General features: G+C 32.6%; 1 protein-coding gene across 1 annotated transcript; it reads right to left on the bottom strand.

Moving 5' to 3' along the window:
• Positions 1-44,510: 44,510 nt before the first annotated feature.
• On the bottom strand, positions 44,511-119,349 carry LOC129231181 (spermatogenesis-defective protein 39 homolog). The gene is made up of 17 exons (XM_054865428.1): positions 119,219-119,349; positions 108,518-108,610; positions 106,642-106,732; positions 97,147-97,256; positions 83,110-83,172; positions 81,203-81,295; positions 79,268-79,428; positions 78,697-78,724; positions 77,135-77,211; positions 71,933-72,023; positions 64,870-64,995; positions 59,178-59,219; positions 57,958-58,047; positions 52,967-53,053; positions 50,330-50,419; positions 50,124-50,228; positions 44,511-44,733 (listed from the first exon to the last, which is right to left on the bottom strand). The coding sequence occupies exons 2-17, from the start codon at positions 108,593-108,595 to the stop codon at positions 44,713-44,715; spliced, it is 1,353 nt and encodes a 450-aa protein (XP_054721403.1). The 5' UTR covers positions 108,596-108,610; positions 119,219-119,349; the 3' UTR covers positions 44,511-44,712.
• Between the last annotated feature and the right edge of the window lie 10,861 nt (positions 119,350-130,210).

Here is a 130,210-nt window from a genome sequence, read left to right as displayed (position 1 = left end):
GTAATGCAAAACACTATAGAAAGTTAAAAAATAATCATTTGCAAGTCAAAAATAAGTTTAAAATAATCATTTGTAATGTTGTGTATAGACGGAGTAGTTGTACTGTAGCAAATTAAATTTTAAAACATAACATTTTATTCTAGTACTCAAACCGCAACGGAGATCGAAGCATTCTTTTTTGTAAGTTAATGTCGAAGAGTTTTTAAAAACAAGAAATTTTTTTTGTTCTTTTCTCTTTTTACAAATCTTTCTACACATTGATTAATTGAACGAGCAAAAAACAAGCAACAATCTTGCTTCCGGGTCGTTGACTTTCACTTCTTTATCGGTCATTTATTCCAAGCTTAACCGTTATAATATCCTGTTAACGCGGAGGACTACATCCTAGCCATACGGATAAAAGGTCGGAATACTGATTATTTGCAAAAGGACAATTAAATGAATCCAAAATACATAAAACAAATGGTTGCACCATCCCCCGAATTTTTCTTGCACAACAGAAGTGATTCTTTAAAAGTCTGTAACAAGTAGATGCAACCGTTACTACAAATGTCTGCTTTTTACACGCAGAATTTATAAGAGAGTGGAAACTTATCACAAATGAAGTGAGACAAAAGACTTGAATCGAAATAAAAATACTACGAATGAAGCACTGAAGCTACGTTTACTATCACTTCAAATAAAAATTAATCCAAAGGTTTTAAAGCACTCGGCTGAGAACATGGAAGATATTTTCTATGCCAGGGGCGCTCAACTCGAATTCTCGTGAACCAGTACAAATAGAAAATCAAAATACTTAAATTTAAAATATGGGAAAATAAGGAGAATTACCAACGATAACTTCTTGTACTATGTTTTCTTTACTACGCACATCTATTTTTCAGAAACCAAATCCTAAATGTTTGGTTCAAAATTTGTAACATTTCCACTAATAGTGCTTTTCGATTTGTATCATTAAACAAAACATTGGCTCACGGTTCAGTTTCGGGGGCCGTAGGTTGGGCACCACTGTTTTAAGCAATAAAAGGTACTGAAAACTAACATCCTTAACTAGGCGACAAAAACTTAAGCACGTATTAATTTCTTTCAAAATCAAGCAAACAAAAAAGGGAAATAAGAAATATAAAAAAATACAAAACTTTTGAAGAGTATATATATATATATATATATATATATATATATATATAAATGGATGTATGTGTGTGGGGGTGTGTATGTTCCTGATACAAATCACCAGTTTTCGTCGGATTTTCTCCAAATTTGGCACAAAGGTAAATTGTTGCTCAGAAATTCATATAGGCCGGTTTTTGGAATTTTAAAAAACCCAAAGAGGTCTAAATTCATATTTTGAGTCAAAAAATTGCTTTTTCCTACACGAACGAATTTTTGTACAGTTACAAATTTAGTCTAAGTGCAAAGCCCATAAAAACTGCCGTAGATTATTTTTTTTTCAAAGATTAATTGCAATTGTTAAATTTGTGAACCTTAGTTTCAAGCAAATGAAAATGATTAGCAACTTATAACCACCAGGAGATATTTTAAAAGCAATCAACACTAAACGTATTCTTAACGTTGGACGGTAATGCCGATTCGCAACTAGCGTCGAGCATGTTTATCTAGAAAGCCGAACGAAAAAAGAAAAGTTGTTCTCCAGCTTTTTATACATTGCATCATTCAAAGCAGGGGATGCATTGCGGTCTCCAACCATTCTATTTATTTTGCATGCTTTCTTTATATAATTCCGTAGCAGTAACGGTAGAACGAAATTATAGATCAGTATTTTCCACATGAAAACACAGAAAAAAAATTAGTTAGGCACAAATAATTCATTCATTATTTATGTACAATATTCAGCAATATAATGTTGAGTGATCCTTGAACCTATATGCATGCGTTCTTTATACTATTCCATGACTTACGTTGGGTCTTTACCTAATTCGGTTCGACTAAGTTAAATCTCTTCAGGCTGTCAAACAACAGGAGTCAAAAATACTAATTTCACAAATAAATTGCAAAATAATTATTTTTGTGCATAGTAGTGCAGCTGGAATTTCTTTCAAGGGGGAGGGGAGATAATCACGACGTTTCTTACATGCCCATTAACAACAATGCTAGGATTGCCAATGTGTGCTGAAAAAAAAGGCTGTGCACCCTTTGATCCGCAAAACTACACGAAAATTTAATTTGGCGGAATTCATACAGTTTGAGAGGGTTGGAGTTCTAAGTTTAAAAAATGCAAAGATATAATAATTTAAATTTTTTCAAACTGCAAAAAACTGCTATTTTTTATATAAACAAATTTCTTCGTTTAAAATTTTATATACCTTAACGCTAGAGCAAAAGTACACTTGATGAAGTATCTTCGCCGACTAGCAATAATTTTAAACCTGTTAGCGGGTATGATTCAACTTTTGACACACAGAGATTACTACTGAAAAAGGCATGATGAAACATTGTGCCACAGTATGAAGATTTTTCTTCGTCGTGAAATAAGTTGAATAAAGCTGCATTCTCAATTACAAAGCTCAGTTCGATAACTGTTATAGTAAACAATCGAAAAATATGGGAAGATTGGAATTACCACTAAGCATTTCAACTGTCACTGAAGAAATGCTGTAAGAGATTAATTGAAAATTATTATTGTAATAGCTAAAACTATCTTAGCAGTATTTCAAAGCTTGATACCTTCATTCGAAAAAACCACCAAAAAGCCATATAGGATGATTTTGAATTAATCTAAAATATTGCAACTGTGTCCAAGAGTATTTTGCATATATTTGTGCCTGATGATAAGGATTGACTTTTTTTTTTTTTTGGTAAGCTCACGACTCTTTCTAAGGTGACATTCAATGATTTATTTCCGAATAAAATGCATGTGAAAAGTGCTGTTGCATTTTTTGATGTCTTGGGGAAAGCAAAACCCAAAAAGGCAGCACAACGCTTTTCTTTTGAAGCATCACTTAAAAGGTTGTCCTACAAGATGAGCAAAAGACAATAGTAGTTTGTCTTTGCCCCCCCCCCCATTAAGACAATTTATGTACCGCCCACCTAATTTAACCTCAGAAAACGTACCAGTGGACACTAAAAAGCCTAGACAACATGCTTCATACTTTTTCGCTTTATGTTTATGCTATTTTTTCTACAAATGCTTGATTTTCTATGCTATTTAAAGTATTTTAAAGATTTGAGCCTAGAGAGCAGGGGTGAATGAAATTTTTTACGCTCATTTAGATATAATTCATTTATTTGATTATCCAAAAGATATGTTGCATTGAAAAGCACCCGGGCAACGCCTGGTAGTAAGCTAGTTGTTCATAAAAAAAACTAAGTGAGAATAATAATAGTAAAATGCATAGAGAAACTAAGTCAATATTTTTATTGGTGAAGGAAACAGTGTTGCTTACAGTCGAATCCCGGTTTAGCTAAGTTCAAGGGACCAGCAAAATCAGTTCGTTGTTACATAATTTCGTTATACCGATGTTAAGAATGTTGTCATTGCTCCAATGTAAATAGAGGACTCTCCCCCCCCCCCCCCGCTCGTTTTGCACGCTAACTCGCATTCGCCACCTGCGGCGGGTGACAATGATTTTAATGCTTTATCCCTGGATGCCTTCAGGATATCTAGAGGGAGGATGTCCTCAGGACATTCTCAGGACTGGATGTCCGGCCTCTGAAGGCTTCGAATTCTACGGCTTCTACGATTCTTCAAAGTCACAAGTAGGGAGTTTTAACTAACTTTATACAGCAAACACCTTCCAAGTCAAAAGATGACATTTCCTTCGAATTCTTTGTGCTTAATTTTAAAACAATATGGAGTTCAAACAGCGACGAGACGAGACTGAAGGCGAGTGACTTAAACACCTTCCCCCTTTTAAAATTCAAGGCGATTTCTGCAGTTTTGGTGATACTTAATCTTTGTATACTTTTACTGTTTTGTTTCTTTAATAGAGCAAAAACGATTCGCCTCATTTTTAAAGTGACCTCAGATTTACAAGACGTAAACAGTTTTTGTAATTAATTATACCGTTTGATCTTGAACACGCAAAATAATTTTTATGATGAAGAAATACTGCATAGTACTTTGCACGCACCGAGTGACGTTTTAACCAAAAGTGATAGATTTGGAACCAATTACTTTAAAAAATAAACTCTTAGAAATAATTTCCGCTTATTATTAAATCAACAAATTGTTTTGATAAACAAACAAGGCAATATGTTTCAACGCAATGTCTCTAATGTATCACTTCCTATTGCACGATAAAATCAGATTGAGCGAGATTCGTACGATAGAGTCTGTTACGCATTTCACATACAAGAAAAACACTGAAATATTCCCTCCGAAAAAAATGCAAGCGGTTGGCCCTTATTGTGTTACACGCATAAAAATAAAATATTTCAGATGCAACTTATACACTGACTGGAAGCAAAATAGTCAATTCTAAAGTCTAATAATTGGAGATTTATTTTTAATTAAAACAGTTTTATCCGATATTCTGAGACGATTCATTCTAATTTTTTTTCTTTGAAAATACGCAAAGCGAAACAATTTTATTTTATGTTATACTGAGCATGCAAGACCAGACAGTTTTTAAAACTTTAATTATGTGTCTGTGGCATTTGCTGCGACCCTCACCAATTCAGTTAAGAATTACTCTGCCGACAATACTACCGTGCTAAGCACAACTGTCGTATCTGCACTTTTTATTAAAATTGAGTTACGTTTATCAGGAGGTTCTTAGTCTCATATTTTAAAAAAATACAATGTTTTGCGGTCATTTGTCAGTAAGAAATATTTTTAAAAAGATTTCGAAACATTTGCCATCCGAATCAAATACATGAAGGCAAAAAACTTGAAACGGCAGATTTTTATTTTGAACTCGGCTAAAGATACAACTTTTGCGCTTAACAAGGCAGAATAATAGCACAGTCAAACATTAATTATTAATTTGAAATATGAATGCAATGCTCTTTCTCACCACAGTATTAGCAAATACTTCAATTGCATAGCACCAGTTATGCATTTGAAATTTAAGCGTATAATTGATGTAAAGCGCACACTTTTTTAATTATCGACGAGGTAGAAAATTTGCCAAGTTTAAAAATGCAGTGTTCATTTACGCCGAAAGAATCAAATAACGGGAAAAAATATTTTTGAATAAATGTTTTTATTTTATTGTTTTTCAATTAAAATAAGTGTAACAAAACCTTTATTTTCCCCATTAAACGTTCAAAACGAAATAAACAGATATTATTAGAGTTTTCAGTTAAATGCAAACGATTTTTTTCATAGCCACAGGCTCAAATTTGGAAAAGTAAAATCATCTATTTCTTCTTCTTTTCTTTCTTTCGGTGCTTAATTGCACAGGTTTATTTTGATGAGGACTACAATCTGAGTGCTTTGCCTCCCTTACGCATGATATATTTTATTACACATATAAACAACACATGAAAGAATTTACATCACAAAGAAGGGAAAGTACAACCGGAGTGAGGGTGGGAGTCGGACCCACAGCCTCAAGTGTGCCAATGTCAAGCAGTCACTCAGACCGCTCGGCCGCTGAGGCCCCAAATCATCTATTTACGAACCTTTACGCCATGTTGTTACACGAAAGAATACATCACGTTAAACATACAGATATTCTTCATAATGACAAAAAAGAAGTCTTTAAAAATTGCTTTTTTAAAAATATGGAGTAATATTGAATTGTTTGTTGATATTGAATTTGTTGATAATGAATTGATTTTTTTTTTTTTTTTTGAGCAATCACGATTGCTTATTGCTTTCATTTGACTGTTTTTGGCGTGCTATCATTTTTCCCACCGGCGCGGCGCCACCCTCTGCCAGCACCACCCGTCGCGGTGGCCGGCCTCACGATGCTGCTCCTCTTGCGAAAACCGTCTCCAGGTGGCGACCATATCCTACACACACACGCATACATACACGCATACACAAACACATACACAAACACCACCATACACACACATACCCCTACACACATACACAAACACCACCATACACACACATACCCCTACACACATACACAAACACCACCATACACACACATACCCCTACACACATACACAAACACCACCATACACACACATACCCCTACACACATACACAAACACATACACACACGCATGCCTACAGACACCTACACATACACACAACTGCCCACACATTCATGCCTGCACACAGACACAAACACATATGCTTACACACACACATACACATACCCCCCCCCCCCACACACACATACAAACACACACTCGTGATTGCGAAAAACATAATTTGAATTCAAGATGACAAAATTCAAATTATTATTATTTTTTTTTTTCAAATATAAGAGACGAAAAACGCTACGTCCAAATTTATTTAGAAAAAATGCTTGTCATCGGGGGTGGGGGTGGAGTTGAGATTTTTATTTTTGAAATTGAATAAATTTTCTGGTGGAATGTATTTATTTATGTGCAAAGAAGCATTTTTAATCTGTTAGTAACATCGAAATGAAATTTACATCAGAAAAAGTAAGAAATAACTCAGAAAGACGGTGGAAATCGAACCCGTAACCTCCTCAATTGCAATTTTCAACTCTGAAAGTAAACCCAAATCCCTACCTTCACACAATATAAACATACTTTTTGTTTAACGTGATTGATGATCAGGAATATGAATTGATTCATACCATTTAATAAACCATATGGCGCAATATAGCCTATCCAGGATCTTGCGCCAAAAAAAAAAAAAAAAAAAGAACCGATAGAACAAAAAAAAAAATGTAATTCATATTCTCCAGTTTCTTTTATTTATTTATTTACTTATCATTATTACTTTTGTGGATAGTAGGGAAAAATAGATGTTTGCTCTCTGTTTGTATTTCCCGCACAGACTAAGAAAGGTTGTTAACAGCAATGATAATCATTTCAACATTCTATTCAGCTAGTGATAAACTGCAAACGTTCGTTCGGCGAAACTTTTCAGAAGCAATGGATAAACTAAATCATAGTTGAATTTCACTAAGTACCCTCCAAAGTACCCTCCCATAGGAGGTACAGCACAAAATTTCCGTGCAATGAACCCGGGATTGAATCCCTGAAATGTCATTCGGTATTGTATTTCTGGATCGTGACCCAGTGGCTTGGAGCTCGCATGAAGCTCTTGCTTCTCGACAGATTCATGGAACATTCGTGCTGAATGAACGTGCAAAAAAGCACGATGGTCTGGAATAAAAGGATCTGTTAGAAAAGTGTTTCAAAAGAATCGTGCAAAGTCTGGTAGGGGACCGTGGTGGCCTGATCGGTAAGACACCGGGCCTGTGATCGGAGAATCCTGGGTTCGATCCTTGCCGGTCAAAGATCCACCGGGCTCATTAATGGTGACTGGAGGACATTAAATATGCTCTTAGTCACAAAGTCTTCCAAGTGAAACGATATCTCTGGGGGTGCTAAATCAGGAGTTGTTCGGCTTCTGGTAAGGTTCTTGATTAACGAAATGTTAATAGATGGTGTTGCCGTGTATTGTGTAAGCCATGTATATGGCTTACATCATATGGACTAACTATGCGTACTGGAGAGTAGGGTCTCAGTTTCCACCCTCTCATTCAAAATACTGCGCCTTTGGGCGTCGAATATAATGAAATGAAATGAAAAGTCTAATTGGGTCAACTGTCTGCAAAGTAATTTTATTGTTAACATGTAGATATTTAATTTAAATTTTGTTGCTTTTCAGTTTGCTTTAAGTTTATGACGTATGACTTTAACATAAATCGAGGCAAAGGATAGAAAATGCCGATGCAAATAAGTATTTTTCTGAACAGGAAAGTATCCTATTTGAGCCATTAATGTTAATATTTTTTTCTGTTCATCACTGCTGGGTTTAAAAGAATAAATAATATTTAAATATTTTTACTCAAAATAATTCAATTTCCTAACATAATTTTATTTTATTTTAGTTTCCTGCTGGATTCTCAAAGTGAAGAACATTTTCAAATTGAGAAATATCCTTACTCTTACAGTTTCATTGCATGCATGTCTAATGTAAAATTTCTTCAAAAGATAAAACTATTTCTTAAAAGTTCTTACTTAATATTCTCTTATTTTAATACCAAAGGGTCATTCCATAGTGACTAACGTAACATTCGCAGCTGATTTTCTTACACTTTTTACTTACACTGGGAGTAAAAATAAATGTTTTTTGATTTATTATGCAGATTTAAAATGTACAAAGTGACTATTTTTCATTTCTACCAAGAATTTGAAGCAAAATAAGCGCTGGCAGGTATTTTTTTGCCAAAAAAGGCATCGTGACTAACGTAACATTTTTGCAACCCTGAGAAACAATGCTTATGCTACGAGGCAAATTTTTCTGAAAGTTACGCAGGCATTTAAAATTGGCCGATATATTTGTAAGAGGTAAACAGTCTATTTTTAAAAATATACTACAGATTTATTACACTTAAATCTTTTTTGGCCCTTAATGGCGCGTTTACGAAAAACTGTGTGTGACTAACGTAACGTGACTAACGTAACCATCGGATAACAAGCAATGAATGCATATAAAAAACTTTTTTTAATTAATATTTTTCTCTTATATTATTTTTACACTTTTTAGGAACCTCCTTTGTGTTGCATTATGGTTCTTTCTTTACTTTTTTCTACATTAGTGTAAAAAATTGAATGGAAGGATTCAGTTCAATTAACTCAATTTGAATGTGCGAAAAAAAATAAACAAATAAAAAAGCTGCTTTTACAAACTGAATAACCTCATTTTTGGGCTAATTAAATTCTAAATATCTCTCTTTTAAAAAGTTAACTTTATACAGGTTGACAGTTTCACCAAATTCTAGTATTCTGCCGATATACTAGTTATTGTCATAAGAAACTCCGTAGTACTTTTCAACGGCATATTATTTTTTAAAGTATACTGATTCATCGAACGAATAGTGTTGTGCATCCTGAATCAAAATGTAACATTGAAAAAAAAATATTCAAACATTTTTGCAGAATGAATTTTAATTCCGGATATCACCGCAAATGTTTGAATTTCTAAAAGATCATTCTTGCATTTTATGAAATATATGGCAGTAGTGCTTTTTCTCACGGTATCTTGTAACATCTTCAAATGTTTTCCAACGAGCTGCCATTACTTCATTTTAATAATAGGTGGAGATGTATTTTCTAAAAAATAGACGTCCTTCTTTGTTAAAACTGTCTTTCTATTTTCTTCATTATTTAGCTTGGATTCTTGTGTTGAATGCATGCACATTCAGCAGAGTACTCATTTTGCTTTACTCACCCTTTTTTTAATAATAATTCTTTAAATTGAAAGTATATTTTTAAAGACCTTTAAAAAAGTATTTTTCTAAATAGACAGAAGATCTGCAATGTAATATTACTGATATTTTCCACCCTTTATATTTTTTATCAATATAGAATGCCTACTTATTCAAAATTGTTCATGAAAATGTTCATTAAATTAAATAAGTTTTAAATATTAGCAGTCATTTTTAAAATGTTACGTTAGTCACATGTAAACTGTTACGTTAGTCACACTAATTATTTTATATCTACTGATACAAAAATAAATATTTTGCACTTTTTAAGTAGATATGACAAAGATGTAAGAAAATAAAAAGTGATGTTTGGTTCAATCATCTGGTTTAGTTTTTATGCAGAAAATAGTTCATTTTCGTGACTAACGTAACGTAAATATTTTCAGTGAAATAACCAAACTAATTAAAATACTTATCTTATAATGTGTACAAAAAGAACAGTCAATTTTATTGGGCCAACATCTAATCTTTTAGAATAAAAATAGTTCTTTTAAAAATTTGCAAAAAATTTTACGTTACACAAGAAAACTTAGACGCATGTTTTTAGCGTATTTTAAGCCTTTTCTACAACCTCGCACGTTTAGAGCTAGAAGAAAAATACCGAATGAAATTTTTGCAAACTGTTACTGGATTAATGTACTCGAAAGTATGCTGAATGAAATGATAAGTCACAATAAGGGCTTTGTTGAAAAAAAAATTCTGAGGTTGAGGTTGACATTTCTATGGAATGATCCCAAACTCCTTCAAAAATCAACTTATCAATTCCTAATAATGCTTACTGTACCAATAGCTCACTTTCTTCTTCTAGGAAATATACCTACTGCATGGGAGCTCAGGTCCTGCACTTATTTTTCGTATGCTGTTTTCATGTATTAAATGCACTGCAGACTATTTACACATTAAAATTTGTCCAAGGGACCACAGAGCTCCCCCTTTTCCTTAAAAAAAAAGCCCTGCCGTAGGTACGGTTGCCATGCTACAGCTTCATTCATATTTTAATGAAAGAATTAATTTAAATGACTTAACGAATGATTATCACAAAGACAAAAATTATTTCATGGTAAACTGTCATTTATCTTTTATTTTATGTAAATTTTATTTAGAAAACATCGGATAAGTGATAAATATTGTTCTAGTAAACTTTTGCACATTTTATGTTAATGATATTTTTTTAAAAATTAAAATATAAATCTTCTGTCACCATACTTTGCTTCAGCTTTATTTCTCTTTTTTACTTCATCTTTTCTTATTTATTTATTTTTCGGTGATGAAACTATCAGGATATTAATGTTTCTATACTACTATCTGCTTGCTTGTTGTTTAATGCAGTAGAGAAAAGTTTTCCCTACGCAACCCTCTGTTATAAACCTTTCATATTCAAAAAGGATTTGTGTGCAGCATTTTTTCCTACTAGGTCATCAGATCTGCAGTGTCTAGAGTCAGATTCATTGACCTAGCAATAAGTTTTTTACATGGACTCATATTCGCTTACGGATTAAGATGTTTGTATTACGGTGTTTGTACATATTATGAATGTTATGAATGTATGTAAAAAAATAAAATGTTTTATATAAAAAAATTGAATCTTATTTTTACACAAAAGTTTTCACATTTAAAAGAATAATTCTTATTTAAAATATATAAGTAAAGTATATATTTGTCTTACGTTTTATACCTTTTTTTTCTATGGGCATTTAATTCAAGAAATGTCAGCGAAGTAACAAATATTCATTTCCTGGAAATGCAGTTATTCTTAAAGTGAATTATTTAAGCTTAAATGTTTCGGCAGAAACTCTCTTTTGAAGAACAAAAGTAAATTGGATGGACTTTAAAAAAAATCTTCAAGTACTGTTTTTTAATTAATTTTTAATGCGTTGATTTAATATTTTTTTCCTATCATGAATGTTTACACAATTACGAATAACGTAATGCAATGTGTTGATGCAAAGTTGTTTTGGCTTATGCAGTCCCTGCAATGTAGCAGATGTAGATACACATTGTTTATCCAATGTTGTTTTGGTAAGAAGAATAAAGGGAATATTTCCCGACTAGTTTCCAATATTGTTAAGTTTACAGTATAGACTTCTCGTACGGGAGGGGGGAACTGCTCCCTCACTTCAAAATGCAAAGATGCCTTGCCGCCTCGCTCCTTAGAGCTAAATATGTATGATAGATTGAAAAGAGATTTTTACAGAGTGGATTAACTTATTTCATGAAAAGAAAATTTACAAATAAATGAACTTTTCTCATATTTCATGGGAATAGAACTTTTAATTGGAAATGAGTAGTTTACAATGGTCATCCAATGTAATTTATCATGCTATTTTCCATATTTATAGAGATCTTTTAACCAGTAATGTTAAAAACTAACAATATAAGCGAATTATACAATACAAATTCAGCCTTGAAGACACCGAAGCCTCTCAACTTCTTTTGGCCCCCCACTTTTGCGATGCACCAGCTGCCTATGATTTTCAGGAATCCTTTAAATGATGACAAAGATTCATATAAACTTGCATTGCGGTAAGCCGCTGCATTTATTTACATTTATTACAGGTGTTTTTTTTTTTTTTTTTTTTGTCTTTATTCTGTCTTCTGCCAGATGTCATCGATAACTACCACAAGAAGTGAGCATAAGCTCACTTCTTTTGCTTTGAAGAAAAGGGCTCCTCATAACCACGAAGCACATGCATGCTGTATCTGCAATGCATCAAATGTAACTGCGCATTATTTGATTATTTCAAAACTTAGGTGTGACAAATCAAACCATTTAACAATGCCATCTGGAAAAGGAACTAATATATTCACATTTTATACAAACTACCAGAAAATTGTACACAAAAGACGGTGATGATAAAAAAAATGGCAGAAATATGGGAAACAAAGAGAAGACATAAGGATTTATTTTCAGTTAATAAATCTTCTACGGCCATATCCAGTAATTAAAAGAAAAAATCATGGTATTGAACTGAGATTTTGGAAAAAAAAAGCAACTGTTTTTAAATGTAAGAGATAATGAATACTACTGATTCCAATGATCACTCATTCCAAGAACATTTTGAGAATTTGGAATCTGTACCTAACATTTTTTTCTTAATTTGAAAAATTGTACCAATCTTCCAAAAAAGAAAAAAAAAGGTAACATTATTTAAACTATTTCACTATATTCATTCAAGAAAATCCGCAAGGAAAAAAAACTATTTAATGTATAAATATATCATACAGTGCATTTTAAAAATGTAAATAAAAAACATGTCTTTTAAAGTACATACAGTCACTCTCAAACCCAATGACCTAAAATCTGTAATTGAGCAGTGAGAAACAAAGGGATGTTAGTGCCAAAATTAAAAATTTGGAGATAACTAGGACAAAAGGTAGTTGCTTTGTTCAATGTTGAATACAGAATACAAAATCATAAATATTTTACATATAATCAGGTATGAAATGAAAATCCATCATTATTCAATGTATGCTAATGGCAGTGTTAGAAATCCTTCGAAAAAGTAACTAGTCCATAAACAGAATGACTGGTCGACTAAACACCAAATGTAGTTAAGCTTGAAATTTGTTCCTACATGAGATTGTAACTATTTTACTAAAATTTTTCATTTTTTCGTAAAATCTTCAAAATGTAGTTAAAATTGGATTTAATTCAAAATTCATCTGAAAAATGTACCTCAATTTAATCAAATGAAATTGCAGCAAGTTTAAAAATAAAATTTTAAAGCTGTAAATAATATGAAATTTCTGAATTAGGGATGATCATCAACTACTATTGTTGGAGCAAGCCTAACCCGACAGCATCGCAATGCTGTAATTAGAATCTGCGTAGACTTCACAATGCTGCCAGGTTAGGTTTGCACCGACTTTAGTCTCACGGACATGAACTATATTTCATGGTGGTCAGACCATGGACGAGGACCCCCGATTAAGGCATCAGGGGGCCCTAGGCCATCGGGGCTCATCTGTAGTCAATCCTTACAATTTTATCCATAAGCCAAAATAGTTAAGGACCTTTTGGGATCCTATGCCACAGCCTAGTTTGCCAACTCGGTAATCAGGGCTTGGGATCGACACAGTTTTCACTGGCCTTGGACTAGCGGATCACCAGTGATTTCCAACACTGCTCATGGGGGGGGAAATTATTAGCATAATTGCAAATTTTTGGAAACGGGTATCAGTAAAACTTTTATGTGAACATCTTCCATCCCATTAAAAGTTTTCTTAAATTAAATTAAGAGGAGGTAATCTTGAACAGTGGTTTTTAACCTATCTGAATCCATGTACTGCTCTTGCGTATCATTAACTATGCGTAACTCCAAGAACAACTTTTTCTTTGTTGAAATTTATTAAACATCTCAATTTAAAATTTTGCATGCTATGAGCATGAACAAGTCACACAATGTGATATTTGAGCCCTGGCTTTAACTTCGTTTGAGATGTATTAGAATTAATGTCTAAAAACTGCTAAAAATCACAGCAGAAAATAAAAGCGTAAATGAAATAACACAGAACAGGCAGATATCGGTTCAACAAATGCAAACAAACAAAAGCAATACATAAAATGAATTAAATGTATTTCATTTTGTTGACTCTGACTGATCTATTACAAATGCAAATAGTTTTTAATTTAAGCAAAACCTGCAGTGCTTAGTGAACAGTGAAAATTGATGCGTCACAACTCGGAACACGGGTATATCAGTGAACATAGACAAGAGCTTGCATTTGTTTTTTTAACTTACTTTGAACCATAAGAATAAAATTACAGGCTAATAGATTCTAGGAAGAAATTTAATACCAGTAGAATAAATGGTACCAGCAAAGGATATAATGTAGAAGGATATCGGTACCACGAATGTAAACAAACATTTATCTTTTTTAATAATAAAAAAAATATTAAATTAGGGAAACACGGTTTACTTAATCTCAATGAGAATAGCTTTCAATAAGTGAAAAATGTGCAACGAATGTGTTAAGCGAGAAAAATAGTAGCAACACATGGTGGTTCATTCAGTGATTATAAACAAAATTTTTCGATGTAGGGGAAGGTTACCGTCAATGAACCACATAACACTGTTCGATTTTTTTAGAAAGGAAATCCAACTCAAATTTCACGTTAATTATAGGAACAATTTCTCAGTATATTTCTCTTTTAATAATAATATTCACTGTCATAATAAATATACACAATAAAGAATGAAAATTAAATATAAATATTTCAGCATGTGGTCCATTTATGGCTACCGGTTGCTATGGATGGACCATCGAGTTTCCATCGATGGACCACATTCTCAAATTAAAAAATCAATATGTTACTTTCAAATATTTATAACAGGTGATCAATAAACACTACAAATAACAATAGGTTATAGAAAAATAGATTGATTTTCTAAAATGTTTTATTTTCAGATAAGAGAAACAAATAAAAATCCCAGCAATCACACAACACACAACTGTTGTCATCACACAACACACAACTGTTGTCATCACACCTCATTCACCACTTGATATTTTCTCAACCTGTGCAACATTGTTCTTAGCTAATATCTTTTCAACCTCTTTTGAACTGTTGAGAATTTTGTTAAATCGATTTTGAAAATTTTCTTTTGACGCAAGATTGTACTTGCTCTCTAAAATGTCAGGGAACATTTTTGACCATTTTATTACTGAAGCCAGAAGCTTAAGTCTCAGACTACCAGAGAAAATATTAGTAACAGACTTTTTGTCTTAATTAAATCAGTGGGACATGTTATTTTTCTCAGCCTCTTGAATTGGCAATTCCCATAATCCAAAAAATTCTTCCTCTCTAGTTTCAAAATATGATTCACTAATCATATTCTTATTTCAGAAGGCGAATCTTCTAAATTTTTAATAAATGACCAAGGCAACAATAAACTGGTTTTTATCTTCCATGCGACTGTTTAAAATTGCTTTCAGGACTCTCTATTGTCGGCAGACTTCGTTAAGGTTCATACCACCATTTCTGAAAGCTACTGTAGCACGTTACACTCTCTCACTTGTCCATTAGGCATATTTTACTAATTTTTGCACTTTTTTTTCTGGAACAGCAAAAGTATTTAAAACTGTATTATTATGTTTTAATTTTTAATCAATTCTGTAAAAAAAAAATTTGCCTTGAATTTATAATAAAGTATAAGTATCGAGTTTTCATGAATTACCGTGATTATTTTTTTCATTGTCATATTTATTTCAAAACAATTGAGCAATTTTCAAAGGTAATTGAGATGAAGTTAGAACAATATTTGAGATTTTCCATGAATAAACTACTTTGTCAGGTGGTCCATTCGTGGAAACATCTAGTGATCCAATGATAGTAACTGCGTTTTTTTTTAATATTCTTTTAGGTGCTACTGCTGTGACGAATCATGGTGAAACATGAAGTATGGGGAATTGTACTTGAAAAGGCACTCTTTTGAGTCAATGCTAACGTTTAATTGATCAGTGATATTCAAAACATGTTATAACTAAATGAAAATCTCAATAATTAGTAAGATAATGGTAGAAATAGTTTCTGACCGATTAACAATGTGATTAAATAATTTTAGCAACTTGACGACTCTGCAGTAGACTGTTTTCAGACAGAAGAAGGTACTAAAACTGATTACGCGCCTGCACAAACTCTGGTACGAGAAACATCTTCGCGATCTAGTCATGGAACCGGTTCATTGACGGCAACCTTCCGCCAAGCATTGCCTTTGATGCTTTAACATACTATAAAATGTCATAAAAAGCTTCAGTACTGAGTTGAAATATGCAGATTTTTTTTAAAAGGAGGCAGAATTAACACCAACTCTACACCTCAGCGAATGTAAACAAATATTTATGTTATTCTGAAAAACCGGGGAAAAAAAAAAAAGAAAAACAGCATAAATTTCGTGAAATACGGATTTTTTGGTGACTTTTACTCATCTAATATGGAAATGGTTTCATCAATCAAAATGGCTTTTGATGGAACGAAAGTGTGCGACAATAGCAGTAACAACACATGTAGAATGGTGGCTTAATGGTTCACTACGCGAACGTAAACAAAACTTGATCTAATTCTCAAATAAAATTTGTACCAAAAATGAACATAAGACTGATTGCGTTTGATGTTTCAACTTACCTTATATTGAAATAAGTTCTTTTTAAACTGAAGAAGTCGATAAAACCTTTCCTAATTCCACATATATTATACCTCACTTAGCTCCTCGCAGAGATAACATGGAAACGGAATAATGGCTCACCGTTGTTGAACCAGCAGCCCGGAAGTGACGTTTTTACTGATACACACCATTGAGAAGGGAAAAGACAAAATCACAAACAGTTTCATTAGTAAAAGTTTTAGCCTTTAGGATTGTTCTGTAGCGTAATTTCTTCATAGGATTGTATGTCGTTGCTCATGGCAATCAATAAAAATTTTGCTTAAAGAGGTCAAAATAGTGAAAACCTTGCAAATATTCCAAATTTGGCTGTCAAGTTGGGGGCTTAAATATCATACGATATCAATACATCTTTTTTTCTACAATCATTTTCACCACAGATGATTAAACACGTAGGAAAATCAAGAAAAAAAAAGAAAGAAATAACTGTCACTTATTACATATTTGGTGAAACTTCAACGTCCTGGCTGGAGGTCTAAATGTGTTTTGATTACCAATATAGCTTTACACGAACATTAGATATCAATACACCATTTTTCCCATCACCGACGATAAAAAACGTTATACATGAGAATTAAAAAAAATAATAACAATAATGTAATTTTTACATACATGGTGAAATTTCAAGGGGCTGGCGCGGCATCTTAACATTTGATTTTCAAAAAACAATTTACACGAGTATTTGATCCCAATGCACAACTTTTTCCACAAACAGGGGATCTTGATTTAAAAAAAAAATAATAACCGACCCACCCTTATAAATACATCCAAACTTACCTTTAAAGAAGTTTTCGCCTCTCGATATCTTAGCTGCTCCGTGAACCTTTCATCAGAAAAGTCCTTCCACTGTAGTAGTTTTTGGGCCTCCTTCGGTAAGAGCTTGAGGCTGGAGGCTCAATTGGAGTCTAAAAGCAACACTGTTGTGTGCACGTGTTGCTGCTAGGCTCCGACGGAACCTCACCAGCGCTTTTGTACCGCAGCAGGAGTATTCTGCAGTTCTGCAGTGTGTTGCTATTGGCTCAGTCAGACTCGGTTGTTGCTGCTGGAGAACCATCCAGTCCGAAACTTTCATCGTCAAGCAGACCGTCCAGTACTCGGGAGAAAACGAGCTCTAAGGTGATGCAGTGTACAGTGTCTGAAGGGTACCGCTTTTGTCAATGCTTGAGCTCTGGATATCTTCCGAAGCCGGACTGTAGAATGGACTCCTCTGCAATGGATGTGGAACAGCAAACGACGCGTGACCCCAAGTGCTGTTCGGGGTGCATTCCTGAGACGTGGAACCACTGACACGTGCTCCGCGCATAATAGGAGTGATCAGGCATGCCGTGGGACGTTGCTCGGTGCGGACTGTGGTAAGGCAGTTGAGTCAGTCATGGTGAGGCTTGGCCATGGTAAATCCCCATGCCGGGAGTCAAGAAATGGCTCTGGTTTTCCTGTATTCGCAGCGATGTCTAGTGCTTTCCGTGTCTCTTGACGCCGGGCTCGTCGGTCTCTAGCAAGCCGGTCTTCTTAGACTGTCGGAGCCCAGCAGCAACAACCGAGGTTCGCTGGAAGACGTTCCAGTTTGGTGGAAAAACGATCTGTAAGAAGAAGCATTTTCATTTTTATGAAGTTACAAACTTATCAAAAACAGCTAAATATGAATCTTACTTTAAAAATCTAAATACTACATCTGAAAACGTTAAGAAAATATTTAAACAGCATAAAAATAAACGAGTAATTGAGGATAATCGAGAGCAATTTGAAAAGCGCTCTACTCTATAGATATGTTGCAATAATGTTAGAAGTCGTTAGTAACCTTTTTATTGATATGTGTTGTTATTAAGAAAATACTATGAGAATTTTGAAGGTCTTCGTTGAAATTATTTGTGCTGTTGATACGAAAAGAAAGTGCAGCAATCCAGTCAGTGAGCATGCATTTAACCAGGCGACAAAAACCTTTTTCTCGTAGTTTTTTTCTTTTTCTTCTTTTTTTTGGGGGGGGGGAGAATTGTGTAGGTGAAAGCTTTTTTTGTCATTTGAGGCAGTGAGAAGCAAAAGGAATGGAAGAGACAAAATTAAAAATTTGGAGATAACCAGTACACATTGTAGGTGAACCCCTCCTTTATCTCGGGGCAAGAGATGGTACTAGTAGGCCAGGTAGTTGCTGCTATACAGCATGATTTAGAAAAAAAAAATCAATGAAAGCCTACCTAGGATGTTATCTTCAAACGCGTTTTACTCAAAACTTGAAAACGTCCCCTAACATCCTTTTGATTCTTACTGCCTCAATTCATCTAAGATTAAACTTTTGAAACATTATTTTTAAAAACTAATTATGACCTGTCCATACACTGTCCATTCACTGATTTGGACTACCCTTCCCCATCCTTTCCTCTTCCTTTTCCGAGTTGGAGCTATTATTCTGTCTTTGCACTTACTTCTCGTTGAGGTACCCTAATATTTTTAGCTACCAGTAAGAAGATATATCTTCTTTCTTTATGAAGTTTTTACCTTTAGCTCTCTTGTCGCTATTCTAAATTGCTAATCTCAAAACAAGAGAGAAATACGTGCTAAAGCAAGGAGCAGAAATATTCATTTACGAAAAAAAAAAGAAACGCAGTTTATGAAACTTTTGGCAGATAATTTGTTTGACAGAGGAAGCTAACGGAAACCGGTGAAATCCCAGAACGTTGCGGCAAATATTCTTTCACGTTTCGAAATTTTCTCGCAGAAAAATGAACGGATGATAGAAGTACTTTACGTAAATAAATAAGAAAAAAATATTATACCAAAAACAAACAAGTAAAATAAGTATTCTTTGAAGAAACGCATTTATTTTCGTGAATGTAAGAGATAATTTTACAGAAATCTATACAATAATTGTACATAACAAGTAAACTAATTGCTGCAACTTACAGATTACTCCCAGCTATATTTATTCGGGACTACTGAAAAGCTTGTGTCGTCAACGTCGAAAATCCTTTATGAAAATTGTAAATGAAAAATCTTTTATTTTATTTTTTTGTTTATTTATTTATTTTTTGCATCAAGTTTGACGAGTAGTCCAACAAACACGGAAAATTTTACTTGTCTTCAAAGTTTCTACATACTTCGTTTGCAAACCACCTTAAAATATTTCTTAATATTGTCTACGTCCGAACTTAATCTCTTTTTAAATGTTTGTCTTTCTTTCATGGCATCCAAAAAATCAGGTTGAAAGAGAAAGAATGAGCTACCTACCCATTCCTGTCCATGCCTTATCAAAACATATTAAAGCATTTGCATAATTCATAATTAGCAAGAATCAATAATTGCATGTTCTAAAAACGGGCTAACATTATTGGTCCAGAAAAACTTGCCAGCCTGTTTTGGACCATGTACGGTAGCCCGTTTTTAGACCATTCGGTACTTAACTTGATGGTGTCGGCAGCTATTACTAAATAAACAAGTAGTTCCAAACACGTACCTTAAAAGAAGCGCATGTCAACTGTATGTTCTGAGGTATAAGCCAATATCTTTATTACACAACTTTTAGAGAAAGAAATTCAGTTTCACATGATTTGAAAATTTTCAATTCTTCAAAAGTAGGTTTTTCTAAAAAAACAGTTCTCACCTAAACATATGGTTCAACGGTTAAGACCATATACTCACCAATATTTTGCCCAGTTCTGTTTTTCCATTTAGCGCCATTTTTATAGCTGTTCACAACACCTTTCCCCCATTTTCAGCAGGTAGCCCGTATTTAGACCGTAGTTTATTTTTCGACCACTTGCTCTAAGTATTTCAAAAACAAATATTGACTCACCTTTCCCTGATACAGTAGATACTTTGAAATGTTCATCTCCAATCTTGTTCGGCAAGTACTTTCCATTTTCACCTGTGAAGCATTAATAATGAAATGGGGCTTTTTATGGCACTCTTATTTACTGCACATTCAAATAAGGAATATTTCAAATAAAAAATAGCTAATAAGCGAAAAATCCACCATTTTGTACCACACGTGACAGCTCATATTATTTATTGAAAAGTAGTAATTTTAAAAGGTAATGAAAAAAAAATTTTGTTTGCTTAAAAATTTACAAACCTGTGTGTGATTTTTTAAAATCAAAAATTTGTAAACAAAAACATTGCTCATTAGAAAATTAGAATTATTTTTTTTAATGAAATATATGAGCTGTTACTTGCGCAATAAAATGTCCGTTTCTCACCGGAATGACCCAAAATGTGATTTTATCCCCTCCTTCTGCTTGTATGCAGTTTTTTGTCTGCACCAGAAACAAGATTTTTTTTTTTTTAATTTTTGGTGCAGGCCTGCTCAAAATCGGCAAGTAAAGCCGCTTTTGGAGCAGAATGTAGCAGGGTTTAAAAATGGAAGTAGTTAGACGCAATTGGAATCAGATTTTCCACCCCAGTTACATAGCACTGATTGATTTGTTTTACTTTGTGTGCATATTATGATTTTTTAATTAGCTGGAAAAAATTAAGTTTAACCTAACTCCGTTTACTCTATCAAAATCAATATTTTTGGAAATGGTTTAAAAATTCATTTTAAATGTATTATACACAAGTTGCAACTTATAAAAAACAACTAATTAGTTGCATAATCTCGCCGAACAAGCAAACGAAAGATAAAAATACTTCATCTCTCCAATGTAGCAGATACACGGACTCTAATATTTGCGAGGCCTACTATTTATACATGACCACCGCTAGAAAGAACCGTTGGAAATCACAATGTTAGTCTAGGGCAGTAGTCTCACGAGAAACTGTTGAAATAAAAAATATTTGTAACTGTGCTGTTCAATAAAATTTAGAGAAATATATATGCAAATAAAAGGAATTAACTTGAGAAAATAATTCGAAGTTTTATCTTGCGATATTTTATCATAAACGCTTAAAGCAAACAGGGAGCATTTCTCTTCAATGCTTTTGCATTGAGTGAACACATTCTAATACTGCCGATGTACAGTTACCAGTTACTTCATAGATTTTTTACTTGCACACTTGACTCTTTATAACGTGTGCCCTATCTCTCCCCGCTTTACCATATTAGACGACTATAGGTTGTTGATAACGATGGCAATTTAATAACATCACTCATTATAGCCAAACAACTGTCCAAAATTAAGAGATTGGAATAAGAAATTACTTTCCGGTCCCCCTAATAAATAGTTAGTTAAATATCTGTTTAATGACGAAGATATTGATATTGTGATCCCAAATCCGAAACTTTCAGCTTATTAAAAATTCCGATAAATAAAAATCTTCGGGTATTACGGGAGATCGTTTGTAATCATAAATGATGCATAGTATATGATTGATTTTTAAATTAAGCTCAATGTTCATACGAACTTTAGTTCAAACGACTAATCACATTTTGGTAAAAATATTATTTTTTATATTGTTCCTTTCCCAAAAAAATGTCAAAAAAGATTTGAAAAAAATCTTTGAAATATTTTCTGAAATAATCACATAAACTCAAATTAAAAGGCGTGCTACATTTGGCAGAGGGAGAGAGGGGGGGACATTTAAATTATTATATTGATTCAAAAGGTGACTACAACAAGATTTAATAGGTAATAATTTTTTATGAAATGATTTTTCTTGATTCATGGATAACATGAATTTTAAGTTTAAATACATGAAAATTCGGATCGTACTTTATCCATTTGAATGAAATAAAGGAAATTTTTCATTTTCACTTGTCTTCAAAGTTCTTGCATACTTCGTTCGCAAACCACCCTAAAGGATTTCTAAATATCGTCTACGTCCGATCTCAATCTCTATTTAATTTTTTGGCTTTCTTTCTGGGCATCCAAAAAACAGGTTGAAAGAGAAAGATTCAGCCACCTACCTTTTCCTATCAAAACCTATTAAAACATTAGAATAATTCATAATTAGCAAGAATCAATAATTGCATGTTCTAAAACGGGCTAACATTATTGGTCCAAAAAAACTTGCCAGCCTGTTTTGGACCATGTATGGTAGCCCGTTTTTAGACCATTCGGTACTTCACTTGATGGTGTCGGCAGCTATTACTAAATAAACAAGTAGTTCCAAACACGTACCTTAAAAGAAGCGCATGTCAACTGTATGTTCTGAGGTATAAGCCAATATCTTTATTACACAACGTTTAGAGAAAGAAATTCAGTTTCACATGAATTGAAAATTTTCAGTTCTTCAAAAGTAGGTTTTTTTAATAAAACAGTTCTCACCTAAGCATATGGTTCAATGGTTAAGACTATGTGCTCACCAATATTTTGCCCAGTTCTGTTTTTCCATTTAGCGCCATTTTTATAGCTGTTCACAACCCCTTTACCCCCTTTTCAGCAGGAAGCCCGTATTTAGACCGTAGCTCATTTTTCGACCACTTGCTCTAAGTATTTCAAAAACAAATATTGACTCACCTTTCCCTGATACAATAGATACTTTGACATTTTCAGCTCCAATCTTGTTTGGCAAGTGCCTTCCATTTTCACCTACGAAGCATTAATAATGAAATGGGGTTATTTATGGCACTCTCATTTACTGCGCATTCAAATAAGGAATATTTCAAGTAAAAAATAGCTAATAACCTATTCCATGAAAAATCCACCATTTTGTCCCACACGTGACACTTATATATTTTATTGAAAAGTAGTAATTTTGAAAGGTAATGAATAAAATTTTGTTTGCTTAAAAATTTACAAACCTGTGTGTGATTTTTTAAAAACAAAAATCTGTAAACAAAAACATTGCTCATTAGAAAATTAGAATTATTTTTTCATGAAATACATGAGCTGTTATTTGCGCAATAAAATGCCCGTTTCTCACCGGAATGACCTTAAATATGATTTTATCCCCTCCTTCTGCTTGTATGCAGTTTGTTGTCTGCACCAGAAACAGGAAAACTGTAGAGTTAAGTTCTACTGCACGCTCTGGAATTTAAAACTATTTGCCAAAACATATAAAAATATTAACAGTTGCTTTAAAACTCAAAATAATTCTTCAACTACATAGTTCATCGCTTAACGCGCCAAGCAATAACCAAGCTACCGTAGCCCTGCCCTTTAGCGAGTGAAGCGGTATTTTTCTGCAATTTCAACTATAAGAACAAAACCAACGTTGAAGAAGTAAGGAAAACAAAACCCAATAGAAATATCGTACAAAAACAAATTATGTACCAGAACATCGAAAAAGAAACACAGTCAAAAATCTGTTCGCTGATCACAGCAGCGTAGCATGGGCATTTTTCCTCGCAGCTATTGACACTGTCGGCTAGCGCCTTCTCGAAGAGTTAACTTACCCCACCATCTGTTAGGAATTCATACAACTAAACTTACCCCGCCATCTATTAGGAATTCATACAACTAAACATTTAATATGCAATAACAAACATTTCGTCAATCTATTTTTTTTAAATAGCCTATTTCCTTCCTCAATAAATGGACTATTCAACACAAAAAGAATTTTTCCATTCGTACCAGTAGTTCCCGAGATTAGCGCGTTCAAATAGACAAACTCTTCAGCTTTATAATATTAGTATTGAAATAAATTTTCCCGCTTTCATAAAATTTTGTATTGCTGCTGCACTCCTATTAGTCATAGCGTAATGTTGTATGGTCTACCCTTCCTCAATGAATGGACTATTCAACACAAAAATAATTTTTCAATTCGTACCAGTAGTTCCCGAGATTAGCGCGTTCAAACAGACAAACTCTTCAGTTTTATAATATTAGTATTGAAATAAATTTTCCCGCTTTCATAAAATGTTTTATTGCTGCTGCACTCCTATTAGTCATAGCGTAATGTTGTATGGTATACCCTTCCTTAATGAATGGAATATTCAACACAAAAATAATTTTTCAATTCGAACCAGTAGTTCCTGAGATTAGCGCGCTCAAACAAAAAAAATCTACTGCTTTATATTATTAGTATATATTTGAATTAAATTTAAAATATTAATGCTCAAAGCACAATTGTGGCAGGCAGAAGCAAATGGGTGTAAGAGGCAAAATTAAAAATTTGTAGATAACTAGTACAAATGGTAAGTGAACCTCTCCCCTGACTTGGCGCAAGAGACAGTACCTGTAGCCGATGTTGTACAGCATGATTTAGAATAACGTTTCAATGAAAGTCTTCCTAGGACCTTATCTTTAAACGCGTTTTACTCAAAACTTGAAAATGTCCACTTACATCCCTTTGCTTATTACTGCCTCAATTTTGAAAAAAAAAAAAAAAAAAAAAAAATGCTAACTTTTTTCGTACAATTACTTTGTAGCACAAATTTATTTCCTGATGTTTACCACAGTTTTGCCCATTATATTTGTTTTAAAATAATATCATAACAGAAAAAGAGCACACGATATAGCTCATACATCATTTTTCTGACTGCCAGATTTGTTGCTCTTTTTAAAGAAAAAAACATTGCTCCACACGCTAGAAGTGTGATTTGGTTAATCACTGCACTGAGTTCAACTTGTAGCCATTTTTCTTAAATTTTTATTAACGATATTATTTGATTAAATAATCGTAAGGGATCGTACGCAAACTTGCAGCACTTGCCTGCAATTTTTAATGCGATTCCTGATAAAAACAGATTTCAACCATCCCTTACGATACGTCGCCTATTAAAAGAAAATTGAAATTCGGCTCATTGAGTCATCGATATATATATATATATATATATATATATATTTATATATATATTTTTTTTTAAGTACAGTATAATGATTCTCTTGTATGCTGTCATGTTTTCAGAAGTTTGGTAAGATTTGTCACGTTGGGAGATAAAACGATGCTGACGAAATTGATATTTTCATTAGAAATGTTTATATCTTCGTGAATAGAAGTGATAATTTCACAAAAATCTATAAATTTTTGTTACATAGTAATTACACATTTCTAAAATTTACAGCTTATTCACAGATATTTACGATGAAGGAAGATCAAGAAATTTTTTTAACTTCATCAATTTGTTCTTTGTAGATTAAGGGTCATTCTTCAAAAAGTGTAACTTTTCTGTCACACGCCTTTTACAGTAAAAACGTTAAGGAACAATTCATTTAACAATTATTTTTAATTTCATTAAAAATATATCTATTTAAACCTGCCAACAATTTTTTAATAATAATTTTTATTTAGTATATTTTTAGCTCGCAACATGTGAGTTCTCATCTCCGTGGCACGTCACACACCTTGTGTGACTGTTTATGTTGCTTAATAACTTGTTTAATTAAAAGAATATTCTTATTTATTTATTATTTCTTTCACAAGGGTCTCAAATACTGATTGTTTAAATACATTTAATTTTTAATATTGTGTTGTAGTTCGTTTTTGCAGGACAAGGAGTCATGTCACACAATAAGTTCTCATCTCCATTACCTTAACACAAAATGCCATTCCTCATTAACAGGTGGCAGAAATGACATCAAATTTCATTCTCCATGATACCCTTGTTTATTTTCTGCCATAGTTGAAGACGTGAGATTTTTGTCGAAAAACAAGAAGACAGATTTTGCTTCAAAAACTTAGTGCGGATATTCTAACTTCTCACCTATGTGAACTTGAATTTCAGCGATGCAAACTAATGTAAAAAACGAAGTCACCATATATTCATATGCTTAACATGTGCAGATTGTAGCAACGAAGAAAAATAAATTTCACTAAAAAATGTATCTATTTGGCCTCTATGAATGGAAAATTCGTCATCTCTATGAATCTCGCCTCCGTGACAAACCTTATCAATTTCCTTATTTCTGAGGTGAAAATAAATGATGGAGGGGAAATACATCAATAATAGGCATTCTACCAAAATTATAAATTGCCAGTATATAATCAAATTTACTAAATACTATTTTTTAACATACATTTGAAACTACTAATTAAGAGAGTTAATTAAGAGAGCTTAATGTTATGTTCCCACTAATTATTAAAATTGCTGATTGTTTGCACAATTAACAAAATTACTACTCTGATATTAAATTAGCCTCGATTTTTAAATATTAAAAACAAAATTCTTTTTTTTTTATTTCCGTTCGTGAACAAGACTTTTTTATTTTTTATTTATTTAGGAGTAAAATAATTGGAACTTAGCTAGGCCATTTTTTATGGTTAATTCTAGTAGGTAACACTTTCATGTAAGAATAAAAAAAAAGAAAACAAAAGGTTTCAAAACTGAAAAATATTTGCTTTCAAAAGTTACGATATCTGGAGAATGACCCTTAAACACATCGGGATTAATTATTTATTGAAGAATGTAAGTTGAAGCATGCCTTTTAAGTGACAAAAGTTACAGAACAATTGTTCTCTTATTACTCGAGAAATTCTCTAACGCGTTAATTTTTGCTGCAGTTTTTTGTCCGATGCCGTAGATGCATATGAAGCATTGCGAACCCATGTGAACAAACTATCCAATTGTATTAAGGAAAATTACCAAAATAGATGGAAAAACTAATAAGAGAAAATTTAGTTTTGAATTAGGTTTAGAATCGCATGACAATTCATCAGATATTGATACATGTTCAAAAATTATCCCAAAGGAAAAAAAAAAGGAAAATAAAAAGTAAGAAGGCGTAGAGAGAAAACAGCAAGTCAAGGCAATAAAAATTAACATTTGTATCTCATATGCAAGGAACATTCAGAAAGCTAGTACAATACTAAGAGGATATGTGATTGTCTTCGTTATACCATGTATCAAATGTGGTTGCATTAAGACTATGCTACGAACTACACTGGTGGACAAAATTATAGATTTAATAGTTTTTGATTTGTTTTAACCATGACTTAAATTAGTGTAACTTTTTTTTCATTAAAACGTAAATGAATAATTGACAAAACAGTTCAAATTTCAGTATGATCTATCAATTAAGTTCAAATATTAACGAAATTAAAACCTGTGAAACCTGGTGAAAACTTGACAAAATTATATACCCAAAGTTAAAAAATCCTAGATAATGGTGGTTTTTTTCAGGAATAAATTAGTTTAAAGACAAGACATGCGCTAAAGTTGCAATTTGGGATTAGGGTCATTCTTCAAAAAGTGTAATGTTTCTGTCACACGCCTTTTACAGAAAAAAAATATTAAGGAACAATTAATTTAACAATGATTTTTAATTTCATCAAAAATATATCTATTTAAACCTACCAACAGTTTTTTAATACGTTTTGGTAAACTTATTTTTATTTATTTATTTATTTATTTATGTATTTTTGCATTGTTCCTTTCCTAAAAAACGTTTTGAAAAAATCTTTGAAATATTTTCTGAAATACTCACATAAACTCAAATTAAAAGGCTAGCTACATTTGGGAGAGGGAGAGAGGGGGGACATTTAAATTATTACACTGATTCAAAAGGTGACTACAACAAGATTTAATAAGTAATAATTTTTTATGAAATTGTTTTTCTTGATTCATGGATAACATGAATTTTAAGTTTAACACATGAAAATTCGGGTAGTACTTAATCCAGTTGAATGAAATAAAGGAAAATGTTCATAATTATTTTAACTAAATTTCACTCATTATAATAGATGAAAATGGAAAAAAAAAACCCCGTTGGGTGAGGCAAAGTCCTAATACACCTAGTACGCCACTAATACGTTTTTTTTTTAAATTTCAGACCCCCCCCCCCTTGGTAGGGGAATAAAATATGTCTACTTACAAAAGAAGTTGTCACAAACGAATGAACTCCTGGACTGCCCGACTGGAACTGCGTAGCAAAATTCTCGCTCTCATTTTCGGCTGAGTTTTAAGTCCTGCAGAAAAAATCGAGAACCAATGAGAAGCTGCTCTCTGGATAAGCCAATCTGATTTCTAGGAAATCGTGAGAAGCATGAAATAAGGCTGCTTTTGTATCTGGGGCAGGGAGAAGGGTTAAGTTTATTTTTAGTGGATTTCTGACACTTCTTTTAATATCAATGAATATTATTTAATGCATATCACGGCTCAAACTGCAAAAACTGCTATTCAGAAAACGAGTTCGTAAGATAAGCACTTTAGAGGGTTCAAAAAGGTTTACATGATTGATTGTCCTTCAAAATTTCTCCTCATACGAAAAATTTAGCGCTTAAAACTCCAAATTTCGAAACATTTTACTACACGATAAGATCCTCTTATGCACAACCTGAGCCTGTCTCTGGCGTTACCACAAAGCCTAAAATTCCTTTTTCAAGACGTAACTTTTAGTATCTATTTCCCTTCTACTGCAATATGGTATTGTGCATAAAGACATTTCTCAAAACGTAACTTACGTTTACGACTCAAATCGTCAATTACGTTTCATAAATTCACCGGATTTCTGTTTCATTTCTTGTCTTTCTTTTTATATTAATTATATGTCTCTCTTTTTGATATTAGAACTTGTTATGGGAGCTTCAAGAAAGACGAGTGAAGGCGGCAGGTTCAAGCCTTTTCCCAAGGCCGTCGCTATGGTAATGTGGGTCGCGGGAGAGGGGGTTAACCTCCCCCCATCCAGTTTTTCCATAATCAATCCGCCAACCTCATTTTAGTGATGTAAAAAAAGAATACCTTTGCAAACTTTAAAAAATTTTATAGTAAAAATAAATGAAGATCTAGAAATGTGCAAAAAATGCTTCTTGCTCAATTTTCTCTCATTTCAAAAGAGTTACCACAATTTACTGTAGAATGTATTATCACAGATGAAACATAGCTGCACAGGTTAGCCTCAGCAGAAAAATATTTCTCGTGAACTTGATAAAGAAATTGGATCACAAAATGTCTCATGATCGATATCTGACTGGAGTCGATTCGAATTCAAAGTTCGCTTGTTCTGACTTAATCTTCTTCCAAACAACTTAACAATGCTAGCAATTTATGTCTTTAAAATTTTCACTTAAAAGAAGTTATCATAAGAAGTTGCATTCAGAATCTACTCTTGCAGTGAAGATTACATTGCAACCGCTTAAATGCATCGTGGGTACTGAGAAATCGTACACAAAGTTGAAATGAAGACTTCAGTAATGCTCAAAAGTATCCCATCATAAAAATGTATTATTTTTCTAATCCGCACCCCCAAATTTTTAAAGTTTCTATCATCCTACTGTTTAAACCCGGGCTATAAAGTTTGATGAAGAATATTTCATAGACATCATCGTTCAATCAAATATTATGTGTAATTAGCGGTAACTGCATTTCGATGCCCGTGCTAAGCATTTAAAGAAAGTCCCTTGAGTAAACAAATATCCCCCCCCCCGAGAAATTATAATATTTCTTCTTCTTAAATGCAACATATGAAAGTATCATTGCATTTTAAAATAATACACCAAAATCTGAAATTACACTGACAGTTGCGTTGAAACGTAAAACAATCCACCAATACTGCCTAGCTTAAGAAACTTGAATGAAAGTGTGTCCAATAAACTTGAATACAACGTAAGTTATGCAGTTAAGCAAGTACGAGAGGTCTGTCTCAAAGAACACGAACATATGGACCAAATTACACGAACATCATGTGCCTTAGACCAAATTACACGAACGTCATGTGCCTTGGACCAAATTACATAAAATTTGTGAAAAATATACAAAAGTACAAAAATATTTTTTTATAATCTGAAATATTTTTTTACTTATGAAAAAAGGCTTGAAGTTAAGTTTTAATCACTAAAAACCATAAAAATCACACATTCTTTTTTTGAAAACCAAAATGTTTTAGAAGTTGTCCAAGGTACAATAGTTTCGTTTAAGTGATGGACAGCGATTTTTGCAGTCATGCAGCTAGTTACTAAACTTTCAGAGTTTGAGAAAGGAAAATCTTCTTAGGACTTCCTGCATGTCAAATTGAAAAAAAAAAGATAAATAGATCGAAGACGATCAGTTATAATTTTCTTAGAAATCCCGGGAAATATGGACGACAAAAACACACAAATATAGGCTAACTTCTGTTCATCTGTTTAAGAAAAGGACTGATGATTAGGCGACCTTGTTCCAGAAAAACTACTATCGACGGAAATGAAACTTCCGCTTAAACTGTTTGAAATTGGAATATTAATGTTGCAACCGCTTCTCAAAAAAGTTTGTTAGAAACAGAGGCAAAAAAGACGCATTCTTTGAAGGAATTGAAGATACGACTGGACAATTCTGAGCAAGCATAAATCTACACTTGCGTTTGGCACCTTGAGAATTTTTGTATCTGTTTACAATCTGCGAACAATTATTTTCAAACATTACCATTATTAAAAACAAATTATGCAGTAAAGATGAAATTCTAGAAAGTTGCATGAAGCTATGAACTTTTGAATATTAACCTAAGTTGGAACAATTTTGTGCTCTCCTCAATCAGACAAATCTAATTAATATTACATATTTTCATTTTTATTATTTTTTTTACTTTTCATTTGTATTTTAAGCAACGTTATACAATCTAAAGCACGCAGCAGACCCAGATTCTATTCCCGGATTGCGCACAATTGATTCTGCCTTTCTTCCCTTTGGCGGGTCGATAAAATGAGTACCAAGTGTGCTTGAGAGCCATAAATGAGGGGTTCCACGTTCGGTTGACGACCTTACCTGAACATGCTCCCTAAGCCTTTAATCACGAAAACTGAGACGGGCACAGAAGCCTTGTACGCCACTGAGTTTTTTTATATAGTAAAATCCTGCTACAACGAAATGTTCGTTTCAACGAAAGAAATTTTCCGTCCGTATTTAATTTCCTTTGCGTTGTTTGAAATCCATTACAACTAAATTTCCTTTACAATGAACGAAATTTCGTTATAATAAGATTTCACAGTATATACTACCGACATTAGATCAGCGATTCCTAATCTGGAGACTATCGTACCTAATGGGGCGACTTGGCTTCTCAAGGGGACAATGAATCTTGAAAAGATTAAATAACACAGGGTTAACATAGAAGAATAGGGGAAGGTTGCCGTCAATGAACTACGTAATACTTTTGACCCTTTTTTAGGAAGTTGTTCAGACTCAAATTTCATATTGACGATAGGAATAATTACTCAGTATATTTCTCCATTGATAAAAATATTTGCTTTTATGTTTACTGTATTCAGTGAAGAATATAAAATAAAAAGAAATATTTTAGGATGTGGTCCATTCATGGGAACCAGTTGCTATATATGGACCATTGAGCTTCCATCGATGAACCACATTCTCAATTAAGAAAATCAAGCTGTAAAATATAAATAGTTATTACAGGATATAAACAAACGCTACAAATAATAGTAAGTTATTCAAAAAGAGAAAATTAGTTTTATAAAATTATTTTTTTTCACTATAGAAACATAAAATTCCCTCTGGACTCACACAATACAGCTGTTTTCACCACACCTAGTTCACCACTTGATATTTTCTAACATGTGACTTACTCTTCTTAACTAAAACTTTAGAGACTCTTTTGAACAAAAGGGAGTCTTGTTTCATCCGAGTTAAAAACTTCTGATCCACAAAGATTTTACTTGACGACAAGGATTTTATTTGACGACAAGGACTTTGCTAAAGCACGTTGCATGCCCTCAATTATCCACTGGCTTTATTTCCCCTATTTTGGAACTGTTCTCGAACAAAAAACGTACTTGAAACTGTATTAATGTACCTTAACAAATACTGAATCGTCTACACAACTTTTTAAGTTGAAAATATAATAACTGAAGGGAGTTTCCAAAACTTATTTTTAAAATATTTTTTTCGCTATCACACTTATTTAAAAGGATTGATCAATTATTAAATATAATTGAGCTAAAACTTTAATAATATTTGTAATTGTTAGAAGGTTCATTCATACACTCCTGTTTGTGAAAATTGCAACACCATGAAGAAAGCATCATAGTTGAATGAAATTTAATGCACAGTTGAATGGTGATGGTACAAATGATTACATTTTCAAACCAAACAAACAATAAAAAGAGATAGAAATTAGTATTTTTTGTAGCCACCACGCGCCGCAATAAGAGCTGCTACACGACTCGATATAGAGTGAAGCAAAGTTTGAATATCTCCCTACGGAAGAGTATTCCATATTGTTTCCACGCGCAACCAAGGTTCGTCTGTTGAAACAACAGGACTAGGATCGCGAGCGAGACGCCGCCCAACGAAATCCCACACATGTTCAATCGGTGACATATCCGGAGAATATGCAGGCCAAGGAAGAAGCTGTACCTGCTGCGAATCAAGGTACGATTTGACAGTCCTTGCGACAGGTGAACGGGCATTATCCTGCTGGAATACAGACCCTGGCAATCCTTGCAGGAAAGGAACTGTTCAAATTGCCCACAACTCGTCGCAATTGTGATCGTCCATGATATGCTATGGCACCCCAGACTATAACTCCGGGTGTTCGTCCACTGTGGCATTCGATAATGCACTCCGGAATGTGCCGTTCACCGGCATAGCGACTAACACGAATTCGGCCATCATGGTGCCACAAATTGAAGCGGGATTCGTCAGAAAAGACGACCTGCTGCCAATCAGCACGCCAGCTCCCATTCACATTGGCCCATTGTAGCCGCAGGCGGTGATGGTTTTGCGTGAGAGGAATCCTGTATAAAGGAATCCTTGCACGCAGCCCACGCTGCAGCAGACGTCTCCGAATTGATGAAGCACACAATGGAACACCCATAGCTGTTGACTACTGTGCTGACATCACATTTCAGGGTCCACTTCCGGATTTCCGAGCTGTCCGACCCTTGTACGTCCACTGCTTCCAAACACGCATGATTGTGCTGCTGTTACGCTGCACACGAGCGGCTACTACACGATAAGACAATCCAGCTTTACGAAGGCCGACGATTCTGCCCCGTTCAAACTCTGAAATTTGCGCAAATTTCTCTTTCTTTCGTCGAAGAGGCATAGTAAAGATTCAGTTAACGTTTACTCTAGCATATAACCACCGGTAATCATACATGCCTCGCTACAGCCGTCTATTTATATTTAGTTCGATCCACCGTTCAGAGGGTGGTGCTAAGATTACGCATGAGCGAACGGTCTGCAATTCTAATCATTTGCACATCATTCCCTACTTCACATTTCCTGCAATTTTCAGCTCACTCGCGTAAGTCCTTTGTGGTGTTGCAGTTTTCACAAACAGGAGTGTAGAAACACCTAGCGGTTCAATGATAGCAACTGCGTCATTTTTAATGTTGTCATCGCTGTCACTGCTGTGACGATTCATGATGAAACTTTAAATATGGTGAATTGCACTTGAAAATGCACTCTTTCAAGTCAATGTTCCCACTCAGTTGCTCAGTAACATTCAAAGCATGTAAAAACAAAATGTAAATGTCAATCATTATTAAGTGAACGGTAGAAATCTTATTTAAACGTTTAACAATATGATGTATTGATTCAAGCTCCTTGACGATTCTGCATTGGACTGTTTTGAGACAAAAGAAGACACTAAAACTGATTTCGTGCCTGAGAAAACTCTAGTGAGGAAAATATCTTAGAGGGTCTAGTCATGGAACCGCGGTCCATTGACAGCAACCTTCCCCCTACCTCAGTTTAAAAGATTTATATTTCATAAACTATTACACTTACCACTATAAATGACACAAAAACGTAAAGATACACATTCCAAGTTTTTTTAAAACGTACGTGATTACTTAAACGTGCACGTTCCGCAACGCTGGATTGGCCGTGCAGGTGATGATGATTTAACCCTTCCACATCAAAATTGTTAAATCATCGTTCTCTTTGTCAAAACTGCAATACATTTACATGCTAGAGTCGATATGTGTTTGGCATTGATGTTTTCTGTTCGATGTTGATTTTTTTAATGAAAAAATATTACCAAAATAATAATAATAATAAACACTTGCGAAAAATATAGTTATGATAATCCAGTGACGATGAAAGTTACGTGGTAGCATTAATCAGTTTAAGAATTTTCTTTTAGCATAGGCCTTCGTGGCTCTCAGGTAGAAGCTTTGCTTCGAATGCCGAAGGTCATGGGTTCGATTCCTACCGGAATTCTGGGTGTTATTCCCTCTCTTTGTGCTATAAAAGCATGTGCCATTGATGCATCTTGCATTTTCTTATATGTTAATAAAGAAGCTCAACCTCTCGACGCAATGGCATCCCACGTCTTCATAATGATTATTACTATGACACGACAACAACAACCTTCTAACTCAAGGCTCTAGACCACTGTCAGGCGGAACGGCACCGATTCGCGGAAAAATTTTACCGGTTCTTGGAAATGTTCCTCGTTCGCGTTTCAACTTTTCCTTGTACAGGGTGACAAGAAATAACTTGGACACACATAATACATTACAATTTTAATGCTGGTGAAAATATTACAACCAAACTTCAAAATAATTACGAATAAGTTATTTTGACCCAATATATTTACAAATTTTTTCAAAGTAGCTATCTTAAGTCTTAGTACAGATCGTTCAACATGTCACAAAATTTTTGGTTGTGAACTGCAACTCACATACTGATATTTTATCCCATTCCTTGCATAAGGATTTCTTTAGGGATTCCAAAGTGTTTTGAGGATTAGCTCACACACTTGTCTAAAAGATGGACCAAACAGAATAATTCATTGGGTTCAAATCTGGAGAATACGGTGGCTATTCTTGAGCCCCATTGAAGTCCCGAAAATGTGTCCCGCAGCAGGGCCGTAACCAGACTTTTATTTCGGGGAAGGTTTTACCAAACACATTTGTTGAGAAATCTTTATTATAGACAAAAAGCATCATTTAGAATAGTTTAGAAAAATTTCGGAGGGGATTTGAACCCTATAAACCTCCCCCTTGTATACGGCCCTGTCCTGCACCAATCTTGCGTGCCTTAGCTCTGTGTGCAGGTGCGGAATCCTGTTGGGAGATCCTTTTTTTTTTTTCTCCATAGAACTTTTGTGAAAGAGGTAAGACAACATCTTCCAAAATGAGTTTGCGATATGTTTCTTGATTAATTTTATCCCCTGATCAACAAAAATAAGTATTATTTTCCCACTAGCACACATCTCACCCCAAACCATTAGAGTGTGGGGTCGTTGACACCGTTCAACAATGTAAGAAGGTCTTGAAGATAAGGGAGTGCTCTAAATATCATAAAACTTTGGCATCCCTAAAGAAATCGTTATACAAGAAATGGGATAAAATATCAGTAAGTGATTTGTGACCAACTGCAGAAAATTTTGTGACAGTTTAAAAGTCTTTGTTAAAGCTAAAGGTAGCTACTTTGAAAAAAGGTGTTCATATTTATTTTGAAGTTTGGTCGTAATATTTTCATTAGCATTAAATTTATAATGTATTATGTGTGCTCAAGTAATTTCTTGTCACCCTATACAATAAGACAAACATATATCATTCCTTATCGTCGTTATACAAACAAATTTAAAATATTTATTGACTTGTTTGACGGTTTATTCTTTGGTTGAAAATTTTCAACTGTTGTTAATTGTTCCAGGCTTCAATAAATTCTGCTATACTTCATAATTATTTATCTTTATCCTATCAAAAGAGGTGTTTTTTTCTTTTTCTTTAAGTCACTGGCGGCACAAATGGGGAATCGATATCTTTTTAGAGTGGGGTCGTCCCCGTTTTAGATGTCACGAACTGTTACTAAAATATCTTAATATACTTCAATTCTACGACAAGTATGTGATTGAAAGTTCTTTAAGTACAACTTTTGTTAAGCTTAAATGATTCTTTATGTGGCGTGCATAAGTATTTAAGAAAAAACGTCTTGCGAATTGAATTTTACCGTATTAAAATATAAGAGAGTGTAACAGGGAAGATAATCTAAGCAGATGAAATATTTATCGCATTTCAAAATATAAGGTTAAAAATAACACAATTTCATTCCTCAAGGGTTTTGATCTTTCTTTTTGTCCTGCTTGGAACGCTTGTGTGTTATCTTTCTTTGGTTTCGACTTGGTTTGGTGTTACCCGGCCCTATTGCTGATCAGATAGCGACACCAAACATGGAAAAGGAAATGAAAAAATAAATAAATAAATAAATAAAATAAAATATTTATATTAAAGACTTCATATTATTAAACATAAACACATTTTATACATTTGCGTCACACATTAATTTATATTCAGATTTCTGATAGTGGGACTCTCTCAAAAATAGTTGATAGACAAACTGATATCGAGAGAGCAAAGTTCGAGCTTTTGAATAATTGTTGGACGGAAATATGGATTAAAAAGAAGCAATGAAAGCCAAAAGTGCTTCCCTAACAACTCTAGAGAGAAAGATGAAAAACACTAGATGTAAGAATGATCTGTTAGAGCAGCTGCTAGAAAAAGCTAGGAAGATATAAAACAATATTTTTTGAAACTCAAGAGAGAGGATCTGGTTCAACTTTTGTTACATTACAATCCTTCTTCTGCTTAAGAACAAACCATTACGAGAAAAAAATTGAAGAAACAGTGACATCATCTTACCAGGAGCAGGAGAGTAATGCCTCTTGTATCTTCTTTATTGGCCTGAATGAAAATTCTAAAAACAAAGACAGCTGCATACAAAATTTCATATGTTTTCTGCATTTCATTTATTAGTATTATAATTTTATTTATTTACTTCTTTATTTTGCTATTTCAAACTAACGCTGCTAATAGATAAGAGAGCACACACGGCGGATCACTCTTCTCTTGTATGCCTATTTTATTGTTTGAACTTATTTTTCTTGAATGCCCTATTTTACCCAACCGGGTGCCCAAAACGGAAACCTTACTCATTTTCCGAAATAAATATGAAAAAACATTTTTCTACCTCATTCTAATAATTGTCTTGAGCTAAACACATTGCGTTTTGATATTTTAAAATCTATTCTTCAAAAAATGTTGTTTCAAAAAACTCTTTTTTTTTTTAAATATTTTTTTCGACAGGTCAAAATATGCTAGCATCCCCATTTTGGACAGCTTTCCTCTTCCCTTTTCCCTCGGCGTTCTTGATTTATCAAGAAATTATTCTCCTAATCCAGGGCCGGTTATCCCAATAGATAGAGTATGCAGCTGCTTAGGGCGGCAAATATTAGGGGAGGACAGAATTTGCTTTTACTACTCATTTGTTTTTATTATTATTCTTGAAAGTGTGATAGTATTTTTTTTTCCTTTCTCATTGCGACATAATTTTCTTATTATTTAGAATATTTACTTTCTCACATCATAATGAAATATTTTTCAAGCATGGTAATAGATTAGTGTAAAACAATAAATGTAAACACGAAAAACTGGCGTCGATTGAGAAAAAAAAACAGGTGTCGTTGCGGTTAGCGTTTGGCGAGAAGTCGCACAAAGATTGAAGATTGACTAAGATTTTCAGCGGCACACTAAAGTTTAATCAAATGTGATTGACAAAATCATTTTCTCTTTTACGTGGTTAATATATACTCATTAGGTGCCAAGCCTCCCAATTTGGGAACCTCTAATTAAGAATTTATTTTGTCATTAAGAAATAAAGACACGAATTTTAAAGGTACTTTAAATTGAATAACAGAGTAACTAACTTTATTGGTAATTCTTCCAAAAAGTTTGTAATGTTAAGGCTTTAAAAAAAGAAATAATAATAAATTTTACGAAAGGTTCTTGTTTTTGCTTTACAAGGAAAATAATAGCCAAGGTCACAGAGATTATTTCAAGCAAGTCCCGAAGAAGCCCCACATTGGGCGCGTTGTTACGCGTTCGAAGCAACTTCAAATTTTCTTTAAATGACGACACGGTTCTTGAGAAAGCACATGAGATTTATTTACAACTATGTACAAGAAATATCGTTAGCAACCGCTAAATTAACCATAGCAATTAGGCAAATATCAATTAACACCGTAAACACAACGGTTACACACGTATTTACATCAAAATACGCGAAAACACAGCGCAAAGGCTAATACATACAATAACAAAGCTAATGCCTCAGACGAAATTCAGACAGTTTAAAAAGCAAAATTGACTCTCTTTATCACTCGCGGAGGCTATTTACTCGTAAAAATCCTAGAGAAGTTTCGACAAAATTCGAAATGCTTCTCGATGGTTTCTTTTTATTCCATTCACAAACGTTATCCGGGGACCATATACATCACACGAATGTTGGGGGGTTGTATATTTATAACAAGAAACTACTTAAAGTTTACATTACTAAGATAATTTTAGATGAAAAAAAAATAGAATAAACGCCAAATTTCGCCAGATTACAACAAATTAATCACAACAATAATTACTATTTACAGAATTTGTAACAATATTTAATCGTTTAATATTGAAATTAAATGAAGTTTATTGTTTTTGGCCCATAATTTTTTTTTCTAAAAAACAATTATTGTGAAGCAATGGTTTGGGACCTAAGTTAGATCACTCCTATCCATTAAACAAAAAACCAAAAAAATCGTAACACTAAGTGAGACGCTATGAATTTACAAACAACAAAGCACGAGTATGAAATTTAAAGAATTCCTTTGATCTCTCCAGAATCCCTGTTACGCAGATTTGAAGACCATTGGACGACCGGGAGAAGTATACCATTTCAAACAGAAAAAGAGAATGTTCCTAATTGGTCCATGCGTCTTCTAAAAACCGGGGAACAAAGTACATAAAAAATTCCAACGAAGTCTGTTAATTAGTATTGCCATAACTGTAAATTAAACTGACGGCGTCATGAAATATTAAATCTGGAATACTTGTCAAACTTCAGAAATCGGACATCAGTTACGATATATTTATTAAGGAATATAAATTTAATCGTCGGTTGGGGGGGGGAGGGGATTTTCGTCTTCAATTCCCCTTAAATTGAACACTAAATATACACTGCTCGACATTGAAAATGCAACACCAAGAAAGAGTGGTCAGAAAGTGATGAAATTTGGAAAAAAGTCAGACAGCAAGGAATAATAAATGATCTTAATTTCAAAATGATAGGCAGAATACAGAGCGAGAACGGCGTCGGCTCAGTAGGATGTAAGACCACCGCGGACAGCGATACACGAAGAAACACGTCTAGGCATAGAGTCAATAAGGGTGCGGATGGTGTCCAGAGGGATGGCTCTCCATTCCCTTTCAACCATTTGCCACAGTTCGTTTTCCAAACGAGGCAGGGACTGAGTCTGCAAACGGCGTCCAATCACATCCCACGCATGTTCGATTAGTGACAGGTCAGGAGAATATGGTGGCCAGGGAAGCATCTGTGTGCCTTGGAGAGCATGTTAGCAGATGCGGGCACTGTGTGGTCGGGCGTTATCCTGCTGAAAAATTGCATTAGGTAGCCCTTGAAGGTAAGGGATTGCACATTATCCAAGTATCGTTGGGCCGTCAGTGCCCTGAATACGAACTAGAGGTGATATGGAAGTGTACGCAATTGTGCCCCAAACCATTATGTCACGTTGTCGTGAGGTGGGACGTTCCACAGTTACTGCCGTATTAGATCTGTCTCCACGTCGACACCACTGGATAAAACAGAATCGGGATTCATCTGAGAACACGACATTTCGCCATTCTGTCATCCACGTCGCTCTAGTCCAACACGATACTAAACGTTGCTGTCTATGTTGTGGGGTCAATGGCAGTCTTCTTAGCGGACGCCTGATTGCTGACCACGTGACCAAACGACGGGAAATGGTTCTGGTTGACACGGGAATATTAGGGTATCTTGCACCTGCTGAAGAATCGAGGAACAAGTGACTTGTGGGTATGCTACAGCTTGTCGGTGGACGCGTCGATCCACGCGTTCTGACGCCACTCTGGCTGCCCCTGCACCTCTCAATCTTGCCACATTTCGTTGTTCCAACAATCTTCGGCACAGCCGATGCACCGTGCTCGCATCCATGTGGGTATCAGCTGCGATTTGACATACGGGCCAACCTCCCCTTCTAAGTCCGATCACCATACCCCTCGTAAAATCGTTTATCTGCCAGAAGTGCCTTCGTTGACGGCGGTCTGGCATTCTCTCGTGTTACACGTATCCTCCAAGACAAAAACAAAATTTCTTCGATAATTCTCCAGTCAGAAATAACGACACGAATATTGCCCATTCTGATAGCTCCTTCCTTTATATCTTACTTCACGTGCGTTGGAAAGCTGCTCATTTCGCATCATTTACATAACTCAGTAATGTGCGTCTACTCTAAAATGTGCATAAATTTCAGAACATTTTCAATGTCGAGCAGTGTATTTCAAAACTGAAATATTAAAGAAAAAAACCTTTAATGACTAAATGAAGCTGTTTATTAGCAAAAAGAATTTTATATTAAATTAATTAATTCAACAATTTTCGTAGCAAAATACATTTAATTTACTAATTTGCTGCATGAGTAATAAATATATGAGTAAGACTATAATTAAAATTTACAGGCGGCGCCGTGAAAACCAAACATTCCCATGGTGAGAATTAAAGATTGTTCAAGACAAGATTCTTCCGTTGAAAAAAATGCACCGCTCACGCCAAACCCACGTGACCTGTGACGTATCACGCAGCTGACGAAAACTGGTCTACGTAGCCACAACGTATGGGACGCCCGGGACGTGCAGTCCTTAGGAAGGGGGCAATGTTACAAATTCTGTAAATAGCAATTATTTTTGTGATTAATTTGTTGTAATCTAGCTAGCATTAGCGTTTGTTCCATTATCTTTCATCTAAAATTGTCTTAGTAATGTAACCTGTAAATAGTTTCATGTGATGCATATACAACCCCTTTACATTCGAATGAAGTATATGGTCCCTCCATTTCTTATAGATAAGATTTGTGAATGGAATAAAAAGAAAGTACGAGACATTTGTAGAATGTAATCGAAACTTCTCAATGGAATATTGTGGAAACTTTTCAAGGATTTATAAATAGCCATGCGGCGAGTTCAAAGTCCTGAGAGCATGTATTTTGCTGTGTGTATTAGCCTTCTTTTTCGCTGTGTTTTTGCGTATTTGGAAGAAAATACGTGTGTGACCTTTGTGCTTACGGTGTTTAATTGATATTTGCTTAATTGCTGATGATTGATTTAGCAGTTGTAACTACATTTCCTGTACATAGCTGTAAATAAGTCTCCTGTGTTTTCAAAAGAACTGTGCTGTCATTTAAAAAAAGTTCATGTTGAACTACAGATTTGTTGAGTTGGATGCATCATTAGGTGCTTTCTCTTGCTGAAATACAGTTCGGTCCGCCCAGCAAATCCTGTATTGGAATAAGGTAGTCCTCTAATACTCGTTAATAGTTGAGAAAGCTCATTTTCTTGTTACAAATTGCCAAATAAATGGACTTTTCTTATGCTATTTCATAAGAATGCAACTTTGAATTGGAAGGGGGAAGTTTACGTTTCCCATCAGTCCTGATTTTTGAGGCCACGTTCCACACTTTTAGAGATATTTTAATCTTGCTGTTGCCATTTATAAGCAAAGGAACGCTAACATCTAAAAACATAGGCTAGTTTTATCAAAAAAAAAAAAAAAAAATCAGCTTCATGGGTGCTGCCGCCTAACACCCCTCATTTCTAACCCCCCTCCCCATTTTTTTGGTTCACCACTTGCCCGTGATTAAAAAGTGTCAAAATTATGGAATACCCTATTTTCTTTTTTTCTAAATAAATTCAACACATGATGCAGGGGTGCTCACCCTCCTTAGATCAAGGGTACACCCCCCTAAACATTGCAATAGACCTCCCCCTCCCACCCAAAAATTAAAAATACCACTCAAAACAAACCTCTCTAAAAATTTCAATGGCGCAATCCTGCGCCATGACCCCTCCCCCCCCCACAGGTAGGCATCCCTGCATGATGTTTTTTCTAATAAATTAACCTTATCTTGTGCTTTACATGTTGTTCACTATTAGTAACACATATGAAATTAAATATCCTAACATTCATATTTTTACTGTAAATTGTATTTTATGTTTGTGTCTAAATTTTTGGGACAGTGCGTAAGTTCACTCATACTGCAAGAACATATGATGAAAGTTAAAGGTAACAAATTAAAATAAGAACTTCAGCATAAGAAATTTTTACTCATCTTGATATTGTGCACAAATGTACCTATCATGTATATCTTATTGCTCGACAAAATCTTCACCTTACCTTTTGTACTTTGGGCAAAAACAGGAAAATGTTTCAAAGAATATACCCAATATCAAAGGTGGGGGGGGGGGGGGAGGTAGGTTTTACATAAAACTAGATCATCCAATCCAATAAAAAAAAAATAGCAAAGATTTTAAACAGACTACCAAGTTGGCGAAATTGGGCTGCTGTAATAGCAATAGATTGCTTTTTAGGCATTTTTTAAAATGTGGGACAGTGAATATTATCTTAAAATTAATTATTTAGTAAATTTGCAACAAAAAAAAATGACTTTACTGACTAAACTCTGTAAATACTGACCAATTTTTAAAATACTGACCAGTTTTATGAACTGAGAGAAATCAAAATCTCTAGTGGGCAAACACCTGGATAATTTTTAAAAATGAGAGACGTGTCAAAGTTGACCAACTTAAAAAAATATATTGAATTATTAACACTATGGTTGGTAAAAACGCTGTTATTTGGCTCATAATTAAGAGCTATTCCAAGTCATCTTGCAATTTAAGAAACAATGTGCCAACATGTACGTGAATTGACTTGACTGGAGGCTTATTCGACAGGAAAAAAAACAAATAAATCTTTTTTAAACTTCTTGTAGATTTTCTTTAAACTACAAGCAAATTTGCAATTATGAGTTTTGAAAATAAACCATTTTTTCCCTCACCACAGCCTTTTTTGCTCATGATTCAACATAATTACCACTACCAGGAATGCAGCAGGGTATGGGGGGGGGGGGGGGCGGGCAGACAACACTCCCACAGCATTTTTTTTTACGTCATATAGTCAATTCTTGTAAATCTGGGACTGTGCTAGAAATTATGGCCAAAATCTTGAGTTACTGCACCATATCAGGAATATGATAATTTCCAGACAGTTTTGAAAAAAAAATAAAATAAATAAATAAATAAATACAATAAAAAACAAAACAACAGACTTTTAAATTTTGGTCTTGTGTAATTTACACATCCATAGGAATAGCTTCATACAGTGCACTTATGGTATTGCAACTTCTTCCTCTTTCATGTAGGGTTATTCTTTTCTCTTTTCTATAATAAAGTTGTTTCCCTGCATTTGATTGCTTGTTATTCTTCAAGTTGTGTGTTGGATAAAAATATGTCACAAAAATGATACACTGAGATTATATTTAATCTGCTGGATAGGATAATACGTAACTTATTTTTCATTTTTCAATCCTGAAAACACATATTTGGTGATACAGTGAAATCTGTGTATAACGATACTGTCTATAACGATACTTTTTTTAGGTCCCAGCAAAATGTCAGCATGAATAATCAAACTGCCTATTATGATTTTTTTTTAGGTCCAACCAGTATCGTTGTAGACCGGTTTTACTGTATACCTATTAATTAAATTTTATAATAGTACAAAGTATACATTGATTATACACTCAAACCTAATTTTGTGTGGTGCATAGGAATCACAGAAAAAAAAAAAAAGAAAAAAAAATGCCTAAAATTTCAGTGGCTATAAAAAGTTTTGGGAAAAAAAATCTTTTTATTTGGTGGATAGGGGCTGCATAAAAAATTCATGCAGAAAACAACTCAAAACTTTAGGATTTCAACCAGGAATTGCTTTAAACAAATTCATATAAATAACTTTTTCAATTATGTCTCAATTTCATTGAAATTTTCATGAGCAGCACAAAAAAAAGTCATACAAAAAAAAAAAAAATCGCCCGAAGAATGCACAAAAGCACGTCTCATAATATGATGTTTAAGTGATGATAATGCTTGCTATTTTTTCGTATTACTAATATTTTTTTGTATGTGCATTCATTTTATTTTAAAAACATACTAGTAAAGTTCACTTCAAAAATATTGTTTCTTTATTTAATAATGTGTTAAAGAATGTAGTTTTCAGCACTAAGCCCATTTTGTCATTTATTATATTGATTCGTTATTGCTATCAATTGATTTTTACATGCATGGGATAACATTATGAAGTATCGCACCTGGAGTCCAATGCATGTAGAATTTTTTTTCCTTTTGTGTTATGTGAATTAAAATTTATCTTACACATAGCTTCTAAAAACTGAATACATAAACAAGAGAGTAAATAAAATTTTAATGAAAAATATGAAAGTGTACAAAAGCATAACAACTTTATAAAATCTATACATAAAATATACATATAAATAACCCAAAACCAAATGAGATGTGAAGTGGAATCTGGTGACAAAGTGCTGTGTATATAGTGAGATCCAGTCACAGCTTTACATCAAAAACGTCACATGAATGAAAAAAATATGTGCAAATCAATTCCTCCATTTAATTTTCTGAAAAAGAAATTTTAAGTGTTAATATATCTGCACATCGAGTACATTTTATTTTTATTTCCAGCCACACATATAAATAAACTTAAAATGTTGAGGAGTCATATATAAAGTCAGACCTCAATATAAGGTCACCCACTTACACTATATGACCAATATGACCAAAAGTATTGGGACACTTTCAAAAATTCACATTTTGACGTATTTCACGAGAAATAAAAGAATTACAGAGCAATTAGTCTTTTAACATAAAAAGTATACTCTAGCTGTCATTTTTCAACAACAATTAAGTCTGCTATTTATTTAGGGGACCAGCAACTAATTGAGGAAACAAAAAAAGGTTTTTGATCATTTTTCATTGTAAATAGCTGGTAATAAGGTACAAATTTATGAAATAAGTTAAGAACCTATCTAGAATTTATTTTTATATTTTCTTGAAAGTATCTCTTATACTCACAGAGATATAAGCGTTTCTTTAAAAAATGAAATGATTTTTCGAAGGTTTTCGACTCATATCACGCAGTTTTCCATCAAACTTTATTAAACTTTCAGAGTATTTGACAGCATGTTAGAGAAACATAATAATAAAATTTGAAGTTAAAGTATTGAAAATTTAATGAAATATAATTCACTTCATGAAATTTTTCTTTTTAAACATTTTGAGAAAATTTTTGGGAAAAAAAAATTAAATTGATGGAGTGGAATCGGGGACTCAGCAATCTACAAATTCATGCCAGCTCACTTAAAACATAGTAATGTTTATTTACCACTCACTAGAGCATCACCAGTAAGAGAAAACCATATGTAAATAAATAGAATCTAAAAAATGTTCATTTTTTTCTAAGTTCACTCAAAAATTCATAAAAATATGAGATCCCAAATTATGTTGTGAGAATTTTTTGAAAAAAAATCATTATATGTTTTCAAAGAAATTTATATTTAAAATTTCAATTTCATTTTTTTAAAATAAAATTTACAAAATCAGCCATGTTGCACATCATATTAAACAGCAACTATATTCGAATGCAAGCTTTCTTGACAATGGTGAAATAAGATGAGGCAAAGCGAAAAAAAAAGTTCCTGACGCCTAGCCTGATATTCGGGTGAAATTACTCTTAACTTTAGAAATCGAATTAGTTAGTTAAACCCACGCGTATGTAACCTTTTTCTTTGTCATAATTTCTGTCAATTGTTAAGTATTTTCAGTTTTACATCTCATAGACAGGTGGCGATCTGGTCCTATTTACAAAGTAGGTAAGGGTGTGATAGTTTATCTGTTAACACGGTTTTTCTTCCACGCCTCGTGACGTCATTGTCAATATAAGTTGCAAGCAATTATAATGCATCTTGAAATGCTATTTATCAAATCTTTCTATCTATATTTAGTGATGAGTACTAGTTCTGAGTACTGGTACTGTACTAGTGCTGAGTGCTGAAAAACAGCGCTCCAGAAAAGAGGGGTGTTTATGTGACTGATTAAAAATGCTCTTTCAAGGAATTTTAGAGAAAAATGCAAGGGAAAATTTATTTATTTGCAGAGTTTCTATTGCTGGTCCATTTTATGTTCAAGCGTGCATGAAAAAAAAGAGAGGTTTTCTAAAAAAATCAAAGTATTATAAATAAAAAATAAAAGAGATAAAAATCTAAAATTTGGACTTTTGATTATCTCGAAGGGTACAATTGATGAGTCAAATTTCAAAGAAATACAACAATGTGAGGGAAAAAACTTTGTTTCACTTGACATGGAATGATCCACTGAGTATTTTTTAAACATTTATGTGAATACAGCGTTAAAATAAAAAATAGAAAAAAAAACTGCATAATGTTAAAAGTTTTGCAGTTGGTTAAAGTTTTAAAACTTTAAATTATTGAAAAGAATGAGATTAAAAGGGAACAGAAAAAGAAAAATATGCTTTTCAGGAAAAATCCTGACATAAAAACAGCACTCCAGAAAAGAGGGGTATTTATGTGACTGATTAAAAATGTTCTTTCAAGGAATTTTAGAGAAAAATGCAAGGGAAAATTAATTTATTTGCAGAGTTTCTATTGCTGCAGATAAACTCTGCAAAATTTGGAGTGGTTGGTAGCCAATGCATAAAACCTGGTATGTGCAAATATCGGAAAAACTGATCAATCAACATCAAACATGAAGAAAGTTTTCTTGAACAATTAAAAACATATGATCAGTTTAAAAAAGATAACAAAAAGAAACAGAGAAAACAAGTGCAAGGAATGTTTTTAAAACTATTTAATAAATTAAATTATGAAGAAAAAAACTAAACATCTAACAAAGATGGGCAGTTTTCCTTAGTAATTTATTGAACTTTCTAATTTCAACAAACAAAATAAACAATGGACTTTGAAATTAAAGAGAGGATGAAAAATGATTGAGAAAAATTAAAAAAGACAAATTTTCATTTTTAAGGGTTTGCTTAAAAATAAAGCACCTTGGGTCATTCCGTGTCAAATCAACACACTTTTAATTAAAATTTTACCTCACCCCCTCAGATTTTGATAAAATTTGGCACACATATAGTGGGCACTAAGAATAACAAAAATACAAAATTTCAAATTTTTATCTTGAATAGTTTTTTGTGTACGGCCTTGTAAAGTTTTCAAAAAATCGTGAAAAAACTACAAACAAGCAATTTTCAAATTGCTCTAAAAGCTGTCAAAATTGAGTTAGAGAGGTGGGACCGGTGTTATTTTGTAGCTTTTTTAATGCTCTTTTAAGAGATATGCAACATGGCCTATGTAGTAGTAAAAAAAGTTTTTTTTTGGTGCAAATCAAATTTTTTATTTTTATTTTTTTCAAAAAGTACCACTTTTAAAATTTTCAAAAAAATTCTATAAATAGACAGTACTTTCATAAACTGCAAAGTTTTATGATGGGATGGTAATGGGAACTATGTCAAAAAAAATTACTACTGACTCCTATTTTTCATAAATATCAGATTTTGACATAATAATTATTTTATTGTAGCAAAATATTTTGTATTGAATGCTTTCATGACAAATATGAATGCATTGTACTTTAAATTCTTCTTATAAAAATATTTGTAAAAATTAAGGCAAATAAAGCACCAAAATTTAAATAAAATTATATCAATTTATGCTGTATGAAAAGTTGATAAATTTACAATAAATATTGTTGTGGCTAAATAGTTTGATAAGCAAGTATTATTTTAAAAAAACCTTTCCCTTCCATTCACTTGATCCAGTATCTGCAGATCTAGCAAGTTGGTACCTTTCTGTGCAAGTTAAAACAAACACAAAGTCTGCCACATGCCCCCCCCCACCCCATGTGGCAGTCTGGTATTTCTTCTAACTTGCTTAAGCCAGACTCTCCACAAGCATTCATTCAGTGACTAGAGACCTTGCTAACAAGTAGTGTTTTAAATTTTATTACTGTTTTAAGTTATCCATTCCATAATGTAAAATAGTTGTGATACCTCACATAAAAGAATTATTACTTTGAACTTCAGTATTTCTCATGTGTTAGCGAATTTAATCTATGATTAAAACTTGTAGTTAAAAGGCAAGTTTTAAGAATTTTTTTAGAAAATATGGAAACTAGTGAAAAATGCAGTACTGTGGTAAGAGTTCAGTGTTGTAATCCATTGAAGAAAACAAATCATCGTGTTCGAGATAGAAAAAAACTGAGAAATGTCACATCTAACATAACTTATCATGTATTCACCAAACAACAAAAGTATGTTCAACTTGTATTGTAGATTTCTAAAACATCATTATGTTATACAGAACTAGCAGTTTTGCCCCAAATCCACAGTTTATATATAGTCTAGAAATATAGGTTTTATGAATTCATTATGAGCACAGAGTGTTTATTTCATAAACAATTTAATGTATATTATATATAGGGTATATATAGTTTTATGTCAAACCTCTCTTATGGTGTGTCGAACGTCCCTCAAGTGGGGAGGTTTGACCCAGTTTGAACACTCTTGAAAAATCTTTAATAAAGAAAATAATTTTTAACTTAAATAAATAACAGCAATGTAAAAAGTTGCTTGGATGTATTTCCTTTCGAAAAAAGTCAACCAGGAATTTTTTTAATTCAAACTTAAAAAAAAAAAAAAAAAAAAAAAAAAAAAAAAAAAAAAAAAACTTAGTAAAAAGTGGGTCAAACCTCCCAGTTTCCCCTACTCAAGTGATTTTTCATAAAATCTTATATCACTACATTAAAATTATGATTATTTGGTCAAAACTGTTTTTATGAAAATTTTATTGTAAATATTTATTGTATTTGTATTTCATACAGCATAAATTGATATAATTTTAAATTTTGGTATTTTATTTGCCTTAATTTTTACTAATATTTTTATAAGAAGAATTTAAAGTACAATACATTCATATCTGTCATGAAAGCATTTACTACAATATATTTTACTACAATAAAATAACTATTATTTGGTCAAAATCTGGTATTCAAGAAAAATAGGGGTCAGTAATATATTTTTTTGGCATAGATCCCATTACCATCCCATCATAAAACTTTGCATGGCAGTTTATGAAAGTACTGTCTATTTACAGAATTTTTTTGAAAATTTTAAAAGTGGTACTTTTTGAAAAAAATCAAAATCAAAAATTTGATTTGCACCAAAAAAAACTTTTTTTACTACTACATAGGACATGTTGCATATCTCCTAAAAGAGCATTAAAAAAGCAACAAAATAACACCAGTCCCACCTCTCTAACTCAATTTTGACAGCTTTTAGAGCAATTTGAAAATTGCTTGTTTGTAGTTTTTTCACGATTTTTTGAAAACTTTACAAGGCCATACACAAAAAACTATTCAAGATAAAAATTTGAAATTTTGTATTTTTGTTATTCTTAGTGCCCACTATATGTGTGCCAAATTTTATCAAAATCTGAGGGGGTGAGGTAAAATGGGTGTGTTGAGTTGACATGGAATGACCCCCTTGTCAAAATAACTCAGATTTTTTTTTTTGAAATTAAGCATTTTAACAAGCCTGTTGTTACAGGTAACTAAAATAAAACACTTTAGAACACTACCAAGATTCATGACAATGCAAATCTATCATATTTCACAAAAGTGAGATTTCTACTTTCATTTTAATATAATTTTAAACAAAGTTACAAAGAAGTAGCAGAAATGCCTGCTTTTATAACATGAAATAGAAGCAAAACAGTGTTCTTTCGGTTAAAAAAAAGAAATGCTTACAACCTTTCGTTTTTTTTTTTTTTTTTTTTCAAAAAATTAAAGCATATGGGAAAATAATTTTGCTAATGACAACAGGGGGGGGGGCGCACAAAATAACTTTTTGGAGGAAAAATCTACACAAAACGTATTTATCATTCACTGCAATATTTATTACTGCTAACTGCATTAAAGAATTTTAAATACTCACAGTGTTTCTTAAGGCAACAGTAACAGCAACTTCTTCAGGTGTAGATGGCCGAAGAGTTGACTTGTATTCTTCTAAAGCAAGTCTATCTTTATTGCGTGAAAGGATCTAAAAATGTACATTGCATAACATAAACTTTGGGGTGAAGCAAGATTTTTTAATATATTTTTTGAAAATGCATGGAATGAAGGAATTTTTAAAATAGTTACCTCAATTACAACTCGGTGGCATTTAACTCGTTTAGCAATTTCTAATCTTTTTTCCTCATCTTTGATAAATTCCACATACCTCCATAATAACTAAAAATAGAAGTGTGAAAGAAATATTTTACAAAACATGTGAAATTTATTAGTAAAAAATAAGGTACTAATTATTAATAAAATATTAGGTACTTCTTTTACATAGAAGAGGATGAATATATTACTTTAAATCAGTAGCAAATCAATATATTTTCCCTTCAACTGCATGTAAAAAAAAAGTTTTTCATCTTTTCTTTCTTTGGAAAAAAAATGTTCACACACACACACACACATACACACACACACACACACACACACACACACACACATATATATATATATATATCTTTTGACCATATTTATTGAATACTCCACGGCTGATGAGCTCAGAATACAACCTTTCAACTTTTTCTATTAATTGCTGCTTGTATTATCCATTTTCTCATCATTATTATTCATAAAATTTTTTAATTATTTCTTACCAGGGCAGAATAGCAGCTGTATAAGCAAGAAGCTTTTTTTACATTAGAATTTTACACCCATTTAAGATTTAGACTACCTAGTTTGAAATTGGGAACTGCATTTTAATTTAACATTTTAATGTTGCTGTTCAATTTATCACTAACTATTGTATTCATCTGAGTTAACATTTAGGATTTGGAATGGTAAAGCTAGTACATAACAGTCCAGACATGACACTTTTTTCATTAGTTTGTAGCAGAAAAATCACACTTTAAAACAAAAAGGGGGGGGGGGGAGTTAGGCTAACCAATCATATATTTGTAAATTGAGCTAAAATGCCAACAAAAAAAATATCTTTAGACATCATTGTTGTACTACTTTTGAGCAAATGATTTGAAATAAGTGCAATAGTGTGAAAGTACACATGGGCTTACAGTAATATATTATTAGCAACATACCGTATTTGCCTGCGTATTATCCGCGGGCGGCCTATAATCCGCAGGTCCTAAAATCATGCTGAAGATAAAAAAGCTTCGTATAATCTCGGATAATACGATATAAAAATATAAAGTTTGAATTTAACATACCATTTGAGCAACTAAACTAAAAACGTGAAAAAGTAATTACATTGAAGGCATAATCAAAATTAATCTGAAATATAATCTAAAATATAATGATTTCTTCTTGAAATCTTGAGTATAGTACGCTAATTACTTGTGCAAATGGCTACCTATTTCACTGTAAACTTGCTTATTTTACATGACCTGAATCGCCAAGAGGAACATTCAAGCAACGTAAAATAACCAACATACAGGCAGGCAGCGAGGAAGAACATGCATGCTTCATAAAATAAACAACATTCAGTCGGCGTACGGTCGCGATCAGTGAATCCTACTGTAAAAATATTGAGGTTCAATGTGTTGGTGTTAAGTGAAAAAAAAATCACAATAATCTGCGGCTGTGTATAAACCGCACCTGATAAACTTTGCCTTTTTTAGCAGATAATCCGCTGATTATATGCAGGAAAATACGGTAATGCAATGTTAAATATTTTTTTGAAAAAAGTAAATGGTCCTGCAGGCCAGTAAGCATGAGGATATACTGGTCCATGACATATTTTCGGATTTTTCAAAAAAAATTTCCTAGGTAAGAAATAGTCATTTTCAAGTTAAGCCAGAAAAGTGAAAAGCATGAAATTTTCATCTACATTATACCAGTCTTTCTCCCTGTACACTAAGTACAGCTGCCGATTCCTCACAGTTACTTTAATCACATCAATAGGAGTAGATAAACTGTGTTGCATCCTGTACTTCTACTTCTATGAGTTATACTGAGAGATTGTACAAGAAAATGATATCCAGAGCTAGAGTGGAGAAATTTTTTTTTTTCCTCCTCATTTCTTGCTAATTTCTTACAGTCTTAGTAAGTGCATGAAATAAACATCCATTCTAGATTACTTAGCAAAAAAGTTATATTTTTCTTAAAATATTATTTTTATTCTTAAAATGAGCAAATAAATGTACAGTTTTCATCAGGTCAAAGTCTGAAGCATTTTAACGAAATTCCAAGATCTCTATTGTAAATCCAGGATCTTAGGGGAAAAAATAAGCTCTGGCAGTCATAATAGATACAGGTAAATGTGCTGACACTTTAATATAACACTCAATTACTCTTCATAAAGAGTTTTAAATGTGAGCTTATATAGCTGCTCAATGCATCTCACATTAAATTTTCAAGTAAATTACTGCTCAGCTAGGCATAAGTATACAAGTACTATTACATGACCTTATAGTAATATTTTTCGAAAAAAAAAACTAATCCTGACACAACTGAACAGATCTGAGCAATAAACAAAATTAAGCTCATGAGACATTGTACTAATGCCCCTTTACAGAAATGCAAAAGATAATGAATCAAATCTTTTTGCTAAAGGTTTATCAAATTTGCAAAAGTCTGTTCTATAAAATTTGCAGTTCTCTAGGCTATTTAAACACACATCTATCTTGCAGCATGAGTATACTCTTTTTAATCAGCAACTAGCATGTTCTAAAAATAATTCATATAATGATGAATTTCTAAATTTTTCTTTCTTTTTTCATCTGTTTTAAATCGCTGTGCAAGAAAAAATAAAATAAAATAACTTACTTGAGCTGGTGCACCCAGCTTTTGAAGTGTTTTCACAACATTGCTGAAACTGATACCACTTCTCATTTTCCGACTTCCAAACCATTTCTACAAAAATAAACACAAAATTAAGATTCATTTCACTGTAAAACAAAAAACTTTAGTTAATTGAGAGGCAGCTAAAGTTTAGTTTGTACACACAAACAAACATTGATTGTCTGACACAATTGCAGATCAGATAACTGAATTTTTGAATTATTAAGCAATCATTTCACAAAGAAAATATACAAGTGTCATAGGAGCAATTAAAAAAAAGAAAGGAAACTGAAATCAGTGCTACAAAATACCATACAGAATATATCTGCTTAGCTAGACACATTCACTACAAAAATTAGAGTACAAATTTGAATTTGTTGATTGACCATATTTAGTTAACCAATGCTTTGGTTGATGAATATTCAGGAAAAAATAATTTATACTATTTAGATCAATTGCTCCAACTTATTGGTTCAATAGAATTTTATGACAACAAGCACTTGATTCCAAAATTATGTAGCAATCAGTTTAAATAAGGAAATCCTATAGAGCAAGCTGTTTATGCTACAAATGCATTTTCTAGATTTCAAAAATATTAATCTTATTTATTGAAGAAAGCATATATTTCACTTTTACAGTTGCATAAGTTGAATGCAGAAAACAAAAAACTAAAATTTAAATAAATAAGAAAGTAAATAAATAAAATAGATCACTTAAGCAAATACTTAAACTTGGAAAAAAAACGAGCTGATGTGTGTATCACATGACTTTCTTTTACTCCAATTTAATGATAATAGTGTCTTGGAGTAAGAAAAGAAATACACTCTGTCGCGAAAAAAAAAAAAATTATATGCACCTAGAAGAATTAGAGCCACAATCATAAAACATGGCACAAATGCAGTTTGGAAGCCGATATATAAACGTTTAAAATTTCAGTGCCAATGAAACAAGGCTAAGCGCACTACGAGCATTTGAGTTGCACAGGTAGGAGAGTTTAAAAGCATGAGTACTTGTGCTGTAGGGCTCTTCAATCGAATATGTTGGCTTCGGTAGACTGTATTGTGACTAAAGATGCCACTAAGACTTAACCTGCGGCAGTACAAACAGCTGACGGAGTTTGATGGGGGCAATATAGTAGGCTTCAGAGAGGCAGGTTGGTCAAACTGGAGTATCGGCCGCCACCCTCGGTAGGACTGATATGGTAGTTGCTCGGTGTTGGCAACAGTGGATCACGGAAGGGAGAGTCTACCATTGCGGAGGGCCAGGGCGTCCCAGGGGCACCGACAATGTTGCTAGCATCGATTCAATGTCACTTACCTCCATCCAGGCATCCAGTGGTATCGAGGAAAACCATTAGGAGATGACTGGTCGTAGTTGGTTTAAGGAGCCAAAGTTCATTAAGACGCTTGCCACTGACCCCACATTACAGGCAGTGTCGACTGGATTTTTGCCGACCTCGGGCAGCTTGGAGTGTAACAGACTGGAGGCATGTGATCTTCAGCGATGAACCCCGATTCAGTCTCAGTGCTGATGATCCCCGCACAAGTGTGTGGAGGTGCACCGGCCAGCACTCCGATCCGGCATATGTTGTCGAGCGGCATAGTCATTTCACAAGGTGTGACAGTGTGGGGAGCGATTTCTTGAGACACACGATGATCTCTAGTTGTTCTCCAAGGCACTTTGATAGCTCGCAAATACGTGGATAGCATTTTAACGCCGATTGTTCTGCCCATACTATCAAGTCACCCATGTGCCATTTATCAGCAAGACAATGCTCGTCCACATACTGCACGACTCTCTCATTATTGTCTTCAGGGATATGACGTACTCCCAAGGCCCGCCAGGTCACCAGACTTTTCGCCAATAGAGCATGGCTGGGACTTGCTGGGAAGGCAACTGCAGCCATCCCAGGATACAGGAGAATTAACAACGCAGTTGCGAAGATTATGGCATGAATTTTCGCAGGGGGGTCGGAAGTGACCTAATTGATTCGATACCACGTCGTGTTTCGGCTTGTATAGCTGCCAGAGGTGGCTTCACTACTTACTGATTTGTATCCTTTAGCATGCTGTAACTGCTTAATATAATTATCTTTTATTCTGAATTTTTAATCTTCTTCATATCTCCTTTTACACTACATGCCTGCCAAGTTTCGTGAGTGTCGCACAACTTCTTCTAGGTGCACATATTTTTTTGCGACAGAGTGTACTTTAAATATTTTCACCCTAAGTTTGTTGTGAATCGAAACAAAGAGAAAATGTTTTATAGAGATAAATTATCCCAATATTGGCAGTTTTAATGCAATTCAATGGTAAACTCTAAATATGGCCAAATTAAAACCAGATTAAAAAAAAAAAAAAAAAACGCCAAATTTGTCACAGGAAAGGTGGTGATGATGCTGTTTTTTGACAGAGAAGGCATTGCGCATACAGAGTTTATGCCAAAGGGTACCACAATTAATGCATCTTCTTATTGCTAAACACTATAATGTGGGAATTTGACGTCTTTTTCACTTTTTTTCAGTGGAAACCAAATAAGCGAGCTTGTACAGTAAAGATAGTGTACAATAGATGACAAAAAATGCAAAAAAATGAAAAATGAAAAATTTGCAGTTACTGCCCTTTACCTGCACATGGCAGTATACTGATGACAATTACTTAAAATTGATGGCCAGGTGAACTACCAAAAGGCATTGTGCTCCTCATGACAATGAAAGACTGCATGTAGCAAAAAAAAAGTGCAGACTTCTAAAAAAATTGGGTGGGAAGCGTGGGCTCCTCCTTATAGCCCAGACCTTTCCCCTCCTGACTTTAATGTTTTTGGTCCCATGAAACAAGCACTTTCAAAGCGACAATATTATTCAGATGTAAGTAAAAGCTGCAACCCAACAATGATCATTGGACATTGGATGGGATTTCTTTGCAGAAAGCATCAAAAAAACTTGTATCACGCCTCAACAAATACTTAAATAACAGAGGTGGTTACGTTGAAAAGGAGATTTTGAATGAAACTTTAAGATACCAATAAAATTGGTGTAATATTTGTATCCTGATTTGTTTTCTTGAGCAATTCAACTAACTTTTTGACTGACCCCTGTACACACTTTTACAAGAAAGCTCACAGAATATTCAAATATATTTTGAAAATAATATTTTTTCCTGTAAAGCACTGGACACATTGCAAAAGCTTAAGAAATGTAGTGTTGAACAAATCTGATATGCTGTTCACATTTCAGCAATTATTATATTCTTTTTTAGCAAACAAAATTATGTGTGAAAGCTAGGTAAATCACTTTCAGGAAATTATTGAATGTGCTCTCATTTGAATTCACTATAGTACATTTTATTTGTACATCTGTTTACCATTAATATCACATTAAAAAATTTTAAGGTCATGCCAATAATAAAAAAAAGGTAAATAACTTCAAATTTAATTGTATGTGATAGGAAAAAGGTTTAATGTAAACATTACAAAAAAATCAACTGTAATGAAATTAAATAAGAGTTCAATTCATAACTTTTTAAAACAAGTTTTTTTTTTTTTGGATTACAATTCATTGCAATAAAATATATGTACATTTAAATAAATGAAATGGAATGACTGCTTTGCAATAATTATTTAAAATACACAAGTGAATGAAGTAGGTTTAAAAGCATTAAATTTCATTATTTTAATGTATACCCTTCTGTTAGAATTGATAAATTAAGTTAGGGTTAAAAATACACAGGTATATTTTTATTCAACTTATAAGTATGCGGGCAAATAAACTTTTTCTAGATCATTAAGTATCATCACCTATTAAGTATATAAATCATATTTTGAAATAAAATCTGGATTATTATCTGGTGTACAAATAAGTTTTAAAAGATTTTCAAGAGATGGCCTCACAAATATTAACCTGAAACGGACAATGCTGCAGCTAATTTCATTTTATAGTCTCAGCATTAGGATTTCATTTTCAGTATGTGACATTTCACTAAAGGGGAAACAACAGTTTTTGTGTGCTCTGAATATGTCAACTATTGTGCTAACAAGACACAATTTGAGGGAATTGAGGGAAAGTTTACTTTTCTGCATTCATTTCAGGAAAAGTGCATCTGAAGGCCATTGAATGCTGCTAGAAGCTTACGAAAACATGCTTCATCGATTTCTACAAGTGAATTTTGGTATAGACGTTTTAAAAGTGGTGATTTTAATACCAATAGCAAAGAGCCTGATGAGCGGCCACAAAAGTTTGAGGATGCCGAAGTGAAGGTCATATTATGAGAAGACTAGTCCTAAACAACTTTACCGAACTAAATAGATGCATTTGAGACGAGCATTGAGGGAAAAACGACCATAATATAAGAAAAAGGTAATTTTGCAACATGATAACGCTTGGTCACTTGTTTCGCAGCCGGTCAAAACATACCTTGATACACTGAAATGGGAAGTGCTATTGGCTTTTAGCCCAGACATTGTCTCTTCAGACTACTATTTGTTTTTGATGATGACGCATGCTCTTGAGGATCAGCACGTCCGCTCTTTTTGATGAAGTCAAAAATTGGATTGATTAGTGGATCACATCAAAAGACACCTTATTTTTTCGAGATTCTATCCGAAAATAGCCAGGAAGATGGGAAAAGGTATTGGCCAACGATGGACAATAATTTGAAGGATGAACATGAAACCATTTTTACACAAAAAGGCGTCAAACTTGAAAAAAAAAAACCCCTTAAAACTTATTTGTACACCAGATAAATAAAAAGTACAGCACATGTTTCTCAAAGTGAGTCAAAATGTTACCTATTTGTTCTCACTTCCGAATTTAAAATTTGGTTAGTATAAGCTATCATAAGTAAAGCAAAACTTTCATGTTTTACATTAGCATTTCAGCACATTTTTCTTAATTTCCGAAATCAATTCTAGTGAATAAAAGGTAAAAGAATATACAAAAATTAAAATAATAATAATAATAATAATAACAATAATAATACCTCTGATGTAAAATATTCATCAATACAAGGCCATCTCTGCAGCACAGTCAAAGCTCGAACAGCAGCCCACGTACACTGCTTTGGAGTCAGCTGAAAGTAACATTTTTCAGTGTAACTATTATTTTCCCATCAAAAAATTGATGGCTTTTTTCTAATTCATAATTATCAATGAAAGAAATCTGAATATTGAAGCATGGAACAATTTGACACTCTTGAAAAAAAAAAAATGGGAAAATAGCGATAGCTGTAGAAAATTAGTTTTATATTAAAGCATTTTTTTAGCCTACATTATTGGAGTAAGAGGCAAATTGAAGAAAAAGAACTATGTCCCTTTCCTTTAAGATGTTTATACTATGGTTGTTAACATTTGTTTTTGTTACTAAAATCCCATTTTCTACAAATTTGCTATATCGCACCATTTCTTGCAAGTTTGTTTATTTCAATATAAATTTAAATTTTGAAAGAGAGACAGCCATTTCTAACTCCGGAGTCTTCACATAAAAGGGTTGATAGAGCCAGAGTTCAATCTTGGATTCATCACTCAATAATATCAATTTTCTTAGAGAAAAATATCTTTTTTTAATTAAAAACATTTGAATTTAATGTATCAAAAATGAGAATGTAAATTTTAAAATTAGGTATGTTTGTACGGAAAATATTTACAGCGGAGTAAAAAATCCAAGTTTTTCTTATGGGGTAGAGCATGCTTTTCATAGCAAGAATTGAAAATAAATAAATATATAACTGGTTATCGTTTTTCCTTGCATTGGAACTCATAATTTAATTTAAAAAACTTAATATTATTTCTTGAAGCTGCTTCATTGAACCATGAAAGTTCAAATAATTTTACTCTAACAGTTATCTATAAAAAGTAATACACTGAAAATAACTGATTTCATCAGTTGGGAAAAAATTATATTCAGTGTTTTGGCTCTCCTGAAAGTGCCAATTTTCACGTTTGTTCGTTCAGCATGGTGCCGACAAAATAAATAAGCTTGCACAATAAAGCTAATGTACAATAGATGACAAAAATGCATAAAAATGAAAGACAAAATTTTTGCAGTTACTACCCTCAACCTGCCCAAAGTAGAATACAGCTTAGTTATAATTTCAAATCTTATGCATGAAGTAGCAATTATTTTTCATCATGAAAATTTTTGAATATACATGAATATGTTAAACCATAATAGTAAACAAAAGCAGGGAAAGTTTATACTCACATCGTATGCAGTTTTAAATGTGGCGAGGTTAGTATGTATAGGCTAGAAAGGAAATAAAAGGACTCTTAACATCATAAACACCAAAACTTATACATATAGTAAAAGTCTGATTTGGCAGTTAAATTATAAATTTAAAACATCAAATCTACAAAAAAAAAAAAAAAAATGTGATCTATGAAATGAGAAATACTTTTGAATGAATCTTTTATCATGTGAAAGAGATTAAGTACAATAAAAAAAACTGCTTTTTTTATTGTTGAAGAAAAAAAAATAATTAAAAACAATTGAGTTAAGTTACAGTGTATCAGTGAAGAGTTATTTCTGAAGCAACTCACTGATCAATCACACTCAATCATTATCTTCCAATAATGATGAAAAACTATGGTCAGATAAATATACTTATCAGGTTCTACAAGTTTACAAGAGTTGTAGCAATTCCTAAACTATAATTTTCTTGAGTATAATTATTTTTTAGAGAGAACTAAACAAATGAATAAGAGAGGGGGAAAAGCTCTTTCCCCCTCTCTTATTCATTGTCCCCAGAGTCTAGTTTTTTCCAGCTTAAAAGTTCACTCATTTTTTAAACCAAAAATTCAAAAATTTAAGTCAATATTAAACTTAACAATTAATTTTCTATTATATTTTTGATTTGCAGTTATTGATGAAGAAAGTTACCTTTTGCTCATTTTTTTGTGATTTGCTTGCACAGGTAGGTTATTCTCCAGAATGTGTATCTTTTGAACCAAAATGTTTTTCAATTTCAAACCCTTTGCTTTCTTTTTTTTTTTTAATTTTTACATGAAAGTGTTACCTACTAGAAGTAACCATAAATAATCACTTTCTTTAAACAATAACTTACATTCCTGAAATTCAGTTTCACGGAGGTGAGAATGCCCAACAACCACAGTTGGTTTTAGAAACAAAATCTAAATTCTTGTTTTCAAACAAAAATCTCACAACCTCTTAATGGCAGCAAATAAACAAGGGGGCTCCCTTGTATCACGGAAAAAAAATTTGATGTCATTACTGCCATCTGTTAATAAGAGATGGCACTTTGTGTTTGGGTAACAGAGGTGATAATTTTTTGTGTGATATAATTCCTTATACTACTAAAACGAACTAAAACACAATACTAAAAAATTAAATGTGCGAAAACAATTAGTATTTGAGACACTTAGGAGAGAAATAAAAAATTAAGTATATATTTTAATCTAATTGGTTATTAAGCAACATAAACAGTCACACCTGAGACATGACACGGATGTGAGAATTCACATGCTGTGAACCAAAAATACATTAAAAACTTATTATTAAGAAATCATTTTCAGTTTAAACAGATATAATTTTAACAAAATCAAAAAAAAAAAAATATATTATTGTTTCAGAAATCTACTTTTCCTCAGGGACACTATTCATTCACATAGAGCTGCCAACTTTTGAAAATCTAAATTTGTAGCAAAGTTTCGCGTGGAGGGGGGGGGGGGACAACACCTTTATTAACAAATGTAACAGACACAGTAAATAAGTTACGTTAGTAAAAATCTTAAAAGTAGCCCCCCCTGCCATTTTCAAAATGAAATGGATAAATTTAATGGGGGGTGGGGGTTATAATCTAGATTTTAAAAAAAATGTTTTTAGTATTAGGTTATTTTTAAATTTTACGATAATTTTTAAACAAGGTGTTTTGCATACAGCTTCAAGTGGAAGATTGTTTATTCTCACAAGTTAAAAGCGTAACACATATGAACAAAAAGCAAGTGCGACCTAGAATCAAAATGTGAGTAGACGAGGAGGAATCAATGAATCCCTGAAACTGGCAAATTGCTATTTTGCATGGTTTAAAAACATATTTTATACATGATATTGTTTGCTTGACTTTTGTTTTTCTAGAAAAGAAAACCTGCACATAGTGGGGAACTAAAACTCTAAAAACTTTGTTTTTAGTCTTGTCGTTTGCCTAAAAAAAATCTGACAAGCAAAGCTAAAATTGTTTGGTGTGCTTTTCTTTCTCTCTCTCTTTTTTTTTCTTTTTTTTTTTTTTTTTGAGAGAGAGAGTGGCAAATGAAAGTAGTATGATGATAAATTCATTTTGTTTATTTTTAAGCAAAATTTTGGAATATTAGTTAGCACAAAAGCATTATCTAAATTAAAATTATTAATGAGGCCAGTGTATTACAAATACTGTTCATTTAATTATTAATAAAATGAATAGTATTTGTAATACACTGGCCTCAAAAAGTTAAGGTACATGTTTTTTGAAGCTCAGCATTAAAAAAATGACAGTAACAATAAAATAAATAGTTTGCATGAATGACAATAATGAACTTTAAGACCATTTATTGAAAAAAGGTTGCTAACACTTTTATTTTATAGGAAAGAACATAATTTTACGAGTGAGAAAAAATATGCAAATATCGAGCTTTCGTACTTTTGTGTGTAAGTTGCGTTGATTTTCAACTGTTGTTAGCAATTTCGGTGACAATAGTCAATAGAGTTTAGAAAATGTCACAGAGACTTTGTTTACCCAATTCATAAAGGTGGAGGGCAGATGGATGGAAATGGGATTGTCGTAGGCTGATGCTGCTAAACGTCTCAATGTGTCTCGTAGTGTTGTTCAGCGACTATAGGATTGATACCAATCCCAATATTCTGTGTCCAGAAAACGGTTCCAGGCATACTACGAGCTACAACACCTGTAGAAGACCGTTTTCTAGTTCTTTCGGTCAGAGGGAGAAGAACCACTACTGTGCCGCAGCTTATTGCAGATTACTTTGTAGCATCAGGAAGAAGATCTCTGCTACTCTACTGTGAAATCGCCTTCACAATGCAGGTCAAAAAACAAGAAGATAGATTTGGCATTGAAAACTGGCATTAAAGTGTGGTTATTCTGATTTTTCACCTCTGTGAATTTGAATTTCAGGGATGTAAATGAATGTAAAAAAAGAAGTGAACATGTTTTCATATGCTTAACATGTGCAGATTGTAGGAAAAAAATCCCTGAAAAATGTATCTATTAGGCCTACATTAATGGAAAATTTCTCACTTCCGTGAATCTCACCTCCATGACAGACCTTAACAATGTCATTATTTCTGAGATGAAAATAAATGATGGAGGAGAAATACATCAATTATAGGCATTCTACCAACATTAAAAATTGCCAGAAAATCCTCAAATTTACTAAATTGTATTCTTTAATATGCATTTGAAACTACTAATTAAGCCATACTTTTATTGAGAGAGCTAAATATTATACTCCCACTAATCATTAAAATGGCTCTTCATTTGCACAAGTAACTAAATTACTACAGTAAAACCCCTCGTAATGGACACCCCTCTTAAGCGGACAATTTTTAACTCCCCAGTTCCAATGTAAATAACATTATTAAACCCCTGTCCTGCGGACATCTCTCTTTTGCGGAAAACAAAAATTGTCTCATTATTGTCCTCATGAGAGGGATTTTACTGTTCTCTGATATTAAATTGGCCTCAATTTTTAAATATTAAAAGTTTTTTTTCTTTTTTCTTATTTACGTGAACAAGGCATTTTTAGTTTTATTTATGAATGAAATAATTGGAACTTAGCTGGGCCATTGTTTATGGTTACTTTTAGTATCTAACACTTTCATATAAGAATTTAAAAAAAAGAAAACAAGGTTTCGAAATTGAAAAATGTTTGCGTTCAAAAGTTTTTTTACTTAAGAGTGAAATAATTGGAACTTAGCTGGGCCATTGTTTATGGTTACTTCTAGTATCTAACACTTTCATATAAGAATTTAAAAAAGAAAACAAGGTTTTGAAATTGAAAAATATTTGCATACATTTTCTGGATGACCCTTTAGCATTTTTTAAAAAAATTATAAATTTTTTAGTTTGTCTCCATGAAATCCGAAAAAAAGCACATTTTTGTAGAAAGAAGTAATTGCAAATTAGAACTAGTTTTTCTTTCAAAAATTCAGGTATATTTTTGGAAATAAAGAGAGAAAAAAAGTAAGCCTTACAAGCGAGCTTTATTTTTTACGATTTTTTAAAGTTAGTGTTCCCATTTGGGAACACTGGAATTTAAAGGTTAATGGGTATTAGTATCTCCAACTGATAAATGTTTTTTTGCGGGAATGGGACTTGGGGCAGTTTAAGAATCAACATTGTATTAGTTCGATGGTATGTATCATTCTTAACTATTAATATTTCAAACTTTAAAAATGTGTGCTACATTTGCTGAGAAACGTTAGGTTAAATGTAAAATTCAATTATCAACTGCAAATGAAACACATTAAGGCATCTAAGAAGATATGCAAACATATTCATTCCCCAAAAGGTTTTAGCATTTTGCTAAATCTTTCTTCCCCATTTTAGCTCTTTTTGCTTAAGAACTTTTGAACTCAGCTTAAAACCTGATAAGTGTTGTACATAAAATTTAAGTAGTACAGAAAAACTGATCTTTTGCAAAGAGCATAGTGTGAAATGAACTTGAATTTCTTGCACATAAGAAAAAAAAAGAATCATCAAAAATAGTTATCATATTTTACCCAAAATGAAGCAATGCATTATTTTGAGCTGCTTAGGATATGTAAGATTATTTTATTTAAAAACTAGGCAGATCCTCTCATTCCTACAGTTCTTAAAAGTGGTTTGATCATTTAAATTAAATTCTTTGTGGATAGAAAGAGCATGTATTTTGAAATTCTATACATACTACAAAAAGTACCCACTTTAAAGCACTGTTAATTAAACTTTAGTACTTTTAAGAGCCCTTAAACTACAAACACCAAAATTAAGCCCCATTTTAAACACTGTGTTCTAATTCAAAGTCAGGTTAGTATGAAATTGATGGTTTTAGCTGGAAAAGATCAGTAACTTCTTGATTTTATACTTTCAAGATCTTTTAAAAAACAGAAATTGAAGGGGGAAAACAAATTTAAGAGATAAAGATTGACAGATAAAGATTTCTCATTGTAGAAATGAAGATTTGAAACATTTCTTACTACTCTTTTTGAAACTTTGATTTTCTCTTTTCAAGTTTCAAATAGTTGATTACTCTTATGTTTCTGAAAGTTATAATTTTTCACACATTTCAGAACCTCTTAAGGTTTTTTATTCACATTAAACACCATAAGAAAAAACTAATAACTTTAAAAATTACACCATAGTTCATTACAGAATCATCAAAGAATAAATTATTGATGCAGTAAGAAATGTGCACAGCTATGATAGTAAATGATACACATGGTAAAAAAGATAACAGTATGCAGTCAACTTGCAATAACTCGAAATCCCAAGGGACCGGCTAAAATGATTGAGTTATTAGTAGGTTGAATTATGGTAAGTTTCCACAACAGTCTCAAGAGTTTGGGATCCAAGGAAAACTTTGAGATAAAGGAGTATCCGAGTTGAAGCTTTCTCGAGATCCAACTGTAAATTATTTTTAAAAAACTTTAAAAAAAATGTCGAGTGTGAGGGGATTTTGTTTTTTTAATTTTAATTTAAAAAATAAGGTATGAAAGCATTGATTAAGTTCTTAAAATTTAAAAAATATAACATAAAAATAAAGAATAAAAAGGAAAAAATTGTCAAGACACACTTTGTACAAAACATTTCTTAAACTTTTAGAGTAAATAAATGAGTTTCTTTTTTAGAGGTAATGCAAAAAGTGTTTTTTTTCTTTTTGTAAGTACAATGAGTCAAAGCACTTACCCATTTTTTATCATAATAATACAGGCAACAGAAGATAAATGTATCAATTACAGATGAATCAATCAAAGCTTTATGGTTTATACTAAAAAACAAATCTTCACCAGGACAATGTTCATCATGAAATTGCTGGAAAGTTGAAAATAAAGGACAATCAGAGATAAAAGAAACCAAATATATTAACCAATAATACAAGTAGAAATTAGAGACCAAAATACTTTTACAATTATGCCGTACTAGCTAAATAATTTTTTGACAGTGCACATTCAAAATAGTTTTGGTTTTAATTATAATTGCACATAAGTTTGGTAAAAGCTGTGTAACTAGGTGGTTAGAGAGCCTCATGTGAAAACAAAAACTCATCAAATTATGAAATACATAGAAAGATTGTGAATGATTAAAAACAATTTATGCAGCTTAAAATACAGAATTGTATTAACTAATACATTCCGCATTCAACCATTTCCTAAGTAAGAATAAAAACAGCAATTTTACATTTTGAAGAAAAACTAAAAACTTGGAACATAGTTTAGAGGTGAGAAATGGTCTGAGTGCCACACATTTTAATTTCGTGGTATATGACATTCAATAGAACATCTGTGCCAATTCTAACAAAGACACATACTGTAATGACACTCATTTTTGTGAGACTTTAATTTTCGCAATTTTTGTGAGTCCATTCAAATGGATAAAATTTAAGCTTTGCAAATTATTTCAACTTTGTAAATTTAATCAACATCAATTTTTACTCATATGAAATCCACTAAATTTTCAGTTTGCAAAATAATCAATATCTTTATTTTTGCAAAGATTACTAAGCGCAAAAATTAGTACTTTTAGAATATATATATTTATTCATAAACACACATTAAAGAGGACACTCATATTAAACTAAGGTTAATTTACAGATTGGCCTGTGCTATATGATCGAAAGTACACTGCTCAAAACAATTAGGGGAGCAAGCAAAAAAATCAAGAAAACCGTGCGATACAGCCGCGTATTGGCATAAAATGGGTAGTACATGCGTATCCATGTGTAATACAGAGAAAAAAAATAAAACTATGTGAAATTAAGCTTTAATTATTTGAAAATATGGGAAAAACATGAAAAGATGATTTAGGGCAACAATTTGGTTGCATGTAAACGATAAAAAAAAGGCTCTGAATTGACATGATGCATGAGTTTTAATAGGCCGTGTGGTCTCCTCGAACAGCTAAGACTGCTGCACACCTGTTTGCCATGGATGCGATGAGGTTATCGATCAGACTTTGGGGAATATTGTTCCATTCCTCAAGAAGTGCAATCTCCAAGTCTGGGACAGTCACAGGCGGCCTTGGTCGCACAGCAATGCGTCGTCCGAGCATGTCCCAAACATGCTCAATTGGATTCAGGTCAGGAGAGCACGCTGGCCATTCCATACGTTGTATTGTTTCAGCTTCAAGCATGTTCTCCACCAGACGAGCTCTATGTGGTCTGGCATTATCATCCTGGAAAATAAAGGAATCGCCAATGGCTCCAGCGTAAGGGATGACATGAGATCGCAGTATCTCGTCTGCATACCTGCGGCCCATCAAAGTGCCATTCCGAATGATATGCAGGTCCGTACGTCCGCCTATGCTGATTCCACCCCATACCATCCAACCAGCTCGTCTGTATTGTGACCTTTCACGAGCGAATGCGGGGTTATTTCGGGTGCCCCTCTCCCGCCATACCAGAACGCGTCGAGTGTCACACTCCAGACTGAATCGGGACTCGTCTGTAAACAGCACTTGGCTCCAATCATGTTGCTGCCAATATCGATGTTCAGCAGCCCATCTTCTTCGGGCCGCACGGTGGCGTGGGGTCAACGGAATGCAGACCATTGGCCTACGTGCATAGAGCCCTCCCCCATGAAGCCTATTACGTACTGTTTGGCTGGACACCCTTCGTCCTGTTGCCAAGAACAACTGTCTTTGCAGCTGAGTAGCATTCTCTGTTCTGTTTCGACGGGCTGTTAACCGTATATACCGGTCATCAGTTGCTGTAGTGGCGCGTGGCCGACCTTGCCCTGGTCGACGTCTGACATTTCCTGTTTCTTGGAATCGATTCCACAGTCTTGCAACAACACTTCTGGCGACTCCAACAGCGTCCGCGACACTCCGTTGTGTTTGGCCTGATTCCAGTCGGCCTATGACACGCCATGCCATGGATTCAGGTAAATCACGTTGTACAGACATTCTCTTAAGCTTGTCTCAAAAACAGAAAGACTGCGCAATCAAATCTCAGTTACGGCAATAAAACAGACGTGTCTGCAACATCCCGATTTCTGGCCTTATCTTCTTTTTCTTGTTTGTGACGTCATGAACTTTGATTTGCATATAAAGTTTTCTTCTTCCGTTTATTGGCAGGCTGTAATTTATGGAGGATTCATTTTATGTTACTTATTGGTAGACATCTTTGCGCAATTCTGTTAAAACCATGTGCTCCCCTAATTGTTTTGAGCAGTGTATATATGAGAGACAACACAAGATTATTTTTACACAATGACACTTTAAGAAAAAAATTAAAACCTGGATGAAAAATGCATAAGATAACAAAACAACATTAATATAACAAAAAAGTGCCAAAAATTGTAGACACTTGTTTTGGGGTTATAAGGAAAAACTTTTTCAATGCAACAGATGTGAGCGTATGTATGCATGAAAATACATTCAGCAAAAGTTGCAATATGAGGCAATAACTAGCTTGAGTAGAAAAAATAAAAGATTAAGCATCCAATCAAAGATAAAGTTAAAAACAAAGAGCTAGAAGGAACACATATAATTTCTAAAAGCCTTTTCATAGGTTTAACATTTCACAGCACAAAATAACTAGATTGGATAAAGACAAAATCGATAAAGCTAAAGTAAAAAGATATAGTTTCAATAATTATGTACTGCAGAGAAATGAAAATACAAAATTAATGAAAACTTTAGAAAAAGTACAAAGCACATTTATTCAGTCACATAAAAATCATATGTTCTGAACTTTGAAATTTTTTCCAACATTCTGTTTTTTCTTCTCTTTTCTGAGGTATGCAGTTATTGAAATTTTCTTTTTGCTTCAGTTTTATCAGCTAACAGCTTTGCCTTTCCGCCATATCATTTTCTTCTCATATCATACAATTCCATTTTTTACAAGAAAAAAAAAGACGGTAATAAAATCACTTCACATAGAGAGTTTGAAGGAAGAGTCCCTAAGATGTTTAACTATTAATTAAGTGCCTGGATGAGTGAAGACAGGGTTGGGACAGGTCCACTTGAATCTATGTTAAACCTGTTTTATAATATTGTTGTGCTCTCTTTTTTGCTGTCTCTAATGGGCAAGAAAAGATTGAGTCAAAAACCAAGGTCTACATTTGATCATCGGAGAAGTAAAGTCATCACCTGTAACTGCATAGTAGGGTGGTTTGAAAATAAATGTAAAGAAATAAGTTTCTCCTAGATAGCACACACCTCAATATTTTTAGACTTGTGGATAGCAATATACTGGAAGAATTTTAGCTTCCTATTTCAACTGAAAGAGGGTGCTCAACCCCCTCCCCAAACTTCATCAGTATGTGGAGGGGGGTTAAAAAAATACATTGAGATGAAAAAACAACGCTACATGTTAAAATATACACGAGCATTATGCATATACATTGCAATAAAATAATTATTTACAAAAAAGCAGCTGAAGAAATTAAATGTTTCTAAATTTGTGACATTTTCAATGCTACAGCTAATGTTAAATTGAGGGGTCATTGAGCACAATCTTAAAATTTGAATAAGAAGCTAAACGTTTTACAGCATAATATTTTTAGTAAGTCTAAAAAAAATAGGGGGTGTCCTGGACTCTAGCTGAAAAAAAGTTTTTTTGAACCACCCTACTGCATAGCTCCTTTGTACTAATGAACTCAGTATGAAAAGAGATATTATAAGTTCTGCTTTAAAATTATATGAAAGCTAATCAGGTTGCCTCCCCAATGGGAAATTGGCTTTATTTGCACCACTCATGATGGCTAAAGATTCAGGATGGTCTCCTGCAGTGTGTACTTAAATAGAAAAACTTAACTGATCTTGATATTGTCCCAGAACCTTTAATGCCACCTACTAACCCCTTAGTTTAAAATATTCTGCATTACCTGGACCTTTTGCAGCTTGGTTTTCAGTTAGACAATTGTCCTGAGAGCCATTTTTCAGCAGCTACCAAAACAATTCTTACTTACTGTACAACTGAAATCAGGCTGAGGAGAGTCAAAGAGCAACAAGTCAAAGAGCTGACTCAGATTTTTATTGTGCACTCATGTCTCAATATTTCTTATCAAGAATTTCTAACACTGCTTTTAACAGAGTGGAAAGGGCAATCAAAGGCTCCCCACAGCTTTTTAAACCATGACTTTTTGATATTGCTCATGCTGCAATATTCTCTGATGCTCAGGCTGCAATTCTAGCAATTGGGATCTTAAACCCAACTCTTAATTGCAGTATCATTATGGACTGTTTCGCTCTGTGGGAATTGGAAAGTAAGAAAATAATACTCTACTGGAATTCATTCCACTGTGAGATTTACAATAAAGAGGTGGCGAATGAGTTAGGCAAAGAAAGTCACCACCCAAGTGTCATGTAGTTCTGTTGACAATAAATCAGCTGAGAAGGGCTGGTTTTTATGAAAACACTCAAACAAAAAATAAGTTTTCTCTTAGTTTAAATCAGGATTTTAAAAAAAAAACCCTTTTCTGATGACACAATTACACGTTTGTAATAAAATTACCTATAAAATCTATATATATATATATATATAAATGAAGGTTCGTCTGTATGCCATCCATGAACTCAAAAACTACCCGGCAGATTTGGCTGAAAGTTTCACCGTTTGTTATTTTTGATACTGGGAATGTTTATAGACCAGTTCGAAAAAAATCTGATCGATAGTTCCTTTTTTATTCCAATTTAAGTCACAATCCATTGGATAAATACAAATAAAATTATCGGCTGCAGAAATTAATTCGCGTGAAAGATCTCATTGATAAGCAGTTAGCTGTTGCCATTTTTCTTGAGTTTGAACAAACAAATTCTTTCTTTATTGTTTTATGGCTTTTCATGCAACGGGGGGATTTAAAACTTTTTCTATTGGATATTTTTAGCGATTGATTGATCTTGCAAACTGCGTGAGTACAAAATTTGAGTATAGTCACGGCTTCACTTGATACCTGGACCGATTATTATGAAAAATTTTCCACGGAGAAGGTGCATAATATGCTCATTGAAGCCACTCGCCACCAGGTGGCACTGCAGAATAGCAACTTCTGCCCCGTTCAACCGATTGTCATGAAAATCAGTATAATGATGTATTTTTTTGTTGGCGTAGCAACGCACGTCGGGTACAGCTAGTAGAATAATAAATGCATAAACAACAATTAACGGCCCTTTTCATTCTTCATTTTATGAAGTAAACACTTTATTTTTTGCATTTATTTTTATTCATTAGGATTAAAATGAACTTGATGTAAAAGTTTCGATATGTTTTGGAAATGTTTTGCTATTAAAAACAAAAAGAACTAATAGATATCAAAATTAAAAATGTTTTATTGCACAAAATTTGCAGATTACTGCATACACATGCTTGGTGTTACAAGGAACATCTTTTTTAATGCAAAAAAAGTGAGCTTATGGACAAAATGGCATCCAACAAGTCTGATCCTTTTGTTGAACGTCCTAGTAATGGCCAAACAGGTGGGAGCAGAACTCTGCAAGTTTTGTACAATAAAACAATGGTATTTTTAATTTTACTTTTCTGCAAACAAATACTAATTAATTTCGAATTGATAATGGTACTTTAAATTTGAAATACCAGTTATTCATTGTAGCAAATACTCTTGCTATGAGTTTCTATATTGCTTTCATTTGAGTTACAACAAAAACACTTTCATACACTGCATAAGTTTTGTTAATGCAAAGTATTATACAACAGTGGTAAAGAAAACAATGTACTACTACTGTTGAAGCTTGTTTTCATTCTTTGATAGAATGAATACAAACTTTAACAGTGTAATTGGCAAGTTAGTATTCTTATAAAGGGTGAGCAAAAAAGAGAATCCTGGTTTTAAAAATTTATATTTCATAAATTTTTACACTTAGCACTATAAATTATGCATAAAAACGAAGATAAACATTTTAAGTTTCTTTTCACTCACAGATGTTTGATGTGTGAGCATTTCATAACACGACACAAATCAAACCCATATTCTACTTTGTTCCATACATTTTGGAATGTTTCACAGCGAATTTTTCATAATGCTACACATCTGCGATCTTTCAGGTCTTGCAATTCTGTAGGCAATGGTGGTGTATTATCCCAGTCTTAGATGAAACACCATAAAAAAATATCACATGGGGTTACGTCAGGGGATATGGATGGCCAACACATAAGGGTAAATAATCATCATCTGCACTGCCAATCCAGAGATGCGGAATGTGCATGCACGTTTAAGTAAGCATGTATGTTCACAAAAACTTGGAATGTTTATCTTTATGTATCATTTAGTGGTTAGTGTACTAGATTATAAAAGACAAATTTTTAAAACCGTTTCATTCTTTTACGCTAACCCTGTATCATCTTTCCAACCACATAGCATAGTTTTTTTCCTGCCATGCAAAGATTAAAGCTCAACTAAAGAATGATATCAAACTTGAACAGTTATAGTACAGTTAGTTATATGTGTGTTATATAGTTATAGTAGTATATGTGGGGCAAAGCAGTGGTGAGTTAAAGGTGGTGGTCTACGGGTCTGGACTCCTCCCTAGAAACTAATTGTTGATGTTGTTTCTAATCTTTCGAGTCATAGCAAAGCTATATCAGATCCATGACGGCATGAACCCTAGCAAAGTCAAACACCAGCAGAGAGCCAGCACAAACATCCGCCAGAGCAAACCCCAAACAACCAAGTAAATGGTCGGTCGAAGCCGGCCTTTGATTGCACATAGTGGACCTAGAAACACTTTGCAGCCGGATTCGAAAGTCATATATTTTAAGCAGAGTATAATGCATTTACTATGTTTCTCTTACCTTCAGAATAAACTGATCATTGAGAAGACGAACATGCTCCGCAACTGACAAAATGTTGAAACGACTGGCGGAACTCATTTCAAAATGAGTGCTGGAACAGAAAACTAGCATTAATTCAGAGACAAAAGAAGCAAAACTAGTTTTTAGAATTAAAAAAAAAAAAAATTTAAAAAAATGTTTAAAAATGACCCAAGTGTTTTATTTTCTATTGTAAGAAACACTCTTAAATACAAAACCAACAGGTAAAGTTTGAAATATTTAGGATTATTCCTATTTTTTAATTGCAGATTTTTCAGAGTTTCTAGACTAAATTATTTTACTCGGTCTAAATTCAGGAAAATTACACCCAAGAAGAAATTAGATAAAAACTGTAATGTAAAGTAGATTATATATATTATTTTGCTAAGATTTTTTTTTTTTTTTTTTGTGGGAATGTCATAACTTTAATACATTAAACTTCAAAAGTAAGGTATCATTTTAAAGATTTTTTCCCTTATTTTCTGCAGAAAATAAATAAACAATTCATATGTCCTGCAGGTTTTTTTTTTTTTTTTTATTAAATATTTTTTAAAAGCCAGATGGTAAATGCTAAAACTAGGTTTTCTGAAAAGTACCCACAAGAAAGTAAAGTCACAAAAAAATGGTAGCCACTTTTGCACTTTTGGAACAAATTTTTTTAAAAAAGTATGCATGCAGCACAAAAATTAAATAACCCATTGTATATTGGCAATAAAACAACAAATTATAATATTATGATACTCTATAAACACAACAAACAAAATTTCACTGGATTTATTTTTTGGTGTAAATATATATGTATAAAAAAAATGGTAGTCACTTCTGCACTTTTGGAACAATTTCGACCGGTGTCACACAACCCAGAAACAGGCTGCTTGCGGCCCACTTGTGGGCAGCAGTCGGTTAGATGGGAACCGCTGCTCTAAACGAAGGGATCAAGTAACCTATTATGCGGATTTTACAAACATACTTGTAATATTATTAACAATCAGTGGCAATTTACTAAATATATGTCTTCAGTATTTTTTTCAAGTTGTATATTTTGGATAATGTAAACTTCAGAATGTTTTTCCTAAAAAAAAAAGGTTTCCTTGTTACATTCAGACAATCGTTTCTTGAGCTAAACAAAATGGCTGATAAAAAACAAAGTGTTGCCAGATTTTATGCACAAGTATAACTTTAACATAATTTTCTGGTGTCAAATCTCTATTTAGTGATTTTGGTACATTTTTGGCTATGGGATCATGTATCCCCAGGGATCAAGTATCCCCAGTCACCCCTATACAACAAAAGGAAGTATTTTATAATTTTTTAAAAAGAAAACAAAAGTAGTCAAATATAACTAAATAAAAGCAAATGAAAGAATTCATGCAGGATTTCGTTCATTCATTAGTAAGAAAATTTCTATTGCCTGATAGTTGTTTTTTAGGGAAATTGGATCTGTAAAAGGTTGTAAGTGCAAAAACATACTTTATACCAAAAAACAAAAATCATCGATAAAACACAGCATTTTTAAATAGAAGGAGACATAGAAATATTGACATAGAAAATCATTGATTTTGTTACGTTAATTTAAAATGTTCACTCTGAAATGCATGACAGAAAAAACATATTTGTACAAAATAAAAATAACACTTACTAGAGATTCAAGAGAAGGCTACAAATGGGATTGAAAGCATGCAGTTGTAGTGGGATATTATTTTTTAAAAAAAGAAACACAAAATCACCACACTTGGTGACTGAGACTTGATTCTTTAGTTATATTCTATGAAATGGTCACTCGTTGGCAACTGGCGCCCGCTAATCTAGAGCTTTACCAGATGGATTCATTTGGTTAAATAGCAAACTTCTCCTTGCAGTGTTACAGAGAATGCTCAGTCAGCAAGGCACTAGGCATGTAGCTGCATGGTCTAGAATGGAGTCCTTGTTCTGGCGATCGGATTTCACAGCATTTTTAAAGCCAGCATTACGCATATGACATTTAAGGAATTTCAATTAATGCAGCTGGAATGATCTTTCCTTTTTAAAATCCAGTACTGAGTGTATTATGTATTATTAAGTCACTATTTGAATTAATTTTTCAGTTATTTAGTCTGGCAATTTGTCAACCAGGTGAACATTTTATTTTTACATATGGTGTTTTCACATGGCATTTTTACAGCAAGCGTACAAATTAAGAATGTGAAAGCATCTAACAGGTCAGAAAGTTTTACTTGATACAAGTTTCATATCTAGCACAATAACTGATTCAGATAATATATTACATTTTGAAAAATTTTAAAGCATTTGTTTTCAATACATAACATTTCTTTAGATTAACAAGCCTTTAAACACTCAAGTAACAAACAATGAGCAAGAATATTTATATTCGCATATTCTACATTTTTCAGTAAGGGGTTTTGAGATTCACAATTTGGGAATATTTTGTTGTCTTTGGACTTCACTGCAATAAAAAGTCAAATTCCATAGAAACTGCAAGAATATACTATGCTATTTACTAACAAGGGGGAAGGGGAGAGAATATAATTGCCGGAACTCTAAATGCAGGAAATTAACATTACCATTAATAAAGGAAAACAATTTTTACTTTAAGTTTCAACTGTTAAAAAAAAATAAATCAGTATGCACTATGCAATGCTTAAATTAATATGAAACAATTTATTTTTAAGGACAATTTATTTAAATTAACAAAACAGCTTTACTTTTAACAAATATATTAATTTTAATAAATATATTAATTTTAATAAATATATTAATTTTAATAAATATATTAATTTTAATAAATATATTAATTTTAATAAATACCCAGGCAGCACGAAATGTCCTTTGGACGTCTATTTTATATTTTAAACATTCAAATCTGGTCTGATATCAAAATAGATGAAATTTGGCAATTCTTACACACCTCTTGCAGTATGTCTCACGGACTAACCTTTTTTTAGACATAAGGATGACCCAAAGTGATCCGTATCATTTCAGGAGGCATTGCATACTTCTTTTTCTAGATGTCCTCAGGACATTTCTCTAAGGATATCCCAAGTCTCAACAAAATCAATCAATTTTAAGGCTTATCTCAAGTTGAAAGGATTTTTTTTAAATTAATTTTCTCAGTGTGGTTTCACTGAAAAAATCACAATGAACTAGGATGTACAAAACTTAATAAATGTAGAACAGTGTATTTATTAAAAATACTTGTTAAAATAAACATGTTTGAATCTCTAACAGCAAACTATGTTGGTTGTAAACAAATATTTGTTACATAGAAAAAGGGCTTGTACAACAACTTTTAAATGTGAAAAATACATGTGTCATATTACAGCAGTCCCTCTTGTATTGAACTTGTTGAGAGAAAACAAAAAGTGCAATGTGATGGAGATTATTAAAAATGATACAGCTAACTTCTTTCAAGCAAGCAAATATGTGTTGATCAGCAGTACATTTAGTTTCTTATATTGAGATGCCTCAAAAATGTTTTTTAAAAAATACTACAAAAGGAAATTATCTTACCAATTGATTTGTTTCAATGTTAAAGAAAATTATAATCAAAATTAAATAAAATAAAAATATTTCAGATGTTTTTAAGAAAAATAAGAATTTAAACAATTATAACTTAAACTGCAGTGAATTCAGATGAATTTAAAACATCCTTATAACATTCACTGGCTAAAAAGGGATGAAAAATTAATTTCCTACGAAATACATTGATTTTATTACTTTGAGTGATTTAAAATTAAAAGCAAAGTTTTATTACCTGCAACTGTTTAGGCAACAGTGGAAAACACAACATATCCAAAAGAGAGATATAGTGAGGTGTTACTGTATTTAAATATGACTTCTAAGTCAAAGCCTCTAACAATTTGCACATATCATGGAATAAACTACATGATGAATTTTCTATTGCTACATGAAAAATGAAATAAAAATGGATTATGAACTTAACAAATTAAGTTTGATGATAGCTGCAATTTAAGGTTTCTGAATTCCAGAAGGTAACTCTCCTGCCAAAATAATTTTTACGTTAAGATAATGTTGAATCAAGCACATATTCCTGCATTATAGTGATGCATATTCATAAGTTTTTCTTCTACAGCTAAGTTTACAATTTTACCCAGTAACAGGTTCAACTTTTACCAACAAATGAAACACTAAATGCAACATTTTGTTTCACAGCCTTTCTAAAATTATTACCTACATTTTAACCACGATTTAAGCAATATCTTTTACGAATTACAAATGTGTCACAGAAAAGTTTGATTAAAAAAATCCTTGCAGTGAAGAAATAATATGATGCTCTTATTCATTCATACATAAGAAGTTATAACAAAGCAATTATAAATCAATATGAATCATAAGTTAACACAGGACTAGGGTGCTACATCAGGGGGCTGCAGTTTATGCCAGAGTGAAAGAATAATTGCCCAAAACTAGACAATTATGCCAAAGTCTCAAGTATCAAAATATTCCCCACCATTGAACATCTACTTTAACTTCAAATGAGTTTGTTGAATTAATGCAGAAATATTAAACTTATTTTCAAAACAGTGCTACTCCAAAACAATTTTAATCTAGTGCAAGCTAAAGCATTTGATCTAATTCAGCCTTTGCTTGAAACTTTAAATGTTTATTATGAAGTGCAGCCCAAATTCTCTACTTCACAGTTTTTCCAAAAATTTCATTAGCTGCTGTAATGTCATCATTAAATATTTATACTATAGTAAGATATCTTATAACACTCATATATATATATATATATATATATATATATATATATATATATATATATATATATATATATATATATATATATATATATATACATATATACATATATATATACATATATACATATATATATATATATATATATATATATATACATATATATATATACATATATATATATACATATATACATATATATATACATATATATACATATATACATATATATATATATATACATATATATATATATATATATATATAAATATAGATATATATATATACAATAGCTCAATAAAATTATAAGTACGTAAATATTAGAGGGGGAGGGCAGCCAACGGAAGTTGTTTAGTGAAGTAAACCACCATGTAATCTGGTCATGGTCAACAACTCAATTCTAAAGTGTTTCAAGAGTAGTCAAATTTAAAATGATTATCATTGCATAAAACATTGAAAAAGTACCTATAACAACTTTGAATTCCTTTCCTTTTCACTTCTGGAGCACGCAGTTTATGAATAACTCTTTCATACTTCAACATCTATCAAATAAAGGGGAAAAAGTAAGTAATCACAAAAAACGAATTTAAAAAAAAACTCAATGGACTTGGGTCCCTTTCAAAGGCTGCTTATTAGCTTGCAAATTATTGCTATTATAAATAAGGCAAAGTGAAGTATGAGAATGAAACACCTTTCAAGGGACAAGTTATCCATCTGAAATACTTATTTTAAAATCATACAAAGAGCATACATCTAACTACTGATCTTTTCTGTTCAAAGGCCTTTCTAATGAGTTGAGAGCAAAAGTTAAAAGCTTCAAAAGATCATATTCAGTTTTTGACCACAGTACATTTCCTTTCAAACACCAATAAATTGTGAGCAAGATTAAGGGGGCATTCCAGACTAGAGGTTTGATTTTGAGCTAATTTTACAGAGATAATTTTTAAAAAAACAGTAATTATTTTAACTATCCATTTTAATCAGTTTTTATTGATAATTTAAAAGTATAAAATGTATAATAGTTGAAAATAAATTCAAAGTTGAAGTTAGCCAAGGTCGGCAAAGTGGGGGACTCTAAAAAAGGGGGTCTCCTGGTTGACGTGATTAAAATCTTCCTGGTGATCTAAAACAACAAATTAAGGTTAAAGCTTATTAAACACATTGGAAAAATTATCTAAACAGAGCCAATTTGAAAAAGAAATGCCCAAAATGACATTTTTTTTAAAAACAAATCATTTTTTGGCTTTTTTTTCAAATTTGGAATTTTTTTTTAAAAATATTAAAAACAAAAAATTAAAAAAAAAAACCTAGGAGGAGACAATCTTGATGGTATATTAATAAAGTCTGTACCAAATTTCAAGTGGTGCATTAGAATGGGAGAAATCTTGTTTGGAGAAAACGCATTTAAAGTTTGCACTCTTGTTTCGGGCAGTCTGAGTGGTTTAATGGTATGTTATAAGCATTTTTTTTTTTTCAATCAGCCATCCGTGCCTTATACAATGTTCTTTCCTCCACCTCAAAAGTTACATTTTTGGCAGATCTTTCAGTCATAACAGCTTTTTTGCTTTCCTTTAAAGCTTCAGATGCTCGTACCTCCAAACGTTTGATATGATGTAGATCTTGTTTGCCAGCTGTTTCTTAATCTATCTGGATGTAAATTACTTCCTTTTGACTTTTTTTTAATCCATTTTATACATAAAATTTTGAATTTAACACTGAAGAAATACACAGGCTTACAGAACCTTTGAGATGCTCATTTGTCAGGAATACATTGAGAGCAAAAGAATTTATTTTCAGAAAATTAACTATAACTCCAAGAATAATTCAAATAATTTCAGTACATCCTCTCAGAAATTTATTATTAAAAGTCTATGAAAATATGAAGAAAAAAAACGATTTTTTTTTTTGAATTTCTAAACTAAAATACTATAGATAAGGGGGCAATAATGTAAATCGAAACAGTTTATACAAATGTGAAATAATGGGAGTAGTAGTAAAGGAGAAATTAAGCTTGCATAAGTACTTACAGCTGCATCTTCATCTTTACTCAGCAACCTGTAACAGGAAAAAAAACAAGAAAATAAATAAATAAATAAATAAATAGAATAAAAGATAGAAAACTTTTGGTACATAGGAATAAAATATACATATTAATTTAGAGAAAGTTATTGAATAAGAAAACAAAAATATACAATGAATCAACTGATCATCAAGACAGCATGTGCAAATAGATACACTAATAAGGATACTCAATTGGATCAAAGAAATACCTAATAAATTTAGAAATTAATTTGTCTCATGCTGAGAAATCTCACACCTATTAAAATTTAGAAACTATTTACTGTCATAAATGTGTCATTTGCTGTGTTTTTGTTTGAATTATGATTAAGCTTCAGTTTAATCACATATTTAAAAGATAACTACCAAGAAACTTTGAAAAATAAAATAACTAGAAAATTAGGAAATAAATTACATCTTTTACAGTATTTTCTAAGTTAAAATTTAATGAAAATCCTATCTACTTCAGGAATACATGCTATTCATAGAAAATCAAAGTCCAAGCTAAAGAATCATACATTTGAAAATGGAGGAAATTACATTAATAGATGTTCCAGCTCTTCAAATTTTTGACTTTGCTTCAAAAATGCGATGTATGAATTCTGAGCATCTTCATGAGATGATAAAATTTCTTGAGAGAAAAGTGAATCCTTTAGAGAACTTTTTAAGAAAAGTAATACATAAATACAAAATAAAAAGATCTATAATAAATATACAGTAAGAATGCAATTATTTAGAATAAAAGCATCTTTGAGTAACAATTTTACATATCACACCCAGGCAAAGAAAGTGACACAACTCAAAAAAAGTAGGGTTGGAGAAAAGCAAGTTATTATGCAATGGTCGTTTTAAGTGATTTATTTTCAAATACGACAATGCTCGTAAAAAAAAAAAAAATATTATATAAGGCATTGGAAAGCAAAGGGATGTAAGTGACAAAATTAAAAATTTGGAGATAATCAGTACAAATAGTAAGAGATCTTCTTCTCTGTCATGTGCTTTTCAAGGTTTTCCCTGTATCTTGCAAATAAAATTCAAGTACTCTTCAAGGACTTTTTAAGGACATTTGAAAATTTCTCAAGGAAACTCTAATGAAGGGCATGCAAAAAAATCAAAATAAGCATCAAGAATTATGGTTCAATCAATGAACCATAAAATGATTATCTTCAGATTTGATATGCAATACATTTAGTAAGCCTGAAAATTGTGAACTTTTTTGAAATAAAGTTAAAATTTTTGCATCAGTATGAAAGAGAAATGTTGCTCTACTTAGCAAATTAGCTGATATAGGAATAGGAGGGAAACTTTAATTTGAGTAAATTACTGGCTGACCGGAAGGAAACCAAAGGTAGTTAGTTGTAAGGGGAAATTATTCTAATGAACAATATTCATAAAAATATTTCTGGGAACATGAATTGTTTTGCTGATGATGCCAAAGTTATGGGGATTGTAGATAATGAAGAACAAGCAAATCAGCTGCAAGAGGATTTAGATCATATTACGGAGTGGGCTGATAAATGGGGTTAGGCTGTTAATGTTGAGAAATGTCAAGTGCTACATTTAGGGCATGGAAATAAGTGTACAAGCTATTATTTGCAAGGTTCAGTCATTAGTCAGGCAGAAAAAGTTACTGATTTAGACATCTTAATATGTCAGGATTTAAAGTTCAGTCAACAGTGCAGTATAGCTACTAACAAAGCCAATATGATGCTTGGGTTTATCAATAGACCTATTTCAAACACATCTAAAGAAGTTCTTCTGCCCTTATATAGATGTTTGGTAAGACCTCATTTGGAGTATGCTGTTCAGTTTTGGTCTCCTTATCTTAAGAAAGATATTAATGTACTAGAATGGGTTCAAAGGCAGACTACAAGGCTAATAAATGGACTTTCTCATTTAGACTACGATTTCAAGCTTAGAATGCTAAAAATATAGTCTTGAGCAAAGAAGAGACCGAGGGGATATGATTCAGTTGTTTAAATTTATTAAAATGAAAGATGTTACGGGGCTAAAGTTTAGCACTGAAAATAGGACAAGGGATCATTGCTTTAAGCTATTTAAAGCTCAGGCTAACCTGGATATTAGAAAAAATTATTATTTTAGTAGGGTAGTGGAACTTACAAACAGCTTACCGGAAGAGGTGGTAATGAGCAAGGGAGTAGATAGTTTTAAAAGGGCCATTGATCTTCACTGGGGATTGTAAATTGACTAGGACCAGCCTAGCTGGGCTCAGAGCCTGCTGCTGGTTGTCACTTTTGTACTTGTATTGTTTCTCTTTTGCGGGAAAGAGTTGCTACGAGCCCATTAGAACAGGTTAATTAATGTACTAGAAAAAACTGCGATCGAGTGAAGCCGCAAAAGTCGAGGTGTAAAATGGAGAAGGACGACTGTATTTGACCTTCAACAAAGTTGTTTCTCATCATAAAAAGAAATTGAATAAAGTTTGAAAGATTTATTAAAGAAAAACAAACTTACAGTTAGTATAGCATTGCCATCATGACTCTTAATGGCTGAACGAAGTAAATCCCTTTTGCTAGCCAAGCTCTTAAAATTCTCCAGATTAACATTCTAAAAAAAAAGAGAGCACTTTTGTTATGAATCAAACGTGGCCATATAGATGGAAACAGAAAAACATTTGATGTTGAATTTATATAGAGTATCAAAGGAAGAATTTCAGCAAAAGAGTAATTTTTGCATAACTTAATTTACATACATTAATTTTACATTTAATTACATACTTAAAAATTGCATAGTATAATTAGCAATGCTACTTTTGCAGTTTTGTGCATGTACAACTGTTAGTCTGAGTCAAAAAGAATAGAATGACGCAATTTTGAGACTTCTGTTGATAACCTATGCTTGGTAGTGCTTGTTTAAAATGTTGGTGTTGATGGAAAATCTTGCCTGAATGCAAAGAAAGTAAAACAAATTGAAATTTACCATCAAATCTGTGAGGTTTGTGGACAAAATGCAATGAGTGATTCAATAGTAAGATGATGGGTTTAGTTATACAATGAAGGATGTGATAAGGTACACTACAAAGAATGAAGTGGACGTTCATCTTTGGTGAGTAATGAACTTGTTTGCACAATTGAAGCAATTGCACAATTAAGGAAAACCACAGGTGTTCAATTAGTGCTCTTGCAATGAAATTTCCAAATTTTTCCTTGGTTGGTAACACTTCAACAACAGTAATGAGCTGAAAGAATAAGTTACCATATGGTTGAAAATGCAGGCGGCAACCTTCTATGAAGAAGGCATACAAAAACTTGTGCCACACTATGACAAATGCCTGCAAAATTTTGGGAGTTATGTAGAAAAGTAGTGTAAGAGTTGTAGATTTTTCAGCCCTATTATGCATCCCTATTTGTATGTAACAGTACCTAGTATTCAATTTTTTGACTGGTTAATAGATATTCTTAAGCTAGATTGTTAGCTGCTTCTGAATAAGTAGAAATCCTAACTTTTATTTTTTAACAATTTCTTTCATCATATTTTTTCTCAATAACTTAAGTTTTTTATTATTGTGGAAAGTGTACTGGAAGAGATTTTGAAATGAACAAGGAGCAATTTCGACTTTCTTTTTTCATCTACAGACATAAAATTCTAATTTTATCTCCAATCAATAGCACATTCAAAAGCATTCTGCCAGCCATTTTGTAGGAGTTAAAAAAGCAGAATGATGAGAACGAGGTTCAGGTTTTATATTTTCTCTTGAAAAATGGACGAAAAATTGACCCCCTGTCCTCAAAGTGGTCACTGTATACCAAAGAAAGCAAAGAATCTAAACTCTAAAATTCTTAAAATTTCCAAGAAAGAGGATGAGAAACTACAAGGAATGTTTCGGGAACTGGTTATAATACAAAAATTGGCAAGAAAAAATGGCAATTGAAACTGAATTCTGTGCAAAAAGTTTTAACATAGCAAGGGTTTCAGAAAATAAATTTTGAGACAACTATGGAACATACACAGGAGTATTTATAGAAAATACAGAGGATTTATTTATTTATTTTTTATTTTTGAGACATCAAGGGATTTGAGATACCAAGGTTCATCTGCAAAAGTTTAAGATGTTAAAGAATAATTTTGACAGTCACATAAAAATCTAAAATAGTCAAGTTGAGAACAATATTTTTTAGTTGGTTTCACATGGAGACCAAATGCCAAACCAAAATATAATATTCATTATTCCCCAACAAAAAGATATGCTAGAAAAGTAAATACAAACTTAGTTTTGGAACATATATGAGATAGTATAATTTTCTGAAGAAAAAACAACAACTAATAATGATAAAGTTTTTAAAAGAAAAATATGCAGTAATAAACAAAAAATGCCTACTTGAAACATATAATGCTACATAGATTCAGATAACAAAACTTACAAGCCCCAAAATCATATTTTCTATAACTTTAGAAGAAGATAGTTGGATTTCTTTAGCTTCTTTCTGTGAGGAAAAAAAAAAAGATTGATCTCTAAATTAAGCTTATAATGTGCATATGAAACATTTACATATGAGTTGATGTTCTTTGATATCTCTTTAAACATCTACATGAATATAAATGCGTAAATATACTCTGGAAGAAAAAACAGACTGTAGGAAATATCGAATTATCAGCTATTTAGTGTTGAAGTTAAGAGAGGGCGGATGATTTGGTGATCTTCGGGAAATTTTCCTAAATTGGAATCTTCAAGATGTAATTCTAAACCAGCTTTGGTGATTAAGCAATAAATAAATACCTTTCTGCCGAGAAATAACAGGAAATATCCAACGTTGTTTAGCACAAATAAACAGATTTCAGAATACACGTGTTTCGAGGTTTCAAGGAACCCCTTTTTCAAGAAGCTCACACCTTTGAATTGAAAAAAGGGTTCCTTGAAACCTCGAAACACGTGTATTCTGAAATCTGTTTATTTGTGCTAAACAACGTTGGATATTTCCTGTTACAGCTTCGGTGATGTTTGGCATACAGAAGCTCTTCTCTGAGAATTTTTCTATATTGAAGTATTAAAAATGAAACTTTATGCTCTACTTGGTAAAGATAAAAGAACGAGAGAGTGACGAGTTTAGGATTACACCTGAAACATCTTTTAAAATTAAAGTTAGCTGTAGGCTTTTGTTGGGACCAACGACCTTTGGGGGCTTGCTGCAAGGAATTTCTAAAAATTAAATTTTAAATTACTAGAGATTACATTGGGGGTTACTACGCCCATCATAAGAAATTTTTTTGGAACAAAAATTTTAAAAAACTAAATTTAGGTTATCATCTTTGGAAACTTTAGGAAAGAGGGATCTAGAGATCAACAGAAAAAATTTTGAAATTCACATTTACAAGTCCCATTTTAAGGCTAACATTAGAGAGTAGGAAAGGGGGGGAGGGTCTTCAGGGTCGCTCCCTCGGAAGGCTTTTAGCCTACATTTGATGAAGTTAGAAGAACAGTCAAGGATCAAAGGCATTGTTTCATGGGGAAGGAAGGGAGGTATGACCCTGCTACATCCTTCTTCTCTTTGCTACTTTTAAATGGTGGAGTCCTTACCCACAGGCTGAACGATAAAAATGAAGATTCTGGAAGCCTTAATCTTTAAAAACTTTAGGATATCATTATCAACTTATCAATAAAATTACCTGCCCTTTTTTCGAAAAAAATTCTCAGAACAAACATTTTGGAGGGGGATCAAGCCTAGTGGTGCTTTCGTTAGCTACAGTTTTAATGACTTGCATCATAAACATAATTTGTGCTATTCTATATGATCCATGGCCTAATTATACAACCAAAACTTGAGTGATTAAAACAAAAAAGAGTTTAAAAATGTAGCACTGAAGCAAAGCTGCCAGATTTTAATCACTAAGTTTTGAAGTTCTAACAATAAACTTCCGAACAACAGAGCTGAAGAGTGTTCGTAAAAGAAATCAAGTCAGAAAAAAAATCTCTTTAAGAAATTATTTTTAAATGAACTTTTCTTTGCTTTTTCTTTAAAACTGCTTATAAAAAAAGGACATTTTCAAAAGTTTATGAACATCAGTATTTTTAGATACAAGCCAAAAAATCAGGTGCAATGATGAAATCCAGGAGTTTTTTGGACAATCCAGCAGAACTGCAAGGTATGGTGGGTATGGAATCTTCATAACTCAATATCATTCTTGGTAAAGGTATTTTAAAGTTTGTTTTATAGTTTTTCTTCTTTTTTTGTTAGTTTTTGGCCCTAACTTCTTACTCACTGATAACAATTTAAAAAAACAAAAAGAATTGCTTTAAAATCATCAAAAAAAAACAAGCCACATCACCTGGAATAGTAAGCAGTATGAGTGGTACATTTAAGGAAAAATTAACATGTACTATTTAATTTTCTAGGCTCAGTGGTACCCAACCTAAGGCCTGCAAAGCTGATCTGTGTGTCCGGTTGTTTGGTTTAATGTCAAAAATCCAAATGCACGATTAGTGACAATGCCACAAATTTGGAGCCAAATAATCAGAAATTGGTTTTTGAAAAGCATGCATTTAATAAAATAAGCATCAAGTAATTTATAACAACTGCTGGTTTGTAGCTTTCTTCCTTTTCCATATTTTCACATGTTATTTAGAAAAGAAAGAAATATTAGAAATGTTGCCCATGAAAATGATTTTAATATGAGGTATGGCCTCTGGGCAGAAAAAGGTTGTTCACTGCTGTTCTAGATGATACATGTTGCATGTTTTCTAACGTTCTGTACAAAGGATATTGTTTCAGAAACTAATCAGGGGTCCAAAATTTTAAATGTCAATACTGCTACTGAAAAATATTAGGCATAGCAACAAATGGCCAAAGGACAAAGTGGGGGAATCGGGGCATGCTGTTCTATTTTTTACGTCATCAATTTAATGAACAGTTCGATTTTCTACAATTACAGTAAAATCCCTCTAATGCGGACACTAACAGGACAATTTTTTTTGTCTCCAATAGAGAGGTGTCCGAACTCTGCCATAGGCTGAAGTTTGTCTTGTCCCTATGCCCGTCCCAAGCCGCGTAAAAGAGGAGGCTTGTGCGATGAGCTAAACATCCATCCACATAAAAACTCATGTTTACAGAAACCGCTAGCGAAGAATTCTCTCTTGAAGGTGACAGTGCTGGATCCTGCGGTCTCCCAGCAGATGAATATTTATTTGATGTTGAGGAACCGGCCATGATGCATACGGGGCAAAACCCAAAGAAACCTCATACACGGATGAGGACACTCACCCAACCAAAAATAAAACTTAAGATTGGGACCTGGAATGTCAGAACCATGTTCCAACTTGGGAAAACCAAGCAGATTGTAAATGAAATGTGGAACTAAGACATAGATACACTAGGAGTATCAGAGTCAAGATGGACACTGTTTGGGGAGGTAAGGACCTCCGACAACTATAATATTTTATTTTCTGGAGATGATGTGAGACACAAAAAAGCCGTTGCCATAATAATGAATGAAAGAGCAAAGAAAAGCCTTTTGGACTGGCAACCTGTAAACAACCGCATTATCAAAGCAAACTTTTATTCTAGATTTGCCAAGTTGACTGTCATACAAACCTATGCACTAACTAATGATGCGGAAGAGGATACAAAGATAGAATTTTATGATAAACTTCAGGAAGCAATAAATAAAACCCCTAAACATAATCTCCTAATTTTAAGGGGAGATCTGAATGCTAAAGTGGGAAAGAGAGTGACTGAAGAGGAACATGCTGTTGGGCAAGAGACAAGTGGAGTGAGGAATGAAAACAGCGAGCTGTTTGCATCTTTTTGTGAGATGAACAGAGTCATATTAAGAGGTAGCTATTTTAAACATAAAGAAATACATAAAGTGACGTGGTCCAGCCCAAATGGAAAAACAACGAATCAAATTCACCAGGTTGCTATTAATGGAATTTTTTAAAGATCTTTACAAGATGTAAGAGTTAAAAGAGGAGCTGATGTAGCATCAGACTATTTTCTTATAATAGCTATGATCAAACTAAAATTAGCAAGAAATGTAAGAAAAAAAAAATTAGAAGATCAGATATAATATCCAAAAACTGAAGGAAAGTAATTATAGGAAGGATTTTGTCCTTGAATTAAAAAACAGGTTTTCAGTGTTTGAAGAGTTGAATGATGAGGCCAATAGAGAAAACAAAATACAATCAATGTGGCAAAGTTGCTGTGAAGCCTATAATGCAAATGTGAAGGAAGTACTTGGAAAAGCTGATAAAGCAGCTAAAAAGGAGTGGATAACTGTAGATACTTTGAAGTTAATAGATGAAAGAAGGAAGTTGAAGGGAAAGATTAATAACTCTAAACCTGAAAGGTTGAGCGCTGACTATCAGAAGAAATACTAGGAAACGCACCATAAGGTACTAAATACTCTGTGAGAAACGACAAGAGAAACTACTTCCAGTAACACTAGTGGAAAAGGCTCAGAGAGCTAACGATCCTGGTAACACTGGTGAGGTTTACAAATTTATTAAGCAGTTAAGCGGAAGCTTTTGAAAAAATGACTGTGGAGTGAAAAATAAAAGAGGAAAACTTCTTACACAAGACAAAGAAATACCGGATAGATGTGGAGAACATTTCAAAGAACTTCTGAATGTGGATCAGGGTTTGGCTGGTTCGAACATTAATTCACCTTTTGATGAGGAGATCAATGAACTGGACTTGGATTTAAATGAAGTAACAAAAGAAGAAATAAAAAAAGCTATAAAAATGCAAAGGAATGAGAAAGCAAAGCAGAAATGATAATTTAACTGCAGAACTTTTTAAAGTGGATCTCGATACAAGTGCAAACACGCTACACAAATTATTTAATTATATCTGGAAAAATGAAATTATTCCTGAATCGTGGAAAGAAGCCCAGATTGTGTGTATACCTAAGAAAGTCGATCTTACGAAATGTAGCAATTGAAGAGGAATTAGCCTACTATCGGTTCCTTGTAAGATCTTTTCTCGAATCATAATGAACAGAATGAAGGAAAGGATTGAAGGCAGGTTAAGAATTGAACAGGCAGGCTTTAGAGCCAGTAGAAGTACAATAAATCAAATATAATAGAGAATCTATTATATTTGATATCTATCATATTCGAAATATAATAGAGCAAAGCATTGAATTCAAGTCAACATTATATCTGAACTTTATTGATTTTGCTAAAGCTTTTGACAGCATAAATAGAGAGTGTCTATGGAGAATTTTGAAGATCTACAGACTGCCGTAAAAAATAGTTAATATCATAGAAAACTTATACCAAGGAAGCAAGGGCAGTGTTTTAATTAATAGAAATAGTTCAGAAAATTTTGAAATAAAAACTGGAAAAAGACAGGGATGCGTGTCGTCAGGACTGTTATTCAACATAGTAATTGACTGGACAATGAGACACCCTAAAACAATGTGAAACTGGGATAAGATGGACTTTGCATGATCATCTTGAAGATTTAGATTATGCAGATAACATCGTACTATTGTCATCACACCTTGAAAATATGAAGTCAAAAACAAGTAAGCTGGAAGAAAATGCAAGAAAAGTCAGATTGAAAATAAATGAGGCCAAGTAGAAGATGATGAAAATCAAAAGTAACAAAAATGAAAAAAAATTGCATAAATGGAAAGGAAATAGATGAAGTTGACAATTTTATTTATCTTGGGGCATATCTTTCATCTGAGGGAGGTACAAATAATGATATATTAATAAGAATTAAAAAAGCTCAATGCACCTTTAAATCTTATATAAAATATGGAGATCTAACAACATACACGCAAAACTCAAAATACAAATTTTCAATTCAACAGTTTGAACAGTCCTACTCTATGCAGCAATACATGGAAGCTAACTAGACAGCAAGAAAAAGAGCTTGATGCCTTTCAAACTAAAAGTTCAAGAAAAGTATTAAACATATACTGGCCAAACAAAATATTGAATTCAGACCTGTACAAACATGCAAATTGCAAGCCCATAACCACACTGATAAAAAGGCACAGATGGTCATGGATAAGACAAGTTCTCAGAATGCAGGCAATAGACCCTACAAGAAGTGCTCTCACGTGGACCCCAGATGGCAAGAGGAAGCCTGGGCTTCCAAAACTAACCTGGTGTCAGATGGCCATACAAGAAAGAAATGCCTTTGGTTGGCCAAGAAGGGGAGTGCCAGCGAGGCGGCATTAAACCGGTCGGGATGGAATGCCACACTAGCAGCCTCATGCGCCACTAGGCGTTAGGAGCATTGAGAAGGAATCCTAATGGAGGGAGCGACAGCAAATGTCTCAGTCAGATAAGCTATAAAAACATTTCTCCCAGGTCAGGTGACTAGTTTGGCTGGGAAGTTGTCGCGTTTTGGCATGCAATCGCTCTTTTGGCACTAAATATTTTTCAGACGACGGCACTAATTATGAAGTCGGGGCTACAAATCAGAGCTGCAGAGTTTTAGCGAAAATGACAGACTCTGGCTCCAACTCCTTTATCTAAAACATAGTCCGACTCTGATTTCAACTCGGAGTTTTTAAACGTCAGACTCTTAGCATCGAAATCAGTCCAGATCCGAGTCCGACTCCGCAACCCCGTTACAAATTAGAGTTGTGGAGTCGGAAGTAAAATGACCGACTCCGAGAATTTGAGCATTCGACTCCGGCTTTTTTTCTTCAAAATCAGTTCAACTCTGACTCCGCAGCCCTGCTACAAATTAGGGTTGCAGAGTCAGATGAAAAATGACCGACTCTAACTTCGAGAATTTTAGATCCTTTGACTCAAACTCCTTTACTCAGAAACACAGTCCAACTCCGACTCTTGCAGTTTATAAAGACTTAGACTCCTGATGCCGACTCTTTTACGCCAAAATCAGTCCAACTTCAACTCTGCAAGCCTGCTACAAACTAGGTTTGTGAAGTCGGAAGAAAAATGACAGACTCTAAAACGGGGAATTTTAGAGCCTTTGACTCTGACTCATTTACCCCAAAATTAGTCGGACTCCGATTTCATCTCAGAGATTCAAAACTTACGACCTCCGACTAGTTTACTTAAAAATCAGTCCGACTCCGACTCTGCAGCCCTGCCACAAATTAGGGTTGTGGAGTCGGAAGAAACTGGTCGACTCCAACCCAGGGAATTTTAGAGCCTTTGACTCCGACTCCTTTGTCCCTAAAGCAGTCCGAGTCAGATTTTGACTTGGAATTTCAAAAACTTTGAACTTTGACTCCAACTCTTGAACTTCAAAATCAGTTTGGCTCAGACTCCCCAGCACTGCAACAAATTTGGGTTGCGGAGTCGGAAGAAAAAAGAACCGACTCCAACTCGCAGGGAATTTTAGAGCCTTTGACTCCTACTCCGACTTTTTTTTACCCCAAAAGCAGTCAGACTCCGATTTTGACTCGGAGTTTCAAAACCTTTGAACTCTGACTCTGACCATTTTGCTTCAAAATCAGTCCTACTCCAACTCCGACTCTGCAACCTTGCAACAATTTGGGGTTGCAAAGTCGGGAGAAAAAAAGCAGACTCCGACTCCGGGAATTTTAGAGCTTAAGTCTCTGATTCCGAAATCGCAAGACTAGCAATCAGTAATTATACACCAAGCTTACAAAAGTAGCAGATAACATACAGTACAAATCTTTTAATAAGGATTAATTTTGGATGAATTAGATTTTTAATTGTTTCAGCACATAATGTAAATATTTATTTGATTTGTTGATATTATTATTTTGAATTTCAACTCTTAAACATTGATTGTTTACCAGAAGGTTTTTAGAATGAAGGTCTTTCTTCCTGTTTTAATTATCTACGTAAATAACTATTCAACAGTTATTAACATTACTAATTTATGTATAATTTTTGTACACATTTCTGGTAGATCGAGACAATTCGTGAAAATTAAAAGCATCCCTTTTTTTTTGGTAAAGTCTGCCCATCTCTGTTCAATTCAAATGAATATGTATTCTGAAAAAATATCGTCTGCTTTCGAAAAACAATATTATTAAAACAGAAGATTAAAGCCAAGCCAAGTAAGAAGAAAACAAAGTTGAATAATTTCAACCGCCCTATTTTTTAATTTATCGTCTGCGTAAATTTATTTTTATGATATTTTGAAAGCAATTAAGAGTTGTTATTTTTTCTGAGAATATTAGATCGACCAAGTGTGTTGTGAGTAAGCGAAAGTTTTCAGCCTGAATTATTGTGATAAGTTTTTATGTTGTGCATCGGTGTAGATAGATTGAGCGCATGTATGTGTGCTTTTTGAAAAATAGTATTTAAACTTTCTCTATGATTGTTATTAGAAGATTAACAGAGTTTTGAGCAATGTTGAAAGATCAGTTCTAAAAGGTATCGTTACTGATTATTGTTACTAGCAAAGGCAACGCTGCTAACCTTTTGCCAGTTTTAAGTAAATAACAGATACCAGGCCTGTTATTCAAAATCCCCCTCCCCACTTCTTCCCGGATTTTAAAATATGATGTAACTGCATTTTTCATGTATTTTGATTTTTATTCCTTGTAATGACAGTCATGTACAAATATATGTTTAAAGAGTTCGCTCACTGACTGAAAATTAATGGATTCTTGTGTCTTGTAATCAATGTTTTGAAATTATTTCATATGCAGGCACACTAGTATTTAAATTAAAGCATAAAAGTAACAAATATTTATTTTCAAATCTAAAACTTGCTCTAAACGCATCTGTTGTTCACAGGGGCTTGGCGAGAAGCTACTCGCCAACAAAAATTACTCGAGAACCGTTAAAACAATTACTAGTTAAGTAAAAAGTGTTTTTATGGAACTAAAATGTTATTTGCACTCATGATATACAATGTTTTATTACATTTATAGGTAAAATCAGTACAAAAATTTAAAAATTATAGGCAACTGTGGGAAATGCACTCGTTGAATGCACATATATGTTATTTTTTTCTTTATTTAGAAGTAAAAACCTTTTGTACGTACCTAAGAAAAGTTACTGGATTTCCTGGTATGGTTTTTTCTGCAGTTTATAATGCTACAATACTGCACTATTGCTATAAATCTAATTTTTCCCTTCTACAGTTAAATGTTTTCATCATTCATGGCTTCAGCTAATGAAAACTTCAGCGGTTACGGTCAACTAGAAATTGCTCCCCAGGTCACATGGTATGGTTGCCGTTTCGCGATAGTAGGGTTGCACTCTCTCCATCTATTCTTTCTCAATGGTTAGGAGAATCAAGTCAAGTCAAGAGAGGTGTCCACAGGACAAGGGTTTAATAATGTTAATTGCATTGGAACTGGGGAATTAAAAATTGTCCGCATAAGACGGGTGTCCGCCTTTCAATGGTGTCCGTTAGGAGAGATTTTACTGTAGTGTCATTAATCTTTTCTCATCATCTCAGATTCTTTTCAAAGTGTTTGAATGTATCTCATAAAACATACTTTACTGTTTTTCATTAGTGAAAAGATGCAAACTTTTATTTTCTGTGTCAACCTGTAGCAGAAAGATGATGTTTACGTCATTCACAAGGATATGCATTTGCTATTTTTACAACACTTTAGATCTTAGGTAGTTTAGCTAAGGGAGCATTCCAGTCTAGAGGATTGATTTTGAGTTCATTTCACGGGTGTAATAAAAAACCAACCATTTATACTATCCATTTTTATCAGTTTAAATTGATACTTTTAAAACTATAAAAATTCATAACTGTTAAAAAAAAATTAAAAATTGAAGTTGATGAAGGCTGGCAAGTGCGGACTCTAAAATAGGGGGGGGGAGGGGCTCCTGCTTGATACGATTCCAATACTACTAGTGATTTGAATCATAACATTTGCACAAAAAGGAATCTTTTTGCCAAAAAAAAGTTCATTTTTTGCCTCTTTTTTGACTTTGATAATTTTTTAAAAACTTGCAAAAAACCCCTTGTGGAGAAAATTTGGATAGTATTGAGAAAACTTGTACCAAATTTTAAGTAAATCGGTGAATTAGAACTTGATATATCTTGTTTTGAGAAAAACGTGTCTAAAGTTTACAGTCTTATTTCAGGCAGTCTGAGCGGATTAATGGTATTTTATAAGCATTTTTTTTCAATCAGCCATCCGTTCCTTATACAATGTTCTTTCCTCCACCTCAAAAGCTACATTTTTGGCAGATTTTTCAGTCATAACAGCTTTTCTGCTTTCCTTTGAAACTTCAGATGCTCGTACCTCCAAACCTTTGATATGCTGTAGATCTTGTTTGCTGGCTGTTTCTTAGTCTATCTGGATGCAAATTACTTCCTTTTGATTTTTTTTAAAATCCATTTTATACATAGAATTTTGAATTTAACACTGAAGAAATACACAGGTTTACAGAACCTTTGAGATGCTCGTTTGTCAGGTATACATTGAGAGCTAAAGAATTTATTTTAACAAAATTATCAATATAACTCCAAGAATAATTCAAATTTCCGTTCTTAAGGTTCTTTAAGAATATGAAGGAAAAAAAATTTTTTTTTTTGAATTTCTAGACAAGAATTCCCCTTTAAAGGAGCAATAATGTAAATCAAAATAGTTTATATAAATGTGAAACAATGGAAGTAGTAATAAAGGAGAAATTAAGCTTGCATAAGCACTTACAGTTGCATTTTCATCTTTACTCAAAATATGAAAAAAAAAATTGGCTTTCAAATTTCTAGTAGAATACCCTCTTAAGTGTATTTAAATATGCTAAAGTATTTGTGTCATGTTTTGGTCCTAACTTTTTGAGTGGGGGGGGGTATATTATGGGCATACCTTGTTGCTTATACGTGGCATATTTCAACTGCAAAAAAACATTTGAAAATTAAAAACTCAATATATACAGGGTACATTTTGAGCTTTGGAATCCATGACCTATGCTCGTAACATTCTATGACTCATAGGACCCATTTTTTTTTTTCAAAAAAAAAACATTTTTCACAAGAATATCTGAATTAGTGTTTTGTGAAAAAATCTGATCTATGCTTTGGACATAGGTTTCTAAAAATTCAAATTAAAAAATAACCACCTCAGCTACTATTATAACTAAAAAACAATTAATGCAACAATGACGGATGATAAACATGAAATAATTAGTTTTAACTTAATTATTTCGCTACGAAGGACATGCATTTATAAATATTAAGTTTTTGAAAATATTTTTTTTAATTCCAATAAATCATACAAAACTTTTATATAGGTAAAAATTTATACGCAAACAAATTTATTATTTTTTCTCCAAAAAATCTGATACGCCAGACAATAGTATCTATATCATTAAAATTACTGATAAAAAGTTAATTGCAAAATGATTTTTTAAATTGCGAGAAGCTTCAAACATGCAGCAATAATGATGTAAAACTGCTGCTGAACAGCAAAAGATTTAAGCTTGATTTTTTTAATTTTAAAAAAGCTAGTACTTTTCTAACAAATCTGCAGCAAAATCTGATTAGCAATGATTCAGTCATTACTAAAATTAAGTTTACAAAAAAGAAAAATAATCAGAAAAATATATTATATCAAAGTGTTTAATATAACTTACCAGACATAACCAGGACTGCCAAAATTTTATGATAGGCAACAAATATTTGAAAAATTCCCATTCAATAACAATTGTTGTAAATCAATGTGACACATGTTCAAACTATAAAATCTTGTCTGAAACAAAACTGTCAGCTCATATGGCAAGGCTGAATTTTTATACACCAATAGAAAATAAAATAGCAAAAAAAAATTTTAGGACTGTCCATCATCATATTTCACCAAAATTTGGAGGTATAATGAAAAGAGAAAGCATGTATTTTTTATCTCATCAAAAACAACACTGTTGTAAAAATTTCCCCGCCAAGAAAACCTTTAACTTTTCCGCACAAAAAGAACGCCTTCATCCTAAACCCTAAAACCCTCAGCCTTAAAAAGTTATGATATGACGAAAAGCTTTTCAAAGTGAAGTGGTTGCTTTGTGAGCAAAAAGCTTCCCGCCAAACAGGATAAACAATTTAAAGGATCTATCCATATTTCTGAAGAGTTGAAGGTGGGAGGAGGTTGTAACAGAAGTAGATGTGATGAAAGAGGAGAACAGGGATGATGATAGTTTGGCAGATACTTGGCGGGCAAACTAGATATCGTAACTTTTTAAGGTTGAGGGTTTTGGGGTTTAGGATGAAGGCCTTCTTTTTGTGCCGAAAAGTTAAAGGTTTTCTTGGTGGGGAAATTTTTACAACAGGGTTGTTTTTGATGAGATATCACATCTTTTTGCATTGATATTATTACTTTGTCTGTATTTTTAGAATTGAGAACTTCAAGTCAGAAAATGTTCAACTGAAACAACCCTGTTTTGTGTCTTTAAGGAACAATAATGGCAAGCCTAATTTTAAGTCAAGTTATTTTCTGACCATTTAAATTCCATGTTCGTTTTGCGAGAACTGGGCTTTTTAAATTTTATTGCAATCCTTGTATCCTCTCTGTAGCATAGAAAACTTCTTGGATAATAAAGTACTATATTTTAAATTATATTGTTTTCGAGTATTTTACAACTTTGCAATAAATTCTATTAGTTTCTTTATTTGACGGATTATTCAACATTTTCATGAAGGTTTTTTGCGGGCTATTTTAATCTAGCTTTTCACTTTTTCTTTTATGTCTTTTTTTCTTAAATTGTATTTACCTTTTAAGAAAAAACATCGTATTTACGTTTTAAATTTTTTACGTTTTATGGGATAATTTCAATTGTTTGGAGACTTATCTTTCTTTTGATGGAGGTCTTTGCCTTGTTTAATGCCTAGTTTTGTTCATAAGTTCATTAAAAGACGAAATAACACAAGTTATTACCAAGCAAAAAAAAAAAAAAAAAACTAAGCCATTAAATATTTTAAATTTGAAAGTGTCAGAGAGCTATACAACTGTACGCGACGACTAATGGCGGGTGTCCCAAATTTTCCACAGCGACTGCGCATGATGCATGCGGACTTAGCTCTTTAAAAGTCTTAATTAAATTAATTGCAAAAATTTTGTCTATTAACAAGTTGTTGCAAAACATGGATATCCACACACGTATTTCATATATTTTCAATTCATAATGTGCTATGTTTGTGAAAAATGCATTAATTTAGAAAATAAGCAAACCAAAAAAAAGGGCTACTTTTCGCTTTCAATTATAAAGTAAGATGTATCATATTCATATGCGTTTATAGTTTCATTTAATATGTCACGCAAAATATTCCAATGGTTTAACCCCAGTTTCGCAACTGATATTTAAAATATTTTCGCCCTTAAATATATCGAAACTGAAAAACAGGGGGAAGGAAATTTTGTATCGGCAAAACTTGGGGTGGGTGGGGGGGGGACAGCAGTGTAATCTCATTCATTAATTTGTTTTTCTGCTTATATATAAACAAACAACATGGAATCTTAAAACAGAAAGCCCAATGAGCTAAGTCCACGTGCATGCGCAGTCGCTGTGACAAATTTGAGATATCCGTGATTTAAAGTCAAGTTGCAACTATTGGATCTGTTTTAGTCTTGATTGAATTTCATGTCCTAAGACAACTGTTAGATCTGTTCTAACCTTGCAGTTGCAGTCAGAAATTTACAAACCCTATGAGCTGAGAGTAAGTACATAACAGTTTAAGGGAAATAAGTGATTTTAAAACTTTAATTACTCTAGCCTATGATGTCTCTGGGGGTTGAACTTTCCTATATGTACTCAATGACCCCCCAAGAATATGTATACCAAAAATCATTACCATAGCCTCCCGGGTGCTGTGACAGAACCCCGGGAAGGTACATTTGGGGGGGGGGGGGTAAAAACGAGGTGGGAGGGGGGGTCAAATGGTACAAAAGGCACATCAGTAGGGCACAAGGAATGTGTATGCAAAATTTCAGCTTGATTGGTCTTTTCATCTGGGCTGTAGCCCTGTCAAAGAAAGCAAAAACTTTTTGAACAGCGATTTTCTAACTTGAATTCCTCCTCCCCCTGATTGTCCTGGGGATTGTATTATGGTTTATGTTGTCAGGGGCCACTAGAGATTGATTATACCAAAAATCAACTCCGGAGGTCTTCATGGGGCTGAGATACAGAGGTGTGAAAAATAAAAAAAAAAACCAACTTGTTCTGTCGTGTAAACTGTTCCTTAGTCGCCTTTTTCTTTTATCTTTCTTATCAGTGAATTTGCTTTTGTTGGCTGCTGACGTTTGGTTCTCTTGGCGGCCAGGACGCGGGAGCGTCCCGGCCCCCACAACAAGTACAAATTATTTTTTAAATACTATTTTTTTAGAAAGTTTAATTACTGTATGAATGAAGGTTACTTGTATTCAAATATATTAAAATTAGAAGGCAAAGTTAAGAATTCCAGGATTGAAGGGCAAATATATACATAAAAATGTCACACCCACAAAAATAGATTGAGCAAACGATGAAAATTATATTATTACATTTTTGAAATTTAGTAGCTAATTGAGATTAGGTTTTCAAACAAATTGACTATAAAGTTTACCTCTGAGTGCATATCCAAAATCCAGACATATTTTGGTGAAGCAATTTCAGCATCAGAAAGATTGATTTTTAAAAAATCTTCAGAAGCATAGGAACTTGCATCTCCTTTAACTGGAATATGAAAGGAAGACTTTTTGTGAAAAATCAAATAATTTTAAGAAAAATTAAATAATTGTGTGAAAAATCAAAAATTTTTGGTGAAGTATTTTGTAAAAACAAAAATTTCAACCTTTCGAGATGGCACAAACTGCATCATTGAAACTTTCAGTCGCATGTTTTTCCTCTTTTCTGTTGAAAAGATGATTCATGAGGGTTTTCCTAGTATTTAGAGGGGGGGGGGGGCATCACTCTCTGGGAGATGAGCTTCCTTCAAGTATCAATATCCAGGGGTGCCCACCTGGGGGGGGGGAGTCATGGTGCCGACTGCCCCAGTGAAATTTTTAGAGGGGGTTGTTTTGAGGGATATTTTTCTAATTTGGGGGGCTGTTGCTTTTGGGGAGGTCTCCGTGATTTTAAGCAGGGGTGGGACCTTGCCCTTAGGGGAGGTGGGCACCCCTGCAATATTTATATATAACTCTATAGATCAATATATCATCATGTTAAATTATACTTGAAATGTGAGATGTAAAAGCATTTAAAATAATTGAAATAAAAAAAATTAAAAAAAATAAGACTCAGGTAGGGGTTTAGCATTTAACTTTTTAAAGACCATGGAATTTTATTTAGAACTTATCAATTTTGTGATTTACTAAAAATAAAAAGAGATTTTATTTGCCTCTTAACAAAGTGTATTAAATATCAAAAATTTTGACTCCAAAAGAGGAGGCAAAGAGATCGCAATCCTCAAAGTGAGACCATCAAAAGTATTAAAAATGGCTTATGAAAGAAATATCTTTTTAAAAATTACTTTAGAATTGCACTTTAGAGGTCTATGATAAACATATCATAAAAACCTATTGAAGCAGGTGAAGCAAAAATAAAATAAACCATCGATTCAGCATTTCAATTTTTGACTCAAAAGAGAAAATGGAATTTTGCTTTAAAAACTTGAAATAAACGTTGTATCAGAAATAAAGAGAATATTCATTTAGTTGCCTCATAATAAAGGGAAGTTGGCAAGAAAAATTAATAAAATAAGATTATCGTATCCTTTGTAAACAGATTGCATTTTTCGAATTGAAGGCATCATCAAGTATAAAAATTTTAAATAAAAACGTTAATCATCCTTGTTAGCATTGATAATTCAAACCCATGTAACTTTCTCCCAAAATAACGTTCAAACATCGCACCATAAAAATGCAAATATTGTCAAGCTGGTACAATGATGGGAATATTTTCTAATCAAGTCATGAAATGTTTTAACGCTAGATGCTAAGTGGTGATAATATTAAAGTTGGTAACCCTATCTTATGTAATCACATTTTTTCCCCACCTCTGCTATCTATTTGCAGCTCTAAAGTTAATTTCCCTGATATATTATTTTTATAATAATCAGGGGTCTCAGTAGACTTTTCAAAACTTTAGGGGAATTTTAGGAACTCTTTGGCAAAATTGCATTAAAATTTTAGGGGTAATTAAAAAACTTTATAAAAAAAGACAAATAATAATTTTTAAAACTAATTTATATTAAGTAGCCAGAAAACACCTGAAGTTATCTTTTTAAAATTTGATCTTTTCACTTTCAAAGATGTGCAGTTACAACTTTTTGCAATTGACCAACTTCTACAAACATTAAATTCTGTTCAAAATTCACTTCCATAATGTCTTGCTAACAGCAGCTTTCTAGCTTTTTCGTACCCTCTTTAATTGATATAGAGCAAAACTTTGATTTTATTAAAACTCATTAATATTTTTGTTATTTCATCAAATCTGCAAATCTATATTTTTTCACCCTAGTTGATTCCTTTTCAAGTTCATTCTTTGTCATTTTTCTTTTCAACTATTAAAACAGTGGTGCAGAACCTACAGATTGCGAAGTTGACGCATGCAGCCTGTTATGTTCAATATTACGACTCTCTTTGAAGCGACAACAATTTTTAGTTAGTATATTTCTTCTCTTAAATAGTTTCAAATGTTATTTAGAAAATTAAAAATAAACTATACACAATCTCTGGCCAATGAGATTCATCTTTATAACTGTAGGTATAAGGTTAAAAGAAAATTTTGGATCAATTGTGAAGGATCAATCAACTTTTTGTGTGATTTATGATAATCCTTCACTGTTTTTAGGTATCAACAATACTGTGACAAAGAGATAATACAAATGAAACTTTGATTTTCCAATGCCAATAAACTTGGGAAAATCTTAGTTCTAAAAAGATTTTCATGTTTTATTCAGTAATGTCACATCTTTATAAATTCTACTAACTGCTGATAATGTACATTTACTTGTACAATTTTGCTTTGAAGAAACTGTAAATTATGTAATATATATTTTTTTTTACCTCCTCAATTCCCAAAAAAGTTTCCTATGCATAAAGTTCTTCAGACTCACAACAATTATTTGATTTGAAAGGTATATTGCACTAAAAATATCCATTACTTATTATCAAAGTCCACATACCTGCATCTGAAACCTGCCACCCCACTCCCAAGAATATTGTGATTTTTTAAGTAGTACAAACATTTTTGTAAATTAAGAGGAAGCTGCAGTTTTATACATACCAGCTAAAAAATATCAAGAAATAAGATGTGATATTTAATGGATTTTTTAAAGCAGAAAAAATATGCAAATGGCAATGAAAAAATTGTTGAGCAGAAATTTTAAGAACTGTTGGAACAATTAATATTATAGTTGACAAAGCAAACAAAATTTTGAATGGGCAACGAAAATAAAGAAAAGAAAACCTTGACTTGTGCTACTCACAAGATTTTATGACATTTGCCAAAGTTAACTAGACCTGCTGTATTCCGTGATTTCTAGATTCTAACCCTATCGCAAACACCCTAATCAACGTTTCAGATCAATTTAATATTTCAACATCTATATAAACCAAAAATGCAATCTAATAATAATTAATGCTAGCATTTAAGAATGCTAATGGTTTGAATCAATTCAAGTGCAACAGGATTGAAATTTTTGAACTAACTTCAGAAACTGGCGAGTTTACAAGTCCTCTACAGACCAAAGAAAACTAAGCAAGGTTCAGACTAATGGTAAGAATAAAATAATTGATGTTCAAACATAGAAATTACAGAGTAAACAAAAATGAGTGGGTTTTACAGAAGAGAATGCAAATGGCTTTTGAAATTCATAAATGATTAGTACAGGCAAGTAAGAAAGTTAAAATGCTAAAAATTTCATGCATTGTATGTTTCGTTTAGAGTTGTAAACCTTCTGTTTTAAACTTTAAATGGTTCGTTTTTCCAGAAGAAGTGAAGAGTCTGTTTACAGACCCAAATTTTCTGGATAGACCCCAGCCAAATTACCATAAAAAGAAAAAAAAAAGATGCATAATACACTCTCAATACATTAATTAAAATAGCTAAGCATGCTTATACAAATGAAACAGTAAGAAGAAAAGGACTGTACAAAGTTTGTATTAAAAATAAGATCCGATGGAAAAAAAAAGCCCTACTATGATTTTTTGGGTACTTCTAATGCAAGCTCTAATCTATAACAAGTAAGTTAATTAAGATCATCATTCAAAAGAAAGCTTTAAGACACAACAGTCAGATGTGCGTCCAATGACATGACAAGATGCATATTTCATTCCAGTTGTGTGTATGAACAAGAACATGTGTAACAAATATACAAATTTGAAACTAAACAAACAAATGCACTTTATTTACTTTTAAAAAATATATATTGTATTAGAAATGAATGTTTTTAGTGTTAGACTCAAAGATAAGCTAAAAAAAGATATATTTTGATGTTCACCACAAAACAATATAAGTCAATGCAATAACAGAACAAAATTTTAAAGTAGAAATTAAAAGAGAAGAGTGAAACATATTTTTTCAAGCATAAATCATTTGCCTTTGCCCTCCTTGTTCTCAAGATGTAAGGTCTTAAATTTGGGTGACATTTTAAAAACAGTCATGAAATTTAACTATTTAACTTATTTCATGAAATAGAAACTTAAAGTCTCTGTAGCTTCCTTAACATGCAATATATCGATACTCTGAAAAGTTTCAAGAACCTTCCCTTATAGCTAAATTTGGCAACTTTTCTTAAACTCACCCAACATTAAGACTTCATATTTCAATAACAAGGGAATGAGGAAAATGATTTATGCAACAAAAACATGTTACACTGTGCTCTTTCAAACGCTACTTATATAAAAAAAATATACCATTATCATACTATTCGATTGGCTCCCTGGTCAGATATTGATTTTGGCAGCTTTTGATTTTGGAAAGAGTCATTATTATTTTATGACCACAAATATCAGACAGGAGGCAGGATTTGGTTTTTATGGGGGAAAAACTGGTTTTCATCAGGACATGGTAAAGACCTCGGAAATAATATTAGCATTAGCTAATGTTCATTTGCAGGCACAAAGTAAATTTTTTTTTCTAATAAGCCTCGACATTTTATATTATAGTTTATTCTTATACATTATTTTAAATAAACATATCATTACATATTAACAAACTACCATTGCACTGTTAGATAAATAATAAGATGAGAGCTATCTCATGAGTTTTAGATGTAGAAAAAATAATTATAAGGGGGGATGGACGGGAATAAAAGTTTTGTGCTGTTGAAAATTTTAATAGATAATTCCATAAAATTTTCAAAGTTGTCAGTAACTTTTAATTTAACTTCATTAAAATAATTTTTTTTTGCAACATGAGTCATACATCCATGTAAATCACTGTCCTATTTTACTCTTTTTTCACATACAAACAAAAGTTGTATCTTGCTACAGGCTGTTAAGAAGACAAAAAAAATTAGATTCGTAATTCATGTTTCGTCTTTTATTTAACTGGATAAGTAAATTCATGTGTTTCTTCTGCTCAAAAAGCTTAGCTTAGAAGAAAAAACTAGACGCATTTAGTTTACCCTGTAAATGAGCTTACAGATCATTTTCTTGAAAATTGTTTCAAAAAAATTACAAAAGAAAAATATTTTTTAAGGACGAAAATTTTTAATAGCACAGCTATTATAAGTTAATGTAATAATTATTTTTTAAAAATTCGTCATCAAGTCATAAGATCAATCGTTTTGCTTTTGCCAAAAGTTGGCAAAAAGTTTATCTTCCTCTTCAGTAGGGTGATTGGCCAGTAATTGACCATTTAAGGGAAATTTCTACAAGTTTTATTTAATTTCACAGGGAAAAAACTGGAAAAAAATTGAAAAATTTTCTATGTGTTTGTAAAACTATCAGGATCAATGGTTGCTTATCATTTCTCTGTTTTACTTACTATTTTTCAGCTTATTTCGAATAGAAGTTAAAAAGGGAGCTTTCACCAGTAGTTGACCACTCACTTCCAATAGTTGAGCACTTTTTAAACAATTAAAATCTGAAATTTACACTATTAAAATCGAACCAGATGCATGCCTGTATGTACTTATGTTCCTTTAAAGGTCGCCCCTCATGGGTTGTTGGGTGAATGACGTCATCACAGATGTCACATGACTTTGATGATGATTACACAACAGTGATTACTAATCAGTTAAAATGTCGTGAAAACTTTGACATTTGGTGCCAATTTTATATTATATCTTCAATTTCTTGCCAAACCTATAGACTACAAACGACTATGAAGTCATTGATATATAAGACGCCGAAGGCACCTCAGGCGGAGAATCTAGCCACCTAATATTTAAGCATTATACAAGCAGTCTATGCTTGTATAATGCTTAAATATTAAAACATTACTACTAAAAATAATGCATTGATATTACGGGTGATCAGCGTAAGTACACTAAACTCCTAATTATCCGCAGAATAGGGTGACATGGTAATCGCGGATAAGTGAATTTTGTGGATAATCAGCAAAATTAATTTAAAGCGATAACTAAAAAAATCAACACTCGCACATAACTTTTAAAATCTGCCAGCGATGACCTATTAAATTTTAAAAAGTCGCCACATTTGGCGATATTAAGCAATTTCTCACCAATTTTGGCTCTAAAAATACGTTGCCAAAAATGATGCCAATTTAGCAATATCTCTTCAATTTCTCGCCAAGTCCATAGCAGCCACTGCAAGCAGATATGCGGCAACTTGCATCATGCAAGTTGCCGCAGGACTCAAACCTTACCGTCGACCCGAATCTAGTCAGCAAAGCTGCCAGAATAATGCCTAAATATTATAACATTACTGTTAAGTAAACCTTATATGAAAAATTTTTAATAGTTTATTTATAGGGGGTGTCGAAAAGTAACTTTCCCTATAATACGGAGTTCTAGTGGCCTATTTGCTGCACTTATCTATCCAACATTTTATATACAGTTATTTGAAGGTGTGCTTTTGAGATTGATGATTTTAAACAACTCAGTGATCTCATGGCTGCGGTTACAGTGATAGAACCACCATGTTCAAATGACAAATTTACTTTTTCCTTGCGCAAATTGATCAGTGTATTGATGAGACAAACATTTTTTCGAGCCTCAATCGAAAATTGTTTGTTCGAAAATTTAAGCACTGACTAAAGAAACATGCTTTCCACTCTGCATTTAAAAAAAAATTTCCTTAAGCTTTGTACATGATGTTTAGTGGTTGGTGCTTCTAATGCTGTCTTACCCTGTGAGTTATGCAAAATGCTTATTTTTTAAATTGTCACTAGGATAAACAATTTTTATCTTTGCAGTTTTTGTCACACGCCACTCGTTACAACGCAATTTGAGGTTTTTCAATATGCGGATCAATTTGCACAAGAAAAATGTGAGTGTTGCAATTCGAAAGATAGGGATAAGATTAAGTTTTATGAACAAGATTTTTCATTTTTCAAGACAATTATATGTTTAAAAAAAGAAACACACACACACACACAATTTGCAGCACATTTTGCATTATTTTCATTACTTGCAGTTAAAGAAAACATCCAATTCTGCTTTGTTTTGGGAGACTTAGGCATTTAAGCTTCGTGTCTACTTCCATCTTGTGAATGACCGAAAATGGCGACAATGTTTCAAACGTTTGAAAAGAATTTCGGATACAAAAAAAAAAAAAACGATTTTCCTCGATCGACTATCCCATCCTCAAGCTTGTGCTTTCGAAGCAGTAATTTTCCTTTGCCAAGGTTGAGTTTGTGCATTTTCATTTCTCTTCACTCAAGGAATTTTTTCTTTGGAAATATTGAGGGACAAAAATGGCGACTGCGGAAGTTTTTTTTTTGGGGGGGGGGGGAGGGGGGGGGTCACTCCTTTCTTTTATTGCCATCATCATTTTGCCTCAAAATGTTTACAATTTTTTTCAAAAAACATTGTTAAAAACGAAGATTAGATCTCATAGTACAAAACTCTCTGGGAAAAAATTGGAAAAAAAATTTGGGGGGAGGGGGGCAAAATTGAAAAATTCCCTGACTTTTTAACTATGTCATTTTTCCTGACAATTTTAGGTCTTGCTGGTCTTCCTGGAGCATACGAACCTTAACAATTCTCACTAGTACAAAAAGTGATTTTTTTAAAAAAATTTACGTGACTTTGTAATTGCAATCATCCTAATCTCCATTCAAAACTTTAGTTACAACTAAAATTATTAGAGAACACTTCATGGGATGCTATAAATTAGTTCTAGCAATCAGATCAAAAATATCTACTTATTTATTTTTGTTTTGTACATATTAGTGCTCGAGTGGTCGACTACTGGCAGGTGTCAACCACTGGCGAATCACTCTACTTATAATAAATATAGATACAAAATTTGTTTAGAACTTTTTTATCTTTAAAATAATATCATTCGCATGCAAAAAATCAGAATAATCAATTTGACATTCACATTTCATCATCACCAAGTAAAAATCTGCTGCCCTTTTCGTTAGACTCCTTTTTCTTAGACTTATATTAGACTGTTACGTGTATGGGGTAATTTAACGATCTGTTATCCCATTAGGGATGATACTTTTTTCTACTATTTGCATACTAGTTATTTCGAAATTTAAATTTTTGGCACTTACACTATTTGCTACTAAGGGTTTCAAGTCAACTCTCTTGAAAGAAAAAAAAAGAGAGAGAGAAACAAACGTTTTTGCATACAGGTTAAGGAATTGCTAGTATCAATCTAAAAGAGTTATGAAAGTAGAAGAAAGATGCCCACTCATTAAAATAAAATAAAAACTTTCTAAAAGAGTTACACAATTCTACACACACAGTCCACTATTGAAAGTTTCGGAAAAACTGTGATATGAGAAACGATAATAGCATGCTTTACATTTTTACCTTAGAAGATAATTTTCAGCAATAACATTAGTATTGTAAAATAAAAAGTCAGAAAACTTAAATAATGTATAATTCAGAGTAAAATATTTCTAAGAAAATTACAAAAAAAAAAAAAAGAAGACCAAATTTTGCCTAAAAACTTTGTAAAGTAAGGGCATGTTTCAACTAAAAATAAAATTTATAAGAAACTAGGACTTTTAAAATGAAACAAATATATTAAGCATTTTATTACGCATTTTCAGCAAAATGTTCCTGAAAGGTAGAATTTGTTAGTACGAAACTGCATGATCATAACCTTTTTACAAATACGTAGAATTTATATCATTATGACTAACACAAAGTAGAATACAGTAAAACCTGTATACAACGATACTGTTGGGACCTAAAAAAAATATCGTAATAGATATGTTATCATTACAGACAGTTTGATTATTCATGCTGACATTTTCCTGGGGCCAAAAAAAAAAAAAAATGTTATAGACAGGTTATCGTTATAGACAGAATTGTTATACACAGGTTTCACTGTAGTAGCATAAATTGCACTTTTCAACACAGATTTTCTTTCAGTTATTAACACCCTATATTTCTAGTGATAAAGCACACTAAAACCTCTTGTATGTAGAGAGAAATATATATATTTTTAATGCAATTAACTACAAATAATTTTAGCACTTCAAAATAGAAAAAGCAATGTTTAATGCCCTCTAGGTTTTCAGTATTTACCATTCCATGAGCGTAAGAAATATCAAAGACTAATCCCAACAAAATATTTCAGTAAGAAATTTTCAATGTTTTATGAAAAATGAAGTGTTTCAGCACATTAAAATAGAAAGTACTTTGAGGCATAAATGTTTCTATTGGACCAAAGCACACACAGAATTCTGTCTCAAGTAAAAGACACCAATGAACTAATCAAGTATGAAAGCAAAAAAATTGCAATTTTCCCAGTAGTTTGAGCACTATTTAACTGCAATTTCATAAAATAATAAAACTAAAAATTTATCAGATAAATTCATAAACCAAAACTACTGGCAACAGGTCCAAACATATTTTTGGCTGGTTTTTGGTGTTAAGCATTGAATTGTATGACCCTGCAGCCAGGAACGTTAATATTTTATAAACATGTACTTGACTATAAATAAATACATAAATAAAGCTCCATACTATTATCTGCAGTTCCATGTAATCTATCTGATTTGGTAACTTTTGTGGGGTTCCAGGAATCTCCATCTCCAGTTTTGGATGAAAATCTCTCCTTAAGAAAACCAAGAAAAGAAATTCATTTAAGAATATGGAGTATAATTTTTAAATGCACAAAGTGAAACTAGTACTCATATTCATAGGTCTTGAAGCATTTAAATGCAGTTTTCAAATGTAATCATGGTCATATAATATCCATACACTAAATAACTAATATATACCTTTCTGCTTAAAAAGGCAATTCATTTAACCCATACACTATTTTGCTTTTACTTTAATTAATAAATTTCACAGCATTGGTTCAATATTTATGCCAAGTTAACATGTGAGTATTGTTACAAGTATGCCTTTACTTCAGGTTTTTTTTTTTTTTTTTTTTTTTTTTTTTTTAATGAAGAAAGTTCTTGCTAAAACATAGCAAGCTTACTTACAAATATGTACACAAAAGTTGTTGAGAATTACTAAAACATCCATAGCAATTAAAAAAATATCATAAAACATTGTAAACACAATGGTAAGCTTGTATTCACATTCAAATAGTATAAAACAATCAATAAGACAAAATTACAGCACATAGGCTTTGCAACAATAGAACTAAAACAAGCCCTCTGACTCACAACTGACAGTGCACTCAATTCGCATTAATACAGTTGCTATTTCTATTACCTTCAAAAGAATCATTTACATACATGTTTCGAGTGCATTCTAGTGCAGCAATTCTCAACCTATGGTAAAGCATGGATACGCTGAAAAATTTGACTGGTTCTCAGAGCTTTTTCTTGTCCACTTGAGAAATTTTATTTTAATAAAATTCCTCATACTGAAAAAATAATAATAATAAAAATTATAATAATATTCCTATACGACATTTTTTAATGTAAACTTTTTGATTAACTTTTCTAGTATTCTATAGATTTTTTAGCAATGTAAATTACTTAATAGAAGCCAGTGTTGGGCATTAATTATTTTTTCAATCTGAAAAAAAAAACTATTTGTCATATAAATATGCTACATAGGCCAAATTCCCCCCGTAGAGCATTTAGATGAAATAAAAATGGCACGTTCTGAAATCCGAAGGTGATATGTTTATGTATTATATTAAAGATAATTTTAAAATATTATTTGTATATTTTTGAAATGTAATTACTACTTAAGGCAACATAAAAACATAGCTGATGCAATGTTTTAAGTAAAAATTCATGTAAAAATACAAAAATTCATTCGAAGAGCTAGACATAATTCATTTTTTTTCTCTTTAATTTTTAAAATTTTTATGAAATATTATTTTAAATTATGTATTTTATTTTCTTTTACATTATTATTTAATTTAATAAAAGGTTAGAAACATCTTTCGGAATTTTTATAGCATTAAGGGAAGGGAACGATAATTAAATTTTTCCTTGCAATTTAAATTTTAAACTGTCATTATTTTTTTTTGGTTGATCATTGATTTTTGACCTTAAATATTTTGCCTTTATATAAAAATTAACAACTATCAATTAGTTTCGAGATGAATTTTTTCCTACTTATCACTAGAAAAAGTTAACATGTTGAGAAAATCACCCATACAGATAACTCGTCAGGATCCTTTTTCTGTATTCTCAAACCCTATATGGCCCCACTAAGAGGGGATTTATGCCACTGCTAAAAGGGTCTTACTGGTAACTAAAATTTTGAATTTTTGGATGTTACAGTTAACCAAGTCCAGAGTCATAGCTCTTTAAGTGAAAACCATTAATACAAGATCAATTTTATCTGGTATCAGAAGTTTTTAGTTAATCAGAATAACTTTATAAATAGAAATACAAAATAAAATTACTTAACTGTGTATAATACATACATTTGGATCATCAAAGCTAAAACCTTTTTTTCTTTCGTCCCAATATTCATCATCTGAGACATAAGTATCTGGATTCATTTCACCACTTAGAATCTATGCAAGAAAAATCAAAATTTTTATTCTGAAGAAATAAAAAATGCATTAATAAGTTTTTTAAATTTTTAATTTATAAAATGAAGTTAAATTGAACAGTCATAAAAAAGATGAATAAAAATCATGATTCTTTCATGTTGGAAAAAAATAGATTTCATTCAAATTTAATAAGAAAATGTTATGAAAAAATAATTTTATTACTCTGGATATTATTACAAAGTCAGTATTCATAAAAATAACTCTGAAACATACAGGTATACGTCAAAAATAATAGGAATTCACATTTAAAAATGAATTGCTCGTTTGCTATGTAAAAATTACGATTGTTTTTCGAAAGTAAAAATTCCATTGTTGAAAGCGTCCTTTTTGATGTAGTTTAGTGAAAGAACAGGACTTTTTTTACAACAGAGTTCCCATTCTACCAGCAGATTAAAAAATAGGGTACAGATGTGATATACCCCACCATTTGGCGACATCCGATTTTTTGAACAAAATTGAAATATTTTTCTCACCAATGAGGCGATAATTTTTTAAGCATGGCATCCCAGGCGAAACTAACCTGTGTTTGGTAACCCAAAGGGAATCTTAGATCAGTTCAAACTTGTTTACTTGGGTAGTTTACTCGGTTTCACACAGGAGAGATACATGTTGTTTCGTGCAATATACCTTACAGGAAAGCTTACTTTGTGTTAGTTTAAATTCAGTAGTTGTGTTTTGAAGTAAAAACATTAGAAAATGCCAGTTTCTTTAAACTTGAACGTTAATTAAAAGTTAACTCCAACATGGTGTGTATCTGTAACGTGCCATTGTCATATGATGCATTGTTTTAGACTGAGTGTGAGGATTTATATCATAAAAAGGTAAGTTCTTTATTTTCGATAAAAAAAAAAAACACTCACTTCCAAAATTCTTTGTTTTTACAAATCCTTGAGGAGTTCTTGTAGTTTTTAACTTTATTTTTACTGTATGTTAAATAATTTTACAAAAATAGTACGGTTATTTTGTTCTAAAAGTTAATTCTTATCGATGTCATGAATTATTTAGACATACCGGGACCAGATAATATCTATCCAAAAATTTTAGTTGAATGTGCAGAGGAATTAGTGGATGTTATTTTGAATATTTTCAATGCTTCTTATAACTCGGGGACGGTGCCAGAGGACTGGAAGCTGGCTAACATAACGCCACTCTTCAAGAAGGGGTCTAAAGGTATTGCTGGGAATTATAGACCTGTAAGTTTGACTTCGGTGATTTGTAAGATTTTCGAAACTTTGATCAAAATTAAGATCATGATGTTCTTGGAGACTAATAGTCTGTTGACTAGTTTGCAGTATGGTTTCAGGAAAGGTAAATCCTGTACTACTAATTTATTGCATTTCTACGACAAGGTTACCTCAGCTTTAGATAACAAAAAATGTGTGGATGTTGTTTATATTGATTTTTAAAAAGCTTTTGACAAGGTACCCCGCATGTTGCTCTTCTCAGCAAGTTAGCTGACATTGGAATAGGAGGAAAAACTTTACTTTGGGTTAGAAATTGGCTTACTGGTAGGAAGCAAAGAGTAGTTGTGAGAGGAAATCATTCTAATTGGAGTGATGTTTTAAGTGGGGTTCCTCAGGAATCAGTTTTAGGGCCTCTTTTGTTTATTATATTTATGAATGACATCAATGAAAATATTTCTGGAAGCATGAATTGTTTTGCGGACGATGTAAAAGTTATGGGGATTGTCGAAAATGAAGAACAAGTAAAACAGCTGCAAGAGGATTTAGATCATATTACTAAGTGGGCAGATAAATGGGGTATGGCAGTTAATGTAGGGAAATGTCAAGTGCTACACTTAGGTCATGGAAATAAGCGTATGAGATATCGTCTACAGGGTTCAGTCATAAATCAGGCAGAAAATGTTATGGATCTGGGTGTCTTTATAAATCAGGACTTCAAGTTTAGTCAACAGTGCAGTATTGCTAGTAACAAAGCCAACAAAATGCTTGGGTTCATCAATAGATCTATTTCAAACAAATCTAAGAAAGTTCTTCTGCCTTTATATAGGAGTTTAGTAAGACCTCATTTGGAGTATGCTGTTCAGTTTTGGTCGCCTTATCTGAAGAAAGATATTTTTGTATTGGAAAGGGTTCAAAGAAGGGTAACTAAATTAGTAAGGGGACTCTCAGATTTAGATTATGATACCAGACTTAATAGGCTTAACATGTATAGCCTGGAGCAAAGGAGAGTCAGAGGGGACATGATTCAGTTATTTAAATTTATCAAAATGAAAGATGTGAATGGATTAAATTTTTGCAGGGAAAGCAGGACAAGGGGTCATTGTTTTAAGCCAGGGGCGGCATTTCAGCATTTCATTTGGGGGGTCGAGTTTTCTAAATATGTATTACCGTGTGGTACAAAACACACATTAGCTAACAGGAAGTGCTCATAAAATCGGTTTAATATGAATAAAAAATAGCGTTTAGAAACAATTAAAATTTTGATTCGTTTTCTAATACGTTATCATACAAAACATCTCGATACTAAAGTTTTTATACCTTTTGGAAAAGTTTTAATGCATGATTTTTGGAAAAATGGAAGAGCAGGGAATCGTGTTACTAATCTATCAGTGCCCAGTGTGGAGCTGTTTTGCCAGTACAGCTAAATAGAAAAGGTTTTTTTTTTGCCCATTGTACTTCGAAAATATAATTTTCTAACTTCCTGAGACATAAAAAAAATCTTTCGCTACTAGGAGCTGATTGGAACAGTTAAGAAATAATTGAAGTAACAAAGTTATGTAAGAAAACACTCTTTATATCTTACTCTTCAAAATCACTCTGGCAACTTCAAAAATTGTGAGGGGCTAATTTTTCATCATTGAATAATCTAGTCTCGTCGACGCTCTCAGTTTCAATGAGATGTCATCTACCTCTAACTCTGTTATTCACTATTCCAGACTGATGAGTTCGTAAAAGGACGAAACTACAGTCTCTGGATGTGATAACCGGTCTTTCGGTATATTGCTTGTAATTTTTTCTTGCCTCATGCTAAAAATTTTACTCATAATTGAAACACTTTGTTTTTCGTTTTCAAAATCCAATCCAGATAATATAGAGCCAACCATACAGAAAAATATTTATCACCAAATCTTGCGTTAATTTTATTCGAAACTGAATCTATTACTTCATACAAAATATTAAAAATCAATGTTTGACTTCACATCATGATGTGGAATTTTTTTTTTTTATTATTGGCTCGGAGGAAGGTGTTTTTTGAAAAGTTTCACGATTGATTGAAATACAATAAATACATCTATGTAAAAATATATTTTCAGTTTCAATTGTGGATTGAACTATAGTAGTACGAACGCACAGATCAATTGTAGATTGAACTGTGGCTTGAATAGTCCGAAAATTAAGGGTAGCGGATTGAAAATATTTTGATAGAGTAAGGCATTTTTCAGAAACTTTCCTCAATACAAACAAATTGAATAAAAATTCAAACAAAGTCATACATGCTAAAGGGCATGAGCTTTTTCACCATTGAAAGAATCGTTTTGCAATAATTCTTCCAGTCATCAAATCACTGCTTTGAAGTTATAGAGAAATGTTTTTATGGTTTTAACTCTTGAAGACCATCTTGTGTCACTCCGAGATTGCATAATTATAGAGCCCCATAAAAGGTATTTTTTGATACTATTTTAAATTTTATTTAATAAGCACATGCATTTTTAAGAAGTTACTATGAAAGCATATGATGCATTGAGCACCTGAAACGTGTTTCTAGCAAAAGAAAGCAATGAACACTCATTAAATAAATATACACTTAAAAAATGAGCGTAAAAGTGAATGTAAAATATCAAGGACTTTTCTTGTGAAAACCATGCAGTCACACCACCTCCTATTGGACATACCATCGTTACACTGGGCACACAAGTATGAAATATTTAACCTGTATGAGGAAATGTCTTCTTTAGTTAAAATTAACCATGGTTCGCTATCAGTTTTCTATGTTTTGAAAAGGCTGGAAAATACTTCATGAATTTCTAAGTCATCATCCAAATAATGAAAAACCCTTTTTCCAGTCTGGGAATGTGTCGAGTTTCATCAAATAGTAGTTACTAAGAACCAGCGAGATTTTTTTTAAATGAACATTGATTTCCGACTTACATAAATTAAATTCACCCATTTTCTATCATTCTGCTCAAAAAATTTGGGGGTGCGACCGCCCCCTCTTGACCCCCCTATTTGCCGCCCCTGTTTTAAGCTATTTAAATCTCAGGCTAACTTGGAAATCAGGAAAAACTACTACTTTAGCAGGGTCGTGGGCACTTGGAATAGCTTACCGGAAGAGGCAGTAATGAGGAAGGGAGTGGATAGCTTTAAGAGGGCCATTGATCTTCATTGGGGACTAATTAATTGACTAAGACCAGCCTAGCTGGGCCCAGAGCCTGTTGCTGGTCATCACATTTGTATTTCTATTTGTATTCTATTAACGTGCCTCCTTTAGGTAATGAATTTCTGAAAATAAGTTGACTCCAGCATTTTATAGTAATATAAAGGTGTTCAGGGGCGCCGACTTACAAAAATTATTGGGGGGGCTGGACATCACCGGGGGTTTAGGGTGTTATGTAATCCCTTGGAGATCCCCCCCCACTCCAAATAAAGGTCTGATTTTTGTACCTTGAAAATGCCATATTTTCTGGTGTGTATAATTTTAACAAACAAACAGTATGTGACACGGCGTTTTCGAAGTAAAACAATTTAAAAATTGTTTTACAAATTTTCTGGTTCACCTAAATCATGTCACTTGTCTTAGTAAGAGATTTTTTGTTCTATTTTATGGGGAGCCGTGCAGTGCCATAGCGAGGCATTGATATAAGGTAGGACATTTGACTTGAATGGAAGGGCACTCCCAGAGACGCCGACTTAAAAAAAATGGAGGGAGGGGGAAACCGGGGGAGGGGGTCTTGACGCAGGAATTTTTCTAAATTTGAGATGAAAAATAGTGAGTTTTAAAGTTTTTTTTAAGCATTTTAAAGTCATTTAATCAACATTAGAACCCCGAAAACTCGAAGAAGCCCGACACATATTTTTTGGCTTTGAAAAAAAGAAATAAATGTATACAAACACTCACAGTATTTTCGTAAAAAGGTAGTTTTATTTACGCATGTCTTTTAAGACCAGTTGTTTTTCCATTAGTGATATTGGCTAACGTATTCGAGTGTAAACACAATCGCTCAATGTCTAGGCCCTTTTTGAAAAACTCAGTTGATTTTTCAAAATTTGTTTCACCTCTGTTTAATAAAAGCAAGCACTCTTTTCAACTGCAATGACCTGTGCGAGTCCAGTTGATGTAAACCGACCAATAATGGAAGATTGCACCATTTAACAAACCTCAATGTAAAGTGCATTTTAGTACTCCTTTGGGATTTTGGAATGAGTTTAGAAAGCATAAAATAATTAATAATTTTCTTGATTTATTGGGGGAGCTCTGCCCCCTCAAAAATATTTTTGAGGGGGCTTGGGCCCGCTCAGGCCCCATGGAGTCGGCCCCACTGAAGGTGTTATTTTATGTAAAATATAATAAGTATTTTGAAAGCATGTCTGGATAGTAAATAAATGTATGGATGTTTTTGTATTATTTATGTTTCGGATGTTCTGCTGAGACATTTCTACTTTTCATAAGTCGAAATTTGAGTAACTAAGCGCTTTTTTGGCTGAAATAGTTATTGATTTTGGGGATGTTTTCCACTTTAAACATCGCCATTTGAATCTCTTTGCTCTTTTTTAGCAGAATATGAGAAAAGTTTTTGTCCGATGAAATGCATGTTGGAAAATAGCTTTTATTTCTATTGGTACATATTTCATTGGTGAGCTGTTACAGTAATTTGTCAATTTAAGCATTTTAAATACTTTCTAGTCATTGTTCTTTGTGTACAAAAACTTTCTAGTGTCTGGTATTTTTGAAGCGTATATTTGTGATGTTTTTTGTTGTGGTTTTATGTTATTTTTATATATATTGTGTTCTGAAGTGCTTTGATCATGTTTTTTTCCTGTTGGGGCTAAAATAGCATCGCTAAGAACTATGTATGACATATGTCGTCATACTTCGTTTTCTTGGCGCCAACAGGAAAAAGTCGCCAAGGGTGGGGTATATCGTATCAGTTCCGAAAATAGGGCCTTTATATGGCATTTTTCTAACTATATAGGACCACTTCATGCCAGTGTCGCAGCAAGAAACTTCTCAAGGTGGAAAGAGTTTTGCTTACAAAAACATATAGAAACATACAGGTATACAGTCGGACCTCGCTATAAAGTCACCCTTCGAAACTTCGTGAAAGTGGTCTGTGTCCTCATAACTAAATTATATACTTTTTTAACAATGAGTGTGCATAAAAATAGCAAAATTCTTTGTTAAATTTATCAAGATCCAAATTATCAGTTTATTAGGTTTGTAGCTTTTTATCAAATGTCTTTGCCGTTTATTTAAGGTCAAAGAGTTTTTCATATCCTAAAAAAATAGAACCTTTGATTAACTTTTAGGGCTTCTGAGGACTAAATATGACCTTTAGAGGAATCCCTACAAACAATACACCCATTTTTTTTTTTTAATGTGGTATATGAAAATAATTTATAAAACAAGAGGAAATTATTCATAAAATGAGTGGAAGGTTTTATCTTCAAGTCACGACAGGGGCATCCCAATGGGAAGTCACTGTGACCTCTCAAAAATTTCCTTATTTGGGAAATTTTTCAGGAGTTGGCAAAATTATCATCATTTGGTTTTTTTTTTTATTTTGTTCAAATACAACATTAAGGGTTATTTTTCTATGTGAGACTTTTTTACGCGGCAACTATCCACCGCATTAAAAAAAAATTAACTGTGTTGCGAAAACAACTTTTTATAGCTACTTGTTAAGTTTCGAACATTTTTTTTTTTACGGGGTCCCTACCCACAACATAAAAACAGGTTTGAGTGCACTTGAAATTAGGGCCATTATAGGGACTTTTGAGGGACCATGAGAACTCTGTACAATGCTCAGCAACATCAACTTATTTGACTGAAATTATTTTGCAAGATAAATTTATATATTATAAATTTACCTTGAAAACATCATTCTGCAGATTTCTTCAAATTTAAAGTAAATCAAAGTAAGCTTCTGCAAATGATGCATGAAACTGGACATTTTGCATGAGGTTTCAGTCAAACAAATGTAATTTGCAGGAATTTCAGATTTGCTTCTAATTAGAAAAAAATATGCAGAACTTGTGCAGATTTTCAACAGAAATCAAGAATTTCTGCAGAAGATTTGGCAAAACTTGGCCATTTAGACAGAATTGTTCTGCAGTTCAGGCATCTGTTCTGCGATGTAGGTTGCAAATTTAGTAGTATTCTGCTTTCGGGTCAACAAGAAGCGAGAAATTGTATCAGTAAATAAAGTTCAGATTTTTCACCACTAACTATTTTTTTAACTAAAGTTATTCAAATGCTCTATATTTAATCCTAAGAAAAAGATATTAAACATCATAACTAGATAGGAATCTTATTTTTAGTTGAGTAGTATTAAAGTTGCACCCATACCTATTCTATAAAGGAAAAATAGTTTTAGTTGTACTATATTTCCTTAATCACTTAACGCACTTGTCTGTGCCTTACATGGGGGATAGTTATCGTTTTGCAAATTTATGCCTGTGTCTCACGTGGGCAATCTCGTATCGTTCAATTTTTTTATTTGTAATACTCCTCTGTGACCCGTTCTAGTAAATAGTAGGCTTATTGAAATGGCATATTTAAAGTTATTTACCAGTTTATGATACTACTATCTAGCATTTTTTTTTTAATGTTAACCATTTGGTGCATAACTGTTTTAAAGACTAGCTAAAAAAATAAGTTTGTTTGGAATTTGTAGCTATAATGCCACTTTTATCAAGTTAAATATCTGAAAAGTAAACAACTAAAGATCATGTTTTTGTTAAAGGATTTTCTTTTTTTAAAGTTTAAAAAACGTTATTTTATAATGAGTCACTCTCAAGATTTTGAATAGAATGTTGATTTATCAGAAAGTTTCAGTAATGAATGCAATCAAATCGTTCACACTTTGTTTGCAAAATACTTATTTGACAACTTTTATCTCCCTCCCCCCTCCTCCCCCTCAAACGAAATAAGAGAAAAATATTTTCACTATATGCCTACATATTAACTTTCTATATTAAAAAAACAACATTTTTCATAACAGTTTTTGAGAAAAAATCTATTAACCTTAAGGTGTTAAAGAACAAGAATGTATTTGGGCACACATGAAAAACTAGAAAATACTGATTTAAAAAAATAATGTTGAACACAATTTGAGTACACTTTAAAGACAATTGCAGAATGCTCTGAATGCAAAAATTTCAACTCCTGTTAAGAATGCAATAATATTGTGCTGAAAATAGAACAGAGAGACAGAAAAACTATAAAATCAAAAACTGACAACAAAAATTAATACAGAAACAATTTTAAAAACTCAAGATTGAAAAAAGACAAATACAAGAAAAAAAAAAGGATCAAAAAGTTATCAACTCGGACAACATCACTGTTCTATATATTTCCTTGATTTCTACTTTAATAAATTTATTCATGGACATACAAGGGGGGGGGGACCCTATATATACCCAAATTACTTTTTTAAAAGATAAATATTTATAACTAGCTGCATTAACCAGCGTTGCACGGTCTACTTCAAAAATATAAGTATATTCAGCGTTCCAAGCATTTTATTCTATTCAACAAAAAGAATTTTTCAATTCAAACCCGTAGTCCCTGAGATTAGCATGTTGAAACAATAAACAAACATACTCTTCAGTTTTATATTGGTAGTTAATTAGTAAGAAAATAAAAACAATGATACATATTTTTTTTTACAAATCTTTTTTAGCATTGTTTAGGCTATCTCTGAAAAATAAGTTAAGATTTAGCCTGATTTAAGGAACCTCGATATTTGCCTCCTGGCTGAATCGAACCTACACCCACTGGATTACAAAGCCTGCACTATCAGGTCAAGCCAGAGTGGATATGTCTATTCAGCGTTCCAAGTTTTTTATATTATGATATAAATTTTCCCGTTTTCATAACATTTTTTATTGCTAATCTACTCCTATTTGTCATAGCGTAATGTTTTATTGCCTATAGGCTTTCTCAATTGATGGACTATTCAACACAAAAAGAATTTTTCAATTCGAACCAGTAGTTCCCGAGATTAGCGCGTTCAAACAAACAAACTCTACAGCTTTATATTATTAGCATAGATTTTTTTACAAGACATTCTTATCCCTTTCAAAACACTTTCGATTATAATTAATACAACTGTTCCACCAATGATTCCACAGTTTGAAACAATTTTTGAAGTCATAAAAGGCTCACAGCTCCTTCCTCCTTTCTTCTTGCCTTCTTCAATGTTTTCAAATTGATTCTCTCGTTCATTCATGGAAATAAGCAAGAGTCATTTGGAGCCAGGTCAGTGAGGTGAGGTGAATGGAGAAGGGTGCAGCACCTTACGACAAAGGACATGTTTCCACTTGACGTTCTTTTTTACTGTAAGTCAGATTCCGAAGAACACACTTGGCAGCAACCCAAATCATTGGATAACATTTATTGCACTGAGCTCAAAGAAAACCATTTGTACCGAATGGAAAACCAAATTTCACTTTTGTTCACACAACCAAAAGAGGAGGTGCACAACAAGATCCCACTAGGAATCTACATACCAAATTTTAACATACAACAGGGTCATTTCACAGTAATTCAGACATTTATGTAGAGTCTGTAACGTGACTTTTTTCACCAGAACTTTTTAATTTAATGTTTGATTCACATATTATTTTATTTTGAGCTTTTCCTACGAACATACCAACTCCAACTAAAATAATTTGCAAATAAAACAGTGAATTAAAAAGGTATGGCAAAAAAAAGTCATGATACGAACTCTACATACATGTCAAAAATACCGTGAAATGACGCTAGAACAAACGCACAAACAGACTTCACAAGAAAACTCGTGGTTATTCACTCGGGGACAGTCAAAATGGATTTTTCAGGCATCTATACGTTCTTAGGCAAGTATCCACATACAGTAGGGTCAAAAAAATAATGCAACATTCATTCGCGGATGAGTAAAATGGAAAATTCAGCCAAAATTTTTTTTGCAAATACAATACTTCCTTTACTTTGTAAGAGGAAGAAAAATATGATCAACTGAGTGGTTTATGATGACAATGACTTAGATATTGATGACAATGTATGACCAGTCATATCCCTTAAAGCTATGCATAATCAACCTTGTAACTGTTCAACTTGAAACCCCAAAACATATTGATATTGTAGTCAGTGTTCAGTGACAAACTAAGTCTTCATTCTTATTCTTAAAAAATGGTGTTTACGAATAAAAAAACGAACATTATTTAGCGTTCGGACGATTACACATGAAATTTAAAATCTGAATAACAATAGTTAGTGTTTACGGAAAATACATACAATTGAGACATTGTTTAAAGATAAAGGGGAAAAACAGTATTATAGCAAAACGAAGTCATAATGAAAGGAAAGTTAACATCAACAAAATACGTCAAAAACAAGATATATTACTAAAGAACGAGGAACAATCCTGTCGCTTTTGCAAGACGTCAGACTAGGAAATAGCTACCCATACTGGCTGGTATGATTGCTAACACAAAAAAACTTCGATTGCTATCTCAGTTGATGTTTCTAATTATCTATGTGACGAGTAAACTGTTGTTAGAGTGCTAAAGGTGTTCTTAATGGGCTAAAGTAATCATACTTTAAATTCAGCGGCTTAATAATTTCAATACAGATTGATCCGTCAACGTTCGGTTTCATGCTGCCATCTATCGAACAGATGTATGAGTATCAATCAATATTAATTACAAAATAAGGTTGCAAAGCCCTATTAATGGAGGTTCTCCTTCTTTCTTTTTTTTTAGTATTCATTTATTCTTTATAATTAGCAAAAATAAAAATATTCGAATAATTAAAGAGGCTTATACTTTTGTTTACGGTGGAAAAGAATGAAAAAATATTTTTCAATTAACGTGCATGATTATTTACATTAGATAGTGCAATCTTTTAAAAGAAAGAGATAGAAGACTATTTTTTTTGGTTACTCTTGGTATAAATGGGTGAATAAATAAATTTTCAAATTCAGTATTATTTTAGCATGATAAAAGTCAAATCGCCTGCAATTGTTAGTAATAGTAAAATTATTCAAAGAGACAAGAATAAGGTAGCATTATTAAAGGTTTTTTCATTTGTGTTATTCTGAATAAATATATTGCGCATTCACATGAAATAGACTTAACATATGTAATAGCTACGATTCATGAAAAGAGTAATTTGAAATTGGACGACAAACATTGAACGTTCTTGGGAATTGGTATTTGTTACATTTGGAGGAATGTATCCTCAACTGATGAAAATACTCAATAAACTTCAGTAAAAAGTATTTTAGAAAAACTATTCAAATTTAATGATGAACAGACAAAAGCACTCAAATATTTTATTCTGCAAGACTCTCATTTGTGAAACACATTTTCTATGTTAAAATTCTATATGCAAATAGTTTGTGATAATGATAAAGGTTAGAAATGACTACTTAACATCAGGGATTGTGATTTTTTAATTTTTTTAATCAAAAAATTCGGATTTTTTATTCGCATTTTTTTTTTTTTTAGTCTTGAAACATTTGTAGACATCAATTATCATTATTGATCTTTTAGTGCAAATCCAAAGGCATAGTTCATAGTAAATTTTTATCATAAAATGTTTGTACATTGTGCATTGCAATCTAGAATTGTTTCCAAGTCCCTTCTCCCCCCCCCCCTTTTTCACGCAGCTTTCAAACAAAATTTTTTCCTTTTATAAAAAGAAAAGTGTTACACATGATGATAGAAGTTTTACAATGACAATTAGAATTCCTTGCGTACAAATTTCGTTACTGCTAGGTTTCAACTCTAGCTGGTCTGCCCCCCCCCCCCTTTCTCCAGTTACTACGACCAATCATTCAACTATACTTCTAGGAAACATTGGTCATAGGCGGATTTAGGACCGAATTCCTGGGGGGGCATGATTTTTTTTTTCCTTTTTAGCAACATTTTTATTGTTTCCCACTCTCATGTTTTTGTCTGTTTCCTGTGATGCATAAGTCCATGCTTTATTTTTTTGTGTGCCGTTTTCATTAATGCGTGTTTTCATGCTGTCCTTTTTGAATTGACCTTAAGAGAGGGAGCTGGTATCAAGAGAGTGACGCAGGGCTCCAATTTTAGGGGGCTGGGGGTTTCTCCCACAGAGGAAATTTTGTAAAATGGATAAAAATTCTGCATTTTGAAGCCTTATAAAGGTTAATTGGATAGACATAGAAATTGATAACTAGATTATACAGTTATACAGTATTGTTCAAACTTTGTAAGAAACAGCCATTTTAAGTTTGAAAGAAAAAATAAACTATAGATTTCTCATTACTACAACTTTTTTTTGATTAGTGCAGAAAATGAAAAGGAATAGAGGTAGTGTATCATCCCCCCCCCCGGCTAAACAGATTAACATTATGCAGTAGAAGTAATTGGAGTACTTTGCTTAGGATTTTCAAAGACTTATCTAATTATTTTCAAGGACTCTAGAATAAATAAAATTATTTAACGCACTTCATTTGTACTTTCCAGTCTCTGATATTTTAGTACTTGATTGTAAATTTTTACAGTACTGTTCTAACTTTGTGAGAAATAGCTATTTCAAATTCAAAAGAAAAAAGAAACCATAAGATTTCTCACGAGAACAACTTTTCTTCAGTTGCAAGTGGGGCAGAAAACGGAAAGAAATAGAAATACTGTTTGACATTTTAAACCGCAATCTTCCTCAAATTTGCGCATGCGTCAGGTCGCTTCTGATTTTATCAAAATAGGGGAGATATTGATAAGAAAAATAACGAATGTGAGGGGGATTTTTTTTTTTTTTTTTCGGTTAGATTCGTTTATTAGAAATGTTGGTGCATTCTCCTCAACAAGCTGTCACCCCTTTTTAAAATAGAACCGTTCCACGGTGCTAGTCGCGGCTTTCGAGATCAGACAGTAGTGCATGTTTTTTCCTGTGCTAAACAGATGGACAATATGCAGAAGAAGTAAGATAAAAACAATCAATACAAAAGAATTTCCAAAATACTGCATTCGGGATTGAATAAATAGCAAGATATGAAACATGTGAGTCACAAAAATTTATTTCAAATAATATGTTACAAACGTGAGAACCATGATTTTTACATTTTAAATACAGGATGTGGCAAGGAAATGAATTTGACATATTTCGGCATTCCTCCCCCTCTACCATTTGTTAGAAGTTTTAAAATTTAAGGTTTGTAGCCACACATTTCCAAATATTCAAGGTTTTCAAGCATTTAAAAATGAAATTAGTTTTTCAAGCAATTTCCATTTTTTAAGGAACAAATAAGGATTTTTTTTTTTTTTTTTTTGGGAGTTAGAGACCCATTTCAAAGCAGGGCCCCTACGCAATAGCTTGTTTACCTTATAATAGGCAAATTCGGTCCTGTTTGTAATTTACTCTTACCTGCAAATTTTTGCTTGATTTGTTTGTAATTTTTACAAAAATTCGTCAGTTTTTACGGTTAAAGGATTTTTACGATTTTACCAATCTTTGTTAGGTTTTTATAGACTTTTATAAAATTTCAGTAAATTTTTTAAAAACTTTTGATGACTCAATTATTTAGATTTCAATAATGACAAGGTCTGAATCACTTAGACTTGGATGATTATGACTTACCTTACTTTTAAAACAGTATTTATAAAGTATGCAAAATTGTACTCTCCCTCTAAGAAAAAAGATTCATTTAATCAGAATACTCAGATAACTGAAATTTGTTCAGTTTGCGATAGTATTTATTTTCTCTCTCTCTCTCTCTCTTAAAAAGAGAGAGAGAGAGAGAGAACATGTACAGTTCGTTTAGCCTATATTTTCATTCATATACTTGCCCAAATAGTTTTCAGTCCAAAACAGTGAATTTAGACACATTTTCAGCACCCCAGTGACAGCTGTACTATTTGTATTTAATGATCGTTCCCCCCCCCCCCTTTTCTTTTCTCCCATCAGAAAAGGACATTTGCTTTTCTCTTCATTTTCATTGAACTAATCAAAAAAGAAAAAGTCATGATTTTTTTGTTTTAAGATTTTTCAAGAAGATGTGTTGTTACTATATAAAGTCCTCCCAAAACTGGGGGGCATCGCTCCCTATGCTCCCCTATAAATCCACCCATGCACTTTTGAACTATTCAAAAAAGAAAAAAAAAAATTTTTTTTTTCAATTTTTGGAAGATGTGTTGTTACTATATAAAGTCCTCCCAAAATTGGGGGGGCATTGCCCCCCTCTGCCCCCCCCATAAATCCGCCCATGACATTGGTGCTACTATATTTCCTAGAATTATAACTTTTATACTTTTTTCAAGATAAATTCTTAAAATTTGACAATTTTCTATGTTTATCAGCTCAGAGTCGACTAAAGTTCTGAAATAAATTCAATTGGGGTAAATAAGGCAATTGTTAGTTAATTAATAAATTAATACTTAAAATGATTGAATATAAGTAAACGAATTGAACTATGTCACTTTGCCCAGCATGCACTTGACTAATTTAAGAAAACGTTAAAAAAAATTTTGAATTTTGCTATCTTGAATGCAAATTATGTTTTTCGCAATAACGTGTTTTTTGCGTGTGTGCAGGCATGTGTGTGTGTGTGGATATGTGTGTGTGTTTGTGTCTGTGTGCTGACGTGTGTGTGGGTATGTGCGTGAGTGTGTGTAGGTGTGTGCTTGTGTCTGTGCGCAGGCGTGTGTGTGTGTAGGCGTGTTTTTGTGTCTGTGTGTAAGCATGCGTGTGTGTATGTGTGTAGGTGTGTATGTACGCGTGTGTGTGTAGGATATGGACGCAACCTGGAGACGGTTTTCGCTAAAGGAGCAGCATCGTGAGGACGATGGACGGTGGTGCTGGCAGAGGCAGGCGGGGAAGAAATAAAATTATAGCACGCCAAAAAAAGTCAAGTGTAGAACAATAAGCAATCGTGATTGCTCAAAAAAAAAAGTTCTTGACTGACAACAAGATATTAAAATATGAGCACCATTTTTTTTAATACTAATTGTTATCATTTTTTAATACTCAATGTGTTTATAATTTGGAACCGTACACGCTTTTGACTTTGTTAATACTTAGTGTTAACTGCTTGACAATCTTACTTAATGTTAAGCAGTGTTCGTTGATTTAAATCAGCTTGATTTAAGTCATGATTAAAATCATGATTCTAATTAAGTAGTTTAGAAAAAAAAACCGTTGATTTGAATCAAGAAATTGTTTTAACAAAATCATTGATTAAAATCAGTTGATTTAATTTTTATTAATTGAATTTGAATTTTTAGAATGTATTGCTCTAAATTTAATTGCACTGCATTATACTATCTTAACTTCAACTGGCTAAACTACATAGATTATTCTTGCAATATTTTTATTCCAAAATTACAATTCGGGAAAAAGTATATGTAAAAAATTGCATTTTTGCTTATACACCATGACTTTAAGTAAAGTAATTAAGTAAACTTATTAAGTAAAGTAATTGTTTAACACTTTATTTTACACTAAAAATGTACATGATGATGGAAACCTTATCATTAAGCCAGGGGTGCCCACCAAAGGAGGGGAAGGGGTCATGCAGCAGACTGATCCATTGAAATTTTTAGGTGGGTTGTTTTTAGGAGTATTTTTCTCAATTTTGGGGAGCTCTTGATAAGGGGAGAGGGACACTTCGTTACATTTAGGGGGGGGGGGTGCTCTTTCCCTTTAGGATGAGGGGCACCCCTGATTAAGCAAAGCGTTAAACAAAATCGCATCTTATCTAAACGTTAACGTATTTATGAATCTTAAGAATTTATTGAATATTTAGAGAACTAATCCTAATTTTAAGAGTAAGTTGAAAGGTTTATTAGTTCAGACTGCTTCATAATCAAGTTTTAACAATTGCCTTATTCACTCCAATTGAATCTATTTCAGAACATTTGCCGACTCTAAGCTGATAAACATAGAAAACTGCCGAATTTTAATATTATTTCTTCTAAAAAGTATGAAACATATAATAATAGGAAATAGTTGTACTACTGTTTCCCAGAAGTATAGTTGAAGGATTGGTGGTAGTAGCTGGGGGAAGGGGGGGGGCAGAGCACCTAGAGTTGAAACCTAGTGGTGGATAGTCAAAATTTGTTATGAAGGATTTCTAATTGTCATTGTAAAATTTCTATCATCATGTGTGACAGTTTTCAGTTCAAAAAAAGGGAAAATTATACTTGAGAACTGCTTGAAAAAAGGGGGAGAAGAGACTGGGGGAAAATTGTAGATTACTATGCACAATGTACATGTACAGACATTTTATGATAAAAAATTATTATGGACTATGCCTCTAGACTTGCACCAAAAGATCAAAATAAAAATTCTATGAATCTTTTTTTAAATTTTAAACTCTAAATTTATTTTGAATCTTACATTATTTGTGTTAAAACTGGTCTACTTATACCTATTATTCAAACATAGCTACTGCCATGAAATGAAAATACCTAACAAGTTGCTGTTTCACCTATTGTGTGGGAAATATATTATGTTTTTAAATGTAACGTAGGATCGGTTGGGGTAAGTGGGACCTCTTTTGAGAATAGTTCGTTTTTGAAACCTTATGCATCAGTTTTGAAGCAAAAAATTTTAAACTTATTGTCTTATTTTATGTTATATATTATTAATAATCAAAAGTTCTTCATTATTTTCTAAAATAATGTTTTAAATATTCTTAACGATTATATTTTTTAAAAAATCGGATGGGGCTTCCACTTACCCCATAGTAAGAGCAGGGCCGGCTCTAGTAGTTCCGCCGCCCTAGGCGATATTGACTAGTGCCGCACCCCAATCACCCCCATTGAATAATAATAATCATAATATAAAATAATAATATGGGTTTTGCATATTCAAACTGTGGTACACACTTTAAGTTGTCTTTTTCATTAATAAAGTAGTGCATCTTATATCACTGAAACGGATGTTAATATTTTCAAAAGACTTTTAAGGGGGCCACGCAATTTGCCGCTTCTAAAACTAAATTGAATTTTTAGTTACATTCCAAAATATGCTTTGCATGTCCAAGCACTGATCAAGGGCGGATCCAGAAATTTTTGTAAGGGGGCTCAGGTTTTAATAGTCAGCGTTACTTCCTACTTAAAATGGTATCAGTTAGGCAGGGGTGCCCCTCCCCCCAAATGAGATCGAAACCCTGTCAATCTTTTCCCGCTACATTTTTTAATGCCGCAGCTTGCGCCATAGAAAATATTCCCTTAAATTTTCGTCAAAACTCATATTTCTTTAGGTAGACAGGCTAGTCACGTTACCCTCTGCTCTGAATACATGAGATTACAGCTATTAAATAGTTGAAAAAATCTCAGACCACGCACACACGACATGAGGTTTGAGTTGGAAGAGTGCTTTGAAAAAACTTTAAGTTCATTTGAAATGATTCTTCTTTTGAAAATTAGCAAAAAATTAAAAATAGCAATGGCCCAGTAAACGAACCCAGTCAATTCTTTGAATTATTACGCGCTAAGAATAAGAAATACCAAACAGAACCAAGCAAAAAAAAAAAAAAAAATTGAAAATTAACTTGAATTCTGAAATTTTGAATTCAAATTGTTTTTCGCAATCACAAATTGCGACAAGACCCTGCTCATTGGGGGCAATTGTTTCTCGAAACGGCTCCTGTCCCCCCAAACCTGACCCCTCCTCCTGGGCGGCTACGTATATGTATAGTTGTGTGTGTGTTTAGGCGCGCGTGCGTGCATGTGTAGTCTTGTGTGTGTGCGTAGAACTGTGTGTATGTACGTAATCATGTGTGTATGCACATAGGCGTTTGTGTATGTGTGTAAAGGCTTGTGTATGAGTGTGTGTGTGTGTGTATGAGCGTGCGTGTGTGCAGGATATGGACGCTACCGACCAGGAGAAACGGATTCCAGGAGGCAGTGCTCGGAGTCGCACCTGCAGAGGACGGTGGGCGGTGGTCCTGCAGAGGCCCCTGGTCCAAGCTGAAAAAGGAACCGGACATCAAAGACGGCCAAATGAGAACAATAAGCAATCGTGATTGCGCAAAAAAAAAAAAAAAAAAAAAAAAACACACATTGATTCCAAGTACTATATTTTCGGATCTAAAAATTTGAAGTTCAATAATAATCATAATATAAATCTTGTCACAGGGGGGGGGGGGTCAGCTGACCCTTTGACCCTCCCCTGAATCCGCCCTTGGCACGGATACACACTCTAAATTATTTGTACTTTTAAGCTTTGAAGCAGTGAATCTTATGGCGCTGAAACAGATTCTCATACTTCGAAATTTGCCGCCCCTAAAATCTGCCACCCTAGGTGGCCGCCTAGGTTGCCTACCCCAGGAGTCGGGCGTGAGTAAGGGGTAAGTGGGTCATCCCCTTTAATTTAAATTTAAATGAAGCATATCTAAAAAAGCGGTAATGCGGTACATTTTTAGTGTGAATTATTTTTTTGTAAATGCATCCGTTTATAAGATAGTTGCTGTCTTTTAAATCTGTATCGTGGAAAATTTTAAAACGAAAAACAAAGCAATTTCATTAGTGAAATTTATTGAAAGTCTATAGGGACATATATTTTACTTTTACATATAAATGTGTGTTTAATGAACGTAATACAGTTGATTAAGATCAATTTGAGTAAATTTGCCAAAATTATAAGTAAAAAAAAAAAAAAAAAAAATTGGAAACACTAAATGACTGCGTCTTTGTAAAAAAAAAACCATTATCGTTTCATCCTCAGGGATTATCCCAATATTATCTGCACAATGCCAATAAAAAGTTTCACTATTCCCATTCGTTATTGAAAATTCAACACTATTTTTCAATTTGATCATCAACTTCCAATATTAGACCTACTTAAATCGAACGTTTCACAAATATAATCACCAGCTTTAGCAGTTTTTAGCTCAACTATCAATTCCTAAACCAAGTCGTCATAGTTGTCTTGTATTTTGCCAATACAAATACTTAATCAGAGTTGCTCTTTATTTTGAAATCCCCATTATTATAGGGGGACCCAATTACCCCATAGTGAGGGGGTAGGTATAATACCCACTTACTTTGTAGATGGGTATAACACTCACTTACCATGTATAGCAAAAATGTACGGGGTAAGTGGGGCCCCTGCTCTTAAATACTTATTAATAATATTTTATTCAAAAATTCTTGTTTCTGTATGAACTTTAAGTTATATTTTAGGTGAAAAATTAATTATCATAAAAAATAATAAAAACTAACCTGGGAACACTTTTTTGAAAAATGTTGCTTAAACTCGCAAAAAAAAAAAAAAAAAAAAAAAAAAAAAATTCAGATTTTTTTTTTTTTTTTTGACTAAGTGCTTTTGACTAGAAAAATTTCACGAATCCCAAATATGTGCTAAACCAATTACTTGATGAAATTTAACATGATCTGGGCAAAAGAGTTTGAAAGAGTTGAAGAGAGTTTGAAGAGAGTTGTTTATCCCTATTTCAGTTTTAGGGGGTGACCCACTTACCGCAGTGACCCCACGTCCCCCAACCAACCCTAATCTACAAATGTTTCAAGATTTAAAAAAAATCTGAATGAAAAAATCCGAGTTTTTTGATTTAAAAAGAAAATTAAAAAATCAGAAACCCTGATTTTAAGTAGTCATTTCTAATAACCTTTATCCTTATTACAATAAAACTATTTTCATATAGAATTTTAACATAGAAAATGTGTTTCACATATGAGCATCTTGCAGACTAAAATGTTTGAGGGCTTTTTTTTGAGCAACCACGATTGCTTATTGTTCTCATTTGACTGTTTTGATGTCCTTTCATTTTATTTTCCCACCGCCTCCCTCTGCACCATCATCGTCGACGGCTCCTCACGATGCTGCTCCTAAAGCGAAAGCCATCTCCAGGTTGCATCCATGTCCTACACACACGCGCATACATACACAACTACACCTACACGCACACACACACAAACACATACACACACGAACACCTACCCACATATACATACAGACACCTACACATACACACACACAAAAACATACACACATACATACAGACACCTACACGTACACACACACATACACACAACTACCCACACATTCATGCCTGCACACAGACACAAACACATATGCATACACACACATACCCCCCCACACACACATTCATACACACAACTACCCACACACTTATGCCAGCACACAGACACAAATACACATGCCTATACACACATACACATACCCTCTACACACAAACGCACATACCCCCACACACAAACACACACGCCTACATACACACACTCGTGATTGCGAAAAACATAATTTGAATTCAAAATGTCAAAATTCAAATTATTATTATTTTTTTGTTTTTGATGTAAAACTAAAAATCATATTTTAAACTGATATATTTATCATTAAATTTGTTGTAAACGAATTTGAATTTTTTTTCCAATTAAAAATTTTTGTTGCTCACTTTTAATTAACTGACATTTTTTTCAGCACCTTTTTCACTTTTTAAAGACATGATTATCGACAAACTAGTTTAATAGTTATTTTTCACCTGGCATTAACTAATAATGAATACTAAGTGTAAAAAGTAAATGAATATTAAGAAAATAATTCCATCAATACTTTTTTTTAAATTCATTTCTAAAATATTTTTTACTGAAGTTTATTGAGTACTTTCATCAGTTGAGGTTACATTAACTTTTTTGTTCAGAGGATTAATTTTACATCCTCCAAATGTAACAAATACTAATTCTCAAGAACGTCCAATGTTTGTCGTCCAATTTTAAATTACTCTTTTTATGAATCGTAGCTCTTACATATCCTAAGTCTATTTCACGCAAATGCGCAATGTATTTATTCAGAATAACCCAAATGAAAAAACGTTTAATAATGCTACTTTATTCCTGTCTCTTTGAATAATTTTATTATTACTAACAATTATAGGCAATTTGAATTTTATCATGTTTATATATTACTAAATTTGAAAATTTATTATTCACCCATTTACACCAAGTGTAACCAAAAACAATACATTCTTCTTCTCTTTTCTTTATAAGATTGCACTAAAGTAAATAATTATGTATGTAAATGAAAAAGTCTATTTTTCTTTTTTTTCTATCATAAACGCTAAATGTAACCTTTATAATTCTTCAAATATTTATATTTTGGCTAATTATGAAGAATAAATGAATACGGAAGAAAAAAGAAGACAACCATAAGGGCTTTGCAACCTTATTTTGTAATTAATATTGATTGATACTCATACATCTGTTCGATAGATGGCAGCATGAACGATAAGAAAATCAAGTAGAAAAGCGAAGATATTGCACTATTTCACTCTGACGCTTTCAGAATCTTTCGGTCTCTAACCGAACGTGATCCGTCACTGTTTACAAAACGTTCGGTTAGAGACCGAAAGATTCTGAAAGCGTCAGGGTGGAATAGTGCAATATCTTC

Source organism: Uloborus diversus, chromosome 10, assembly GCF_026930045.1.
Source record: "Uloborus diversus isolate 005 chromosome 10, Udiv.v.3.1, whole genome shotgun sequence".
NCBI lineage: Eukaryota > Metazoa > Arthropoda > Arachnida > Araneae > Uloboridae > Uloborus > Uloborus diversus.
Note: the sequence above shows the minus strand (reverse complement) of the source record. Positions and strands in the feature narration are given on the sequence as shown.

Coding starts and splice junctions, on each gene's coding strand:
- LOC129231181 (XM_054865428.1), bottom strand. CDS start 108,595: ATGAATCCAGATACTTATGTCTCAGATGATGAATATTGGGACGAAAGA. Junction 79,429..81,202: donor ATGGCAATGCTATACTAACT/GTAAGTTTGTTT, acceptor TATTTATTATAG/ATCTTTTTATTTTGTATTTA. Junction 77,212..78,696: donor GTAAAGATGAAGATGCAGCT/GTAAGTACTTAT, acceptor TTTATTTGATAG/ATGTTGAAGTATGAAAGAGT.